Here is a 138,980-nt window from a genome sequence, read left to right on the forward strand (position 1 = left end):
GAGATCGGGGCCCTAGATGACCTGAATATGTCAGCACATTTTCCCTCTTCCCCAGTGATGCACGTGGCAGGAGGAGCAGCCGCCACCGCAGTGAGTGACTTGTGCTGTTTGCTGCGCAGCCCACCCAGCTCCAGCTGGGCCCAGGAGACGGCCACCGAGGTGAGATGAGTTTGCTAGGTCTCGTGTCCCCATCACTGGTGAGGACGTGCCCTGCTGCAGGGGCTCTGAGATGGGCGAGAATGAGCTGAGGCCTGAAAAAGCTCCCACATGGCGAGAGATTATTCCCCCCAGCAGGGAAAGAAAAAAGCGGGGCTGGAGTGCAGGCAGTAATGACAGGCCGAGGGAGGGGAGCTTCCATCCTCCCCGACTCCCAGTGTGAAATGGAGAGCACACATGATGAAACATAAAGAACTGATCCCAAGGTGGGATTAATCTGTGGAACTCACTGCCACAGGGAGACTCAGAGGTCAAGAATTGAGCAAGATTCAAGGAGGGACTGGCCCTTCCTGTGGCTACGACTGTCCAGACTTGGAAGACGAGCTCTGTGTAGTGTGAAAGCTGGTCTCTCTCACCAACAGGAGCTGGTCCAGGGGTAGATATTACCTCCCCCACCGGACTAGCTGATCCTAGCAAAAATTTGGGAAGGGATATTAAACCTCACGCTGGGCTCCTGGTGCTTAAGGTCTGGTGAGGTTCTCCGAGCATCTCTCCTTTCTCAGGACCCGCATTTTGTTCTATTTACTCCTTAGCGCTAAGAGATGGGGATGGGGAGGAGGTTAGCACAGATGGTCCCCCCAAACCCGCAGGGACCCAGAGATACCAGGATGGCTCCTTAGTGACCGGGTAGATGTGGCTATGTGGCTGGAGACGGGTGTGTGTTTGGACATGGGGGACTGAATCTTGGGAGGACTGGGAGGGGCTGTGTCTCCAGGGGTTGGGGTGGGCTGAGGCTCAGGGAGTGGGGGTGTGGAATCCAGCGCCTTCTCCCAGTGCTAATATTAAAAAAACAAACCAAACAAAGAAACCTAAATCAAATCTGGCCTGGGAGTGCAAAAGGGGGTGGGGGGAGAATGGGCGGGTGGCTGGGTGGGGGGCTGGGGAAGATGGAATGACTCAGTGAGTGCTGGACCCAGGAGCTACTTTATAAAGGGGGAAGGAGGTGAGCTCACACACACACACACACAGGTATATGGGCACACACAGACAGTTACACATGCACAACCATTTGCAACTCCCTGCCCTGCATGTACATACAAAACCTTAAACAGGCGTAGAAAGAATCACACAGACAGTCATCTGCATACAGGTGCACACACACGTGTCTGCTGATTGTATGTACCCCGTTAATTGAGAACCACTGAGACACATACGGGTGTGCAAGCTCACACCAACTCATGTGTTTTAACACAGTTACAGTCACGACCATAAACATGCAAATGCACATGCACACATACACACTCAACCATACAAACATTAAACAAGGGTGTGTATGTGTATGTTTAAACACCCAGCTGTCTACACACACTGCTATGACACACATACAGAGTCCTTCCTAAACACCTGTGTGCGCACACAAGCACTGACACATCTGCACACACGGTCTCTAGCCATGCACACAAATTGATACAGACACACACCCTGCACACACACACACCCCTTACCTCTCCATGACCCCCGTGCGCCCCCAGCCCAGCCATGCCAGCGGCTGCGGCCTCCCCGAGGCCCAGCCCCGCGCCTCCCAGGGCCGCTATTGATTTCCCAGGACAGCTGCTGCATGAAGCTCGCTTGCCTCCAATGTGCAGAGACAGATCAGAGCTGGCGGCTGCTGTTAGTATTCCGGGCACTCACCACTGGCTCGGGTCTGGAGGGAAGGCCCGGCTATGGGGGAGGGACACCCCAGGTCACCCTTGCTCTGCGTACCCCAACCCCCCGCACTCCTCACACCCCAACACACACCCACACTCCTCATACCCCCACCGTCCCCCGCTCCTCATACCCCAACCCCCACACACACTCCACATACCCCAACCCCCCGCACTCCTCACACCCGAACCCCCAACACACACACACACACTCCTCATACCCCAACCCTCCACCGCTCCTCATACCCCCAACCCCCACACACACTCCTCAAACCCCAACCCCCCGCACTCCTCACACCCGAACCCCCAACACACATTCCTCATACCCCAACCGTCCCCCGCTCCTCATACCCCAACACACACACACACTCCTCATACCCCAACCCCCCACACTCCTCACACCCGAACCCCCAACACACACACACACACTCCTCATACCCCAACCCTCCACCGCTCCTCATACCCCCAACCCCCACACACACTCCTCATACCCCAACCCCCTGCACTCCTCACACCCGAACCCCCAACACACACTCCTCATACCCCAACCGTCCCCCGCTCCTCATACCCCAACACACACACACACACTCCTCATACCCCAACCGTCCCCTGCTCCTCATACCCCAACCCCCACACACACTCCTCATACCCCAACCCCCCGCACTCCTCACACCCAAACCCCCAACACACACACACACACTCCTCATACCCCAACCCTCCACCGCTCCTCATACCCCAACACACACACACACACACACACTCCTCATACCCCAACCCCCAACACACACACACACACACTCCTCATACCCCAACCGCCCGCACTCCTCACACCCAAACTCCCAACACACACACACACACAAACACTCCTCATACCCCAACCCTCCACCCACTCCTCATACCCCAAACCCCCACTCTCCTCACACCCGAACCCCCAACACACACACACACACTCCTCATACCCCAACCGTCCCCCGCTCCTCATACCCCAAGCCCCAACACACACACACACTCCTCATACCCCAACCCTCCACCGCTCCTCATACCCCAACACACACACACACACACACTCCTCATACCCCAACCCTCCACCACTCCTCATACCCCAACCCCCAACACACACACACACACACTCCTCATACCCCAACCGCCCACACTCCTCACACCCAAACTCCCAACACACACACACACACTCCTCATACCCCAACCCTCCACCCACTCCTCGTACCCCAAACCCCCACCCTCCTCACACCCGAACCCCCAACACACACACACACTCCTCATACCCCAACCGTCCCCCGCTCCTCATACCCCAAGCCCCAACACACACACACACACTCATACCCCAACCCTCCCCCACTCCTTATACCCCAACACACACACACTCCTCATTCCCCAACCCTCCCCCGTTCCTTATACCCCAACCGTCCCCCGCTCCTCATACCCTAACACACATCCCCCCGCTCCGTGTACCCCAACCCACCCAACCCCCAACCTTGTACTCCTTGTACTGCAACCCCAACACCACCCCCAACCCGCTCTTCATACCCCAACACCCCACACTCCTCATACCCCAACCCCCTGCACTCCTCACACCCGAACCCCCAACACACACTCCTCATACCCCAACCGTCCCCCGCTCCTCATACCCCAACACACACACACACTCCTCATACCCCAACCGTCCCCTGCTCCTCATACCCCAACCCCCACACACACTCCTCATACCCCAACCCTCCCCCGCTCCTCATGCCCTAACACACATCCCCCTGCTCCGCATACCCCAACATACCCAACCCTCAACCTGCTCCTCGTACCGCAACCCCAACACCACCCGCACTCCTCATACCCCAACACACACACACACTCCTCATACCCCAACCCTCCCCTGCTCCTCACACCCCAACCTCCAACACACCAACCTGCTCCTCATACCCCAACACACACACACACCTCATACCCCAACCCTCCCCCGCTCCTCATACCCCAACACACATCCCCCGCTCCACATACCCGAAGCCCCCAACCTGCTCCTTGTACCGCAACCCCAACACCACCCCCAACCCGCTCTGCATACCCCAACCCCCTGCACTCCTCGTACCCCAACACACACACACCAACCCCCCAACCTGCTCCTCATACCCCAACCCCCAACACACACACCCTCGCTCCGCATACCCCAACTCCCCACTCTCCTCACACCCCAACCCCCTCCCACTCCTTATTCCCCCAACCCCCCGCTCTGCATACCCCAACCCTAACCCTCCCTCGTTCCTCATACCCCAACCTGCTCCTCATATCCCAACGCCCAACACCCCCCCACTCCTCATACCACAACCCCAACACACACACCCTCGCTCTGCATACCCCAACGCCCTGCACTCATCGCACCCCAACCCCCAACACACCCACCCCCCACTCCTCATTCTCCCAACACTCCTCATACTCCCACCCGCAACACACACACACGCTCCATGTACCCCAACCCCAACACACCCACCCCCACAATCCTCTCCTCATACCCCCAACCCCCATACACACTCCACGTACCCCAACCCCAACACTCACCCCCAACCCGCTCCTCAGACCCCAACTCCCCAACCTGCTCTGCGTACCCCAACCCCCATCTGTCATACCCCAACCCACCAACTCGCTCCTCATACCGCAACCCCCAACACCCCCCCACTCCTCATACCCCAACCCAACACATCAACCCCCAACTTGCTCCTCATACCGCAACCCCCAACACACACCCCCACTCCTCATACTCCAACCCCCACCACCCCTCCTCAGACCCCAATTCCCTAACCTACTCTGCATACCCCAACCCCCAGCCCGCTCCTCATACCGCAACCCCCAACACACACACACACTCCTCATACCCCAACCCAACACATCAACCCCCCAACCTGCTCCTCATACCGCAACCCCCAACACACACACACTCCTATCCCAAACCCCAACACACACACACACTCCTCATACTCCAACCCCCACCACCCCATTCCTCAGACCCCAACTCCCCAACCTACTCTGCGTACCCCAACCCCCAGCCTGCTCCTCATACCGCAACCCCCAACACACACACACTCCTTATACTCCAACCCCCAACCCTCCCCCACTCCTCATACCCCAACCCCCCAACTTCACCTCATACCTCATCCTCCACCCAACACACCAACCCCCTCATGCATCCCCCCTCCCCATACACCACCCCACTGCATACGCCAGACACTCCAGTTCAGGGACTTGAGACTCTCTCAATACATCCTGGGTACCTGGGGCCTCTGGCCTGCTCTGGGGGATGGGTCAGGCAGGGGCAAACACAGCATGAAGCTTTTTGTGTGTGCCTGAAATGGGGGGGCAAACCGGGGAGCCTGACTGATAGCGTGTATATCAGTGTGTGTGTCTATCTGTCTCTCAGCATGGGTGTGGGTGTGTGTCTGTCTTTCAGTGTGTGTGTCTGGCTGTCTCTCAGCTTGTGTGAGATTGTCTGTCCTGCAGTGTGTGTGTGTATGTGTGTGTGTGTCTGTCTGTCTGTTCCGCAGTGTGTGTACGGCTGTCTCTCGGTGTCTGTCTGTCCCGTGGCTCTTTGTCTGTCCCACAGTATGTGCTTCTGTCACACAGTGTGTGTGTGGCTGTCTGTTCAGTAGTGTGTGGCTGTCTGTCCCCGCTGTGTGTGTGTGTCTGTTTGTCCCTCAGGGTGTGTGTGTGGCTGTCCCTCTGCTCCCGCAGTGTATGTGTGGTGTCTGTCTGTCCTGCTGCTCCCACAGAGTGTGTGTCTGTCTGTCCCGCAGTGTGTCTCTGTCCCGCTGCTCCCACAGTGTGTGTGTGTCTGTCCCGCAGTGTGTGTCTCTGTCCCGTGGTGTGTGTGTGTGTGTGTGTGTGTGTCTGTCCCCCCAGTGTACGTGTCTGTCTGTCCCGCAGTGTGTGTTTGTATGTGTGGCTGTCCCACAGTGTCTCTGTCCCGCAGTGTGTATGTATGTGTGTCTGTCCTGCAGCGTGTGGCTGTCCCACTGCTCCCCCAGTGTGTGTGTGTGTCTGTCCACCAGTGTACGTGTGTGTCTGTCTGTCCCGCAGGGTGTGTGTGGCTGTCCCGCAGTGGGTGTCTGTCGGCGGGCGGGGGCCATGTCTCCGCCCGCCAGCCCGGCCCGGCGCGGTAAGGTGCGCTCGCTCACCTGGGCCCTGCCGGGTAACGCAGCCCTGGGCGGCCCGGCCGGCCCGGCCCCCACCGCTCGCTGGCTGCTCCTTGCGCTCTGGCCGCTGCCATTGGCTCTGGAGTTGGCAGCGCAGCCAATCGCGGGCCGGGCAGGCGAGTCGCCCCGGGGGTCCCTGCCCAGGAGCCGCGCTGCTGCTCGGGGCTCACATTGTTGGTGCTGCGGCTTCGGCTTCTCTGTGCACGGACCCTGCTGCCCATCTCCGCGCCCGGCCCGGCCTGGCCCTTCACCGCCCCCCCGACCGCTGGGGCTGCCCGACCCCCCCACCCCGGATCGCTGGGCTGCCTGCCCACCTCCTCTTGATCGCTGGGGCTGCCTGACTCCCCCCCCACACACACCTGGATCGCCGGGGCCGCCTGACCCCCCCCACACACCTGGATCGCTGGGGCTGCCTGACCCCCCACACACACACACCTGGATCTCTGGGGCTGCCTGACCCCCCCCCCCACACACACACACACCTGGATCTCTGGGGCTGCCTGACCCCCCCCCCCACACACACACACCTGGATCTCTGGAGCTGCCTGACCCCACCACACACCTGGATCGCTGGGGCTGCCTGACTCCCGCCACACACACCTGGATCTCTGGGGCTGCCTGACCCCCCCCCCACACACCTGGATCTCTGGGGCTGCCTGACCCCCCCCACACACCTGGATCGCTGGGGCTGCGCCCGGAGCCCGCAGGATGATTCTGGGTGAGTGGATGCTCTATCCGTCCGTCCGTGTGTCCGGCGACCCCCTCCCCAGCTCTTTGATTCGGCCCGATCCGTGACTCCCCAGCCCCGGGGGTTGGACCCGCTGCGCCTGTCGGACCTTATATGTGCTGGGGGGGGGGCAGTATCGCCCCCGGGATGGCGCTGATTGGTAGCGCCTGAAACTTCCCGGGGCTGCGGGGGGAGAGGGGCAGCTTACATAGAGCTGGGGGGCGGGGGACAGTTGTGAGGAATTCGCCCGGACGCCCACTCCTCCCCCTGCCCCACTGCCTGCCCCCTCCACTGCCCCCACTCCAAACCCCTCCTCCCCCGGACCCCCACTCTGCCGCCTACCCCATCTCCCCTGCTCCATACCCCTCCCCTTGCCCCCTCCTCTCCATCTCTCCCTCCCCCCCGCCGCCTTAGCCCACCGGGGCACAATATGGAACTTTTTGTCATTTCAGACCAGTTCTGCTTCCAGCCTTGGTCTGGTGTGTGTGTGTGTGGGGGGGTGGTGGTGGGGTGATGGGGGCTGGGGAGGGGGCCCTGGAGGAGTGGGGAGCGCGGGGGGGAGATTGGGGGGGACAGAACGATCTGATCTCCACGGCTATTACTTAGCACGATCCTGCCTGTTCTCCCCCTGGGCCTGACTCTGGCAGGTGGGCGGGGGAGGGGGCGTGCCTTGGCTGCCCTGACCCGCCGGGGGCTGCTGGTTCTGCGGGAGCGGGGGGTGCTGGGCGGGATGTGCCCCTCATGGCTGAAGCTTCATCTCTGACCTAGATCCTGGCTTCATCCTCCCTGTCCCTGCACAGCCCCCCCCCGTGACCCCAGGATCGGGGTCCCCAAGGCAGCCTCTGCCCAGCGATGCTGTCACCCCTGGAGGGAGGCAGAGGTGGGGGAGGGGTGGGAGATGCTCTGCTCCAGCCTTGTGGGTGGCTGGGCAACAGGCTCCATCACTCCCTAGTCCTGGGGGGTGGGTGGGCGCAGAGCTGGGGGGGCCAGGCCTGGAGCTTGGCCTGGGGGGGGGGGGGCTGTGCCCCAGATGGAGTTCACAGCAGTCAGGAGTGAGAAACAAAGGAGTCTGAAGTGTGGAGCTGCTGCCTCCCTCCCATTCCCCTGCTCTCCGGTACTTCCGTCCCATCCCTCTGCCCCCGTCCCGTCCCTCTGCCCTGTCCCATCCCAATGCCCTGTCCTGTTCCAATGCCCCACCTTACCCCCGTCGCGTCCCTCTGCCCCCGTCCCTCTGGCGCCCCCCATCCCATCCTTCTGCCCTCCGCCCCATCCCTCTGCCCCCTGGCATCCCCTGTCACGTCCCTCTTCCCCGTCCCATCCCAATGCCCCACCTTACCCCCGTCGCGTCCCTCTGCCCCCGTCCCTCTGGCGCCCCCCATCCCATCCTTCTGCCCTCCGCCCCATCCCTCTGCCCCCTGGCATCCCCTGTCACGTCCCTCTTCCCCGTCCCATCCCAATGCCCCACCTTACCCCCGTCGCGTCCCTCTGCCCCCGTCCCTCTGGCGCCCCCCCATCCCATCCTTCTGCCCTCCGCCCCGTCCCTCTGCCCCCTGGCATCCCCTGTCACGTCCCTCTGCCCTGTCCCGTCCCAATGCCCCACCTTACCCCCGTCGCGTCCCTCTGCCCCCGTCCCTCTGGCGCCCCCCCATCCCATCCTTCTGCCCTCCGCCCCGTCCCTCTGCCCCCTGGCATCCCCTGTCACGTCCCTCTGCCCCGTCCCATCCCTCTGCCCCCTGGCACCTCCCATTGTGTCCCTCTGCCCCTGTCCCGTCCCTTTGCCCCCCAGCACTCCCTGTCCCATCCCTCTGCCCCCCAGAACCCACCATCCCATCCCTCTGCCCCCCGGCACCCCCATCCCTCTGCCTCCATCCTTCCCTCTGCCCCCCCCCATCCTCCTCCTCTCCCCATAAGCTCAGTCAGAAAGGGGGCCAGAGCAGGCAGGTGACAAACCAGTGTCACCCACCCACCCAGCTCTGCTGGTGCCCCTCACTCCCGAACCGCAGCCCCCCGTTATCCCAGCCCTGCCCCCCCCAGCTCTGCCAGTGCCCCTCAGTTCCAACCCACAGCCCCCTGCTAGCCCAGGCCTGGGCTCCCGCCATCCCCTGAGCTAAGGCAGTGCCCCTCCGTCCTGCTGTATCTCACATCAGTTGCGGGAGGTTTGGGAGGGTGTGAAAGTGGCCCTTGCGGATGACAAAGCCCCCGTGACTCCTTTGCCGGGGGTTGGGTCACTGGACTCTAGAGGTTATGGGGGCTGCTGGAAGTGGGGCATTCAGGGAGTCTGTAACCTCCAACCCCGGAAGCGGGCGCTGCCCTCGCTGCTGAGTCTGTGGCCACCCCTGCCCTGGCTGTGTCACAAGCTGTTATTCGTGAGGAGTTGGGGGTGGGAGGTGATGCCCCCCCCAGGCTCCCTAAGACTCTGGGGCACCTTAGCTCAGCCCCCCTGACCTGCCGTTCTATTGGGCCCCAGCCTCCCCCATCTTCGCCTCGGCTCTAATGGTGGCAGTGGGTTCCCTGCTCTGGATGGCTGGGGTGGCCATGCCGGGAGAAAGGCCCTGTGCTGGGCATGTTGGCAGCTCTGGTCTTGGCTGGAACCAGCCCAGAAAGAATGCGATGGGGAGGGGACCAGGGCCCCCAACATGGGGGTGGGGGAGGGCCACAGCATCTGATCCAGCTGGGATGGGTCCCTGGGCCGAGACTTCCCTCAGCTCCCTCCAAAAGCCCTGCAGTGGCACTTGGGCTGGGAGTGGGTCTGCCCGTGTGTCTGGGGCTGTCTGTGTCTGGGGCTGTCTGTCTCCGGGGCTGTCTGTCTGGGCTCATCTCTCGCTCGCTCGCTCTCTCCCCGCTCCTCTCACCCTCCCTCTCTTTCAGTGCTTGGTCTCATGCCTCCAACTCCCTTGTGTGTGTGACATGGACTCAGGCCAGAGCCCCAGATATTTCCCAGGTAGGTGCCAGAGACACTCCCAGGTCCCGTTCGGCAGCAGCGCCTGGGGGGTCCTGTCATGGGGCGGCGCTGGGCGGCAGCGCCAGGAGGTCCCGTCGCAGGGTGGCAGGGGGTCCCGTCATGGAGACGGGGGGCTCGGTGGCACTGCCTGGGGGGTCCTGTCTCGGGGCAGCGATTGGCGGCAGCACCGGGCATCCCGTTGCTGGGTAGAGATCGGTGGCAGTGTTGGTGGGTCCCATTGCGGGGTGGTGTTCGGTGGCTATGCCGGGGGTTCCCGTCTCAGGGCAGTGCTTGGCAGCAGTGCCGGGAGGTCCCGTTGCGGGGCAGCGCTTGGTGGCAGCACCTGGGGAGGGTCCCATCACAGGGCAGCGCTCGGCAGCAGTGCAGGGGGTCCCGTCACAGGGCAGCGCTTGGCGGCAGTGCAGGGGGTCCCGTCACAGGGCAGCGCTCGGCGGCAGTGCAGGGGGTCCTGTCGCTGGGCGGTGCTTGGCAGTGGTGCCCGGCAGGGATTTGGACTATGATCTTTTCCAGTCCTCTCCCCCATCAGTCTCGGCGGGTGCAGGAAGCCCAAGGAGAAGGGCTCAGCTCTGGCTTGGCTGTGGGGCTGCAGTGAGGGGATCCCCCCAGTCCCACCCCATTTCCTGCTACTGCCTGCGACTCTGTCACAGGACTTGTTCCGGGGGCAGACCCAGGGAACCCCCAGGTCCTGCCCAGCTGAAAACAAGGTTCCAGCATGGTGCCAGGGGGCAACATACTGCAGGGACCGGGGGTGGTGGTGGCAGGGGCACCATGCTGTGGGGATGGAGGCAGGGGCATGGTGGGGGCCTCATGCTGCAGGGAGCGGGGGGTGGCGGCACAGCAGGGGGCCTGGTGAGAGAACCAGCTTTCCGATGAGGTGAGAAACTCGAGCATCCATGGCCTGTGCCGCTCCCGCAGCGCCTTGCCAAGCGCTGGCGTTCCCGGTGTGTGCTGGCCTGTCCCGGGAGCGTTCCGACCCCTGCCATGCCAGCCTTTCTGCTGTTGGACATGGGGGTCTCCTTCACTTCCTGTCCTGTTTGGAAAAGAGAAGACTAAGGGGGGACATGATAGAGGTATATAAAATCATGAGTGATGTTGAGAAAGTGGATAAGGAAAAGTTATTTACTTATTCCCATAATACAAGAACTAGGGGTCACCAAAAGAAATTAATAGGCAGCAGGTTTAAAACAAATAAAAGGAAGTTCTTCTTCACGCAGCGCACAGTCAACTTGTGGAACTCCTTACCTGAGGAGGTTGTGAAGGCTAGGACTATAACAATGTTTAAAAGGGGACTGGATAAATTCATGGTGGCTAAGTCCATAAATGGCTATTAGCCAGGATGGGTAAGAATGGTGTCCCTAGCCTCTGTTCGTCAGAGGATGGAGATGGATGGCAGGAGAGAGATCACTTGATCATTGCCTGTTAGGTTCACTCCCTCTGGGGCACCTGGCATTGGCCACTGTCGGTAGACAGATACTGGGCTAGATGGACCTTTGGTCTGACCCAGTACGGCCTTTCTTATGTTCTTATGTTCTTATGTCCTAAACTGCTGCGTCGTGTTCACTGTACCGCCCCTCCCCCCGGGGTGTGTGTGACTGCAGGGGCCCAGCAGCGTCCCCCATGGTGGGTGCTGACCGTGGTGGGCAACCCGGTTCCAGCCCCAAGCCCATTGGCAAAGGGTCGCTAGGGAAGCCTAGAGGATCGCTCCTGTTGGCTGGCTTTGGGGGGGGGCTGTCTCTGTCTGAGGCTGAGCGTGGTAACAGAACCAGGTCTGGCGGATGAGGCGCCCGCGGGAGCTGGGAGAAGGGCCAGTGCCCTGTCCTTCAGCTGCCCTGTGCCAGGGCGGGAGATCCCCCCAGCACATGGCAGGGCCCCTCCCACAACCAGTGGGGGCACTGGGCCCCGGGCGAGGAGCTGGGCATGCAGCAGGTCATGGAGTGACTCCCCCCCCCAGCTCCTGCTGCTGGGCAGGCTGGGGGGTAACTGCCCCTGCTGTCCCGGGACCCCGCCTGCCCCAGGGTCTCAGGGACCCCGGCCTGATTCCCAGGCCGCGCTGCCCTGGCTGCACCAAAACACCCTCCCCCTGCTCCGCCATCCCAAGGGTCCCATAATGGGGGGGCAGCCTGAGGCTTGCAGGGCCGTGTTCATCTGATCAGTATGGGGGATTGACAGCATGGGGCAGGGGGAGCTACCGAAGGAATTACCCGCACGCAGACACCCAGCCGGGCAGAGAACAGCGGCTGAGCCAGGCAGGAGGAGCTGGGCAAGGCAGGGTCGGGATTGAGGGGCACAGGCAGACCTGGGGGCAATGAGGGGAGCCCAGGGCTGGGCTAGCAGGGGTGTGTGGGTCAGGATTGAGGGGCTGAGGCCATATTAGATTGTCTAGCACAGAGTATTGAATATGTCAGTTGGTGTGGAAGAACTCAGTGTGAATTAGCAGTGTGTCCCCACATGTCAGTGTGTGTGTGTGTGTGTCGGTGTGCGTTCGTGTCAGCATGTGTATGTGTCAGTGTATCCACACTCTGTGTGTGTGAGTGTGAGTCTGTCTATGTGCATGTGTGTCTGTGTGTGAGCAGGGTCCCCCCCACGGGGTGGGGCAGTTTGGCTAGCGGGGGGGGAGGGGGGATAGCCGGTACATTGTTGGCAAGGGGCGTGCAGGAGGGAGTGAATTTGGGGGGATGTAGAGTATTGGGGTGAGACCAAACAAAGCCGTAGGGGGTATCAGGCCAGGAACCCCAGCAGGTTAGAACAAGAACAGACAACTGTGCTTTTTCCTGCCTGTCTGGTGACTGGGGGCGTTGGCGGCAGGGCGGGGTGCGGAGAGCTCCCTGTGGAGTGCTGGAGCCGGGACATGGGGGGGAGGGGAGGGCACCCCTGGGGGAGGGTGGGGACCTGCACCGAACACTGCTCCGCCCCACTTGAGTGCCTCCCCTGGCTGCCAGCCATTGCGCATCGTGGTGCCGGCCGGTCAGGGACCGCGGGAACCCTCACTCAGCAGGTGTCATGGTCGCTTCAGTGCTGAGCGGGAGCGGGGAGCTACAGGGCATGTGAGCAGAGGGAGACAGGCCCTGGGCTGGTTTTGGGGGCTAAAGACCTTGGCTGTGTGCCCACCTCCAGTCACTACAAACAGAGCTACGCCTGCTGGGTTCAGCGTCCCGGGGGCACGTCTCTGCTCCAAGGATCCAGCAGGGGGTGCTGCAGGGCAGGACAGGGCACTTCAGTGGTACTATGTGGTGTGGGGGGGACCATGAGTGAGTAAGTGGGTGGCCTTGGCAGAGCCACTTTGGGGAGGCCCAGAACTGGCACGTTAGGGTGGCTGTGGGTCGGGACTGAGGGGCACCAGCAGAGCTCTGTGCAGGAGCTGGGGGAAGGAGGGAGCCCACAGCTGGGGTAGCAGGCGGCTGCAGGTGGGGAGTGAGGGACACCGGCAGAGCTCTGTGGTGGGGAATGGGAGAGCCCTGAGCTCTGCTGGCAGGGGGCTGTGGGCCGGAGAGCTGGAGGGAGCTGTGCCTGGTTACCTTGACTCTGCCCACTTTCCCATCTCTGCGGTTCCACGGTTTGGTGGCTCTGGGGCGTTACATGGGCACTTGGGGTTTGCAACCTCCCGACAAACCCGTCTTGGCCCCCTGGACAGCAAGAAAACTCCCTGCCGGGCAGCGCTGTATTCTGTGTATTCAGTCCGGCCCGGGGCTGCACCCCCTCACCAGGCTCTGCATGGCAGGAAGACTGATCTAGGCTACACTCACCGGGCACTTGAGTGGCTGTCACACCCTGGATTGTTTTGGTAGGGTGCTCAGTGGGTGTCACACCCTGGATTGTTTTGGTAGGGTGCTCAGTGGGTGTCACACACTCGATTGTCTTGATAGGGTGCTGAATGGGTGTCACAACCTGGATTGTCTTGGTAGGGTGCTGAATGGGTGTAATAACCTGGATTGTTTTGGTAGAGTGCTCAGTGGGTGTGACACACTGGATTTTTTGGTAGGGCAATCAGTGGGTGTCACACACTGGATTGTTACGGAAGGGCGCTCAGTGGGTGTCACATGGTGGATTGTTTTGGTAGGGTGCTCTAAGAGTGTCAAACACTAGATTGTTACGGTAGGGTGCCCAGTGTTGTGACACCCTCGATTGTTTTGGTAGGGTTCTCAGTGGGGGTCACATACTGCATTGTTTTGATAAGGTGCTCAATGGGTGTCACACACTGGAATGTTTTGGTAGGGGGCTGGGTGGGTGTAACACACTGATAGTTACAGTAGAGTTCTCAGTGGGTATTTCACACTGGATTCTTATTGTAGGGTGCTGAGTGCATGTCACACACTGGATTGTTAGCGTAACGTGCTCAGTGAGTGTCACACACTAAATTCTTTTGGTAGGTTTCTCAGTGGGTGTGACATGCTGGATTATTACGGTAGTGTACAAAGTGGGTGTCACACACTGGATTGTTAGGGTAGAGTGCTCAGTAGGTGTCACACACTGGATGGTTTTGGTAGGCTGCTCAGAGGATTTCACAGACTGGATTGTTTTGGTTGGGTGCTCAGTGAGCGTCACACCCTGGATTGTCTTGGTGGCGTGCTCAGTGGGTGTCACACACATGAATGTTTTTGTAGGGTGCTCAAAGGGTGTCACACACTAGACTGTTAGGGTAGGGTGCTCAGTGGGTGTCACACACTGGATTGTTTTGGTAGTGTGCTCCGTGGGTGCCACACCCTGGGTTGTCCTGGTAGGGTGCTCTGTGGGTGTCATACCATGGATTGTTTTGGTAGGGTGCTCAGAGGGTGTCACACCATGGCTTTTCTTGGCAGGGTGCTGAGGGGGTGTCACACATAGAATTGTTACGGTAGGGTGCTCTGTGGGTGTCACACCCTAGGTTGTTTTGGCAGGGTGCTGAGCAGGTGTCACACACTGGATTGTTATGGTAGGGTGCTGAATGGGGGTCACTGGATAGTTATGGTAGGGTGCTCAGTGGGTGTGGCACCCTCGATTGTTTTGGTAGGGTGCTGAATGGGTGTCACTGGATTGTTTTGGTAGGGTGCTCAGTGGGTGTCAGACCCTGGATTGTTACGGTAGGGTTCTTAATGTGTGTCACACACTGGATTTACCTTAGGGTGCTTAGTCGGTGTCACACACTGGATTGTTTTGCTAAGGTGCTCAGGGGGTGTCAGACCCTGGATTGTTAAGGTAGGGTGCTCAGTGGGTGTCATGCACTGGATTGTTTTTGTAGGGTGCTCAGTGGGTGTCACACACTGGATTGTTTTGCTAGGTTGCTCAGTGGGTGTCCCAGACTTAATTATTTTGGTAGGCTGCGGAATGGGTGTCACTGGATTGTTTTCGTAGGGTGCTTAGTGGGTGTCACACACTGGATTGTAATGGTGGGGTGCTCAGTGGGTGTCACACACTGCATTGCTTTGGTAGGGTGCTCGGTGTGTGTTACACACTGGATTGTTCTCATAAGGTACTCAGTGGGCATCACACACTGGATTGTTTTGCTAGGGTGCTCAGTGGGTTTCACAGGCTTCACTGTTTTGGTAGGGTGCTGAATGGATGTCACTGGATTGTTTTGGTAGGGTGCTCAGTGGGTGTCACACACTGGATTGTTTTGCTCAGGTGCTCAGTGGGTGTCACGCACTGGAATGTTAAAGTAGGATGCTCAGTAAGTGTCTTACACTGGGTTGTTATTGTAGGGTCCTGATTGCGTGTTACACCCTGGATTTCTATGGTAGGGTGCTTTGAGTGTGTCACTTACTGGGCTTTTTTGGTAGGGTGCTGTGTTGGTTTTTCACACTTGATTGTTTTTGTAGGGCACTCAGTGGGTGTCACACACTGGATTGTTTTGGTAGGATGCTCAGTGGGTTTCACAGGCTTCATTGTTTTGGTAGGGTACTGAATGGATGTCACTGAATTGTTTTGGTAGGGTGCTCAGTGGGTGTCACACTAAATTGTTAGGGAAGGGTGCTGAGTGGGTGTCACTCCCTGGATTGTTTTGGTAGGGTGCTCAGTGGGTGTCACGCGCTGGACTGTTAAGGTAGGGTGCTCATTAGGGGTCAGATATTGGATTGTTTTGGTAAGGTGCTCAGTGGGTGTCACGCGCTGGACTGTTAAGGTAGGGTGCTCATTGGGGGTCAGATATTGGATTGTTATGGTAGGGTGCTCAGTGGGTGTCACACACTGGATTGTTATGGTAGGGTACAGGGTTGGTGTCACACACTGGTTTGTTTTGGTAGGATGCTCCGTGGGTGTCACACACTCGATTGGTTTGCTTACTGGGTGTTACAATCCGGATTGTTACGGTAGGTTGCTCAGTGGGTGTCTCACACTGGATTGTTTTGGTAGGGTTCTCAGTGAATGTCAGAGACTGGAGTGTTTTGGTAGGGTGCTCTGTGGCTGTTACACACTGGTTTGTTTGGTAAGGTGCTCTGTGGGTGTCACACACTAAATTGTTTCGTTAAGGTGTTCAGTGGGTCTCAGACATTGGATTGTTTTGGTAAGGTGCTCAGTGCGTGTCACACCCTGCATTGTTTTGGTAGTGTGCTCAGTGGGTGTCACGCACTGGACTGGTTTATGTGGTGCTCAGTGGGTGTCACGCACTAGATTGTTCTGGTCGGCTGCTCAGGGATTGTCACACACTGGATTTACATAGGGGTGCTTAGTTGGTGTCACACACTGGATTATTTTAGTAGGGTGCTTAGGGGGTGTCACACTCTGGATTATTACGGTAGGGTTCTCAGTGTGTGTCACACACTGGATTTACGTTAGGGTGCTTAGTCGGTGTTATACAGTGGATTGTTATTGTAGGGTGCTGAGTGGGTGTCACACTGTGGATGGTTTTGGTAGGGTGCTCAGTGGGTGTCTTACACTGGATTGCTACGGTAGGGTGCTTCAAGTTTGTTACACACTGGATTGTTTTGCTAGGGTGCTGAGTGGGTATCACACACTGGATTGTTAAAATAGGGTGCTCAGTGGGTGTCACATGCTGGTTTGTTTTTGTAGGGTGCTCAGTGGGTGTCACACAGTGGATTGTTTTGGTAGGGTGCTCCGTGGGTGGCACACACTGGATTGTTTTGGTAACGTGCTGAGTGGGTGTCACTTAATTGTTTTGCTAGGGTGCTCAGTGCGTGTCACATCCTGGATTGTTGTGTTAGTGTGCTCTGTGGGTGTCACAGAGAGGTTTGTTTTTGTAGGTTGTTCAATGCATGTCACACACTGGATAATTCTGGTAGAGTGCTCAGTGGGTATCACACACTGGATTGTTGTGGTAGGGTCCTGCGTTGGTTTCATATACTGGATTGTTTTGGTGGGTGCTCAGGGGGTGTCACACACTGGATTGTTATTGTAGGGTGCTGAGTGGGTGTCACACACTGGATTGTTTGGTTAGGGTTCTCAATGGGTGTCACGCCGTGGATTGTTTTGTTACGGTTCTGAGTGGGTGTCACATACCGGATTGTTTTGATAGGGTGCTGAGTGGGTGTCAATCACTGGATTGTTACGGTAGGGTGCTCAATGAGTGGCACACACTGGACTGTTTTGGTAAGGTGCTGAGTGGGTGTCACAGACTGGATTGTTAGGGCAGGGTGGTCAGTTTGTGTCAAACCCTGGATTGTTAGGATAGGATGCTGAGTGGGTGTCACACTCCGGATTGTTTTGGTAGAGTCCTCAGTGGGTGTCACAGACTTCATTGTTTTGGTAGGCTGCTGTGTGGGTGGTTCACACTGGATTTTTTCGGTAGGTTGCTCAGTGGGTCGCACACACTGGATTGTTTTGGTAGGGTTCTCAGTGTGTGTCACACCCTGGATTGTTTTGGTAGGGTGCTCAGTGGGCCGTGTGCACTGCAATGTTATTGTAGGGTTCCTATATATGTGGTGTGGCGTTGAAGCCGGTAAGCAGTGCTGTGGGCGGTGGGAACCGAGGGATCTTGGCTTGGTTGGTGTGTCTGTTCTCTCCCCCTTCTTCCCACCCCCGACTGGAGGCTGGTCGCTCTTGGCTGTATCGCGGCACCAGCCAGCCTTTATATAAGCAGGTTGTTGTGGCTTAACGGGTTATTTTTATCCCTGAGCAGAGTCGTGCTGATGGGTTCCCTTTTCAGTGACTTCCTCCACTGTCAGCAGCCAGCAGGCCAGCCTGGCTGGGCTGAGCCGGGCACTCCTTGGTCCTTGGGGAGAGCTCGGTTCCCGCCGGCTGACTGCGGTGCCCTCCCGTCCTCACTTGCACTAAATCACCCGGGCCGGGCCAGGGCCGCGACCTTGAGCCTGGCAGTTCGCCCTGCAGCGCGGCTGCCCCTTTGCCACAATGCCTGCGGCTCCGGGACCAGGCCAGTCCTGCCACTTCCAGCAGGGATGGCACTGAACCCCAGATCCCTCCTCCCCGTGTGGCTGGGCCTGGGGAGCAGTCATCATGGAGGCTCCCGTCCCCGGGTGCCAGCCCCCCCGTGCCCAGGACCTGCCCTGCACCGCAGATCCCTAGCTGCTGTTAGTGGCCTCAAGGGCTTGCTGCCCCTGAGTCCCTCACCGCCAGGGTGACCCAGCCTCTCTCTCGGGGGCCCCCCCGTCTCACCACAGACAATGCCAGTGAAAGCGCTGGCAAGGAGGACCTGACAGAGGAGAAGGGAGCCTCACGTCCCTGCAGGCAGTGCCCCAGGGTCTATGCTGGACTGGGCCATTCGGCCTCGCCTACCCAGGGAGGGGGTGAATCTGAATGAATGGCCTCTGCTGGTGTCTGTGGGGCCTGAGGCAGGAGGGCCAGGAGCCACCAGCTGCCCCCGCACCAGAGCCGCTCGCCAGGGGCCACCAGTGAGACATTCCCCCCCCCCCCCCCGGCAAGGGGGCGCCTGGCTCAGCTCTGCCCCGGCTTTGTGGGCGGCAGCTCAGCCATGGCCCATCGGGGGGCACCGCGCTCCTTAGCCAGGTGACCCCGTACTGCCTGCGACCAGCTGGGGCAGCCCCTCTCCCATGGGGCAAGCTGGGAGCATGTCTCTCTGGCGCAGGGGCCCTGGCATTGGGGCACAGGAGGGCTGGGGACATGATGGGTCAGGGCACCGGGCCCCACCACAAGGTGGTTGGCACAGCTCCATACCAGGCCACCTGTGAAGGCTGCTTGTGATCTGGGCAGCAGAGTGCCCCCTGCAGGGGATACATGGTGCTGCTTGTTACCCGCCTGGGGTTCGTTCCCAAGCGTGTCAGCATCACTAACGTCCATGGCACAAAGGGAGAAACTGAGTCACACGGTGGCAAGAGTCTTCCCAGGGCACACAGTGAGCAGGGCTTGGGATAGAACCCAGGAGTCCTGGCTCCCAACCCCAGTTGTTGCTGCCTCTCACCCCCCCCGCTCTTGCTCCCTCCGCCCCCTGGGCATAGTGCTGCCATCTGGTGGATGCTGACTCCCCACCCCAGAGTGGGGCCTTTGTGGTGAGAGGCTGGTTTGGGTGGCAGGTGAGGCAGGGCCCTCCCTGGGCCAGGTATGTTTGTGGGGGACGGGATGGGACAGGACCTGAGGGCAGCTGGAGGAGCTGATCTGGGGAGTGGAACTGCTGGGGGACTGTGTGCCTTGGGGGCCACATGGCTGTGCAGTGACCTGGAGGGGGTGGGAGTGCTGGGGTTGGGGGTTGTGTGGGCAGTGGGGGAATTGTTGGGAGAGGGAGGTGTTGAGATCTGCAGAGGGATCTCTGAGAGTGGCTGGGGGTGGGTGGGAGTCATTGGGGATCTTCCGGGGGGGAGGGGAGGGGCTGGTGTTAATCCTGCTTGTTCTGGTGGGTGCCTGGCCGTGGGCGCCATTCCGGCTAGACAGAGGCCAAGCTCAGGTGCATCCCCGAGCCGCTGCCCGGCACCCACACCAGGGGGGATGTGAACCTGCCACCCCCCAGCCTCCTGTGCCACCCCTCAGGCTACAGGAGCGACTCCACTGGCTGGCAGCAGTAGTGGGCAGTTATCTTCTAGTGGGTCAGAAGGGAGGTGGCATGTGGTTTGCTAGAGAATTACGCTAGCATCTGCAGGAGCTCCAGGGGGCACTGGAGATATTGTGGCATCAGCAGGGGTGCTGGGAATTTGGGGGGCATAGGGGTGGGAAGGGACATGGCTGTACTGGAGCTGGTGGGAGAAGGTGGGGTGTAGGAGGAGGCTGGGTTCTGGAGGGGTGGGATTTGCATTGTCCCAGGGCAGAATCCCTTTTCCATCCCCACAGGATAGGGTGCCCAGTGCTCACAGTTCCAGGCAGGCTGATGACACAGCCAGTATCAGTGCCAGCCTGGGGGTACTGAGCAGGCCCAGCCGGGCGAGGGTCACCTTCCCTCCAGGCGCTTGGCATCATCTGCTGCCTTGGCCACCCTTCTGAGAGACCTTCCCAATTAGCGCCTGGCTCAGATGGATTTGGTCCCTCTGGGCCTCGCGGTGCAGAGGATCCAGGAGGGGATTAGGGACTCGAGCACTGGCCAAACACCTGCTCTGGGATTGTGGCCCTGCTGGGATCCTGAGGAAATCAGAGCGGACCCCCTCTCCTACACACACAGCTCTCAAGAGCCCCAGCCCCGCAAGGACTCCAGCCCCCCAAGAGCCCCAGCCCCAGCCTGGCTCAGGGCCTGAGGAAGTTGCAGGAGCTTAGCTGGGAACTTTCTGTTTTGCAGGATCTTCTGCGCCGTGTTGCTCTCCCCCTCCCCACAGCGGGCAGTGCCAGATGCCCCAGTGGGCGAGTCTCTCACCGGGCCCTGGGGGTGTCTGATCTAGGAAGTTGCCCAGCTGCCAGTAGCTGTGCCTGACTGTTGGGGGGCGGGGGGGGGAACCTGTGGCCCTGTGGCAGAGACGCAGGCTCAGGGCTTGCTGGGGCAGGGCAGGGCAGTTGGCTCCCAGGGCTCAGGTATCCCCCCAGCGCATTAGGGACAGAGATGCAACAGCCCCAACCCCCACCCCTACAGCTGCCCCTGTCATGGCTCTGCTGCCCTCAGCCCCCCCAGCAGCGACTGCTCCGAGCCGCACTGCTGCAGGGTCGGACACCCATCTGCCAGGGCCACATTGTCCTGGGCACTGGCCAGGGGGCGATTCAAAACGTGGGGGTCCCCTGGCACCTTCCCCTGAGGAGCACCCAGCTGTTCACAGGCAGGGATATCAATAGCTGCCAAGGGGCAGCTGGATATCACCCCACAGTCGAGAGGAGAAACTGAGGCGCAGAGTGGGGAAGAATGCACCCAAGTTCACAGAGCCATGAATAGAACCCAGGAGTCCTGACATCCAGCCCCCCTGCTCTGACCACTAGACCCCACTCCCCTCCCCAAGTGGGGACAGAACCCAGGGGTCCAAGGGCTGCTCCCTGGGATAGCCCCATAGCTCCCTAGGGCAGAGGGGTGGTCAGACTCCAGCAGGCCACTGTGAGATGAGTTTGCCGGTCCTCAGGCCTGTCCGTCGTGAGCGAGAGGGGATGATACAGAGTCCCCCAGGATGGATAGCCAGGGGCCTGCTTCCCCACTGCCCCCTCCCTGGTGTCTGGGCAGCAAGCAGAGCCCTGGCGGGGGGGGGGGGGGGGGAGGGGGAATTCTCCCTCCTGCTCCAAGCGGGGACAGAGCTGGGGCTGCCACTCCTGGGACTGGCCCTGATGGGGATTCGCACTGGGAGCAGGATTCCGGGGTCCCCTTGCCGGCTTGGGGAGAGGAGCAGTAGTCAGGACTCCTGGGTTCAGTATCCCTTGGGCCTTGCCTGGGCTCCACGTGCCCTGGCAGATCGCAGGTCTCTCTGGCTGTGTGGGGCTGGGGGGCGGTGGCGCCCGAGTGGTGGGGTGGGCAGGTAACAAGGCCTTGCCGTGCCAGGGAGCCATGCCCTGGGCAGAGCAGGCCAGGGAGGGGCTAGCATTGCAGACTCCAGGGCCAGCCTTGTGTCCCCAGGGTATAACCAGGGCTCGGCCTGGGTGGGGGGAGCCGTCAGCGCCGGGCTGTGGAAGGCATTTGCTCTGGGCCCAGCTCTGGAACCAGCCTGGGGCCTGCTAACCCCCACAGCCTTCGGCCCCACCATGGCACATGCCCCCTCACCCAGGGCCTACGAGACCCCACGGAGCCTGGCTGGGGGGTTTCCCTAATGCTGACATTCAGATGGGGCGGGGGAGAGGTGCCAAGGAGAGGGCTTGTCGGGGAAGTTGGGGGGCTCACATGGGGGGCTGGGCAGCAGGCTTATCTGGGGGAGTCTCCGATTCTAGCGGTTCCCCCAGCCCATCCCGCTGCCCGCTCGGTGCCTGCTCAGCCCCCCATGGTGACGGAGCTGCTCCTGCTCCTCTCAGCCACGCTCCCAGCCCCCGCCAGCTGCCGCACTGGCAGCAGAGAAATGGGGCCAGTTTGTCAGGAACAATCAGGGTCTTTTCCGCCCGGCTGCTCCCAGGCTGCGCAGAGACGGGCCTAGCCGGATGGGTGAGGGGGGCCCCCGGGCTCTCGGCGACCAGCGCACAAGGACGGCGATGGGGTGGGGGGTGCACCAGAGCCCACCCTGCTATGTGGAAGGGCCGGGGGTTCACGGAGCCAGGGCCAAACCTGCTGGCACGCTGGGGGGGAGCATGAGCGAGCTGGGGCTGGCTGCTGCACAGGGTCCCCCAAAGTGCTGTGTACCCCAGCACCCTGTGGGCATCATGCCCAGCCAGGCAGCCCTGGGCCCTGCCGCACGTCACTCAATCCAGACTGGGCACCCCCAGACCGCAGGGGTAGGAGCCCCACTTCCAGCCCCCATCCTAGCCTCGTGTATGCCCAGAGGCTGTGGGTTAGGAGAGGGGGCATCGCGTGCGGGCAGCCAGTGGGCGCGTAATTAACCTGAATCCAGGCTGGGCTTGGGCCCACTTGGTGTGAACGTTTCCCTAACTAAAAATAGCTGCGGAGCAGCCAATCGGCAGCCGGGGCACCACTCCCATGTCCCACCATGCTCCCTGCCTCCCCTTGGCGTCTGGGCAGGCAGCAGGGCTGGCCTCGGGCTGGCACATAAGGGGCGGCAGGGCCAGGCCGGTCCTCACTCCACCCCACCACACTGGGCACCAGTTCCCACCCTCCACTGTGTGCCACCAAGTGCCTGGGCTGGCTCCGGGGGGGGGAGGCATTGCCTGGTCCTTCCCCACATGCCCCTTGTGCCCATCGGCCTGCCATAGGGCTGTTCACCCAGCCCTAAATGCAGTGATGCGGCCAAGGCCAGGGCATGTGCTGGGTGGGTGCTGAGACCCCCCTCCCCACCTGCCTGGCTCGTAGGGGTGCAGTGGGTCAGGCCCAGAGATCGGATCGGAACCAATGGGGGAGGGGGGCTGGATCCAGGGATTTCTTCTGGGCCTTTCCACTAACTCCGCAGCCCCCCAGCTTCTCCCCTCGCTTTTAATTTGCATGGTGCCCCGTTGCATCCTGGGACTTCAGTTTTTGACTGGCAGTGGGGCCCTGGCAGCCCCTCCCCCCGTCATGGGGGTTGTGGTTGGGGTGTGGGGGAGAACCACAGGCACTGGCCCCTCACTCAGCACCTTTCGCCAGCCAGGGAGAGACCGGGTGACAGGGGAGTGAAGTGGCACTGCCAGCCTTAGCGTGTGACCAGTCTTGGAGGAGAGCGGCAAAGAGGGGAATGTGATAGTCCGGGGTTAGACCAGGGGGCTGGGAGCCAGGATGCCTGGGTTCTGCCCTTGGAAGGGGGCAGAGCGGAGTCTAGTGGTTAGAGCAGGACACCTGGGTTCTGGCCCTGGGCGGGGAGCAGGGTCTAGTGGTTAGAGCCGGGGCCTGGGAGCCAGGACGCCTGGGTTCTTTCTAAGCTCCAGTGGCTGGAAGTTGATCAGACAGGAACTGAGGTGCAAGTTTCCCACAGGGAGGGGAATTTCCCCTGGGCTGTGGAGGAGTCGCTGGTGCTGACAATGCTCCCATGCAGCCGGGATGTTTTGTTCTAAGATCTGCTGTGGGTGCAGCAGGAATCCCTGGGGGCAGCCCTGGGGCCTCTGCCAGCAGGGCCCTTGGGCTAGGAGCCTCGGGCTCCCCCACCCGGTGACCGGTGTGCCCTGCCTCTCGGGTCCCAGCTGAGGGAGGCTCCAGCTGTTGCCCCGGGCTGGCGAGCTCTGCCCTTGGGAGTCGGGTCCCACTCCTTGTGTCTGGGCTGGCACCTCTCTGGCCGGAGCTGTTCCAGGCACAGACAGGGCTATGCACACCTCAGGGAGCCGAGAGGGCGCTGGGCCCGGGCTGGGCTGGCCCGGTTGATGGGTGGGGGCCTGGCAAAGGCAGGGTAGGGGATTCTCCCATAGTCAGGGCAGCACCACTCAGGTTGGGGGGTCCTGTCAGCTCTGGAGCGGGGGCGGGGGAAGTTGGGGACTCAGGAGGGGCGCACAGGGGCTGTACGCAGCCCCCCAGGACACAAGGACAGGCTGAACGCAGGACCCCGGCTCTGGGTGGGGGGTGAACGGGCCTTTCTCCCTGCTGCGGAGCCCCCTGCCTTTCATCTCCGCCTCGCTGCTCCCATAGCAGGGTCTGCACCGTCCCCCTCCACCCGCTCCAGGGCGCATGAAGCATGGGGGGCAAACATAGGAGGCCTGGCGCCTCGGCTGCTCAGAGGGGCTGTGGGGGGGGGTCATTGGGGAGGCCACAGATTCTCCCCCGAAAGCAGGTTCTGCTCTAGCCGGGTTGGGAGATGTTTCAAGCCCCCCTCTGTATTTGGGAAGGGGAATGTGAGGGGCTCAGTTGGGGAGGGGCCAGTCCCCCTGGAGCCCGTGGGAATCTGGCCTTTAAGTTCCATGGGATCAGGGACCAGAGTGTGACCCTGCTGGCAAGTGTCCCAGAGACAGAGTGCTGCGAGCGCTGGGCTGGGGGCCAGGACGCCTGGGTTCCATGCTCAGCTCTGGGAGGGGAGTGGGATCTGGTGGGTTAGAATGGGGAGTGGGAGGCTGGGGGCCAGGACCCCTGGGTTCTGTCCCCAGCTCTGGGAGGGGAGTGGGATTAGAATGGGGGGCGGTGGTCTGGGAGTCAGGACTCCTGGGTTCTGTTCCTGACTCACTGTTACCGTGGGAAACCTCCCACCCCCTCCATGCCTCAGTATCCCCAGCCGTGTGATGGACCTGCCTCCTGGGGAGGGCTGTCTGGAGAGCTCCTGTGGTGGGCAGCCGGTGTAGAGTCCCCAGGCTCATATCGCTCTGCCTGCCCCCTGGCGGCTGTGCCCTGGAGGGTGCGTGGGTGTCCCTGGTGGGTTCTGTTCCTGCCCCCAGGCCCGGCCGGCCCTGTTGCCCTGAATGGGTCTCCTCTTTGCTGGAGCAGGCTGTGCGGGTAGGGCCCCAAATGCCCACCCCAGAGACTCTCCCAGGGGTGGGGTCGGGGTGACTCCACCCTCAACACCTGTCTCTTGGACCAAAAGAGCTGGGACAGCAGGGCCTGCGGGTCGGGATTGAGGAGCCCTGGCAGAGGTGTGGCGGGGAGCCCAGGGGGCTGTGGGTCAGCATTAGGGGCATCCGCAGAGCTGGGGGGGAGCCCCGGGGGCCGTGAGTCGGGATTGAGGTGCACCGGCAGAGCTGGGGGGAGCCCTGGGGGCTGTGAGTTGGGATTGAGGTGCACCGGCAGAGGTGTGGCGGGGAGCCCAGGGGGCTGTGGGTCAGCATTAGGGGCATCCGCAGAGCTGGGGGGGAGCCCCGGGGGCCGTGAGTCGGGATTGAGGTGCACCGGCAGAGCTGGGGGGAGCCCTGGGGGCTGTGAGTTGGGATTGAGGTGCACCGGCAGAGCTGGGGGGAGCCCTGGGGGCTGTGAGTCGGGATTGAGGTGCACCGGCAGAGCTGGGGGGAGCCCTGGGGGCTGTGAGTCGGGATTGAGGTGCACCAGCAGAGCTGGGGGGGAGCCCTGGAGGCCGTGGGTCGGGATTGAGGAGCATTGGCAGAGCTGGGGGGGGGGGCTGGGGGCTGTGAGTCGGGATTGAGGTGCACCAGCAGAGCTGGGGGGAGCCCTGGGGGCCGTGAGTCGGGATTGAGGGGCATTGGCAGAGCTGGGGGGAGCCCCAGGGGCTGCAGTTCGGGATTGAGGTGCACCAGCAGATCTGGGGGGGAGCCCTGGGGGCTGTGAGTCGGGATTGAGGTGCACCGGCAGAACTGGGGGGGAGCCCTGGGGGCTGTGAGTCGGGATTGAGGGGCATTGGCAGAGCTGGGGGGAGCCCTGGGGGCTGTGAGTCGGGATTGAGGTGTACCGGCAGAGCTGGGGGGAGCCCTGGGGGCTGTGAGTCAGTATTGAGGTGCACCGGCAGAACTGGGGGGGAGCCCTGGGGGCTGCGGGTCGGGATTGAGGGGCATTAGCAGAGCTGGGGGGAGCCCTGGGGGCTGTGAGTCGGGATTGAGGGGCATTGGCAGAGCTGGGGGGAGCCCTGGGGGCTGTGAGTCGGGATTGAGGTGCACCGGCAGAGCTGGGGGGAGCCCTGGGGGCTGTGAGTCGGGATTGAGGGGCATTGACAGAGCTGGGGGGAGCCCTGGGGGCCGTGAGTTGGGATTGAGGTGCACCAGCAGAACTGGGGGGGAGCCCTGGGGGCTGTGAGTCGGGATTGAGGGGCATTGACAGAGCTGGGGGGGGCCTGGGGGCTGTGAGTCGGGATTGAGGTGCACCCGCAGAGCTGGGGGGAGCCCTGGGGGCTGTGAGTCGGGATTGAGGGGCATTGGCAGAGCTGGGGGGGGGCCCTGGGGGCTGTGAGTCGGGATTGAGGAGCATTTGCAGAGCTGGGGGGGAGCCCTGGGGGCTGCGGGTCGGGATTGAGGAGCATTTTCAGAGCTGGGGGGGAGCCCTGGGGGCTGCAGGTCGGGATTGAGTAGCATTGGCAGAGCTGGGGGGGAGCCCTGGGGGCTGTGAGTCGGGATTGAGGAGCATTGCCAGAGCTGGGGGGGAGCCCTGGGGGCTGCGGGTCGGGATTGAGGAGCATTTTCAGAGCTGGGGGGGAACCCTGGGGGCTGTGAGTCGGGATTGAGGAGCATTGCCAGAGCTGGGGGGGAGCCCTGGGGGCTGCGGGTCGGGATTGAGGAGCATTTTCAGAGCTGGGGGGGAACCCTGGGGGCTGTGAGTCGGGATTGAGGAGCATTGCCAGAGCTGGGGGGGAGCCCTGGGGGCTGCGGGTCGGGATTGAGGAGCATTTTCAGAGCTGGGGGGGAGCCCTGGGGGCTGCAGGTCGGGATTGAGGAGCATTGGCAGAGCTGGGGGGGAGCCCTGGGGGCTGTGAGTCGGGATTGAGGGGCATTGGCAGAGCTGGGGGGGAGCCCTGGGGGCTGTGAGTCGGGATTGAGGAGCATTTTCAGAGCTGGGGGGGAGCCCTGGGGGCTGCGGGTCGGGATTGAGGGGCATTAGCAGAGCTGGGGGGAGCCCTGGGGGCTGTGAGTCGGGATTGAGGAGCATTGGCAGAGCTGGGGGGGAGCCCTGGGGGCCGTGGGTCGGGATTGAGGAGCATTGCCAGAGCTGGGGGGGAGCCCTGGGGGCTGTGAGTCGGGATTGAGGAGCATTGGCAGAGCTGGGGGGAGCCCTGGGGGCTGTGAGTCGGGATTGAGGTGCACCAGCAGAGCTGGGGGGGAGCCCCGGGGGCCGTGGGTCGGGATTGAGGAGCATTGCCAGAGCTGGGGGGGAGCCCTGGGGGCTGCGGGTCGGGATTGAGGGGCATTGGCAGAGCTGGGGGGGAGCCCTGGGGGCTGTGAGTCGGGATTGAGGGGCATTGGCAGAGCTGGGGGGGAGCCCTGGGGGCTGTGAGTCGGGATTGAGGGGCATTGGCAGAGCTGGGGGGGAGCCCTGGGGGCTGCGGGTCGGGATTGAGGAGCATTTTCAGAGCTGGGGGGGAGCCCTGGGGGCTGTGAGTCGGGATTGAGGGGCATTGGCAGAGCTGGGGGGGAGCCCTGGGGGCTGTGAGTCGGGATTGAGGAGCATTTTCAGAGCTGGGGGGGAGCCCTGGGGGCTGCGGGTCGGGATTGAGGGGCATTAGCAGAGCTGGGGGGAGCCCTGGGGGCTGTGAGTCGGGATTGAGGAGCATTGGCAGAGCTGGGGGGGAGCCCTGGGGGCCGTGGGTCGGGATTGAGGAGCATTGCCAGAGCTGGGGGGGAGCCCTGGGGGCTGTGAGTCGGGATTGAGGAGCATTGGCAGAGCTGGGGGGAGCCCTGGGGGCTGTGAGTCGGGATTGAGGTGCACCAGCAGAGCTGGGGGGGAGCCCCGGGGGCCGTGGGTCGGGATTGAGGAGCATTGCCAGAGCTGGGGGGGAGCCCTGGGGGCTGCGGGTCGGGATTGAGGGGCATTGGCAGAGCTGGGGGGGAGCCCTGGGGGCTGTGAGTCGGGATTGAGGGGCATTGGCAGAGCTGGGGGGGAGCCCTGGGGGCTGTGAGTCGGGATTGAGGGGCATTGGCAGAGCTGGGGGGGAGCCCTGGGGGCTGCGGGTCGGGATTGAGGAGCATTTTCAGAACTGGGGGGGAGCCCTGGGGGCTGTGAGTCGGGATTGAGGGGCATTGGCAGAGCTGGGGGGGAGCCCTGGGGGCTGCGGGTCGGGATTGAGGGCCGGTGCTGAGCAGTTCAGGAGCCATTCGCCGCCCCAGCATCTCGTTCATCCTCACCCCCAGGTCCTGCGTCCCAGCAGGTGTCACACCCAGCAGCCTGGCATGCTGCCCGCGTCCTCTTCACCCCACCCTGGGCGCACCCTGCGTTCCCCCACCAGCCGCCCCACCCAGAGACATGCAGGTCATGGGTGAGCTGAGGGGGCAGGGCTGGGGGTGAGTTGGGGGTGCAGGACTGAGGTGAGCTGGGGGGAGATGACCGGGGGGGGCAGGACTGTAGGTCAGCGGGGAGGCCAACTTCACAGGCTCCTCTGGGCAAGGCCATGCAGGTCGCCATGGTTACGATTTCCTAAGATGTCCCCTACCCTGGGAAGTAAAATTACAACCAGGGTTTGTCTGGGAGCTCCACTGCCCCCTGCTGGCGGGATTCACACCTGCCGCATGTCATAGGCCCTGTACACTCAGTAGCAATTGTGATTCATCAGTCGCCTGGTCTGTGGGAGCAGTAGGATCCTGGCTCCGACCCGCCTGTCACCGGGAAGCTCCAAGGTGCAGTGGGGGGCATAAGATACAAACGTGAGGGCCCGAATGAGCCTGCATGTGTTACAGACAGTCCCATTTCCTTGCCCCCAAAGGGTCCCCCCTTACTGGATAAGGCACAAACACGCTGGCGAACTGCAGCCACCTCTGGGGTGATGTAGAGCAGCAATTTAATGCTCACAACATCTCTGAACAGCTGCTTAGGACAGGGCGGAGCCCTTCGCCTCTGGAGAGAATGCAGCGAACTAAGGGGGGCTGCGGGTCGGGACTGAGGAGCGCCGGCAGAGCTGTGGGGGGTGGGAGCTCACGGCTTGGGTAACGGGAGGCTGTGGGTCGGGACTGAGAAGTGTCGGCAGAGCTGGGGGGAAAGCCCAGGCTTGGGGTAACGAGGCTCTGCAGGTTGGGATTGAGGAGCGCCGGCAGAGCTGGGGGGGAGCCCAGGGCTGGGATAATGGGGGGCTGCGGGTCGGGACTGAGGAGCACTGGCAGAGCTGGGGGGGAGCCCAGGGCTGGGATAATGGGGGGCTGTGGGTCGGGATTGAGGAGCGCCGGCAGAGCTGTGTGCTGTAGCCAGGGATTTTAATATACCGTGTGTGGCCACAAAATGCAATTGAAGAATGTAGCAAGTGCACAGCCCCGCCATGGGGGGGTTGTGGGGGGCCATGGGGGAAGCTGGGAGCAGGAGTCTCTGGTTTCACCCCCGTCCTGTGTCCCAGGCCACACGGAGCTGGAGGGGGTGGAGCCCATCACTCACCTGCTGCTTGGCCAGGGCAGGAATTCAGTGGCGCTGGGATCTCCCTGCAGCTGCAGCCTTTCTCTCCGGGACCTGGGCAGGGTGGAGTTCCTACGTGCTGGGGATGGGGGGCAGGGGGGGCGCTGATTCCCACAAAACGGATAATTAGAGAAACCCAAGAACCAGAGTCCTTCGGGCCTGCAATCTGCAGGGATCCCGCACGGGGGAGGGGCAGATAGGAGCTGGGTTCGAGCCCAGATGGGCAACAGAGCTTGGAATAGAGACCCCCAGGGCAAAGCTGGCCACTGCAGGGAGCAGGGTGGGGGCTCAGCAGGGGGCATTCTCCCCTGGCAGTCAGTGGGGCACTAGGGGGCGCTGTGCTGCAGGGAGTGGGGTTGAGCTCAGCAGGGGGTGCTCTCCCCTGGCAGTCAGTGGGGCACTAGGGGGCGCTGTGCTGCAGGGCGCAGGGTGGGTGCTCAGCAGGGGGTGCTCTCCCCTGGCAGTCAGTGGGACACTAGGGGGCGCTGTGCTGCAGGGAGCAGGGTGGGGGCTCAGCAGGGGGTGCTCTCCCCTGGCAGTCAGTGGGGCACTAGGGGGTGCTGTGCTGCCGAGAGCGAGGTCGAGCTCACCAGGGGGCGCTGTCCTCTGGCGCTCTCACCTGGCACTAGGACTCTGGCAAGGGGGCCGTGCTGCATGGTTGGGGCCTGGTTCAGCCCCATGGGATCCATGGTTGTTCCCGGGAGGAGCTGGGACCCCCATGCTCTGGCCTGACCCCACAATTCCCCTCCCCTCCCTCCACTCCAGGAAGTCTGGTCCCAGGGGCAGCACCACGCAGCGGCCATCTGGGGGACAGGAGGGGGCACTATTGCCAGATGGGGGAGGTTCCACCAACTGGCTGGACGGGGATTGCTCCCATCCCTTGCCCCTGCAAACTCCATCTGCCCTGAGCAACTGGAACCCGCCCCCCGCCCCCCAGCAGGGGCAGGAGCAGGGAGGCCTCTGGGGCGGGGGAGGGGCAGGCTCTGCAAAAGGTCATGAACTGAACTTGCTTCCAACACGTTGGCAAGGCCTCTCTGGAATATCAGGCACGGAGATGTAGAGCAGGAGCTGTGGAGAGAACCCAGGAGTCCTGGCTCCCATCCCAACCCCCCCGCTCTAACCACTAGACCCCGCGCTCTCTCAGAGCCAGGGAGAGAACCCAGGAGTCCTGGCTCCCAGCCTCCCAACTCTACCCCTGGCTCTGCAGTTGATCCCCTCGATGTACGTGCTGTGCAGGGCTTGGGCAGCGATGGAGTCAGTGCCCCCCACCCCCGCGTGTCCATGCCAGGCTGCCCGCTGGGCCGTGGGAGCCGGCATGCGGACAGCTGTGGGGCCAGGGAGCCGAGCTGTCATCTCCCGTCACGCCTCCCCTAAGCCGGGCTCCCCGCCCCCCTCACCCCCCCGCCGCGCGCCTGCCCCACTTTTGAGCGCCTTTAATTGGCTGCTGTTCCCAGAGCCCGTTAGCGACCGGGGAGGAGGGGCGGCTCCAGGCGGGGGGGAGAACGGAACACCGGGTTCTGTTCCCAGCCGAGCCCTGTCCGGACCCAGCGCCGGGGGCAGCAGCAGGGACCCGGCCTGCGCAGGTAAGCGCTCGGTGCCTGACCCAGGAGCGGGCAGATTAGCTGGACAATGGGCATCTGGAGGCTCCTGTCATGCCTGTCAGGGTTGCTCAGCTCAGCACCAGCCACGCTTGGTAGCTGGACCCAGGCTGGCCCCCCCGGCCTGCCCCCCTCCCCGCCCAGCGCCGCTTTGCTCAGAGCTGCCGTGACGATGACCTGGGGAGGGGCAGGCAGGGCGGGGGCTGGGGGGGCAGAGGTCACTCCAGGGCACTGGGCGGGGGCAGGGCTCTAGCTTGAGCAGTCGGAGCTCCGGGCAGGAGGGAGGGAGGGGAGGTGCTGTGGGGGAGGGGTGATCAGGCCCCTCCCACCCCCAGGCTGCTGTGTGACCCCTCCCTGGTGGCTGGGGGGCTGTTTACTGTGTCTGGGCTGTGGAGGGAGGGGAGCCTGGTCTCCACAGCGCCCCCTAGGGTAACACGCTGGCACTGAGCGTGGGAGAAGGGAGCCCTGTCGCCCTCTAGTGGCAGGGCCCGTGCAGGGGCCCTGGGGGAGCGTGTCTCCCCACCGGGGGGTGTGGGGCAGCCGGTCTCAGTGTCTCGCCCCAGCTGGGGGTCACCTGGTCGCAGGGGTTACAGTGCATTGAGGCATAGACGTGCCTCAGTGACAGCTCCCTGGTGACCAGTGCCAGGGACCCCGGCATCCGGGGAGGGCCGAGTCCCTGCGAGTGGGTCTCACTAGGAGAACTGATGAATGGCTCCTTCTCGATGCCCAGGGTGGGGGCTGCGCCAGCCTGGAGCCTCGTCACTGATCCAAGGGGAGTGACCCCTGGGGGTGGGGACGGCCCAGCTTAGACACGGGCCCGGAGAGGCTGGGGCACTTGTGGCTTAGTTTGAGGGGCATCAGCAGAGCTGGGGGAGGGGCAGGGCTGGGCTAGCAGGGGGCTGTGGGTCGGGTTTGAAGGGCACTGGCAGAGCTGGGGGACAGGGCTGGGATGGCAGGGAGCTGCGGGTCGGGTTCTGCAGACTCATCTCTGATGCAGACTCGGGGGCACAGATTGCCCCCCCCTGCACTCAGGTATCTGGCGTGTCAGGTTCAAAGGCTTAGCTGGTGCCCAGTGTGTGGGGAATTGGTGCTGGCACAGCAGGTGCATGTGTCAGCATGGCGCGGTCTGTGCCCGGGGAGGCGGGAGATGGTTTCAGCCCCTTTTACAAGGGGCACTTGGTGCCAGCGGTGGGAGAAGAAGCAATGAACAGCAACAATGGGGTCCTTCCCACCATCTTCCAGCTGGGCCATTGCAACAGAAGGGAAACTGAGGGGCAGGGATGTGCCTAGCACATTGTACAGCTGGGGACGGAACCCAGGAGTCCTGACTCTTAGCCCCCCTGCTCTAGCCACTAGACCCCACTCCCCTCCCAGAGCCGGGGATAGAACCCAGGAGTCCCACCCACCACTTCACTTTCTGCCCATCCTTGGGACTTGGGGACAGCCCTGCCCATCACACCCACACCCACACCCAGCCTCTGGGGAGCTAACAGCCTGGAGACCCGTCCCAAGCCCCAGCCTTGCCCCCTCACCCCCGAGACCCTGTCAGAGCAGCCACCCCCCCTCCCATGGGAATTGTGGTGTCATTTTTTATTAATGCATCGAGCAGCCTCGTTAGGGGAACTGGTCTCATTAGCCGCCCCACCCCCAGAGGGGAACCCTTGGTGGAGGGGGCTTTGCCTGGGGGTCTGGGCAGGGCTCATGACTCCGGCTGTGCTAGCCCCCTCCTGCCTTCCCGGGTAGCACCACAGCTGCCTTTGGGTCCTGTGCTGCTGCAGCAGGGCTCTGAGCTGGGCGCGGGGCACTCAGGGGGCCGGTGGGGCTGAGAGCTGTGTCTCAGAGGGGGCCCTGGATCAGAACCTGCTCCCCTCCCCTGCTGTGTCCCAGGCCCTCAGCCCCCCAGCACCACCCCCAGGTGTCCCCTGGCCCCCACCCAGGCATCTTGCCAACATGCCGCCCCCAGCAGCCGCAGGGATGGGGCTCAGCAGGGGGCGCTGTGCTGTGGGGAGCAGGGATGGGGGTCAGTAGGGGGCGCTGTGCTGCAGGGAGCAGGGATGGGGCTCAGCAGGGGGCGCTGTGCTGCGGGGAGCAGGGAGGGGGGTCAGTAGGGGGCGCTGTGCTGCGGGGAGCAGGGAGGGGGTGAGCAGGGGCCGCTGTGCTGCACAGAGCGGGGTGGGGGCTCAGCAGGGATCAATGCTCCTGAGAGATACCCAAGGGCTGTGTTCCCCAGTTGTGGTGTTGCCACAGCACCGGGCTTCTCCCAAGAGCAGCTGTTTCTGTGCCCAGCCACATTCGAAGTGCCCCGCCAGGGTGGGCCCCTGGTTCGGGGCAGAAGGGGCTGCGTGTCCCCCATGTCTCTGCCTCCCGTGCTCAGCCATTGAGGCCGGGGTGACTTGCGCTATGCATGGATTCCAACAGCACAGGGTGGGGTGGCCCCGTGTGGGGTGGGAGCTGCTCCCCCGGCCCCCAGCGAACGAAGCTCCGAATGTCACCCAGGCCTTTTGTGTCGCGTCTGCCCCATGCGCCAGCGCGCCATGCCTGGGCTAAGGAACTCTGCACCGTGATGGCCACCGCACACCCCCGCACTACTGCCGCAGGAGCTGCATCTATGGGGGATGGGCAACCCCCTCAGGCTGGGGGCTCCGAGTCCTGGTCCCCGCCCGCTCTCATGAGGTTCCTTCAAGGGGAAGCAGCTGGTGCAGATACCATCTCTGGCCATTGCTCCCCGGCTCTGTTCCTGCAGGGCGTTGCTGCGGATGGATCAGTGGCTGTCGTGCTCCACCCCAGAGGGGGCTGCAGGGCAGTGCAGATCCCTGCGTGGAACGTGCTTTGGGGTGGAGAAAGGTCGTTACCTTAAGGACAGGGACTAATTAGCGCCTGTCACTGAGGGAGGGAGGGAGGCCCTTGCGCTGTGTATGCCCTGGCTGTACATCGAAGGGCCCATCCATGAGCACAGCTCATCCACCCCGCTGTGCTCATTGGGAGCTGCTGTGCAGAGGCGGGGGGGGGGGCAGGGGGAGTCAGTTCCCCTTTGTGGGCAGCAGGAGCTGAGCTGTGAGTAGGAGCTGGAGGGAAGCAGCATCTCTCTGGCCTGCGAAAGCGGATCCAACCCTGCTTTGCCCAGCCCAGGGGCTGGGAGGTTACACGGGTTCTGGTGTTCGCTGCTGGGGCCGAGAAGTGAGTGCTCAGGGGAGGCGTGCGGCTGGCCGTTGGGATGGCTGTGATAATCAGGGTGAGTGTAACCTGCTGTCATCGGCTGGGCTTGAACCTGGGGCGCTGGGCTAAAAGCAAAGGCTCTGTTGTTGGAGCTGCGGGAGTAGCTCTGTTAGCTGGCAGCAGCAGCAGTGGCAGTAGGTTATCTTCGCTTGGCCCAGCCATTAGAGGAGGAGATTTTACAAGCATGTTGTGGGGTAACCAGCTAATGAGATTTCACAGGCTGAAAACAGTGCCGATGAGAGAGGCCGGTTGGGTTTGTGCTGCCCTGGGCTGGGACTTGGGGTACTGGGCCCAAGAAGTCACCGAATCTCTCTAGGCCTTGGTCTGCACTGAAAGGTTACCTTGGCCAAGGTCCCAGTGAAAACCCACCCCCGGCCCACGGGGCTCGGCCGACCTCCCCCCACTGGAGACACAGCCGAAGAGCTGCATGGGGAGGGGGGCGCAGAGCCCCCCGGTGCACTGGGGGGGAATTGGGGAGAATGATGTTCCTTCCTTCATCTTGTCTATCCAGACCCTGAGCTCAGTGGGGTGGGACTGTCGGGGGAAAGGGGGAAAACTGGAGCCAGTTGCTAATAGCAGCAGCAGCCCTTCCAATAACAGGTGGCTCAACCCTCCCACACCCCTGATTTTCAGATCCGAGGTTCTCAAAACTTAACACTTAGGCCCCTGGTTGGGTTCAGCTGGCTCGGAGCTAAGCCAGCAGCAAGTCACGCCGGCTCGGAGCTAAAGCAGCACCAAGCCATGCCGGTTCAGAGCTAAGCCAGCAGCAAGTCATGCCGGCTCGGAGCTAAAGCAGCAGCAAGCCATGCCGGTTCGGAGCTAAGCCAGCAGCAAGCCACGCCAGCATGGAGCTAAGCCAGCAGCAAGCCATGCCAACTCGGAGCTAAAGCAGCAGCAAGCCACGCCGGCATGGAGCTAAAGCAGCAGCAAGCCACGCCGGCTCGAAGCTAAAGCAGCAGCAAGCCACGCCGGCATGGAGCTAAAGCAGCAGCAAGCCACGCCGGCTCGGAGCTAAAGCAGCAGCAAGCCACGCCGGCACGGAGCTAAAGCAGCAGCAAGCCACGCCGGCACGGAGCTAAAGCAGCAGCAATGCACGCCGGCTCGGAGCTAAAGCAGCAGCAAGCCACGCCGGCTCGGAGCTAAAGCAGCAGCAAGCCACGCCGGCACGGAGCTAAAGCAGCAGCAATGCACGCCGGCTCGGAGCTAAAGCAGCAGCAAGCCACGCCGGCTCGGAGCTAAAGCAGCAGCAAGCCACGCCGGCACGGAGCTAAAGCAGCAGCAAGCCACGCCGGCTCGGAGCTAAAGCAGCAGCAAGCCACGCCGGCTCGGAGCTAAAGCAGCAGCAAGCCACGCCGGCACGGAGCTAAAGCAGCAGCAAGCCACGCCGGCTCGAAGCTAAAGCAGCAGCAAGCCACGCCGGCACGGAGCTAAAGCAGCAGCAAGCCACTCCGGCATGGAGCTAAAGCAGCAGCAAGCCACGCCGGCTCGGAGCTAAAGCAGCAGCAAGCCACGCCGGCACGGAGCTAAAGCAGCAGCAAGCCACTCCGGCATGGAGCTAAAGCAGCAGCAAGTCACGCCAGTACGGAGCTAAATCAGCAGCAAGCCACGCCGGCTCGGAGCTAAGCCAGCAGCAGGCCACGCCGGCACAGAGCTAAAGCAGCAGCAAGCCACGCTGGCTTCGAGCTAAAGCAGCAGCAAGCCAGACCGGCATGGAGCTAAAGCAGCAGCAAGCCATGCCGGCTTCGAGCTAAAGCAGCAGCAAGCCACGCCGGCTCGGAGCTAAAGCAGCAGCAAGCCATGCTGGCTTCGAGCTAAAGCAGCAGCAAGTCACTCCGGCACGGAGCTAAAGCAGCAGCAAGTCACGCCGGCTCGGAGCTAAACCAGCAGCAAGCCACGCCGGCTCGGAGCTAAAGCAGCAGCAAGCCACACCGGCACGGAGCTAAAGCAGCAGCAAGCCACGCCGGCACGGAGCTAAGCGAGCAGCAAGCCACGCCGGCACGGAGCTAAAGCAGCAGCAAGTCACACCGGCTCGGAGCTAAACCAGCAGCAAGTCACACCGGCTCGGAGCTAAAGCAGCAGCAAGCCACGCCGGCACGGAGCTAAGCGAGCAGCAAGTCACGCCGGCTCGGAGCTAAAGCAGCAGCAAGCCACGCCGGCACGGAGCTAAAGCAGCAGCAAGCCACGCCGGCTCAGAGCTAAAGCAGCAGCCACGCCAGCTGCTTCCCAGCCCCGTTTTCACCCACAACCCAGCCCAGCAATGTGCGGGATTACGAGGGCTTTGTCATTAACTGCCATCACCCAGCTCTGCTGCATGGCCTCCTCCCTGAACACCCGCTTCTGTCCGATACCAGACCTGGCCATCCCGTCGCACCCTCTGGCGCTACCATGGAGCGGGGGGCTGGAGCTCCCATTACTGGAGGGGCTGCTGCTCTTAGCACCTGGCTGCAGGATGCTTTGTGTCCCCCCTCCCCCGAGGGAGCTTGGAGCTGCCCCAGCACCCCGGCTCTGCAGCATCCCGCCACATCAGGAAACTGCCTTAGGCTTGGCACTCTGCCTGCCCTGCGGCCTCCCAGCATAGGGTGGCCACTTCCCTTTGGGGTAACCTGCAGGATGTTCTCCTACCCCCCAGCACAGGGTCAGCGTGGCACGCAGGTAGCCGCTTGGCTGTGCAGTTTGGGGAGCTTTATGACACCATGACCTAGATGCAAATATAGGGAGCCATTCGGTTTCCCCATTTACCCATAGGGGAGCCAGAGAGCATATGCAGATTAGCTGGGCAGCAGGTAGGTGCAGTGGTGCACGCTGCCTCCACTTCACCGGCAGAGGGTGCCAGGAGTGTCTGTTCCCCCAGCCCGGCTAGCGGTGGTGTGGACATGCAGCGCCCGGCGCAGGCGCCCACTCACAAACCCCAGCAGGATTTGCTGCAGGGAGCTCGGTGCCTGGGTCTGCAGCATGTTCAGCCCGGGCCAGGTCACTCCCAGCCTCATCACGTTTCACAACCCGGCAGTCTGGCGGCCAAACCCCGGGGGATGGGGAGGGTTTTGCAGGGACAAGGGGCGAGTGCTGGGGTGGGAATTCAGATCAGCCCTGGGGCCTTTCTCCCGACTCCCCCTCCCTCCCCCCCCCCCGGCCTTGGGGCCTTTCTCCCAACCCCCCTTGTCCCTGGGGCTTTTCTCCTGACCCCCACCCCCAGGCTCTGGGGCCTTTCTCCCGACCTCCCTGATCCCTGGGACCTTTCTCCCTCCCCCGCCCCCAGCCTTGGGGCCTTTCTCCCGACCCCCCACCCCAGGCTCTGGGGTCTCTCTCCCAACCCCCCCATTCTCCTGCCCCTCCCCCCAGTCTTGGGGCCTTTTACCCAACCCTCCCTTCCAGGCCCAGGGTCTTTCTCCCAACCCCGGCAGCCGGCTCCTTGGCAGAAACCCGGCCCTCTCCCTCCTTCCTATTTTCCAGCCGGAGGACGTGGCGCTTGGCAGGCACCTGGTGCCATTGTTGTAGTTGTTGCTGTAGTTGTGACAACCCCCAGCCCGGTGGGCCCAGCTCAGAGCCCGAGGTGGGCTGGGTTCCTTGGCGAACACTGTGCAAGGTCCTAGAGCGTCGGGGTCTTACGGCCCTGGCTGCCCCGGCTGGGCTCAGACCCCAGGGCTGCGTACCGCGAGCTGGGCTGGAACCGGCTGCTGCTCCTGGCTGCGCCGGCCCCGCGGGGGTGAGGGGAAGTGCTGGTTAGAGGCATAAGAGCCGTGCAGGGGCCTGGCAGCTGCGCTCTCCAGGGCACAGTCCCTCGGGTCTCTGCTGACCCCAGTGCCCCCGAGACGGGGGATCAGAAACCAGGATGTTGTCTGGCTCAGTGACTGAACCTGGGCTGGGGAGGAGCCAGGGTCAGGAGCCAGCATGGACTCAATGGGGCCCTGCTCTAGTGGGGAGGGGCAGGGTGCGGGGGAGGGGAGGACTCCAGGTTAAATGGACTCATTGCTCTCCCTGGGCATGGCAGACAAGGGAGCAGTGGGTACTCAGGGAGAAGGAGCTGATCTGGGGCGGCTTAGTGGTGGGAGGGAGGGATACCGGGCTATTGGGCCCACGGGGCTGACTGGCGGGGGGAGGGGGGAGGGATACCGGGCTATTGGGCCCACGGGGCTGACCGGCGGGGGGAGGGATACTGGGCTATTGTGCCCACGGGGCTGGTGGGGTATGGTTGGGTGGGTGAGGAGGGGGCTATTGGGCTAAATGAGCCCCTGGGTTTGATTGGGGGGGCAGGGGGACATGGGGCTCAAGGTACCATGCTCTGCACCCCTTGAGCGGGTGCTGGCGGCTCCAGTCCACCCTCCGTCCCCTTTTCACTGGCTGCGCCAGACTCCCCTTGTGTCCCCGACCCCTCCCTGACGCTCAGGCCATGGGGAGATTGGCCGGGGCTGTTAGCCAGGCCCTGCTGCCCCCATGGCCCTCTACTGACAACAGGTGGGCCAGGGGATTTCCCATCTGCTCTGATGGGGCTGGTGCTCACATGGGTAAGGTGCCGGGCTGGGGGCAGGACACCTGGGTTCTCTGCTGTGTGATATGCTGCCCCCCAAGGGTCCCCAGTAGAGCAATGGGGGTAATAATGCTCCTTCCCCCTACCCCTTGCAGGGAGCCGTGGGAGCTGTGATGTGGGGCAGGGCCCAGCAGCTGGCCTAAGTCTGTGGGGTTTGTTGGGGGGGGGGCAGACCCTCGTGCAGGACTCCTGGGGGCTCCCCTAGGGGTGCTGGGCTGGCCCTGCAGGTGTGCTCCCCCCGTCACAGTGGGGCCCGTCCCTCCAGCCCCATGTCATAGGGCAGCCTGGCCCTGCCCCTCAGATCAGGGCCATGTGACGCTTGGGGCTGCAGTGGGGTCACGTCTGCGCTGAGTCTGGGCGGTTCTGATCCGAGTGAAGCAGCTGCCCCCAGGCCAGGGACTTCCAGTATGCCCAGCCCATGGGGGAAACATGGCCCTGGAGCCCCCCAGGGTCCCGTCCTTCCTTGCTGGGCCCTGGGGGGCTGAGCCCAGCTGCCACTGACCAGCCCAGCGGCAAGGGCTGCAGTGAGCACAGGGGGAGCGTGTCCCGCCCGTCTGGGCCCCTCCATCCCTGTCCGCCAGCCTCACTCCCTCAGGGTGAGAACCACCAACTGGCCCCACAAGCAGCTTAAGGGAGGGGGTTGCCCTCAACCCTGGCTGCCCCCCATGGGCCTGGGAGCCCAGCGCCCGCTGCAGCTGTCCAGGGAAGGGAAGCAAAACTGACTGTGATGGTTTGGCTCTCGCTGGCAGATCCCAGGCCTCGCCAGGGGGCAGGGGGGCTCTCTGGTGATGCTAGAGTGCGGGAGGGGAGGGGATGCCCCCTAGGCAGAGACACCCCCCTGAGCCTGGGACCCCAGGGTGGGAGTGGGGGGAGAGTTGCAAAGGGCTTTGCAGCTCTAATCTCGCTGCACTTGGGCAGGAATTTCTGCTGCACCGGACCAACCCCATCCCACCTCCCAAGGCAGGGGGCATAGACACATTCAGCTAGTTGTGCTGCCAGGGGCACTGCCAGCCACCCCTCTGCCCCCCAGGGCCTGGGCTCCCAGCAGCAATCGCTGCAGGACCCTTCGGCCTGCCAGCCAGGACCTGCCCACAGGGATCAGCAATGCCAGGAGGCCCCACAGCCTCTCTGCCTTGGTGCCCCCGTTCTCTGCCAGGTAACTGGTAAGATACCCTCTGGGGCTGTGCTCAGGGGCAGGCCCAGCTGCCCTCCCAAGGTGCACAGGCATGACTGAGCCCAAGCGCAGAGCACCTGCAGAGCTGTAGGGCAGCCCCCAGCAGCTCCACCCTGGTCCCAGCCACCTCCACTCCACCGGGCCCTTCTGCTGCATGGGGCTGCTGCTGGGGTGTGACGCGTGCCTGAGCACACAACTGAGCGCTTGTGCATGGGGCTGGGGGGGGCGCGTTGTGTGTCACGTGTGCAAGGGGGGCCCGTCGTGTGTCAGGGGTGCATGGCCATGCGTGTGGGAGCATGTGAACAGGGTGGCTGGCCTGCTGCAGTGCATTCTGGGAGATCATTCCACTGGCCCGTGACCTGAGGTGCAGGTCCCTCCCCCTCCGCCCCACCAGACTCCCAGCACAGCCTCAGCCAGGGCAGCCCCTGCCCTTATCAGCGGGCATGAGCAGGGCCGCACTGCCCTGTCCCACCACCAGGGGGCGCCATGCCACCAAGACAGGAGAGGGGGTCGGAGCCTGGAGCCTAGAGCCGGTGTCTGTGCAGAGTAGGGGAGGGGATTAAAGAGCTCGGCTCCACGGGGCCTTTCTGGAGATGAAGAGATCGGGACACACCCAGACAGGCCTCTCGCCCGGCCCTGCCCAGATGGGCGCCTCTCACCCAGCCACACCCAGACGGGTGCCACTTGCCCCAGCCCTCCCAGATGGGCACGTGTTCCCCGCCACACATGCTAGCACGCAACCCCCACTCATGTTCACATGCAAGTGCAAAAATATTCATGCTTACACACATGTGTGCACTATCTCCCGAGTGCTGCTTAGTCCCATCCCATAATCCCCTGCTATCCCATCCCTGGGCTCCCCCACACCCTGCTCTGCCGGTGCCCCTCAATCCCGACCTACAGCCCCCAACATGCATTCATTTGGCTTGCTGTGACAGCCCAGGGTTAACTCCCTCTTGGTCTCTGAGTCCCTTCACGGCTGCGCCAGGTGCTGCCTGCTGGTGGGGGCAGTGAGCAGCACACGCCTGCACCCACGGGACTTGTTCTGTCCCCGGCCCTGTGGCCAATGCACCTGGGTGCTGCAATCAGGGAGCCAGTCCCAGGCCTGGCATAGACCGGCCCAGCCCGCGAGGCTCAGGCCTGTGCTGACCAGGCCAGAGCCCCTTGCCCTGTCCTGGGGGCTCCCTCCGCAGGCGGGTCAGGCCAGGGGGGCTGGAACAATTTGTATAGCGGGGGGCTGAGCCACTGAACCAAACTGTAAACCCTGTATAGGATGGAAACCACTTTGAGCCTGGGGTGAGGCCACCCCCTCCCCCCCCCCCTTTCCGCCAATTCCAGCATCTATGGGCCAGAGGGTGACCAGACAGCAAGTGTGAAAAATCAGGACGGAGGTGGGGGGTAATTGGCACCTGTATAAGAAAAAGCCACAAATATTGGGACTGTCCCTATAAAATCGGGACATCTGGTCACCCTAATGGGCCAGGCCGTCACCCGCTGAGCTTGTACCCCAGGCTGGTTTAGTGTGTGTGGGAGCCTGGCGCCCCCTGGTGTCCAGCTGCAGGTTGCAGCTGCTGCTCCCAGAGCCTGTGGTTTGGGAGCTGAATGTCGGATCCCTGCGGGTGATGGGGAACCCCCCCCCCCCCCATTGCAGACGTGGCTCCCGCTGGGCCCCCCCATGCTGCGCCTAATGCTTTCTCCTTGTCTCTTGTCTAGGGAGCCTGAGCCGGGCGGCCCCACTCCCCGCCATGCTGCGTGCGCCCCCGGCCATGATCCAGCCGCCACTGGACATCAAGCACTTCCTGCCCTTCCCCATGGAGGCGCAGCCGGCCGTGGGCCTGTTCCCGGGATTCAGCACGGTAAGGCCCTGGCTGCCACCATGCCCTGCCCTGCAGGCTCGGGTAGGACTCTGCCTCACTTCTCCCTTTCCTCTCCCCCTGTCCGGGCAGGCGAGGGCTGGGGAACCCCCGACAGCAGGGGAGATGGGGATGCACCTGGGTGGAGCGGGGAGGGACAGAGTGCCCCTGCAGGATCCTGGCCCGTGGCAGAGCTGGGTGCTCTGAGAGATACAGCCTGGGGGGGGGGGGGGGGGGGTTAGAGCACAGAGCCCCGCCAAGTCCTGCCCAGGCCTAACAGACAGACAGGGATGGATTTACCAAGGGCTTTAGGTGCCCGTACCCCACACATCCCCTCCCCCTCCAGCATGCCCATGGTCCCCTGCCCTCCCATCAGAGTGCCCAGGCCCCACGCGTCCCCTGCCCCAGGGGTGCCATAGCCTGTACATCCCCTGACCTCCAGGGGGTGCTGTTGTATTAGTTTAAATGGAATATAGGGGTCCAATGAGTGCAAGGGGTGACCATGCCCCAGGCTGTGTCCAGCATCAGACAGGGTTCGGGGTTTGGTTATTAGAGCTCTCAGCTGGGCAGTGCCATGGCAACCCCCCCCAGAACAGCCCGGGAAGCCTGTATGAAAGCCCAGGGGAAGAAGAAAAGCCAGTGAAAGCCTTTGAGCTGTAAGGTATTCAAGGCTTTTCTCAGACCAGTGCCCCTTGATGCCCGGCCCCAGCCCTTCAGCGAGGTGGGTGACAAGAAAACCCGTGTCTGACTGGCAGGCTCCTGGATGGACCAGCCATGGGAGTAACTGGCCTTTGGCTGGGGGACGGAGCCGCTGGCTGAGCTGGGCTGGAGCTGCCGCTGCTGTTGTTAAAGTCCCATCCCGTTTCCCTGCAGACAAAACAAAACAAAACAAACGCCCACAGAGGGAAGGAGACCAGCAGCGTCTCTCCTTTGCAGTGTTACATCCTGGCCCACGGGCTGATGAGCCAGGCCAAGACCCGGCAAATTTGAGGCATTGCTCTTCTCTTCCCCTGGGCACAGGCTTGCAGCCGTGTTGCAAAATATAGTGTCTTGGCAGCGAAGCCAGACTCTGATGAGGCAGACGGTAAACAGGAAGGCGAGGAAAGAGGAGCAATAAGATGGGGAAGGGAAAGAGACACATGGCAGCAGGGGATGCGGGGGGGGGGGGCACAAAGTCTCATGTCCCATGTGGTGGTTGGGATTTAGCTGGAGGTGTTGATGGCAGTGGGTCCCTCTCTGGGTGTGTCCACGTACCCCGGCCCAGGCAGACAGGCAGTGGGTCCCTCTCTGAGTATGTCCACGTGCCCTGGCCCAGGCAGACAGGTAGTGGGTCCCCTCTGGGTGTGTCCACGTGCCCTGGCCCAGGCAGACAGGTAGTGGGTCCCTCTCTGAGTATGTCCACGTGCCCTGGCCCAGGCAGACAGGTAGTGGGTCCCCTCTGGGTGTGTCCACGTGCCCTGGCCCAGGCAGACAGGCAGTGGGTCCCTCTCTGAGTATGTCCACGTGCCCTGGCCCAGGCAGACAGGCAGTGGGTCCCTCTCTGAGTATGTCCACGTGCCCCGGCCCAGGCAGACAGGCAGTGGGTCCCTCTCTGAGTATGTCCACGTGCCCTGGCCCAGGCAGACAGGCAGTGGGTCCCTCTCTGAGTATGTCCACGTGCCCTGGCCCAGGCAGACAGGTAGTGGGTCCCTCTCTGAGTATGTCCACGTGCCCTGGCCCAGGCAGACAGGTAGTGGGTCCCCTCTGGGTGTGTCCACGTGCCCTGGCCCAGGCAGACAGGCAGTGGGTCCCTCTCTGAGTATGTCCACGTGCCCTGGCCCAGGCAGACAGGTAGTGGGTCCCCTCTGGGTGTGTCCACGTGCCCTGGCCCAGGCAGACAGGCAGTGGGTCCCTCTCTGAGTATGTCCACGTGCCCCGGCCCAGGCAGACAGGCAGTGGGTCCCTCTCTGAGTATGTCCACGTGCCCTGGCCCAGGCAGACAGGCAGTGGGTCCCTCTCTGAGTATGTCCACGTGCCCTGGCCCAGGCAGAGGGTCCCCTCTGGGTGTGTCCACGAGTCCCTGGCCCAGGCAGACAGGTAGTGGGTCCCTCTCTGAGTATGTCCACGTGCCCTGGCCCAGGCAGACAGGCAGTGGGTCCCCTCTGGGTGTGTCCACGAGTCCCTGGCCCAGGCAGACCTGCTCGCGCTAACGAGCAGTGTGGACAGAGACTCAGGCCAGCCACCCGAGCTCAGACCCACGGGCAGGGAGGGCTCAGGAGCCTGAAGTGCTGCCTGGTGTCCGCACACCTGTGTTTAGCACACACAAGAGCAGGGCTGCCTGGGCTACGGGCTGGCTTCTGGCTCGGTGTTGCCGTGGCCTCTCTGGCCCAGGCTGGCTGGGGTGCCTGTGAGGGTCGGCAGGGTGCTGGTGGGTGGTACCACTCGCCCCTTCCCCTCCTTTCAGCCAGCTCTTGGTGCAGTCATGTCCATCCAGCTGCACCCCCGGCCCCACCCCCGGCTCCAAAGGCTCTTCCTTTAAGGAGCCCAACACTAGGGAGTGGTGGGGGGACTCGCCAGTGCCCCCATTCGTTTGTCCACCACATAGGCCTAATTTCCGACACACCAGTGCTGGGGGGCTGGTTTCCAGCCCCACGCGGCTCTGGGTCCCGGGCGGGATCTTCACACGCCCTGGAGTTCGATCCAGGGGCCTGGTCAGTCCAAGCCAGCGTCTCGGTCGCCCTTGTTCAGCCTTTCCCATGACTGGGATGGTTGTGGGCATTCATCCCACCGGCCTGCCCTGCCCTGCCCTTGGGGGAGCCCTGTCCGCACAGCCCAGCCAGGCCTGGCCCATAGACCTTGGCAGAGACTCACCCAGGGCCCCAGACTCCAGCTGTGGGGAAGGTGCTGCTGGCACCGCGTGCCCTGGGCTGGGCTCCAGGGGGTAGGGCCCCTCACTCAGCCCCCCAGAGCCTTGCTGTGGCACATATCCAGGGGTGGGGTGATGGGACATTGCTGAGTTACGCTCAGCTCATGACACCCATTAACTGGAGCCAGGCTCCCCACAGTTGTCCCCAGGCTCCGCCCCACAGGGAGGGGGCAGCCGACAGCAGGGAAAGGTCCCCTCCCTGGGATAACGCTGGCCCAGAACCCTGGAGGGCCTGGGAAGCCACGGCCAGGGCCCACTAGCCACCCTGGCATTTTATAGCCACAGGAAGCAGCTAGTGTCTGTCTGTCTAGCGGTCTGTATCGGTGCTGGGGCAGTGGGACTAGGACTCTGTGCCCACCATGCCTGACTGGCCTTGCCCCTCTGTCCCCAGCTTGGGGCCGGGGTTGACCCCCACAGCTCTCTCTCTGCCAGCCCTGGGGTTCCCTTGCCAGCCTGGTCCAGGTCTGTGGGGCAAGGTGGTCCCAGGAGGGCGCAGTGTCAGCCATGGGACACCAAACAAGCATTCTCCTTTGAGTGGAGCGTTGGCACTTTAAGGGGGTGTAGCATTACGTCATGCCCACTCTCTGGAAATTAGCTTTTTAGAGACACGAGGGCCCAGATGCCGTGGTGATGGGCAACTCAGGGAGAAGGGACTTTGGCAATCTGGCTTCCACTTCAAATACCCTGTTCGAAGATGGGCAAAAAATACCCCACACCTGTTTGTTAGACCCGCACCCCAGGGGTGCGCAAGAGGATGCTTGGGGGTACACGGCAGGAGGAGCGCTTTTTTTTTTTGCTTCAGCAGTTCAGGCGGGAGTCCGAGCGGCTTTTTTTTTTTTCTTTTTCTTTTTCTTCAGCACGGCAGGGGGTGCGTGCTCAAAATTTTTTTACTGATAGGGGTGCACGATCAAAAAAGTTTGGAGACAACTGGAGAGCAGGATAACTGGGTTCTATCCATGGGAGGGGAGTGGGGGCTAGTGGGTTAGAGCAGGGGGGCTTGGCATCAGGACTCCTGGGTCCTTTTCCGGGCTCTGGGCGGGGAATGTGGATTAAAGTGGGGTGGGGGTGTCTGGGAGTCAGGACTCCTGGGTTCAATTTATGGCTCTGGGAGAGCAGTGGAGTCTGGTAGGTTAGAGCAGGGGGGGCTTGGAGCCAGGACTCCTGGGTTCTATCCCTTGCTCTGGAAGAGGAGAGTGCTTTACTGATTAGAGGTGGGATAACTGAAGCACGTATGTTTGGCACAGTTAATCTGAAAGGTGATGTGGCTGAGTGGCTAAGACTTGTGTCTGCTGTAATAAAAGACTCAGATTCGTTTCCGAGCTGGCTTCAACTCACCTTGTGTAACCTCCCTATTAGCATCTCTAAAATGGGGGTCTAATGCTGGTGAATATTGAGAACTGTTAAGTGTGCAGAAGAATCCCTAGGAGTCAGTAGAGGTGAGACCAGAACTGAGGCCACCTGGGGCAGTGTCTGGCTCAGTGTGTGCAGAGCCCTGCTTGGCATTGGGGCAGAACATCCACTGTTGAGTATTTTACAAAACCCAGTTCCCTTGAGGGCTCCAGCCAGGACTGGACCAGTAGAGGTGGGGGCTGCGGTTCAGGAGTGAGGGGCACAGGCAGGGCTGGGGCATTGTGCTGGATCTGTTCCTAGGGTCCCTGTGAAGTAGAAGGGCCTGCCGTGCTCTCCAAACTGGTTGCAGAACTTACTCAGCCTGAGGGCTCGGGGCTGCTGCTGCCCATCACCCTCGTCTCTGGGCATCTTCCTTCCACACCATACAGAGCAGCAGCAGCTAGGGCACCTTAGTGGGTCTGTCTCTCCTTTTCGGGAGGCTGCTTGGGGCAGTCTTGGAGTGTTTGTCTGTGTTCTGGGGTCATTTGGTTTGGGTTTGGTTTTAAAAGTTTTAAAGGCAGTTCCCAAAGCGACCAGTTCAGGTCTGTCCCTTTCCCTTTGGACTCTGCTGGCCTTCCCGTAGCGTACGTCCAGCCACCACTGAAATGCAGCCACCTCTGGGGTGAATGTGGCACAGGCAATGTTCAACAGACACAACGGGAGGGTCCAGCATCCATTTGGAACCTCAGCTAAGTGGGAAGGCAGAAGGGAGCCCGGGCCCCAGGCGAACACCGAGCTGTGGAACTGTGACATGGCCCAGCTTCAGAGCGGGGATGAGAGGTGGCTGTGTTGGGTGGCCGAGGCTCAGGGATCGGAGGCTGCTGGACGTCTGCCCATAGAGTTAGTGCAGAGAGCTGAGCGCTCCTGAGCCCACTGCTGACACCATAACCATGCAGCAGCTGCTGCTCCGCTGGGCACAGGCGCCCCTGCCACAGGGCCGCAGCACGGGGAGAGGCCACTGGTCTGGGACTCCTGCAGCCGGGGACGGGAGCATCCTGCATTTTATGTAAGGAGAACGTTTGTATATTTGCACCTAATTTGCATATGGGCAAAAATGGGGGGCGTCTCCTGCAGGGGGCCAGGTCTGGGGCAGTTCTGCCTCCCTGACGGCCCCAGCAACTCCCGGCTGAATTGGTCCATTAATTGCGGGGGGGAGTTTGTGATGTAGGAGCTGGAGCTGAGACACCCCCCCCCCAAGCCCACCTCGCTGCCGAACGTCCCTCGATAATCCCTGCTGCGCTGGGCTGATCCGGGCGGTGACCAGCAGGCCAGGGGCTCTGTGGCTCACTAGCAACGCCCCGAGGCAGCCGGTCCCCCACGCTGACCTCCCCTCCGCACAGAGCTGGCTCTCAGGAAAGACACATTTATTAAACCCAGTTCTGCGATCTGGGGAGCTGGCCCAGCCCGGGCCTGGTCTCTCTGATCCCCGTCTCCTCCCTGCAACCCGCTAAGGAGGGGCCCCTCCCTCTTCTGAACGAGTTGGCACCCATGAACCAAAACACTCAGAATACACCAGTAAAACAAACAGTGACCTCACCTCTGAACACAACCCTCCCCAAAGCACAGCCACTTCACAGGCACCATTCCTTAGTCTGTCTCCTCGGCCCGGCCCGGCCCGGCCCAGCCCAGCAGGCTACCACCTTCCCGAGGGCAACAGCTGCAGACAGCTGGGTGCTGGGATCACAGAGGAGGCGACAAACCACAGAGCCACAGGTATTTGTGACCGCACTGGGGCCGAGGCTGTCCGGCTCTGGCAGCAGGGTGCAGCCTACTGGGTAAAGGCCCCATAGCCAAGTGTAACAATGGGACTGGGTCCTCTGCAAGGCATGAGCCTGGGCTCTCTGGCACTAAAAGCGCAAGCCGCTGCCACTTGAGTTAAAGGACAACACTGAGTGGCAGATTCCTAAACCTCCCCTTGCGATCTGGCCCCTGGAAACAGGGCCGGCTCTAGGCACCAGCAAAACAAGCTGGTGCTTGGGACGGCACATTTTTAGGGGCGGCATAGCCGGCGCCAGAATGCCGCCCCTAAAAATGTGCCCCAGCCGCCCTAGCTCACCTCCGCTGCTGCCGCTCGCGTGCCATGGCGCGCGAAACAGCTGATTCGCGCGCCGCTGCTCGCCCTCCCTCCCAGGTTTGAGAGCCTGGGAGGGAGGGGGAGACTCCGAGTGGCCGCGGCGCGCGCCGCTTCTCCCCCTCCCTCCTAGGCTTGAGAGCCTGGGGGGAGGAGGCAGGGCTGGGGATTTGGGAAAGGGGTGGAGCTGAGGCGGGGCCGGGGGTGGGGTAAGAAAAAAAACGGGGTGGGGGGGGGGGCGGCCAAAATTGTTTCTGCTTGGGGCGGCAAAAATCCTAGAGCCGGCCCTGCCTGGAAAGGGACGGAAACCCATCTGTCGTCATGTGGGGTAGACAAGCACATAATGGGGCAGCGCCCCCTGAAAGGCAGCATGGCAAAGTGGGTGCAACTGTTTTAGAGTCCTGGGTTCTCTCCCTGCTCTGCCTGAAGTTACCTTGTCCAGCCCCTCAGCTGTCTTGAGAGAGCGAGCTGCCTCCGTCGCAGAGGGGGGCTCTGGGGATTGGTGGTGAAGGGTGCAGAAGACTCGAGCACAGTGTGTAGAAGGGCTGGGAGTTTGTTGCTCTTCTCCAGGCTAGGGGCTGTGCGGAGCAGTGGTGTAGCTAGGACAGGAAACCTGGGTGGGCCCCGACTTTCAGGTGGGCAGGCAATGAAGGGGGGTAGGAGGGATGGGGGGCTTGCCTCCTCTAGCCGGTCCTTACCACTTAGCAGGTGCCAGAAGATGAGGCTGCCCGGGGCACACAGGCTGCGGGGCTCACCCATGGGGCAGAGGAAAGCCCCACCGCGGTTCGAGCTCCAGCCGCCCCTCCTACCCCCCTGGCTCAGTGTCCGTCCGCCCAGCTGGCCACATCCCCCTTGCCGGCGCTGCACGCTGCTGCTCCGGTCTCCGGCCCCAGCACTAGCCCTACCCAGACCCACCCAGCCACCCTGACAAGCCTCCCCGCGCCCAACCTGGGACAACTCCTTCCCTCCCAGTCTGTGGATTCGGGGGGCTTTTGCCCTGATTTGGGTGGGCCTGGATGCTAAGTGAGTGGGCCACGGCCCACTCAGGTCCAGCCATGGCTACGCCCCTGGTGCGGAGAAGGACTCTCCATCAGTAGGCACTTCACTGGGCCTGCACGACAGCCCTTGACTGATGCACAAGTGTCATGAGCGCTGCCGGGCTGTGTCTGACCAGCAGGGAACCTCGACAGCTGTGTGCCAGGGGAAAACGCTGAATTAGCCTTTTTACACTTTGTGAAAAAAGAGAAACATCTGAACCTTGTTTAGCCAGTCTCCATTAGCCGGCTCCCTGTATTCACCGAACTGGGGCTGACAGCCTGGCTCTGGGAAACAGGACTCGGGCCATCAGCCCTGGGTGGCAGGGTTTGGGCCGTGGGTCCCAAGCAGCTCGGTTCGGGCTGTGGGCCCCGGGGGGGCTGAGCTCCAACTGTCAGGTGAAGCCCGAGCCCTGCTGTGTGAGACTGACAGCAGGAGCCCTGCGGCCCAGGGCTGAAGCTCTCCGGATTATCTGAATTTTTGATTATCCGATCTGGGCCTGGTCCCCTTAGATCGGACAAACGGGGTTCACGGGGTTCCACTGGTCCCTCCCGTATTGTGGTAGGGAAAGTAAAGTTCCGTGTTTCATTTTAATTGCGGAAAACCACAGATTTTTATGGGTTTTTTTAATCAGAGAATTTTGGTTTTTTTTTAATCACGGAAAACTGGGCTCCCTGCTGGTCAGCCAGCATGTGTGTGTGTGGGGGGGGGGAGGGGGACTGTGGTGCCCATTGCACGCCCTGGGGATGGCTCAGCCGCCTGAGAGCAGGACCTGCCTGCCGCTAACTCCCCTATCCCCACAGCGTCAGTGGCCTGCCAGCTAGCAGGGTGCTGCCGAGTTCCTCAGTCGGCTGGGGATGGGGCAGCACGGCCCGGCAACTTTAGGCAGTGAGGACCCTTCCTGTCTCTCTCGCTTGTGGTGGGAGCCCCTGGCTCAGTGCGGGGAACCAGCCAGCCCCGTACAGGGAGGTCTCGGAGAAGTATGCGTTCATCAGGCCTCAGCCCACGGGAGGGGCTGCTGTTGCTGTAGATCAGAGGCCCATTACATTAGCGGTTATGTATAGATTAAAATAATATATGAGCTGTTGGTGTAGCAGACGCCTGGCTTCCACGAGGGCCTGATTAGATCATTATGGCACCCAGCCAGCTCCCCGCCCAGCTGTGCTAGCTACACCTGAGCTCCCCCCTCTCCAGGCACCCCAGCAGGAGCTGGCTGCACCCACACAGCAGAGGGGCCGCAGAGCGACTCGGCCTGACCTCTTCTAGTGTGTTGGGGGGAGCTCAGGGCCCCCTGCCATCTCAGGCTGCTGCATGGCAGGGGATCCCGGTGTGTGGGGGGGTGTAGGGAGCAGGAAGTTTGGCTCTTCCAGCCTGAACCCTCCCTCTCCCCCCCTTCCAGTTGCTGGTAAGTGGCTGGCACGAGGCCCTTAGGGGCTGGCACTGCCCAGGCTGGGCGAAGCCCAGAGGCAAAGTGTTTGGCGAAATGGGTTGAGCCATCTAGGACCCCCCGCCATGGGGACCAGTCCGCAGTTAACCCACGTCCCGCCTAGAAAGGCAGGCAGGGCGCAGCCGCCATCTGGGGCAGGGCCAGGGGCTCTGCGGCTCTCAGGCCCCCAGCGGTGCAGAGGGATCAGGGTCGATTCAAATGCGGCCGGGGCAGTTGGGGTCCAGCAGGGTCATTGCGCAGCGCCGGTGAGGCGGATTGAAGCGCCCGGCCTCTGTTCAGCCCTGCCCCGGCCCAGCGGGACTGTGCCCCGGGGCCGTACCGGGCTGAGCGCTCACCGCCCTGCCCCAGGTGCCCCCGCTGGGCGGAGCGCACGGCCCGGGCCCGCTGCTCCTGCCCCGGGCGGAGCGCAGCTTGGCGGCGCGCCGGGGTGGGCGCCTCTTGCTCGCTCCGCCCCGGGCCGGCGGCTCCACCCGCTGCCGGGCTGCGCCGGGGACTCGGCCGGGATCAGCGCCGCGGCGGGGCTGGGGGAGCGCGGCGTCGCCCCCGGCGGGCGGGGTAAGGGGGCGCGACGCGTTGCGGGACCGGCTCGCCGGAGGCTGCCCCGGGGAGCGCGGCCCCGCGGGGGGGGCGGCAGGTGTCCCGGACGCGGGGGGGAGTCCGGCTCCCGATCCCCCCCGATCTCCTCCTCCCAGCGCGTTCATCCCCCAGGGTCCCTGCCCAGCTCCGCAAGGTCGGTCCCCCGCGCCCTTCTCCGGCCCCCGCTCCGTCCTCCCCGGCTTCCCACATCCACCTGCACCCCTTTCCGGGTCCCGCAGCCCCCCGCTCCCCTTGTACCCCTCCCCGCAGCACACTACACTCCGCCTGCCTCGCTACAGCGCCCCCTGGCTCCCTGCACCCCCTTCCCTGGCTCCCCGCAGCCCCCCCCCTCCTGTCGTTCCTTTCCTGATGGTGGTTTTGCTAATTTATTTTTGAGACGCAGACCGTGTTTCCCGTCCCCTCTGCGCTTGGGTCACCGGGGGTGTCACCGCCCCACACCCTCCTCGGGGTCCCTTCACGGCGACCTCCAAGCGCTAGGCAGCTCCTCCTGCACCAGCGCTACAGACTGCCCCACTCCCACAGAGAGGTAGGGATCCCCCCCATGGCAGAGCCACCCAGCTCCCTTAACAGCATCCAGCAGCTGGTCTCTAGCTGTATCCGTGACCAGCCCAGCGGTTTGGTGTCTACTCAGCCAGAGGCGGGTGGCTGGGTGGTGGGAGGTACCTTTAACTCCCAGGAAGCCCCAGGGGGTGCTCTCCTGTTCCACTTTCCTCACAGCCCCCTCTGTGGGTTTTCACTGCCTGCCGGGAGCCAGGGGCTGGGGGAGGTTTGTAAACATGCGGTGATGCACTTTGCTTCGCAGCCCCCAGGCAGATGGAGAATTGCCCCTATTTTACAGCTAGGGAAACTGAGGCACAGAGGCAGACTCACCCAAGGTCACTCAGCTGATACTGGCCTGTCAGGGTGCTGAGCACACACGATCCCAGCTGTAAGGGGGCTCAACCCCTCTGGAAATCCATCCCTGGGACCCCCTGAGCATAGTGATCCCCAGGCCCCTGCCCTAGCCACTGAACCCCACTCCCCTCCCAGAGCTGGGAACAGAACCCAGGAGTCCTGACTCCCGGTTCCTTCCCTAAGCACTAGACCCCACTTCCCTTCCCATAGGTGAGACTAGAACCCAGGCATCCTGGCTCCCAGCCTCCTGCTCCGGGCAGTGACAGAAGGTCTCGGAGGCGAGTACGTGAGGAACGTGCTGGGGCTGTGTGTGAAAGCGGAACCGCAGGGGGCTTGTGGGGAGCACTTGCCACGAGGGGCCTTTCCCAGGCGGCCATGCGAGCCCATCTGGGCAAAGAGCCCTCTGCTAGCCGGGCGCCTCTGCTAAAGCTCTTGAGAGCTGGCAACTCTGGAGGTAATTCCCCTCCCCACCCCCAGAGGAGATGGCTCCTGTCCCTCAGCCGGGGGCTGTGCCGGGAACTGCAGCAGATCCCCCAGCTCCACCCCCGCCCCCACGAAGGAGCCATTATAAACCAGCCCTTTCTCTTTTGCCTTGTCCAGCTAGGGCCCAGTCCCTGCTTGCTGGCAGCAATTCCCTCAACCCTGGCTCCTGAGAACCCAAACGCTGCATGACTGGTAATTGAGCTCCAATCGCTCCGGCCTGCTGGCTCCGCGTTGCTGCGCCTGCTTTTAGAGGTGGGGTGAACTGAAGCAGAGAGCGGGGAAGGGATTGGCCAGGAATAGAACCCAGGAGTCCGGGCTCCCAGCTGCTCCCGCGCCGTGGTTTCACGCTGCCTGTTACTCAGGCTCCTGTCCAGGCAGCGCTGTTAGGAAATGCCTGGCCAGACGGCCGGGGGAAGAGCTGAGGAGGCAGAGCGATGCAGAGAGGTGGCTCCGGAGCTGCAATGGAGGATGCTCTTGCGCCGAGAGGGGCTGGGGACAGGAGCAGACAGACAAGGCAGAGTGCAGCAGGGGCGAGTCCTTGGGCCGGTTTCTTTGGAACGGGGCAGGGCAGGGGACGACGTGGGCAGGGCCATTAGCACATCTAATTGTGGCCAGGAACATGAAAGGAGCTGCCCCGCTCCGGCCTGGGAGACGGGTCAGCGCCAAGGGAGCTATTCCTGGCTCTGGGTTTATTCCAAGCCATTATCTACTAGCCCTGGGGGTTTGCTTGCTGGCTATTGATGACAAGATGTAGCTACATCCCCTCCCCGGTGAGCCAGCACCATGCTCCATAGGCTGCGTGATGCCTGTGGCCCAGCGCACGGAGCCATCCGCTGGCCTCCATTCTGCTGCCTCCATTCCCAGGGCTGGGTTTCTGCTGGGCGGGAGTGTGGGAGGGGAATCGTCACACGCTTCCTGGACCCCGTGGATCTTGCCGAGCTGTGGGATCCCAAGGGCTGTTAATAATGAGAGAGGCTGTTTTAATGTGCCTGTGAAATCTCGCCAGAGCTCAAGGGTCTCGTGGCTGTTTGTGCCCCAGTGAAATGCAGCCACCTCTGGGGTTGAGCTCTGCAGACAGCAGCGAGGAGAGGGGGAGCCTCTGGCAGAGCAGGCAGGGACAGGATTCAAAGGGGGCTTCCTAGGTGTGCCATGACTCTACCAGCCTGTGCCACCCTGTGGAATTGTATTTTGCTAATCCACTCAGGGGTGCCCGCACCAGGCACTGACCGAGAAAGACAGGCCTGGCCATGTGGGGGGAACTAGCCAATGATCGCACATTCAGATATTACCCCGGGGAGCTCTCAGCTCAGCCTCGCTCCCTTAAAGCAAGTGAAACCAGCCTGTCTCTTCCCACTGCCCAGGAAGCCTTATCTGATGGCTAGAGCACAGGGCTGGGAGTCAGGACTCCTGGGTTCTATCCCCAGCTCTGGGAGGAGGGTGGGGTCTAGTAGTTAGAGCTGGGGGCTGGGAGTCAGGATTCCTGGGGTCTGTTCCTGGCTCATGCTGTGATCATGGGCTTGTCCCTTCATGTGCCTCAGTTTCCTCATCTGTCCCAAGGGGGTAATGGAGCCTCCTGGCATCAGAGTGCAGGGCTCTGCTTCCCCATTTGCAAAGTGCTGTGAGGGCCTGTCCTGGATCCCAGGATTGGTGCCACACCCCAGCTTTGGGACAGGCCCTTGGAGGGACCCCTTTAATGTGCCGGACCCCCAGGGGGTCTCACTTCCTCCAGGGCAGCCTTGGGGCCTCCCAGCCTCCTGAGACTGACCCTCGGGGCTCTAGCCCTCCTGCCCCATCTGGTGCAGCCGGGTCCTCTCCTTAGGGCCGGACGCTCCTCCCCCACCTCCCCCAGCCCAGCTGTGTCCCCTGGAGCCCAGCACCGGAGTCCTCAGCCCGGGGCCCCGCCAAGCTGTAGGTCAGGCTCTGTCTGTCTGTCTGCCCTCCTTGGTGAGAGCCTCGACTCCCCGCAGCCAACTCTTATCCACACACCTTCACTGTCCTTTGTTCTCTGCTGGGTCTGTGCCCAACTTCCCCAGGGGTGAGGGGGTGGAATCCATCTCCCTGGGTGCTGGGTGTCAGCGTCCTGGTGTTTGGCTTTGCCATTGTCTTCACGGATTCTCCATTGATAATGGGTCGCCTCGGCCAGTAATTTTTAATGACCCATCCTGGCTCAGGCAGCCGGCGACGTTGGTACCTAGGTGTCCCCGCCTGCCCTGAGAGCAAACAGTTCCTTCCCCCACTGGGTAGCCATGTGAAATACAGGGGAAACTGAGGCACACAGGGGCTTCCTAAAAACATTATAGAAAATTCCCCCTTGGGACTCTGGGCCAGGCGAGGAGGAGGTTTGAGCCCAGCCCTAGGCTGTGTGCGGGACTTGGGGCACGCTGCTGGGCTAGATGGGGGGACAGCAAGGCTGGCAGCACAGGCAGGATGGCATGGGCGCCAGCTCTTCTGCCCTTCCAGTGAGGTTTGAAAGTGTTTGGCTGCTAATCGAGACGTGATAGGAGGCTCTCCCATGGGAGCAAGTCCAGGACTGGGCCACCATGGCTAAAGAGAGGAGGGACCCCCTGAGCCCTAGGCTGGATTTCACTGTCACGGAAGGAACCAGGGTCCTTTCCTAAGGGTGGGTGGGAAGACGGGCAGGCCTGTGGGAGCTGGCTGCCCCTGTGATACTAGCATCCAGGGGGCTGCTCCGGGCTGGGCCATTGACACATCCTGGCAATGATAGGAACAGCCCAGCCCTGGTGGGTCTGTGCAGGATCCTGTTCAGCCTGTTCCTGGTGGTACGGTCCCTGTGATATCCCAGCTTGTGTGTGTAGGAGACGTGCTGCCCCCTAGAGGCTGGGCCTGCTACTGCGTTGTGGAGCTGGAGGGCCTGGGTTCTATCCCAGCTGGGGCTGGTAACGCCTGGGTGGGGCCTGGAGCATGCGGGACGGTTATCAGTCAAGGGGGGCTGAGACTCTCGGTAAACCCCTCGTCCACCCAGGGGTGGGGGCTGTGACCCAGTGGCTTAGGGCAGAGCTGACAGCGGGGCAGGGGTTAGTTTCATGCTGTGGGGACGGACCAGGAAGAGCGGCTGAGCCTTCCCAGCGTGGATGGGAGCTGGCACCCCCTGGCTGGTGGTTAGGGCAGGGGCCATGTCAGGACCCCTGGGTTCCCTTCCTGTCTCTGCCACTGGCTTTGTGTGCCCTTGGACTGTGCTTGGGACTGAGAGGTGGAGGACATGGGCATGGGGGCTGCTCCCCTCTTGCCAGGGTTCCCTCACCCTGGCCGAAGAGGACGTTGGTCTGGGAGCAGAAGGGCCAGGGCCCCCAGTGGTGGGAGCTGGTGCTGGGCTTGGTGCAGACGAGGGGCCGGAAGCCGTGTGGGGAGCTTGGCCCTGGGGGTGCAGGCTAGCAGGGGTCCCCTCCCAGAGGCTGCAGTCGGTGTGAAAGGGCCCTGGCAGCCCTGGAGCTTGCTCCCTTCCCTGCATTGCAGGTCTGGGGCCTCCAGGCTTTGCTGCCACACATGCATCCCCCTCCCTTGGCAGCCAGCGGGCGTCCCTCCCTCAGGGCCGGATCCTCTCACCCCCGAGCGGCCCCACTGCAGGGGCTGGATCTGCCGGCTCCCAAAGTCACCTTTCCAGGCTGCACCGGGCTGACAGTGCATCTCCCTCATCCAGTGCAGGTGACTCTGGCACAGGCCTCAGTGCTCCTGGGGTGGGGGGAGCAGAGCCGGGGCTCCACAGGGCAGGGCAGGGGGAGAGCAGAGCTGGGGCTGGAGGGATAGTGGGGGAGCAAATCTGGGGCTCCACAGGGCAGGGTAGGTGGGGGGAACAGATCCGGGGCTCAGCAGGACGGGGGGGATCAGAGCTGGGGCTCTGCGGGCGGGGGAGCGGAGCTGGGGCTCGGTGGGGTGGGGGAGGAGCCAGGGCTTGGCGGGGCAGGGGGGAGCAGGTCTGGGGTTCTGCAGTGCAGGGGGGAGCAGAGCTGGGGCTCTGCGGGGCTGGGGGGGAGCAGGACTGAGGAGCGGAGCTGGGGCTCTGCGGGGCGGAGGGAGCGGAGCTGGGGCTCAGTGGGGTGGGGGAGGAGCCAGGGCTTGGCGGGGCAGGGGGGAGCAGGTCTGGGGTTCCGCAGTGCAGGGGGGAGCAGAACTGGGGCTGGGGGGGGAGCAGGTCTGGGGAGTGGAGCTGGGGCTCTGCAGGGTCGGGGGGAGCGGCGCTGGGGTGGGGGAGGAGCCAGGGCTGGGGTGGCGGGGTGGGGCTCGGTGGGGTGGGGGAGGAGCCAGGGCTTGGCGGGGCAGGGGGGAGCAGGTCTGGGGTTCCGCAGTGCAGGGGGGAGCAGAGCTGGGGCTCTGCGGGGCTGGGGGGGGAGCAGGACTGGTGAGCGGAGCCGGGCTTGGCGGGGCAGGGGGGAACAGGTCTGGGGTTCTGCGGGGCGGGGGGGGGAGCAGGACTGGGGAGCGGAGCTGGGGCTCTGCGGGGTCGGGGGAGCGGCGCTGAGGCTCGGTAGGGTGTGGGGGAGCGGAGCCAGGGCTTGGCGGGGCAGGGGGGAGCAGGTCTGGGGAGCGGAGTTGGGGCTCTGTGGGGTCGGGGGGAGCGGCGCTGAGGCTCGGTAGGGTGTTGGGGAGCAGAGCCAGGGATCCATTGCAGGAAACATACAGGGCTCATTACTGTGGTTGCTGAACATACCCCCTCCCCCCCCCCGTCTCTCTTTGTCTCCAGCCTGGGCTGTGGCGGGCTGGGGGAGTCAGGGGCCAGCTTGGTGGGTGGGGGCGCAGGGGGCGCTTGGGTTGGCTCGACCCACAGGCTAGATGAGGTGGAGGCAGAAATCTCTGTTCCCTGCCCCCCACCCCAACTAGCGCTCTGTGGTGGGGCTGCTGGGAGGGGCGATCCATGGGGAGCTGGCTGTGCTGGGGAGGGTGGGCTGGATGGGACCTCTGACCAGATAAAGCCCCTAATCCCCTGGGAGGGAGTGTGCAGATGTTTGCTCTGGCCCTGTGCCCCGTGGCTCAGCGCCCCTAATCTGCTGTGGGAGCCCCGTGCCGGATTAGCTGGGCGGAAATCCGCCTGCCGTGGTTAACCCTCAGTGCTCCCGGCTCTGCCCGTCAGCAGGACCTGACGGGGGGGCCAGGGGGAATGAAAGGCTAGGAAACAGGTGGCCAGGGAGCCAAGGGGGCATATGCAAATTACCGCCCAGGGCTGCATGGGGCTGGGAGGGAGCTGTGCCTGTAGGCAGCACCCTGAGCTCAGGACAGTAGGAGCCCGCAGCAAGACGGCCCCTGGGTCCTGGCCAGAGATCGCCAGGCCTGTACCCAAGCTCTGTTGGGGGGGCTTGTGGCGGCTGCCCTGCAGCTCCCCTTGTGCTCCCCACGGAGAGGAAGGGTGGCCTTGTGCCTAGCGCGCTCCTCTGTCCGTTTAGGAGACCTGGGTAGTTCCCTGGTTTGCCGCAGACGTTCTGTTTGAGCTTGGCCAAATCCGACCCGTTGCTCCTTTCCAGAGTCATCCGCCCCATGGGGCCCTGCAGCAGGGTCACACAGTGGGGCAGTGGCAAGAAGGGAACCCAGGAGTCCTGACTCATCCCTGCTCTAACAACAAAGCCACACTCCCTCCCCTGCTGGGCATGGAATAGAACCCGGGGTCCTGGCTCCTTGCCTGCCTCCCTGCCCTAGTTAATAGGTCTCTGGGTCGCAGCTGCTTATCTGGTTACAAGGAACATGGGTGTGGCTGGGGGGATGTGTCGGGGTGGATCTGGGCTGTGTGACTGAAAGCGAGGGTCCCAGCGTGGGGTGGGGTGTGAGCATGAGGGGGTGTCCAGCGTGGGGGGGGGGACACATTGTCCTCCATACAGTACAGAATTGTGCTCTCTTCGGTTCTGTCTTACTTATGGCCCCTGTCACCATGGTATCTGGATGCCTCACAGTCTTTATCCCCAAATGCTCCTGTGAGGCTGGGCTGGGCAGGGCAGGAGAGGGCTGGGCAGGGCAGGAGAAGGCTAGGCAAGGCAGGGGCTGGGCCAGGCTGGCCAGGGCTGTCATCCCCATGTCCCAGAGGGGAGCCAGGGCCCAGAGGGGCTGCCTGTCTCCAGGGCCACAGGGGCAGTGGGTGGCAGATCAGGAAGTCGAACCTGCTGTCCCACGGCCCAGGTGAGTCCTCTAACCACTGGGCCAGCCTCCCCCCAACCCCCTTTTGTCTGCACCTTGCCCTGAGGCTGGATCCCCCCCCCCGGGTTCATGACCAGATCTGGGGGCTGAGCGGGAGCTCAGAGGGGTGCTGGTGTCCCAGCCGGGTAGTTCTCCTCTCCCCCCAGCCAGGCCAGCCCCAGCCCACCACTTGGGGCTGCAGCTGAGGCTTAAATCCCCGGCTCTGGTCGTGCAGAGACATGGGTGCTGCTGCCGCCCCTCCCTAAAGCCGGGGTGCGAACCCCGGGGTGAGGCTCGACTCCAGCTCCGAGAGCTGCGCCCAGCCCCCATCCTCTCTGCTGGCTCCAGAGCCTCTTCACTTCCTGTCCTAAAGTGGGTGGGGGCGCTGCTGGAAGCTTTTGAACAGCTGCCCTGTGAAGCGAATCCAGCTCCCAGGGGCTGGGGAGGAGAGGAGCTAGGACGCTCTGCCCCGAAAGCCGGGGCTGGCCCTGAGTTCCAGCCCTCGCCGCACGTGAGCAGCAGAGCAGCCCCTCTCCTCCAGGACAGGGCCGAGAAGGGAAATTCCTGTCCCGCTAGCGAATGCTGGAACAGCTGCCGGGCTTGGCTGGGAGCGCGATGGCTCAACTGCCCTGGTGACCTTCCAGCGCTCAGCACAGGGGAGATCGCAACTGCAGGGAGCCGAATCCATCGCCTGCCCCGGCCCCTCCAGGTCCTGGGGCCACTCAGCCTCCACGGGCAGCTTGTGAACTAAGCAGGGCACCTGGCATCCTTGCCTGCATGGGAGACCTAGGAAAACCCAGCTGCTGGGGGGGCTCAGCAGGGGGCGCTCTCCCCTCAGAGCTGAACCTGACGAGGTGCTAGGGGGCGCTGTGCTGAAGGGGTCCGGACAGGGGCTCAGCGGGGGGCGCTGTGCTGAAGGGGTCCGGATGGGGGCTCAGCAGGGGGCGCTGTGCTGCAGGGGTCCAGATGGGGGCTCAGCAGGGGATGTTCTCACCTCGCAATCAGGGCTGAACTCGGCACAGCTCTAGGGGGCGCTGTGCTGCAGGCAATGGATAGGGGGCTCAGCAGGGGGTGCTGTGCTGCAGGGAGGGAGGTCAGCAGGGGGCGCTATGCTGCAGGGAGCGGGGCGGGGGCTTAGCAGGGGGCACTGTGCTGCAGAGAGCAGGGACTTATCAGGGGGTGCTGTGCTGCAGGGAGCAGGGAGGGGGCTCAGCAGGGGGCGCTGTGCTGCAGGGAGCAGGGAGGGGGCTCAGCAGGGGGCGCTGTGCTGCAGGGAGCAGGGCAGGGGATCAGCAGGGGGCGCTGTGCTGCAGGGAGGGGCTCAGCAGGGGGCGCTGTGCTGCAGGGAGCAGGGAGGGAGGTCAGCAGGGGGCGCTGTGCTGCAGGGAGGGGCTCAGCAGGGGGCGCTGTGCTGCAGGGAGCAGGGAGGGGGTCAGCAGGGGGCGCTGTGCTGCAGAGAGCAGGGAGGGGGCTCAGCAGGGGGCGCTGTGCTGCAGGGAGCAGGGTGGGGGCTCAGCAGGGGGCGCTGTGCTGCAGGGAGCAGGGCGGGGGCTCAGCAGGGGGCGCTGTGCTGCAGGGAGCAGGGAGGTCAGCAGGGGGCGCTGTGCTGCAGGGAGCAGGGAGGGGGGCTCAGCAGGGGGCGCTGTGCTGCAGGGAGCAGGGAGGGGGGGTCAGCAGGGGGTGCTGTGCTGTGGGGAGCAGGGAGGGGGTTAGCAGGGGGCGCTGTGCTGCGGGGAGCAGGGAGGGGGGTCAGCAGGGGGCGCTGTGATGCAGGGAGCAGGGAGGGGGTCAGCAGGGGGCGCTGTGCTGCAGGGAGCAGGGAGGGGGCTCAGCAGGGGGCGCTGTGCTGCAGGGAGCAGGGTGGGGGATCAGCAGGGGGCGCTGTGCTGCAGAGAGCAGGGAGGGGGTCAGCAGGGGGCGCTGTGCTGCAGGGAGCAGGGCGGGGGCTCAGCAGGGGGCGCTGTGCTGCAGGGAGCAGGGCAGGGGCTCAGCAGGGGGCGCTGTGCTGCAGGGAGCAGGGAGGGGGGGTCAGCAGGGGGTGCTGTGCTGCGGGGAGCAGGGAGGGGGTCAGCAGGGGGCGCTGTGCTGCAGGGAGCAGGGAGGGAGGTCAGCAGGGGGCGCTATGCTGCAGGGAGCAGGGAGGGGGTCAGCAGGGGGCGCTGTGCTGCAGAGAGCAGGGAGGGAGGTCAGCAGGGGGCGCTATGCTGCAGGGAGGGTCTCAGCAGGGGGCGCTGTGCTGCAGGGAGCAGGGAGGGGGGTCAGCAGGGGGCGCTGTGCTGCAGGGAGCAGGGAGGGGCTCAGCAGGGGGCGCTGTGCTGCGGGGAGCAGGGAGGGGGTCAGTAGGGGGCGCTGTGCTGCAGGGAGCAGGGCAGGGGCTCAGCAGGGGGCGCTGTGCTGCGGGGAGCAGGGAGGGGGTCAGTAGGGGGCGCTGTGCTGCAGGGAGCAGGGCAGGGGCTCAGCAGGGGGCGCTGTGCTGCGGGGAGCAGGGAGGGGGTCAGTAGGGGTCGCTGTGCTGCAGGGAGCAGGGCGGGGGCTTAGCAGGGGGCGCTGTGCTGTGGGGAGCAGGGAGGGGGTCAGTAGGGGGCGCTGTGCTGCAGGGAGCAGGGAGGGGGCTCAGCAGGGGGCGCTGTGCTGCAGGGAACAGGGAGGGGGCTCAGCAGGGGGCGCTGTGCTGCAGGGAGCAGGGAGGGAGGTCAGCAGGGGGCGCTATGCTGCAGGGAGGGGCTCAGCAGGGGGCGCTGTGCTGCAGGGAGCAGGGAGGGGGGTCAGCAGGGGGCGCTGTGCTGCAGGGAGCAGGGAGGGGGGTCAGCAGGGGGCGCTGTGCTGCAGGGAGCAGGGAGGGGGCTCAGCAGGGGGCACTGTGCTGCAGAGAGCAGGGCGGGGGCTCAGCAGGGGGCGCTGTGCTGCAGGGCGGGGGCTCAGTGGGGGCGCTCTCCCCGCACAGTCTGGACTGAACCAGTGTCCCAGTATGGGGCGTGGGGCTGCTATTTGTCAAATGAGTTGTCGAAGTCGGGCACCAGCTGCCTCTGGCCATTGCATATCTCCTGTGTGTTCCCAAACGAGCTGGGTGGGTACATCCCACCTCCTCATTACCCTTCATGTCCTGCCCTAATCTGTTGTGCAGCGTTGCTGTTCACACTGGCTCCCTCCCTCCCTCCCTCCCCCCCCCCCCCCCACAGATGCATTTCAGCATGGGGTCAAGGGGTGTTGAGATAGCTAGTGCTGTGGAAGGCCCATTAAAATCAATGGGGGGGGGGATGTAGGACCCCTTCTTCCCCAGGGAGTGGATCAGGGAGAATTAGGCACAGGAGGGGGGTAAACAGGCAGTTGAGAAGGTGGGGGGCAGAGGGGGAGCAAGGAGAAGATTGGGGGGGGTTTAGAAGTGCTGGAGGAGAGGGGAGAAAGCTGTGGTGTAGGGCAGGGGAGAGGCAGGCTGGGGTGTGCTGGGCAGAGGAGGTTTGTGTGGGGAGGACAGGTCCATGCCTGCAAAGGGGGGCAGGGGGAGACAGGCCTGTGTGTGCTCAGAAGTGGGGGGTCAGGGGTATGTGTGCAGGGAGGAGGGTTGAGGGGGTGGCCCAGGCATGCTGGGAGGGGGTGTAACCTCTGGCCCCCAGGCCAGACCCCGTGGTGTGGGCTGGGGGTCCCTGGCACAGAATGAGGAGATGGCTGGAGGTGTAGCACAAGCTGCCCCCCACCCCGGGCTCTGTGGGATGGTAGGGCCGGGCTCTGGGGGTGGTGGCAGCGCTGGGCTCTGGGGGTGGTGGCAGCGCCAGTCTTTGTGGGGGTGGTAGGGCCAGGCTCTGTAGGGGTGTTAGCACCCAGCTCTGGGGGGGTGGGAGGGCCGGGCTCTGGTAGGGTCATAGTGCCGGGCTCTGGGGGGGGTGTGGTAGTGCCGGGCTCTGGAGGGGTGGTAGCATTGGGCTCTGGGTGGGTCGTAGTGCCGGGCTCTGTGGCCCTGGTGCCGTCACAGTTCCAGGCGGTTGACAGTTATTGTCGTAAAATCGGGGCCAAACGCCTGGCCAGGCTGGGCCCCGTGCCAGCGCCCCAAGGGTCATTCTGTCTGGCCCCCGATGGGTCGAGCTCTGTGCTGGCCAATCACAGCGCTTGGCCAGCCAGTCACCACTGCACGGCTTTGTCACCACCCAATCAGAGCGCTGCGTTCGCTAATCATTCGGGGTAAAAGCTGGAATAAACAAAACACAGCCAATGGGAAAGTGGCGTGTTCGGAGCGCGACGATGTGTGGGGCTGAAGCAATGGGTCTCGGGGTGCTCCCAAGACCGGGGCATTGTCCTAGGAGGGAGTGATGCCTAGTAGTTAGAGCAGGGGGCTGGGAGTCAGGATTGCTGGGCTCTATCCCAGCTCTGGGAGGGGAGTGGCGTCTAGTGGTCAGAGCAGAGGATGAGGGGGGTCAGGACGCCTGGGTTCTATTCCAGGTTGTATCTCTGACCGACTGTGCGACCCATCCCCAATCTGGGGCAGCCGATAGCGTGGCACCCAACAGAGTGTGGTGGCAGGAGTGTGACCTGCAAGCAGCGCCCAGAGCCCTGGGTGGCAGCACATCCTGGGGTGGCAGTGGAGAACTAGGGCAGTGATGGGCCCTGGGGCAGGTGTGGGGGCCCTGGGTGGGTGATGGGGGACTAGGGCGGGTGAGGGGCCTCGGGGGGGGGGGTGATGAGGGACTAGGGTAGGTGATGGGGAATGAGGGCAGGTGATGGGGGACTAGGGTGGGTGATGGACCCCTGGGCAGGTGGTGGGGGACTAGGGTGGGTGATGGGCCCCGGGATGGGGGATGGGGGATGGGGGCAGGTGATGGGGCCCAGGGGCGGGTGATGGGGGACTAGGGCAGGTGAGGAGCCCCAGGGCGGGGGATGGGGGCAGGTGAGGGGTCCCGGGGCGGGTGATGGGGGATGGGGGCAGGTGATGGGCCCCAGGGCGAGTGATGGGGGACTAGGGCAGGTGAGGAGCCCCAGGGCGGGGGATGGGGGCAGGTGAGGGGCCCCGGGGCGGGGGATGAGGGATGGGGGCAGGTGATGGGCCCCAGGGCGGGGGATGGGGATGGGGGCAGGTGATTGGGCCCCGAGTCGGGTGTGGGAGGATGAGGGTGAGTGAGGGGCCCCGGGGTGGGTCTGGGGGCATTAAAGCGGGTGATGCGGGATTAAGGAAGTGATGGGGGACTAGGGCAGTGATGGGCCCCGGAGCCGGGGGGGAAGGGTACACCAGGCAGTGCCTGCCTGGGATGCTGGAACAAGGGAAGTGGCCCGCAGGAGCTGTGGGGACACCCTGCGAGTCCGTCCGCGCATCAAACACAGCCTGGATCTGGATCCAGCCCCCGCCAGCTCCTCCAGGGCCGGGGCGGCTGCATGTTCCCTGCCCGGCGACCCTGCTTCCCAGAGGGGACTGAGCCGAGCTCCCTTCCCTTCAGCATCAGGACCCGCAGGCTGCCCCTGGGGCGGGGGTGAGATAGCGCGGTCCCTGCCGGGGCCTGGATCTCCGCAGCTGACCCCCCCGCCCCGCCCCGGTTCTGGCACCTCCCCGTTTCCAGCACCGTGGCTGCCGCCCGCCCCCGCTCCCTGCGAGCATAGGATGTGTTTGCAGCTGGAATTTTAATCTGAGCCAGTTACTGCAGCAAATGGAAAATGGTGGGGCTGGGGGAAGCGCAGGTGGCAGGGCTGGTGGCACCGGGGATCAGCAGGGGCAGAGCTGGGCCACTGGGGAGGGCAGGGTGCCATGCTGGGGAGGGCAAGGTGCCAGTGTGTGTATCTGGGGGGAAGGGGGAGCCCCCAGTGTTTGTATCGGAGGCAGGAGAGCCATGACGGGGGGGAGGGGAAGCTATCAGTGTGTGTATTGGGGGAGGGCAGGGGGACCATGGCTGGGGGAGGGGCAGCTGCCAGTGTGTATCGGGGGCAGGGGGGCAGTGGCTGGGGGGAGGGGAAGCTGCTATCATGTGTATCGGGGGAGCAGCTGGGGGGGCTGTGGTTGGGGGGAGGGGGAGCTGCCAGCTCCCCCAGGAGCAAGGGAGGAGCCCAAGGTGCTGGTTGGAGCTGGATCACGGAGGGGCTGTTTGGATCCAGGGGGCTGGGCTGGCCCATTACAGAGACTCTGCGTGTCCCTGTGGCCCCAGATCCCAGCTCGATTCACGCTTGGGACCCATCGCGCCAGCTAATCCGCCTCCCCGTCATTCGTTTATTTGGGGAGAGCGTCCACATGGCAGCCAACACCCTGGCGTTGTGCCATGCGCTGGCCATGGCGGATTCGCTGGCTGGTGTGCCAGCATTGCCAGGAAGGAATGGGGCAGCAGTCAGCATGGCCATCACTGAGCCCTGGGGAGACGGGCTGGAGAGACAGGAACGCTGGTTTTGGGGGGCTGTGGGGTGTAGTCAGCAGAGCAGGAACTGTGGGGCTGGGTTTTCAGCCTCGCTTTGGGGGCTGTGAGGAGTAGTGGGTGGAGTCGGGGGGTGTAGTGGGCAGAGTCGGGGCTTGGGGGGCTGGGTTCTCAGCCCAGCTTTGGGGGCTGTGAGGTGTAATGGGTGGAGCTGGGGGGTGTAGTGGGCGGAGTCAGGGCTTGGGGGGCTGGGTTGTCAGCCTGGCTTTGGGGGCTGTGGGGTGTAGTGGGCGGAGTCGGGGATAGCATGGCAAAGCCAGGGCCAAGCCCTCCCCTCCCCTCCCTGGGGTCACACTCCCCATCAGAGCTTGACTCCTCCCTTTTGCTTTCCAGGGGGTGTCCTGGGCTCTGGGGGGAGGACAGAGCCCAGCAGGGGCGGGGGAGGGAGCCGTCTGTCTGCAGATGATGAATGGACCTGGCTGCCTGAGTACCATGTCTGCTAATGTTTAGGCGGGTAACAGCCTACTGCTGCTGCCAGCTAACAGGGCGACCCCTGGAGCTCCTGTGGTGGGAGGGACCGGGGGACTGCCCCTTGGCCCATTCCCTCGGTGCATTGGCCTGCTGGCTGCACCCCCTGCTCCACTATCATCCTGCCCCATGGACACTGGCAGAGCTGGGGGGTGGGGCCAGGGGGAGCTGGGGGTGGAGCTCCCCTATGAATGGTCAGCAGGAACTGGAGGCTGTCCAGCCCGGGCCACAACATGGCATCGGAAATGCCAACCTGGGCCCCAGTTGGGGATGTTGCTCGTTGGAGAGAGAGAGACTCACCCATGGGGTTTAGTCCAGCCTTCCCGGGAGCAGTTCTCCCAGTCCCTGCAGGAGAAGACACCCCCAGGGTGGGGCAGGCAGAGCCCCCCAAGATTGTGCCTGGGGCTCTGTGGGTGCCCAGCTCCCCATGGCTCCTCACGGCATCACTCTCCCCACAGATGGATCCGGTGCAGAAGGCGGTGATTAACCACACCTTCGGGGCGCCCCTCAGCAAGGCCCGGCGCCCCGTCATCTCCTGCAACGTCTGCCAGATCCGCTTCAACTCGGAGGTGAGTCCCCCGCTGCACTGGTTCCTGGCAAAGGCCCCCCGCATTGTGAGCCGGTATTGCCGGCCACCCCGCCAGGCGGCAGGACCCAGAAGGGCCCCAGCTTTGGACCAGTCTCTGGGAGGCCCCCTCCATGACCCAGACCCCTAGGGTGTCACTCTTCCCCCAGGGCAAGCCACGCAGCTCGCTGCGGTCCTCAGGGCCTTCACCTGTGGGCCAGCACCACAGGGATGCTCAGCTGGTGCAGCCACACAGGCAGAGTTCTTGGCTCGCTGGACCGGAGTCCTTGGCTAGTAGAGTCCATCCTGGGCAGCCCGAGCCCCTCTGTCGCTCAGCCTGGCCTCAATGCATAGGCGCCGACTCCGTGGGTGCTCTGGGGCTGGAGCACTCACGGAGAAAAATTGGTGGGTGCTCTGCACCCACCGGCAGCCAAGCTCCCGGCCCCGCCCCTCAGCTCACCTCCTCCTCCTACCCTGAGTGTGCCGTGTCCCCGCTTCTCCTCCCAGGCTTGCCATGCCGCGAAACAGCTGTTTCGCAGCGTATCAAGTTGTGGGAGGGAGGGGGGAGGAGCAGGAATGTGGCACGCTCAGGGGAGGAGGCGGGGAAGAGGCGGGGCCAGGGTTGGGATTTGGGGAAGGAGTCCAATAGGGGCAGGGAGGGGGTGGAGTTGGGGCAGGGACTTTGGGGAAGGAGTTGGAATGGGGATGGGGCAGGGGTGGAGTCAGGGCCAGGGGCAGGGGGGCACAAGCACCCACTAACGCCAGAAGTTGGTGCCTATGCCTCAGTGGGCTTCCCCTGAAACCCCCCGCTCCTCCAGCAGCCAGTGCTTAGCCCTAGCCTGGGCTCCCAAGTGGGAGGGGCTCAGTCCCCTGCACAGAGGCGGGGTCCGTATCTCTCTGGGGCCTTGGTTGCTAGGTGGCCATGTTGTGGCGACTGGGTTTGCCCTGAGGTGGGGATCAAGGCCCAGACAGCTCGGCGATACCCACCTGCGTCTTAGCCTGCCCCAAGAGCACACAGGCCTCCCCCCACTAGGGAGCAGTGCTGCACACAGGGGAAACTGAGGCACAGCTCGGCTTCTTAAAAATATTACCCAAACTTCCCACTTGGTCACAGGGCCGATGGGGGCTTAGCTCTGCTTGGACCCCAGGGACATGACCTGAGGTGGGGGATGGCAGAGCTGGTCTGGGCCCCACAGGAGGGGCGGGCCAGGCCAAGATGCAGCAGGCCAGGGAGGGGACGACTTCCCCAGGCAGCGCTGGCTGTACCGACCCGGCTGGCTCCTCGATCACCAGTGGACATGGGAGCTGCTGAGAGCTCGTCTGTCTGTCCTGTGTGTTCCCTGGTGGGTGGGTTGGGGTCACACCTTTTCCTCTCCCCCCACAGCCTGGCCCCTGTCTGACACTGACCCTCCCCCTGGGTCTCACTTTAAATCATGGGTGGGCAAACTACAGCCTGAGGGCCAGATCCAGGCCGTCAGGGCTTTGGATCCGGCCCGCGGGATTGCCACCCCCGTGCCGCCGCGGGCCCTGCGCCGCTCCTGGAAGTGGCCGACACCACGTCCCTGCGGCCCCTGGGGGATGGGGGGGAGCAGAGGGCTCCGCGCGCTGCCCTCGCCTGTGGGTACCTCCCCCGAAGCTCCCATTGCCCGGGAACGGGGAACTGCGGCCAATGGGAGCTTCGGGGGAGGTACCCACAGGCGAGGGCAGCGTGCGGAGCCCTCTTCCCTCCCCCTCCCCCAGGGGCCGCAGGGACGTGGGGCCAGCTGCTTCCAGGAGCGGCACGGGGCCAGGGCAGGCAGGGAGCCTGCCTTAGCCCTGCTGCCACCCCAGAGCCACTCCAGTTAAGCGGCGCTGGGCTGGAGCCCGCACCCCACACCCCTCCTACACCCCACACCCCTCCTACACCCCAACCCCCTGCCACACCCCAACCCCCTGCCCTGAGCCCCCTGCTGCACCCCACACCCCTCCTGCACCCCAACCCCCTGCCCCGAGCCCCCTGCCGCAACCCGCACCCCCTCCTGCACCCCAACCCCCTGCCCTGAGCCCCCTGCCGCACTCCACACCCCTCCTACACCCCAACCCCCTGCCCTGAGCCCCCTGCCGCACCCCACACCCCCTCCTGCACCCCAACCCCCTGCCACACTCTGCACCCCTCCTGCACTCCAACCCCCTGCCCTGAGCCTCCTGCCGCACCCTGCACCCCTCCTGCACCCCAACCCCCTGCCGCACCCTGCACCCCTCCTGCACCCCAACCCCCTGCCCTGAGCCCCCTGCCCTGCCCAGGAGCATTGTGGGAACGTGCGGAAAGTTCTGTCCGGCAGGCAGTGTGTGGGGGGTGTGCATGCAGGGAGCAGTCAGGGCGCGGCCCAGGGGTCAGCACTGACCGGGAGGGGAGAGCCCCTGACCGAGCCCCGCCCCACTCCCCCCAGCACAGTGCCCCCTAGCGCCGGGGTCAGCACTGACAGGGAGGGGAACGCCCCTGACTGAGCCCCCCACCCTCCGGCACAGCGCCCCCAGTACCAGGGTCAGCACTGACCAGGAGGGGAGAGCGCGCCTTGCTGAGCTCCCCACCCCTCCGAGCACCCCTGGGCTCTGTTCTGTTGCCTACCCCTGCCCCGGCTCCGCTCCCCGCTGCGTCAGGCCCTGGGGCCTGGGTCTCGGGGGTGGGGTTATTTGCTGCTCTCTGGTTCGAGCTGGGCTGGAGCGGGTTGGTGGTGGGGCCCAGCTAGGGTGAAACCGGTCCGAGGCTGGGCTCCTCGGGCAGAGCCCAGGGATTGGGTACCAGGGGCTAGCAGTGCCCCCTGCAGGCTGGGCACCGCTTACCTGCATTGCCCCGGCCAGCCGGTAGGAGAGATTCCCCCTCTCCCCACCCCCGCAGCATTGTCCTGCGTCAGTGCAGCTGTTATTCCTATCGGCTCCCGCAACCAGGCCAGGATCTGCTCCCAACCCCCGGCTGGCCGGCCGCTCCAGAGGAGTGTGGGAGGGGGATCTGCTCCCCCCAGGATGCACTTGGAGCCCATGGGCGCAGCGTGGGGCCAGCGGGTATCTGCCAGAGCGAAGGGTGCCGGGTATGGGGGCGGGTGCTGCTACAGCTGTCCTTTGGCACAAGTCACTGGATGTTTAAACCCTCGCTAATGGCAGAAACCCGTCCCGAAAATGGGTGGCATCTCCCCATGGGCACCAACACCCCACAGCCAGCCCCACGGCCTGCCAGCAGCACCAGGGCACCGGCAGAGCTGGGGGGAGCTCAGGGCTGGGATAGCAGGGGCTGCGGGTCGGGATTGAGGGGCACCGGCAGAGCTGGGGGGGGCAGGGCTGGGATAGCAGGGGCTGCGGGTCGGGATTGAGGGGCACCGGCAGAACTGGGGGGCAGGGCTGGGATAGCAGGGGCTGCAGATCGGGATTGAGGGGCACCAGCAGAAGTGGGGGGCAGGGCTGGGATAGCAGGGGCTGCGGGTCGGGATTGAGGGGCACCGGCAGAGCTGAGGGGGGCAGGGCTGGGATAGCAGGGGCTGCGGGTCGGGAGTGAGGGGCACCGGCAGAGCTGAGGGGGGCAGGGCTGGGATAGCAGGGGCTGCGGGTCGGGATTGAGGGGCACCGGCAGAGCTGGGGGGAGCCCAGGGCTGGGCGAGCAGGGGGCTGCGGGTCGGGATTGAGGGGCACCGGCAGAGCTGGGGGGGGCAGGGCTGGGATAGCAGGGGCTGCGGGTCGGGATTGAGGGGCACCGGCAGAGCTGGGGGGAGCCCAGGGCTGGGCGAGCAGGGGGCTGCGGGTCGGGATTGAGGGGCACCGGCAGAGCTGGGGGGAGCCCAGGGCTGGGATAGCAGGGGCTGCGGGTCGGGATTGAGGGGCACCGGCAGAACTGGGGGGCAGGGCTGGGATAGCAGGGGCTGCGGGTCGGGAGTGAGGGGCACCGGCAGAGCTGGGGGGGGCAGGGCTGGGCTAGCAGGGGCTGCGGGTCGGGATTGAGGGGCACCGGCAGAACTGGGGGGCAGGGCTGGGATAGCAGGGGCTGCGGGTTGGGATTGAGGGGCACTGGCGGACCCCCAGGGCTCATCCCTCTCCCAGCAGCAGCCGGGGCTGTGGACCCGCAGCGCTGGGGGCGGGGGGGGGGGGCGGGCTGGGGCCGGGGGCTGTTGGCTCGTGGCTGGGGATTAGCTCGGCTGTGGTTTGTTGTTGTCTCCCAGCTGTGGCTGCAGCCACGTCTCAAGCTGTGACCCCAGCTGGGATAAACAAACAAGGCTGAGTGCGGCCAGCAGCAGCCCCGCCCGGGGCGGCTACAGCCGGGTGTTCCCCCCAGCCCCTCCCCCGGTGCTCTCCCCCAGCCCCCCCTCCGGGCAGTGTACAGCCCAGCACCCCCCTCCAGGTGGCTACAGCCCGGCGCTTCCCACGAGCCCCCCCCCCCCCCCACGGGCAGTGTACAGCGCGGTGCTCTCCCCCAACACCCCCTTCGGGCAATGTACAGCCCAGCTCTCCCCCCCCAGCACTCCCTCTGGGCGGCTACAGCCCGGCGCTTCCCACCAGGCACCCACTCCAGGCAATGCACAGCCCAGTGCTCCCCCCCAGCACCCCCTCTGGGCGGCTACAGCCCGGCGCTTCCCACCAGGCACCCACTCCAGGCAATGCACAGCCCAGTGCTCCCCCCCAGCACCCGCTCTGGGCGGCGTACAGCCTGACGCTCCCCACACCCAGTGCCCCCCCCGGGCAATGCACAGCCTGGTGCTCCCCCCCCCCCACCCACTCTGGGCGGCGTACAGCCCAGCGCTCCCCCTCAGCCCCTCCCCCGGTGCTCTCCCCCAGCACCCCCTCTGGGTGGCTACAGCCTGGCGCTCCCCCCCAGCACCCCCCTCCGGGCGGCGTACAGCCCAGCGCTCCCCCCCAGTGCCCCCTCCAGGCAATGTACATCCCAGTGCACACCCCCCCCAGTGCCCCCTCTGGGTGACGTACAGCCCAACACTCCCGCCCATGGTGCCCTCCCAGGAGTCGCACCCCCCCAGCTCTCTGCCCCATGCCCAGCACAGCCCCATCTCTGCCCCTAGGTGGCCTCTGCCGGCTCTGGTAGCCAGTGTGGCTGGGGAGGACCGTGTCTCTCCAGCCAGGCAGGGTGGGGTTCAGGAGATCTCCCGGGGTGCCCTGGGAGCAATGGCCCCAGAACGAGACTCGTTAGGAGCAGAAGAGAATCCAGATTGGGCGTAGCTGCAGCAAGAGCCGCTGCCATGTGGGGGTGCTGTGGAGGCAGCACATCCACCCCAGGGAGTTAGCAGCACCCCAGTCATTCCCTCTTCTGGCTCCCACCCCCCTGCGCTAACCAGTGGGCCCCTCGCCTTCCCAGAGCAGGGCATGGAACCCAGGAGTCCTGGCTCCCAGCCCTTTCTAAATACTAGATCCCGCGGCTCTCCCCTCTGGCCCAGTTGCTGAGTGCTCCAGGCCCCCAGGTGTGCTGGACCCTCCCCCGCCCCAGGCTGTCAGAGCTCCCAGCCCGGATCCTTCATGGCAGGGTCTTGCCAGCAATTACTGGGAGATGGACTGGTGTACCCCTCCCCCGCAGCCGGCTTCACTTCCAGTTACTGGGGAGGGACCCTGAGCTGGGGTAGTGGCGGGGGGGCTGCGGGTCGGGATTGAGGGGCACCATAGAGCTGGTGGGAGGAGCCCTGAGCTGGGGTAGTGGGGGGGGGGCAGCAGGTCAGGATTGAGGGGCACCATAGAGCTGGTGTGGGGAGCCCAGGGCTGGGTAGTGGGGGGCTGTGGGTTGTGTGGATTAGAGAATCCAATTAGAGGCCCTTTTCCAGGGGGCTTGGGGGGGCTGCTCCCAATGCTCCCCTCTGGCCTGTGACTCTGGAAGCACTGCCCCATCTGTGTCCCCCTGGGGGGCTGGGCTCTGACAGTGGTCCCTGCCCCCCCCTCCCCACACTGCCAGGCTGGCGGAGCCGGCAGGCGTGTCTAGGTCACACACTCAGGCCTAGGTGGGGCAGAGCCATGTGTTCCTGCCCCCATTGCCAAGCCCTGACCCAGGGGCCCCCTTACTGCCTCCCCAGCCCCCTGTGGGGGGGCCACACTGTGGGGGAAGTGTCAGGTCGGGGTTGATGTAGGGGGGCGCACTGTGGGGGGAGGGTCAGGGCCATAGTGTGGGGGGGGCCGCACTGTGGGGGGAGGGTCGGGGGTTGATATGGGGGGCTGCGCTGGGGGCTTGGGGAGGTTGGAGGGCAGGGAGGCTTGGGGGACAGGGCAGGGGAGGGTGGTGGCCGTTCTGTCGGGGTTTTCCAGGGTGCCCTGACCCCCCCCTCTCCCCGCAGAGCCAGGCCGAGGCGCACTACAAGGGGAACCGACACGCCCGGCGCGTCAAGGGCATGGAGGCGGCCAAGACGCGGCAGAAGGAGTCGGGGCCCCGCGAGGGCGACAAGCCGGGGCCCGTGGGCAGCCCCATGTCCAGCGTCAGCGAGAGCGACTCGGACAAGCCAGGTGCTCCCCGCCCCCACGGGCCCTTCCCCCTTTCCCCCGGGCCCTCGGCACCCATGTCCCCCCCAGCCGGTGGGGGGATGGGAGCTCTGATCATACACAGCGCTATCCCCCCCTTAGCACCTTCCCCACCCCCTTGGTCTGGTGCTGGCACCTGAGGGAGTACTGGGGCACCCCTGGGGTTGGGGGCTGGGGGATCCTGCCCCAGGCAGCAGTAGTGCCGGAGGGAGGACCCGTTCTCGGCACAGGGCAGGGGGCAGTCCCAGGAGTGCCCTGAGTGGCAGCTGCCAGCCTGCAGTGACGGGCTGAATTGCGGCTGCTTCTGGGGTGGGATGTCAGCTGCTCAGTGGCACCCAGGACGCTGCCCTGGGACCGGGGGGCAATTCCATCCCATCCCCAAACCCACACAGGGCAGCCCCGGCCCATACTCCAACTCCAGCTCTGGGGCAGCTCCCTCTGCAGCGGGAACCCGAGCTGGCTCGTCAGCCGAGCCGGGCGGCTAATTAAATAGCATAGAATTAAAAATTGATTGCAGTTGCAACAGGCGGGTAATGGAGCCGTGTGGCGCCCGGAAGCCGGGTTGCTCTGCAGAGTCTGGCGCTGCGGTGCTGCCGGATAAAGAACTCGTGTCCTCCACACACATACCCCTGCCCATCCCCACACCACTGCCAAGGCCGAGGTCACGGCTTGCACCTGCAGCTGGCGCCGTGTACGTGGGGGCGGCGGGGAAGGGACAGACTGGATCGAGATCCTGTTCTCCCCTCGGCATCCCATCCTTAGAGCCAACAGCAAACTAGGCTGCAACAGAGGGGCGTGGGCATCAGGTTTGGGGGGCACTGGCAGAGCTGGGGGGGCAGGAAGCCCAGGGCTGGGATAGCAGGGGGCTGGGGGGCACTGGCAGAGCTGGGGGGGCAGGAAGCCCAGGGCTGGGATAGCAGCGGGCTGGGGGGCACTGGCAGAGCTGGGGGCAGGAAGGCCAGGGCTGGGATGGCAGGGGGCTGGGGGGCACTGGCAGAGCTGGGGGGGCAGGAAGCCCAGGGCTGGGATAGCAGGGGGCTGTGGGGCACTGGCAGAGCTGGGGGGGCAGGAAGCCCAGGGCTTGGATAGCAGGGGGCTGGGGGGCACTGGCAGAGCTGAGGGGGCAGGAAGCCCAGGGCTGGGATGGCAGGGGGCTGGGGGGCACTGGCAGAGCTGGGGGCAGGAAGGCCAGGGCTGGGATAGCAGGGGGCTGGGGGGCACTGGCAGAGCTGAGGGGCAGGAAGGCCAGGGCTGGGATGGCAGGGGGCTGGGGGGCACTGGCAGAGCTGAGGGCAGGAAGGCCAGGGCTGGGATGGCAGGGGGTTGGGGGGCACTGGCAGAGCTGAGGGGCAGGAAGGCCAGGGCTGGGATGGCAGGGGGCTGGGGGGCACTGGCAGAGCTGGGGGCAGGAAAGGCAGGGTTGGGGGGCAGGGGGCTGGGGGGCAGGTGCTCTCATGCCTGTCCTGGTTTGGGGCCATCCTGGATGGAGGGGAGGGCGCCCTCTGCGGAGTCACTCTCCTCCCTCCCGGCAGCGCCCCAGTGTTCTCCCCCAAACCTCTGCCCACCCCCCAACAACCCGGCATGGGAGCCCAGACGGGGCCCAGCCCCAGCTCCATCCTGCCCTAGCTCCATGCACAGGGAGGCTGGGGGGAGGGGGGCCACCCCCTGCTGCTAGTGCCCAGTTGTGGGACCCCAGCCGGCCCATGGGTGCCTCCAGCTGGCTCCAAGCGCCCCCCCCCCCCCCCCCCACCGCCGTGTGAGCTGGGAACCCGATCAGCGCGGTTACCGGAGCCGCGCTGCCCTGCGTGCCCCTGGTCTGGAAACTTTCCTCACGAGTGGAACTGGGGCGGGGGGGATGTTTAATGGGGCCCCATGAATTATAGAGCAGCCCTCGCACTCTGGGCCTTGTGCTCGGGTGGGGGGGGGAAGGAGGCTGGGCCAACGCGGGGGGGGGGAGGGCTAGGAGGAGGAAGGGGCTGTGTGTATGTGGCAGCCTGGGCCCCCTGAGCCAGGAGAGCCCATCTGGAGGAGCCGTGGGCTCTGCCACGGGCTGGGCAGGTTCGTTCTCGGAGCCGATCCTTGGCATTGCCCAACCGTGCTAAGTGATAGATCCCTCCCCCTGCGGTGTGGGGCAGGCAGCCGGCCGGGCTCAGCAGGGGCAGGGCTGGCACGGGAGCCCACCCCAAAACACTACAGGGGCTGCAGGGAGCAGGGGGGGCTCAGTAGGGGGCGCTTTCCTCTCAGGCAGGGCTGAGCCCAGAGTGGCACTAGGGGGCGCTGTGCAGCCTGGCGCCCCAGAACCTGTCCTGCACCCAACCCCAGCTGGTCCCTCGTGGGCAGTCAGCGGGGAAGGGCCCTGGGCTCCTGTCGGGTCCCGTGGGAGCTGCTCCTCCATGGGGCTCACTCAAGTTCGGCCTGTGCCCCCGGTTCAGCTGGCATGACCTGGTGGCCCAGCCGGGCTGGTTTGGATAGAGGGGGTGATGTCCCTCAGGCCCAACCCACAGCCCCCAGCCTGGGGCTCCACCACACAAGCTGTGCTGAGGCCCCTGAATCCCAGCCCCGGTGCCCCTCCACAGGCCGCCCCTTTGCCAGCCCCACCAGCCCGTCTCCTGCCAGCCTCTGCTCCTCCCCACGCTGCCCCGGGGGGTGAGCAGCAAGTGCTAATGGCGCCACTGACTCACCCGCACTGCAGCAGCAGGGCATGCACTGGGCCGGGATTGCGCCCTCCATGGGCACCGTGGGGGGCAGCCTCCCCCTGCTAGCTGGCTCTGCAGCACCCAGGGGGCGGGGGGGCCTGTGGGGTCTTCAGGGATTGGCGGGACGCAGGGGGCAGAGGTTGCAGTCAGCCCTCTCCCTGCCCCAGGGCTACTGAGCCTGTCCTGTGCCCGGGGAACCCGGGGTCCTCACCCCTCGTCCAGGCACCCCACCCCAGCTCTGAACCTTCTCTCCTCTCCTGCAGCCGAGCAGCAGAACGGGCTGGGGGTGACAGTGCCCTCGGCGCCCGCCTCACCCTTCAAGCCGCCCTACCTGGCATCTCCGGTCCCAGCCGTGCCACCCTACCAGGCCTCCTTTGCCGAAGCGAGCCAGGAGCCCAGGGGCACGCTGGCCATGGGGGACGTGGCGTCAGCGCCCGCTGGCACCTCTGTGCCCAGCAGCAATGGCAGCGCGGGGCCAGGGGCGGCCTCCAAGTCAGACGAGGAGAAGGCCAAGAAGCTGCTGTACTGCGCCCTCTGCAAGGTGGCCGTGAACTCCCTGTCGCAGCTGGAGGCCCACAACAAAGGTACAGGGATGGGGGACGGGCAGGCCGGGGGACGGGCAGCCCTGCTGTGGAACAGGGGCTCCACCATGGGCTGTGCCAGCAAGGGCCATGTGGCGCCTCCTCCTGGGCCGGCTGGTGCCCGCGGGCGCTGCTCTGCTGGGTCCTCCCAGGCCCAACAATGCTGCCTTATTTCTAGAGACTAAAATAATCGTGTCCTTGCCCCGGGGCTGGGCCCCCACACGGTGCCGCGTGGGAAAGTTCAGGTCCTTTTTGAAACAGCTCCAAGGTTCCACAATCAGGGATGTCAGCAGGGTGGGCAGGGCAGCACTGGGCCAGCAGGCGGCCAGGCAGGGGCAGCACCGGGGCGCATGCCCTAGGGCAGAACTCTATGAAATTATGTGGCTCCCTACACAGCTCTGGCAGTGCCTCCAGTCCTGACCCGCAGCCCTCTGTTAGCCCAGCCCTGGGCTCCCCCCCAACCCCAAGTGCTGCGGGTGCCCCTCAATCCTGACCTGCAGCCCCCTGCTAGCCCAGCCCTGGGCTCTGCCCCCCCCCCAGCTCTGCCAGTGCCCCTCAGTCCCAACCCCCCAGCATTCTCCCTGAGTCCTGCAACCCCAGCCCTTCTTTAGCAGTTTGGAATTTCCCAGCATGCCCAGCTGCTGGGGCTCAGGCCAGGGAGCCTCTAAATTTCCAGAAGCAGCCGGGGCTGGGCCTCCGGAGCCTGCCAGAGAGGGCCCGGGCCCTGGCCTGAGCTCCCGGCGCCCCTCCCCGGGGACCCGCATTTCCTGCCCCGCAGCAGCTCCCAGTCCTGGAAAAACAGAGCAAGGGCCACAGGCGGCTCCACCCTGCCCGGCTGCAACGCGCTTCCCAGGCCTGCTGCCGTCCAGCCACCCCCCATGGCTCCTCCTGCCACCCCCCAGCTCATCCAGCCCCCCCCCCTGCCGTGCGTCCAGCCCCCCGCAGCTCGTCCAGCCCCCCCCCACCGTGCGTCCAGCCCCCCCCAGCTCATCCAGCCCCCCCCGCCGTGCGTCCAGCCCCCCCAGCTCGTCCAGCCCCCCCACCGTGCGTCCAGCCCCCCCAGCTCGTCCAGCCCCCCCCGCCGTGCGTCCAGCCCCCCCAGCTTGTCTAGCCCCGCCCCAAGCTCATCCAGCCATACTCCACTCATCCAGCTACCCCCCACCTCATCCACCCCCCCTCGCTCCTCTAGCCACCCCCCGCTTGTCTAGTCACCCCCCAGCTCGTCTAGCCCCCCCAGCTCATCCAGCCACACTCCACTCATCCAGCTACCCCCCACCTCATCCACCCCCCCTTGCTCCTCTAGTCACCCCCCACTCGTCTAGCCCCCCCCAGCTCATCCAGCCACACTCCACTCATCCAGCTACCCCCCCATGCACCCCCGCCTCGCTCCTCTAGTCACCCCCCACTTTTCTAGTCACCCCCCAGATCGTCTAGCCCCCCCCAGCTCATCCAGCCACACTCCATTCATCCAGCTACCCCCCCCATGCACCCCCGCCTCGCTCCTCTAGTCACCCCCCGCTTGTCTAGTCACCCCCCAGGTCGTCTAGCCCCCACAGCTCATCCAGCCACACCCCCGTGCGTCCAGCCCCCCCCCAATTCGTCCAGCCACACCCTGCTCATCCAGCTACCCCCCGGCTCATCTAGCCCCTGCCCAGCTCGTCCAGCCACCCCCCCCCCAGCTCATCCAGCCAGCCCCCCACCCCAGCTCGTCTAGCCACACTCCACTCATCCAGCTACCCCCGGCTCGTTCAGCCCCCTAGCTCATCCACACACCCTCCGCTTGTCTAGCCATCCCTCCGGCTCCTCCAGCCCCCCCACCTCCTCCAGGCATCCCTCTGCTCATCTAGCCCTCCCTCAGCTCATCCACCAAAACCCCCCCCCCGGCTCCTCCAGCCACCTCCCAGTTGTGCAGCTAGCCCCCCACATCAGCTCATCCAGCCACCCCCCCACAGCCGTACCCTGCCTCCACCTGCCCTGCGGGCACACCCACTGGTAAGGGGCTCTGCGGGTCGGGATGGAGGGGCATTGGCACGACTGTGTGTGTGGAGAGCCAGGGCTGGGACAGCAGAGTGGGGGGAGCTGCGGATTGGGGCAAGTGAGCTGGGCAGGGGATGTTTGTGACCAGCTTCCCGCCCTGCAGTGAGTGCCCAGGGAATTCCCCACTTGCCCCCTGCGGGTGGCCCTGTCTGTGCTGGGCGTGTGAGGGGCAGCAGCCAGGCCCCTGGGAGGGACTTTCCGCGGGGAGCATCCGTGCTGTGCCAAGCAACCCCAGCCCCAGGGATCTGCCCCGGCCTGGGCCACTGGCTGTGACCGAGCTGAACACGGGGCCAGGTGGGGGGGCTTCTGCCCTCTGATTGGTCCAGCAAAGAGCCAGCAAACTCAGTCCATCCAAAGTGAAGGCTAATCAAGGGGGCGCTGTGGGGAGCGGGGTGGGAGCGCTGGCTATGGAGAGGGGAGCTCCCCCTCACTGTCCCCCCTCCCCGCCCAGGTACCAAGCACAAAACCATCCTGGAGGCGCGCAGCGGGCTGGGGCCCATCAAGGCGTACCCACGGCTGGGCCCCACGGCCAGCGGGGAGCCAGGCAGCCAGGACCCCAACGCTCAGGAGCGCACCTTCCACTGTGAGATCTGCAATGTCAAGGTCAACTCGGAAATCCAGCTCAAACAGGTGGGGCACTTCTGGGGACCCCCATGTCCTCCCAGCCTCCCCACCCCGCCATCACTCCTCCCCCTTAGCCCCTGCCCCCAGGGCATGTGGGGTGGGGATAGGCTAGTCTCCCACGTCGGGAAGGAGCCAGCTCCTGGGTCTGATCCCAGCTGGGGGTGCTGGGAGACACTGAGTCCCAGCTCTGAACCCGGGCTGGAGTCAGGATTCCTGGGTTCCATGCCCAGCTCTGGGAGGGGAGCAGGGTGTAGTGGTTGGAGCAGAGGGCTGGGGCCAGGACTCCTGGGTTCCATGCCCAGCTTTGGGAGGTGAGCAGGGTTTAGCACAGGGGTAGGCAACCTATGGCACACGAGCTGATTTTCAGTGGCACTCACACTGCCCGGGTCCTGGCCACCAGACCGGGGGGCTCTGCATTTTAATTTAATTTTAAATGAAGCTTCTTAAACATTTTAAAAACCTTATTTACTTTACATACAACAATAGTTTAGTTCTATATTATAGACTTATAGAAAGAGACCTTCTAAAAACGTTCAAATGTATGACTGGCACGCGAAACCTTAAATCAGAGTGAGTAAATGAAGACTCGGCACACCACTTCTGAAAGGTTGCCGACCCCTGGTCTAGCAGCTCAAGGCAGGGCTCTGACTCTCTCCTCTCCCCCCCAGCACATTTCCAGCCGGAGACACCGGGATGGGGTAGCCGGGAAGCCCAACCCCCTGCTGAGCCGGCACAAGAAGCAGCGCAGCTCAGCCGAGCTGGGGGTGAGCTGAGAGGCGGGGGGAGGGGGGGAGTGGGTGAGGTGAGCTGAGAGGCGGGTGGGCGGGTGGGGGTGAGCTGCAGGGCCGGCTCCAGCTTTTCTGCCGCCCCAAGCGGCAAAAAAAAAAGACGAGCGGCGGCACTTCGGCGGCAGCTCAAACGCGCCGCTTCTTCAGCGGCACTTCGGCGGCGGGTCCTTCGGGAATGAGGGACCTGCTGCCGAATTCCCGCCGAAGACCCAGACGTGCCGCCCCGATACTGGACGGACATGCCGCCCCTTTCAATTGGCCACCCCAAGCACCAGCTTCCTTAGCTGGTGCCTGGAGCCAGCCCTGGTGAGTTGAGAGGCAGTGGGGTGGGGTGAGCTGAGAGGCAGAGGGGCGTGGGGGGGTGAGCTGAGTGGCGGGGGTGTGGGGGGAAGTAGGGGGGTGAGCTGAGAGGCAGGGGGTGGGGGGAAGTAGGGGGGTGAGCTGAGAGGCAGTGGGGTGGGGGGGTGAGCTGAGAGGTGGGGGTGGGGGAGAGCTGAGAGGCAGGGGGTGGGGGTGCTCCCTTCACCTTGCTGGGCCCAGCCACATAGAGAATTGGGACTGGTCACTGGAGGGGGGCTGGAGCTTCCTAGGAGTACAGGGGCCGAGGGGGCAGGAGCACTATGGCGAGGGCGGGAGTAGTTGGAGAGAGAGATTCCATGGACAGATGGACGGACGGACAGACAGACGGGTATTCTGGAAGTCACGGACACGGATGGGTGCCATAGACCAGTGGCTCTCAAACTTTTTTACTGATGACCCCTTTCACATAGCAAGTCCCCCCCTTATAAATTAAAAACACTTTTTTATATATTTAACACCATTATAAATGCTGGAGGCCAAGCGGGGTTTGGGGTGGAGGCTGACAGCTCGCGACCCCCCATGTAATAACCTTGCGACCCCTTGAGGGGTCCCGACCCCCAATTTGAGAACCTCTGCCATAGATGGATGGATGCAGCGGGCAGGCAGCTGGAGGGTGGCTGACAAACAGGGCCGGCTTTAGCAGGTCCAGGGCCCCACGCCCGGACGCGAATTGTCTCGCACCCTTCCTGCCCCAACTCCGCCCCGGCCCCGCCCCAACTCCACCCCCTCCCTGCCCCATTGGATCCCTCCCCAAATCCCCGCCCCCAGCCCAGCTCCCTCACTGCCCGCATTGGATCCCTCCCCAAATCCCTGCCCTGCGTCTTCGCCCCTACCTCCCAGGCTTGCACTGATCAGCTGTATGGCGGCACAAGCGCTGGAGGGAGGGGGGAGAAGCAGGACGCGGCTTTTTTTTTTTTTTTTTTTTTTCCCCGCTCCACCGGCAGCCCCGGACATTGCGGGGCCCTCTTAGGCGCGGGGCCCCATTCCGGGGAATCGGCCGAATCGGCTTAAAGCCGGCCCTGCTGACAAATATGCCCCCCAATGCCCTCTGCACACCTTGGTCTTTCCTGGCCAGCCCCCATGGTTGGGCACCCCACTCACCCAGTGCTGTGTCTGTGGGTGCCCCCCAGCCCGGTGCTGTGTCTGTGGGTGCCCCTCCCCCCACGCCTGGCACTCTCTGTGGGCACCCCACCCCCACACGCCCGTCTCTCTCTCTTTCTGGGCACCCCCTGAGCCCGCCTCTCTCTCTCTTGCAGGGCCCCCTGGCCTTCCCCAAGGACCTGCCCAAGTCGCTGGCGGCCGGACTCCTGCCCAGCCCCTTGGCCATGGCAGCAGCGATGGCAGCCGCGGCCTCCGCCCCCCTGACGCTGCGCCCAACGCCCCCACTCCTGCAGGGGCCCCCCCTAACGCACCCACTGCTGCGTCCAGCCCCGGGGCCCATCAGAACTGCTCACGGGCCCATCCTCTTCTCGCCGTACTGACGCCCGCTGCTGTGCCCCTCGACGCCCACCTCCGCTGGACCCGCCCGGCGCCCACCCGAGCTCCCGGGGGCTTGGCAGGGGCTGGGTGGGGCTTGGGGCCTTTCGTTTGTGGCTTTTTAACTGGAATTCGGATCCTTTTTCCCCAGAAGAAAAGGGACAAGCCCATCCCCCGCCCGCTCCCCAGCTCTGTCCCCCCAGGCCCAGCCAACTCTGCACAAGTGCTGGGCCCCCCGGGGAAGCGGCCGAGGGGACCCCCACAACCCCCTTCATTGCTCTTTTCTCCCTGGTACCAAGGGTGGGGGGGATCTGAATCTTGGGAGAAGGACGGGGGAAGGGAGAAGCCCCCCCATCGGACTCCATGGAGTGTCAGGTTGGGGGGCGACCCCAGATCGGGGGGAGGGTCCCCCGGTACCTCAGGGAACTGATCGCAAGCAATCTCTTTTGTATCTCTCTCTCCGCGGGGAGGCGCCCCCGTCCCTCCCAGAGCTGGGGGGCTCCCTACAGCCCCCCAGCAGGATCCACGCGGGGCCAGGGAGCCCGCCAGCCACACAAGCCATGTCCACTTGCACTGAGAGGCGTGAAGCCGGGAGCCCAGGGATGCCCATCCCCCCCGGGCTCACGGCCCGCCCGGCCCGCCAGGAGAACGGACACCATTGCAATAACGTTGGGGCCTGGGCCGCCCCGTGTACATAGCGCCCCCCACCCACCCCTGTGCTTCCTCCAGCTGCCACCACAGCCCCCGGCCAGCAGCCTGCGGCCCACACTGTGCCCCTCGTGCCCCCCCCTACCCTTCGGGGCAGGAGCTTTGTGTCTAGAGGTAGCGCCCTTCCCCCCCCCCCCCCCCCGTCCCTCGGGAGCCACTGGCTGGGCCAGGCCTGAGCCCCCTGCCGTGGGGCCAGGAGGTTGAGGGGAAGCCCCAAGCTTGGGTGATTTTATCAGCTGTGCTGAGAATGAGGGGGGTGTCCCAGCTGGCGGGAGGGGGGCTGGGGATGGCCGCCCTGTGGGGCAGGACTGGATGGGGGGCCCCCCAAGCAACACACTGTGGGGCACCTGCTCGGATGCTGCAGGGGCGGAGCCCTGGCCGGACCCTGGGGGTCTGATCCAAGTGGGGCAGGGGAACCCAGCCTGGGCCGCGTGGGTGCCCAGCTGTCACCTCCCTGGGGCTGCAGCCCACACTAGGCCCTGCCCCCCCTCCCCCCACGGCCTGAGGGGTTCAGCCCAGGCATTGGGCACAAGCTGAATCACCCTTTGCCCTGCCGTGGGGCCCCTGCTACCCCAACAGGGAGTGGGGGTGGGGGTCCCTGTGCCAGGGAGCAGGTGGTGCCCCAAGTTCCAGCCAGGAAACGCCCCCCCCCCCATGTGTAGGAGGTCAGCTGGCCAGACCCTAGCTCAAATACATGGGTTGGAGGGGCGGGGCTTAGGGTTTGCAGGAAATAGGGGGTGCTCCTTGGGGGCCAGGGGAAGGGATGGGGTGCAGGGGGTCCACAGGAGGAGATGGGGGCACATCGAGGGGTCGGGGCACATCAGGGGAAGGGATGTGTGGGGTGCCCATGGGGGGGTGGGGAGGGGATGGGAGGGGAAGGGCTAGAGTGCCCAGGGGGGGGGGTGCCCAGGGAAGCTCCAAGTGCTGCTGGAAAACTGCTGCCCCAGACGCAGACTTGGGAAGGGCTGTTGTGATGCTGTTGCCATGGCGGCCGCCCCCCAGCACGTCCCCATCCCCTCTGGGGCCACCCGAAGCCGCTCAGTGGGCCAGCAGCCTGGCCCCAGGCCCCTCAGCTTAGCCAGAGGCCAGGTCATTTCCTGGAGATTAACCAGCCCTCCTCCCCTCCCGCCTAGGCCCCCCCAGCCGTGAAATCCCAGACCCTCGTTCAATGCCCGGGACTGGCAGTGCCAGGCTGGAGGGGGGGAGGGCTAATACCAAAACAGTCCCCCGTCCGTACCTCGGCAACCCTGGGAATGCTGGCCTGGCCCCCATGGCTGCCCTTTTGTATGGTGCCGGGTGCTCCAATGACTGGGTGTCCCCCAGCACAGGGCTCATGTGACAGGCCAGCACCTCCCCCCCCAGGTGTCAGTCACTGCCCCCAAAGCCCTGGCTGCTGGAGGAGAATTGCCCCCCGCCCCCAGCAGTGCGGGGCCCATGACACATGACACCTCAGCAGGCCCCTGGCCTGGCCACTTGCCCAAATGCAGCCTCTGATTGTCTGGAGAGGTTCAGCTCCCATGGCTCCCTTGACCCTGGGGGCAGCAGGGGACGCTGATCTCAACTGTGGGGCCAGGGACGTCCACTCCTGCCCCAGGCCCGGGGTGGGGGCTCGAACCAGCTTCCACCTCCAAGGGGTTGGCTGGGGGCTGATCTAGCCCTTGGGCCACCCCCTGCATGGTCAGGGACAAGGGGTCCTGCCCCTCTAGCTCCTTAGTTGTGGGGCAGGCACTTGATGGGGCTGGATGCTGCTGTCCCCCCCCCCCCCCTTCAGCCCACGGTCTGGGGGGGGGGAATGCCTCAGAGCTCAGCGCCCTGGGACAATTGGGGGCTGGGGTTAGGCTCCAGGCTAGACACCTGCTCCTGCCCAGGGCTCCTGAACCCCCCATGCTGCCCATACCCCTGCCGGCTCAGAGCTCAGCATCAGACCCCCCCAGCTCGCGCCTGCAATTCCCAACTCCGCCAGCAAAACTGTGATAAAGCAAAAGCAATAGACAAGGGGGGCCTCCGCTTGGGGGGGGGGGGGTCCGGGTCACATGCTCCCTGCATTACCTCAGCCAAGCACTGTCCTACGCGGGGCTCTTGAGTGAGATCCTGCACGCCCCCCCACCGCCCTCCCAGGCTTTGCCTCCACCCCAAACGTCCGTCCTGTGCTGGATTCTCGCCGTGACACTGACGTGTTTCCGCTCGAGCCCCCCGCACCCTGACAACAATAAAGTTCAAGGTTTGACTCCACAATGCCCAGGTTCGCTGTGTGTGTCTGTCGCTGCGCCGGCCCCTGTGCCCTATAGCGCCCTCCCCCAGTACTCCACCCTGGCACTGCACAGGCTGCGCCCACCCAGGCCTAGAACCCAGGAGACCCCCAGCCCCAGTACAGGAGGTGAAAGAGAATCCCTGCTAGCTGGGGACAGTGCATGGGTTATGACCCAGAGTTGAGCACGTCTGATTCCAGCCAGCAGAGGGCAGTGGTGCCCACACGCATGGGCACATGGCCACCAGCCAGCTCATTGCCCGGCTAATGCCTGCCTGGCTGACATGCTTGTTGTGGAGTAGTGTCTGCGGGGAAGCATCCTGCATGAGGCTCGCAAACCTTTGCAGATGGGGCTCAGTGTAGCCAGGTTCCCAGGTCCCTCCCCTTTCCCCCTCCGGATGGCACCCCAGGGCAGCAAAGGGCTCATGGCACTCAGAGTGGGGCAGGCTCCCAGCACTGAAATGCAGCCACCTCTGGGCTGCAGCAAGGCAGCTGTTAGGCGGAGCACCGCAGCACTGGCTCAGCGAGGCTGCTCATGGGGATTCCCAGCCCAAGGAGCCAAGGGACGAAGCAGCCTCGTGATTTTTCAGTTGGGTCAATTCTGTGTTCCTGGCACTGGCGGTGCCAGCATGGGCCAAGTCCCCCCTCCCCCCTGCTGTGTGACTGGCAGATGGAAAGCCCCCCTCGCTGGGATCCCGACCCTGGTGCGGGCGCTGGGCTGTCCCCTGAGCCCTGCTCAGGCACAGGGAGTTTCTTTTCCCAGCAAAGGGAACAGGAGCCACAAGACAAATCTGGCCCAGGCCCCACGGCCCCCAGCGAGGAGCCTGCACTGCACCGGGCAGAGAGGCTGGGCAGGGCCGGGCTGGGCCTTGAGCCTGGTTCAGCTCTTGCTGGCTCTGTGGGGCAATGCCCGATTCCCCCAAGGCAGGGAGCGGAGGAGTCGGCCCGTAGCATCCCCACAAGCACAGCAGCGGTAGGTAAAGTGGGAGCGTTAATCTTGGTTAAGGGGGGAAACTGAGGCATAGAGCAGGACTGAGACTGGCCCAAGGGTTGAGGCATAGAGCAGGACTGAGACTGGCCCAAGGGTAAGTGACAGAGCTGGGGCTAGTCCCCAGGAATCCTGACTCCCAGCCCCCCTCCCTCCAACCGCCTACTTGCTTTTACCCCCGAGGCTCCATGTCCCTCCCAGAGCTGGGGCTAGAACCCAGGAGTCCTGACTCCCAGCCTCCCCCACTCTAACCACTAGTAGGGTTGTGAGTGGCTGGTGCCCTGGTCTGAATGGTGCTTGCTGGTTGGCTCTGGGCTCTGCCTTGCGTACACAGATCCCTGCTTCTCTGCCCATGACGTGGCCGGTCCCTGCATCCATCGAGCACCAGACATGCGGGCCCGGCCTGTGGGGGAAGGAATGTGACTCCAGCCCTGGCAGGATCATCACCTGGCCCTAGAGGGTGCGGAGGCCACAGAGGGTTGTGCCTAGGGGCAGGCGTGCAGCTGGGCAGGTGCCTAGGGCATTTGGTCACAACCCCCCAGGGAGGGTGCAGAGAGACACCAGCCCCTGGCACCCTCCTAGCTCCACTGGCTGGGGGGGCACACGGCGGGGCCCGGGAGATACAAGCCGGGGGCCCAGCTGGGGAGGAGCCGACAGACACTGGGGCCCTGAGTCCTGGGGAGAGCCTGGCAGTGTCCTGTTGGGGCTCCTCTGTGCCCAGGGGCATGATGGGAGCAAGGCACCCAGGGGAAGGGTAGCCCTGGTGCCAGCCCTGGGTCCGTGCCATGTCCCACCCTGGGCATGCTCTGCTGCCCTCGCCCATTTTTCCTCAGTTTCCATGGGGGGGGGAGCGAGACTCACCCTAATGGGGGGGCATGACCCTGGCACTCATGGGACGGACGACTCAGCAGCCCAGGATGGCAGCAGAGCCCTGGAGGGGTGGAGGCTGGGACTGACTCTGAGACCCCCCCCGCCCCAAGGAGTCTAGCTGGCAGGTGAGTGAGACCACAAAGACAGGGCAGGGATTGATCCCGCCAGGCTGTCGCCATAGTAACCAGATGCCCCACACTGGAGTGACCCCAACCCTGGGTCCCACGGCCTATGGACATGGGAGAGTGACTGCTGAGGGCCCCCCTGCTTCCCCCCATCCACAGGCCCCCAGCCCCCCCCCACCTCCCCCATCCCTTGTCCCTCAGCCCCCCCACCTCCCCCATCCCTTGTCCCTCAGCCCCTCCACCTCCCCCATCCACAGGCCCCCATCAGCCCCCTCCACCTTCCCCATCCCCGGTCCCTCAGCTCTCCCACCCACCCCCATCCACAGGCCCCCAGCCCCCTCCATCTTCCCCATCCCTGGTCCCCCAGCCACTCTGTCTCCCCCATTCATGGACCCCCAGTCTCCTCCACCTTCCCCATCCCTGGTCCTCCAGCCCCCCCACCTTCCCCATCCACAGGCCCCCAGTCCCCCCCTCCCCCCCGCCTCCCCCATCCTGGAATGGGTTATCTAGGGAGGTGGTGGAATCTCCTTCCTTAGAGGTTTTTAAGGCCCGGCTTGACAAAGCGCTGGCTGGGATGATTTAGTTGGTGTTGGTCCTGCTTTGAGCAGGGGGTTGGACTAGATGACCTCCTGAGGTCCCTTCCAACCCTGATATTCTCTGATTCTATGGTCCATGGACCCCCAGTCCCCTCCACCTTCCCCATCTCTGGTCCCACAGCCCCCTCCACCTTCTCCATCCATGGGCCCCCAGCCTCGCCTAGCTCGTGGGTTCAAAGTGTCTCCACACCCGAGGGGTGGGGCAGAGACAGGATTTGCTACAATGACAAACTCAGATTCTTGAGCTAGGTTCTGCAGCTCATGGTTCATGGGGGCCTGATGAAAGTGCCCCAGACCCAAACCCTTGCTATGGGGAGTGTGTGGGGGGGAAAGGGCCTCCACCAGCGTCTCTTGGGAAGTGCCCACCTCCCCAGGTCCCCCCCCACACACACACACTTCTGCCCCAGTCGGGTGCTCGCCCCTTTGCCCTGATTCCAAGGGCCACGCAAAGACTTGGGCACCAGGTGGCTGCTGCCCTAAAAGCTGGGCCCTGCATTCATGCACCCTCCAGCAGGTGGCGCTGCTGCCCCATACAACAGCAACGTTGACAGCAGTGCCTGGGGTGGTGCCAATACCCCAAGCAGCAGGGGCAGTGTCATCCCAGTGACCACACTAGGGAGGGAGGAGCCTGGAAGAGTGGTTAGAGCAGTGGGCAGAGACCGGACTCCTGGGTTTTTCCCCAGTGGTTAGGGCAGGAAGTGGAGTTTACTGGGTTAGAGTGTGGCGGGAGTGGGGGGAGGAGGGGGGGCTGGGAGCTCGGACTCCTGGGTTCTGCATTGATCGCCCCAGAGCGGGGACAGGACCCTGGGGAACCGCCCTCCTACACAGGCCAAGAACAAGGCTGTGGTGGCACCAGCACCCGCCAGGAAAAGGGTGCCCCCTCCCCCCGGCTCTCAGGGCTTGTGAGACTCCTCCCCCCACCCCAGGTCAGAACCAGAACTGTCCCCCCTCCCGCTACCACAGTGTTACAGACAATACCCCCAGCCCCCACCCCTCAGCCCCCTTCCCCCCCAGTACACACAGATGCCCCCTGCCCCTCCCCACCTTCATAGCCAGGCCCCTAGCGGGCTCCTCCTCCCCCCCCTCCACGGTCCTGGGGGATGGGCCCAGGGGCTGAGCCCCTCCCCCTCCCCAGTCATGGGAGAACATGGGTGGGTGCCCTCAGTGCCCCACCCAGGTCTGAGTGGGGGCAGCCTCCCAGCCCAGCCCCAGAGGGAGTGAAGGGGCCTGGACACGTGCCACAGCCTGGACCCAGCAATGGGCCATGAGTGCCACCTAGTGATACTGGGCTGCCCTGGAGCCTGCGGGCACAACAGCCCCCAGTGCTGCCCTCATGCCCTGCCCTGCCCTGCCCTGCTGGGATCCACCGGGGGCCCCATCCCCTGCTCAGCCAGGCCTTGTCCTCTCGGCAGTGGGTGATTAGTGCTGGGAGGGGTCCCTGTCTCATCGGGAGCTGGGCTGAGGCCCTCACACTCAACTCACACCAAGCGGGCATCGGGTGGGAGCGGCTGTTGTTGGTCCTCCCTGTGAGGAGAGGCCTGGCCTGCTCTTGCCCCCGCCCCCATCTCCAGTGTCTGAGCCCACAAACCCAGCATCAGCATCAGCCCCTGCCCGCTGTGATCAGAGCCCCGCAGCTCCAGCCGGCTGTGTGGGTCTCTCAGGGCCTATGGAGCCCATAGGCCCTTCCCTGTGTCTCCAAGCCACAGTGGGGCCATGCGCCAGCCCCTCTCCCCTTCCCCCACCCCCCCCATGGCTGGATCAGGGCCTGTCAGCCAGCCTGCCCCGGCTCATTTGCTTTGTATATGGTGTATACTGGCACCTCGTGGAGACGCCGGATCTATAGGCCCCATCAATCACTCATTTCAGCTGCATGCCCGGGCAGCCTGCCCACCCTGGGACCGACTGAGCACTTGGCTCCCATGCCAGGGCCAGCATCCACACAGCTGAATTACCTCCCACTGTCTAGAGTGGGGAGTAGGGGCTAGTGGTTTGAACAGGGGAGCTAGGAACCAGACACCTGAGTTCTACTCTGGGTTCTGGGAAGTGAGTGGGTCTAATGGTTAGAGAAGTGGGGGCCTGAATCATAGAATCATAGAATATCAGGGTTGGAAGGGACCTCAGGAGGTCATCTAGTCCAACCCCCTGCTCCAAGCAGGACCAATTCCCAACTAAATCATCCCAGCCAGGGCTTTGTCAAGCCGGGCCTTAAAAACCTCCAAGGAAGAAGACTCCACCACCTCCCTAGGTAAAGCATTCCAGTGCTTCACCACCCTCCTAGTGAAATAGTGTTTCCTCATATCCAACCTAGACCTCCCGCACTGCAACTTGAGACCATTGCTCCTTGTTCTGTCATCTGCCACCACTGAGAACAGCCGAGCTCCATCCTCTTTGGAACCCCCCCTCAGGTAGTTGAAAGCAGCTATCAAATCCCCCCTCATTTTTCTCTTCTGGAGACTAAACAATCCCAGTTCCCTCAGCCTCTCCTCATAAGTCATGTGCTCCAGACCCCTAATCATTTTTGTTGCCCTCCGCTGGACTCTTTCCAATTTTTCCACATCCTTCTTGTAGTGGGGGGCCCAAAACTGGACACAGTACTCCAGATGAGGCCTCTCCAATGCCGAATAGAGGGGAATTATCACGTCCCTCGATCTGCTGGCAATGCTCCTACTTATACAGCCCAAAATGTCGTTAGCCTTCTTGGCAACAAGGGCACACTGTTGACTCATATTCAGCTTCTCGTCCACTGTAACCCCTAGCTCCTTTTCTGCAGACCTGCTTCCTAGCCATTTGGTCCCTAGTCTGTAGCAGTGCATGGGATTCTTCCGTCCTTGTTGAACCTCATCAGATTTCTTTTGGCCCAATCCTCTAATTTGTCTAGGTCCCTCTGTATCCGATCCCTACCCTCCTCCCAGTTTAGTGTCATATGCAAACTTGCTGAGTGTGCAATCCACGCCATCCTCCAGATCATTAATGAAGATACTGCTGAATAAAACCGGCCCCAGGACTGACCCTTGGGGCACTCTGCTTGATACCGGCTGCCAACTAGACATGGAGCCATTGATCACTGCCCGTTGATCCAGGTGGAATCTCCTTCCTGAGAGGTTTTTAAGGCCCAGCTTGACAAAGCCCTGGCTGGGATGATTTAGTTGGGGATTGGTCCTGCTTTGAGCAGGGGGTTGGACTAGATGACCTCCTGAGGTCCCTTCCAACCCTAATATTCTATGATTCTATGAACACCACCGACCCGGCCAGACAGAGCCACTAGGCTGGACAGTCACCAGGTCAGTTATTCAAAGGGCCCTGCCAGAGGAAGGCAGTGGGGTTTGGGCCCCATTTCAGTGGCTTCATGATGAGGCAGAATTATAATAACAACCCGGAGCTCTTGTCTCAACATGCTTTCCAAGGGGGACACACGATCATTATCTCCACTGTACAGCTGGAGAAACTGAGGCACACAGAAGGGAAGTGACGTCCAAGCTCCCCATGCAGGCCAGTGCCAGAGCCAGGACTAGAACCCGGTGTCCTGAGGCCCAGTCCATTGCTGTAGCCCCTGGGCCAGTGTTTCTCAAATGTGGCCATCGGAGGATATTTTTTGCTGCCAAGACAGCCTCCAAAACAAGGGGGGAATTGGGGTAGATTGAGGAGCATTGCCCCCCCAAATCATAAATGTTGATAGTAGAGGGCACAATTTAAAGGTTTTACCGCCCCCCAAACATCTCAAGTCACGCCCGCGCCCCGAAGTAGGACAGCCCTCCCCCTTACCCTCGATCGCCCCTCCCAGAAAACAGCCGACCCTCCCTGCAGCGCCCAGCTGTCACTCCTGAATCGCTGTTACCAAGGGCAGCGAGAAGCGCCGCGCTGGTGTTTGCACTGGCACGGCCAGCAGGCACCAGCACCCTGCGCCACGCAGCCTCCTCGGGGAGGCATGTGGGGCCAGCGTGTGCGGCACCGGAGGCGGCTCGTCAGTGGAGGCAGCTGCGGTCTTTGGTCACCATGACGCTCCCCTGTCCAGCAACCCCGCTCCTGCCCAGCCCGGCGCACGGGGACCCTGGGGATCAGCAGGAGGCTGGTGTGCTCCCGGCCCACCTTCCCCAGCGTGGGCTCCCGCTGAAGGGCCGTGGGAGGCAGAGCCAGAGCCAGGGACGTATCTGTGGATATTTATTTGTTTGTCCTAAAGTTAATTCAATATTTCAGGAAAAATTGTCAGCATGGCCCCAGCAAGAGTTGGGGGTCGACTCTGAGGCCAGCCCTGCACTAGGCTACGCTGCCAGCCCGGATGTTTTTCCCACGCGGCTCTCCTTTCCTGCCCACATTGAACGCTAGCAATGACTCAGTCCCTGCTCGGGCAGGGGCTCTGGGGCGGGCCCTGTGATGAAGGCCCGTGGCACGCCCTGCCCTTCGGTGACTTTATCACAGAGATCTTTTCTCCCACTGTGCACTGGGCGTTTGAGTTAAATCACAGCCGACCCCACGCAGCCCCCAAACAGAGCAGAAGGGCTGAGGCTGAGTGAAACCCGCCCACCCTGGCTCCTGCTGCCCCAGGGCCAGAACCTCATCCGTTCTCCAGCCGTCCCCAGACAGTCCTGGGAAAACAAGGAGCTGGATTTATTGGGTGAAAAGCTCAAGCAAAAAAAAAAAGCCACAACCGGGGCCTCTGTCCCATAAAGAGGCAATAAATCCGGCTCACCCTCTGCAGAACGGGAAGTGCCTGGTCCCAGCCCCACCTGCCAGGGGCCGGGCAGGGATCATAGCTGGGAGGTGTCCCGGGTTCCAATTAAACCTAGAACCGAGCTGGGCATGGCAAGCCCACGGGGTGGTTTTTCCAGTTCTGCCAGAACCTGTCTCCTCCTCCCCCCCGCTGCCTGAGATTGGTGCGAGCAGTCACCACAGCACCGTGCCTGCCGTGGGGTCGTCTCAGCCCCGCGCTGGGGGGCAGAGAGGGGAGGCCCAGCGCTGGGACCGGAGGTGCTTTCCTAGGCGGCACCCATGCTGCCATCGGAGGCAAACGCCCCAGCTGGATGGTGAGTGCTGCTTATTGTAGGCTGTCCTGTGGCCCATCGCTGTAGCATCTGGGCACCGCTGCTCGCTGTCAGCCAGGCCTGGTGTGAGGTCACTGGACAGGGGTCATGCAGGAAGCATGTGACACAAACAGAAATAGAGCCCAGGTCCCCTGATTTCCGGCCCTAACCACAGGAGTGTTCTTCCTGTGGGCTTGCAAGCTCTGCTCGGGGGGGTGAGGCACTGGCCACAGCCTGAGATTCAGCTGACGGGTTGAGGCTGGAGGGGGAGCGAGGCTGACAGCCCCAGGTGGGGTGCGGCTCACCCCTAGCCGGCTGCGGAGACACCACTAGGAGGGCTGGGCTAGCATGGAGCTCTGCCTGGGGGGGGCCCTGGGGAGTCCTGGCTGTTACACGCCGGACGATCAGATTCATTAGCCGAGATGTTACCCGTAGAAATGTGAGAAGAGTCCCTGATCTCTGTGGGCAGCGTGTCCTGCCCGGGGAGCGGCCAGTCCCTGGTTCCTGCGCGAACGGTTTGATGGTATCAAAACCAATCGCTTCCACTAGCTCCAACGTGCTGGTTCCAGTCTGGGATGGACCCATGGCGGGATTCCCAGCTCAGCCTGTCACTAGGGCCATCGCCAGAGAGCCTTGGCAGCCCACCCAGTCCAGGCATCTCTGCCAGCCAGGTCCCGGGACCTGCCCTGGTGGCTTGGAACTGGCCTGAGGTCCCCCCCCCCCCCCCATCCCTTGCTGCTGAGTGGCCATCAGATGGGAACCGCTCTCAGGGACCAGGGGCTGCCTCCCACCTCATATCTCAGCCTGCGGCCGGGAAAGTCCCCTCCACCATAGCTGGGCATGGGGCCATGTGGGCTGGGGGGCATCACAGGGCAGGAGTAGTGTGAGGTAGGGTAGGGGCAGCTTGGGGCACAGCATGGGGGCAGATGGGGCATAGGGAGGGGCTAGGGGCTGCTCTTATTGGCCAGGCCTTTGCATGGTCACCCCAAGGGCCTTGCCACCATTGCCAGCAATCTCAGCTTGTCCTTTTCCAGGCTGTAGCTTGGGGGAGCTGGGGCTGTTTGGGGGAAGGGAATGAAAACACTTATTACACTGAGCAGCCGTGGGGCGGGGCTGGGGCAGGGGCTCGGAGCAGGATGTTGGCAAGGCTGGTGTTGCGCTCGGCCTGGTGCCGCGTGAGAGGCCTGAGGGGGGCTCTGGGGGGTTCAAGGGGCTCGGAGCTGGACTCGAGCGGGGACCGTGCTGCTCTCGGTCCGGAGCCGTGGGGCGGGGGGGCTCAGAGCTGGACTCGGGCGGGGACTGTGCTGCGCTCGGCCTGGAGCCATGGGGGCGGGGGGCACGGAGCTGGACTCGGGCGGGGCCCGTGCGGCGCTCGGCCCGGAGCCATGGGGGCGGGGGGCACGGAGCTGGACTCGGGCGGGGCCCGTGCGGCGCTCGGCCCGGAGCCATGGGGGCGGGGGGCACGGAGCTGGACTCGGGCGGGGCCCGTGCGGCGCTCGGCCTGGAGCCATGGGGGCGGGGGGCACGGAGCTGGACTCGGGCGGGGCCCATGCGGCGCTCGGCCCGGAGCCACGTGGCGCACACTGTGGAATGTGTTTGGATTAGGCCGGACAGACACACTTAGCAGAGCTGGGTTTGTTTATGTTGCGCCGTTTCCCCCTCACGCCAACTCAAAGGCAAATAAATGAATGCCGCCTCCCCAGGGTCTGAGACCCCCCCCAGCACACGAGCCCCTCCTGGCACTCTGGGCCAACCTGCCAGGCCCACGCCGGCTCCCTCTGCAAAGGGCACAGTCCGGAGATGAACGAGCCTCCTGCCCATGCGGGGGAGTCGGCAAAGGGTTGGTGCCCCCAGAGAAGGGGAGCCCCCATGGAAAACAAAGCCAGTGTAGCCTCAGGCCGGGCCCCCCAACGGATCCAGCGCTGACTCCGCTGGGCCCTGCTGATGCTCCCCTAGGCCCACCTGCTCCTCACAGAGGAGGCCCCCAACTCCCTGGGAGCCTCACGTCCCTGCCTGGGGACAGCCTGGAGAAAAGCCTTACAGATCTCCCCAGCCAATCAGATGCTTGAATGCCCCAAAGCCCACGTGAAGGGATACCCTGGTGACACAACCTCCCAGCTCGGGTCACTAGTGGGGACCAAACCAGCCCCGTAGGGCAGCACGCTCCCGAGAAGCTAGCAGAGTAACTCCCGCAGCTAGCAGCAGCAGTAGGCGCTTATCCTTCACATGGGCCAGCCCCAGAGAGGCGCACTACAGAAGGCCAGAATATAGCAACAGCATAAATCAAGGCCAGGGCCACATGGGAGTTTAGAGCTTGTGCCCAAGATGCAGCCACTGAGCATTTACCAGCAACAGGGTAGAATGCCAGCCCCAGAAGGCAGGGCGTGCAGACTGGTGCTGAACATCGCAGGGCCCCTGGGTGGGCATTGACTGTGGCAGGGCTCCCCGGCTGGCGCTGACAGTAGCAGGGCCCCCGGGCAGGCGCTGAACGTGGCAGGCCCCCCGGGTGGGCACTGAAGGCAGCAGGGAGTTAGGAAATCTGCAGGCTCCCATGCATTTAATATTAGAAGCAGGCAATGGCCTGTGGAGAGGGGTGGGCCAGCCAGCAAAGCCCTGGATTAGCCACTGGGCCAACAGGGCCCGTGCCCAGGGGTCCCAGCCGATTGAGGGCCCTGGAAAAATTGGGTCTGGAGCACAAGGGTTTATGGCTATATCCGAGTCTCTGGCGTAAATGTGCATGTCCACAGCATCCACATGGAGCCCTTTTGTGAACCGTGCTTCTTTGGCCTCAATGAGCCCCAATGGCAGGCAGTTCCGCAGGTTAATGTGTTGTGTAAATCTGTGCTTTATTGGCGTTAATTCATCTGGGAGCCCAAGAGTTTTCGCTGGTTAAAAACAGTCCTAAAGAGAACTCAGCGGGCCTGTGGCAAACCGCAGGCGGAGGGAGGTTCTCAGAGCGTGCGGCCGGCCGGATTTCCGTGCTGTCTGCAGCGCCCCGTGCAGCCGACGGATGGGGGCAGTGGTCTGGGTGCTCTCAGCTATGGCAAACCCAGCTTGAGCCATGCATGGGACAGAGTGTGGGCTAGCACCCCGGTGCATGCTGGGAAATCACCAGTCACCCCAGCGCCAAACCCTGCAGAGAAGGGCCCCTTCCTGCTGCAACGCCCCTTTTGACCACGGGCCGCTGTGCCGTGTGGATGAGCTCCAAGCGCCACCTCCCTCGAGGCTCTGCAAGCCATGGCCCGTGGGACAATAAAACTGGGGCAGGGGAGTGGGGGGCAGGATGGGGGTGCTCAGCTCCACAAGGGAAAGGGAAGGGGGGTGGAGGGTGCTTAGTTCCACAAGGGAAGGGGAAGTGGGGGGTGGGGTGGAGGGTGCTCAGTTCCACAAGGGAAGGGGAAGTAGGGGGGCAGGGGGTGCTCAGCTCCGCAAGGGAAGGGGAAGTGGGGGGCGGGGTGGAAGGGTGCTCAGCTCCCTATCGGGGATCCCTCACATTCCTCGGGGGAGTCCCAGGGACACCAGCGCTTTGCCCTTCTTCCCCACGGGTCTCTGACTGGTTTTACAGCTCTTGTCGGACCTTCCTGTGAGTGCTGGCGGCCTAATGGTTAGAGCATAGGCCTGGGAGCCAGCTCTGGGCACCATTCCCCTGCTGCTGAGCGGGTTATTTCCCTGGCACTTCTCCCACGCTTTGAGCCCTGGCGTGAGTGGCAGAGTGCCCGCTGTGTCTCGCCCCCGGGAGCCAGCTGGGTAGCTGGGCCTGAGACAGAAGAGACTCTCCTGGGGTCAGTCAGTGGGGAAAAGAACCCAGGAGTCCTGACTGCCTCTTGCTAAGAGAATAGAACCCCGGCGTCCTGGGTGCCAATCTTCGCTTCTAACCATCCAACAGCCCCCACATCCCCCAGAACTTGTACTCACACCAGTCGGGCTCGCAGGCTGCGCTGCCCCCTGCTGGCGCTAAGCACCAATGTGTGTGACTGGCAGCTGCTGGCGGCAGGGCTCTGGGGCTTGCCAGCGGGTGGCGCTGCTGGGGTCCGTGGGCGCTGTGGTGTCTGGCACCCGTGTGGCTGGGGCTCCTCAGCAGGGGTGGGGTGGGAGAAATGGAGTCTCCCTTCCCCAGAGGGGAAGCCCGGCTCTGAGCACCGGGGCTGCTGGTGCCCACGTGGGGGTGGGGGGTCATAGAATCATAGAATATCAGGTTTGGAAGTTGCAGAAGCTCCAGGGGGAGCCTGGCTCATCAGCTCCCGGGCCGCGGCAGCTCCTGAGCCCTGGCCTAAGGGGGCACAAGAGGTGCTGACAGCAATCGGGGGGCAGCTGGCACCCCCTGGCCACCCCACGAGCTCCATGCCAGGGCTTCAAATAACTCCCTACCCTATGGCCCCCTGCCCTGCTGCCCCATGGCTGGGGAGGGGGCCAGTAGGGAGCTCTGCAGGAGGGGAGCCCTGCCCCCCAGCAGACACAACACCCCCCCCCCGGAGCAGAGCCCTGAGCAGTCGCCTGCAGGCTCTGCAATGGGGCAGTCTAATGTGGGGGCTCGGCACTCGGCTAAGGGCTGGCTGGGCCACATCTCACCTTCCCCCGGCGTGGGATGGGGAGGGAGGGCTGGGGCTTTGGCTCATTGCCAGGCCCTTGTGTGACTGCTGGGGCAGGCCAGGCCTTAGGGTAAGCTCGTGTGGGGACCCTGCCAGCGCAGGCCCGCAGCCAGGAGCCAGGGAGAGCCACAGGGTGTCTGCAGGCAGCCTCCTCAGCGCTGAACCCCTTCATAGCCAGCCCAGCCCTGCCCTGCCCCCTGCCACGGCCCCTTGCAAGCACCAGCCCTCCCCTCTGAGCCCCCTGGCGCCCCCTTCTGGCAGGGAACATGCAGCCCCCGACCCAACACCGTGCGCTTGCCCTGGTGCTCCCGGGAGCCCTGTGTGTTCTGCTGTGGTTGACACCTCCACCCCCAGCCTCAGCTCCTGCGTTAAATCTCCTCTCTCCAAACAGCGCCGCAGCTCACGCCTGCACCCGGGAAGGAGGAAGTTGCCTCACGGGCTTTGGCAACTCGGGGCTTTTCTCTCTTGCTGCCGGGGCGTGAAGCCCATAAATAGCCAGCGAGCGAGGCTGTGCCGGCAGATCTATCCAAGCACAGCCGGGCACATCTCCCCCTCGGTTCGGTAAGTCGCTCTGGGTTTTGACCCTCCCGGATGGTCTGCGCCTAGCCATGGGGGGCTGGGCTCACTGTAGTGCAGGCCATGTGGCTCCGGGTTGTCCAGCAGGGGGCGGTGTGCAGCCACCATTGGCGCTGATCAGATCTGTGAGGGGCTGGGTCACGGACCGCCCTGCTGGGGGAACTCTCACAGCCAGAGCGGGCACTGCGCCCGGGGCGAGGGAAGGTGGCGCACGCAGGGCAGGCACAGGGTTTGATGGCAGGCTAGGGGGTGGCTAGGAAACAGGGTCCGTGGGGGGCAGAGGGGCTGGCCGGTCTCCTGGGCCTTTCGCCTGTTGCCAGAGTCCTCAGCTCCTTGCGGCTTATCGGGCTTGGGGGAAGGGGCAGCGCTGAGGGTGCCCAGGGCCCACGCCGTCCCCAGTGCGGTGATTCATGGGGTAAGGGGGCTTCTGAGGGAGGAGATGGGAATCTGGCCTTTAGTGCCCAGATAGGAGTTGGTGTGGGGGGAGCAGCCCCCAGTCCTGGCTGCTGAGCTGGGGTGTGTTCTGAGCCTGCTCCGGCAGCGCTCTGTCCTAGAGCCAGCTGGGCTTCTCCGTACGATGCTTGTTCCCTTTCGCACGCGGCTCTGGGCTCAGTGGGGCTGTTCCTACGGAGCTGGGAGCCTTATTACCAGTCCCTGCTGCTCACTGAATCCTCCTTGGGGCCATGCTGCCGCCACAGAGCCAGGGCTCTGCCCTCTGGACTGGAGCCCGTGGGCCCCGGTGGGGCGAACGGGAGGGGTCACAGGGTGGCTGCAAAGCAAGAGAGCGAGATCTGGAGTAGCTTGCACTAGAGCTGGGGTCTCCTGCACTATGCCAGCCCCGAGCCCTCTGCATCAGCTGGGAGACAGATTCCCCCCCGGGCCAGGGAGCATGTCCCCTTCCCAGAGGGTCACAGACCCTGCCCTGAGCTCTGGGGGCAGGGACTGTCTCAGGCTGCGTCTGTGCAGTGCCTGGCGCGATGATGCCCTCTGGGGAAAGGGGTGCAGATTCCTGTGCATTCGCTGGGGCGTGTGAGCAGGGCGCTTGGCTCCAGGCTGATGGGGCTCATTATGCCGCTCCCCCAGGTACCCTGACACCTCGGCATGCCCAGGGCTGGGGAAGGGGCTGGCTCAGTCCTAACTCACAAGGGAGCCAGGTGGGGCCTCACTTGCTCTGCAGACATCTGAGACATCGGTTTCCGTGGAAACGCCCCAATTAGGCCTGGGATGGAAAGAATGGGGTCGCGTGTGATCTCCCTTCTGGGAGGCTGCCAGGGGCCTGCGCTCGCTGGTGCATCATTCCAGGATCCTGCCCGGGCCTGCCTGGGATCCAGCAGCTGCTCCCTGCTCTCCCCTCCCGGGGCAGCATGGGGCCCAGGGCTGTGGCTGGAGGGGAAATGGTGCGTCACAACAGGGGCCTCTGTCACGGACTCACAGGACTCCATACGGTCCCTGGGGGGAACCCCCTTCAGTGCGACAGCCCTTCTCGGGGGTCCACTCTCTCCCAGGGGATAAGCCCCTCCACCTCCTGGAACTGCACCTCTCTGGGCCCCCTCAGGGAGTCCACTCGCTCTGGACCCCCAGGGCCTCCACTCCCAGAGGGAATAATGCCCCCTGATCTCTAGACCGGAGCGACTCTCAGCTAGCGTAACACAGGAGGGTTTATTGAGCATCTGAACACAGCACAGGAAACTCTCTGACCCTCAGGCCTGGCCTCCCTCAGCACAGCACATCTAGGTCTGTCCCACATCCAGGTGGTCTCTGGCTGCTCTCTTCTCCCAGCCCAGAGACCCCCTCCTTCCTGCTGAGGCTCCTATATCACCGGCCCCAACAGCTCCTCCCCTGTCCTTTGTCTTCTGTCCCAGGTAAACAGGTGGCTGGGGCCCTCTCTCTTCCCTCCTTTGTTCCCCTCTGGCTGGAACTGGCTGGTCAGGTCACCGGGGTCCTCTCTCCTCAGCCCTTTGTCCTCCCACTGGCCAGAACCAGCTGACTGCCAAGCTGGGGTGGGCCTCTTAGTCACCAGTTGTTAGGGTTCCCCATCTCCAGGCCATTGTCTGGGGGTCCTGGCTGCTAGGTGAGGTCACACCTGGTTAGGGTGACCAGATGTCCCGATTTTATAGGGACAGTCCCAATTTTTGGGTCTTTTTCTTATATAGGCTCCTATTACCCCACACCCCCTGTCCCGATTTTTCACATTTGCCGTCTGGTCACACTACACCTGGTCCTCTGCAACTACAACTCTCTCCCACCCCACCTTGTTAAACATGCAGCACACAGGGAAACTGAGGCGCGCACACGCTATTCATGTAAAACACTACAAAAATCTCCAACTTCGTCACAGCCTCCCCGGCCAGGCGCTGAACAGACATGGAGTGAGAGAGACTCCCTGCCCCACAGAGCTCACAATCTGAACAGACACATGGGGGAGGGGAAACTGAGGCACTGAGCAGGGAAGTGACATACCCATGGGCACCCAGCAGGCCAGTGGCAGAGCTGGGAACGGAGCTGGTCCCGAGTCCCAGCCCCCATGGCCTCCCACTAGGATGTGCTGCCTCTGTAACTATACAGCCATGTCAGGGCGGTGGGGCCCTGGGGAGGGGTCTGGGTCCCAGCCGTGGGGGAGGCCAGTCCAGCCCACAGCAGCCAGGAGAGACCCCCGTATTTCTAGTGGCCTGAGGCCTGTGAGTCAGGATGGGCTCCCAGCCCCAGATGGTTTAATAGGAGGATCTGTGCCCCACTTCTCTGCCCTTCCTGTCCCCCACTCCTCCATCCTGCCTCTCCCCACCCCCACCCCCACCCCAGCTCCGCCTCCCCTCCTCTCCCCTCCCCTCCCCTCCCCCGCTCTCCCAGCCCTCTCTGCTTACAGCTCCCTTTGGGCTGGAGCTGAGCTGAGCAGCTCACCCTCCCCAGACCCCAGGCTGCCAAGGCCCAGCCAGCTGGGGTGCAGGGGCAGGAGCCTCCGGCTGCCCTAACTCATGCCCTGGCCTGGGTTTTGCTGTGGCTGGCAACCGGAGCAAAGGGATGTCCTGCCCTGCTGCCTCTTCCCAGCTGGCCCAGCCCAGGTGGTGCCCCCAGCCCTGGTGACCTGGGGCACAGCTATGCGATGCCCGGCCTGTCTGTGCCTCCCCAGGCGGGGGAGACGCTTTGAATGTGTGGCTGATTCCGGCTCAGCCGGAGCAATGCAGGGAGGGGCTCCTGGGGCAGGGGGCTGTGCTTTGCCTGACCCCTTTTCTTTTACTTCTGTTCCTAGAAGCCAAGGATCTAGGCCAGGACCGTGCTCCGGGACCCGACCCCCTCCCCGAGACCTGGCCCTTCCCCTTCCTGAGACGATGGCGAACATCACTGTGGATAACTTCTCGTGCTACGAGGCATCCATCGTGGGGTACCGCTACGTGGCCGTGAGCTGGGGCGTGGTGGTCACTGTGGTGGGCACGCTGGGCAACGTGCTGACCCTCCTGGCCTTCTCAGCCGACGCCAAGGTGCAGACCCGCTTCAACCTGCTCATCGTCAACCTGACGCTGGCCGACCTGCTGTACTGCGCCGTGCTGCAGCCCTTCTCCGTGGACTCCTACCTGCACCTGCACTGGCGGGCCGGCCCCAGCTTCTGCCGCGTCTTCGGCATGCTGCTCTTCGTCTCCAACTCGGTCTCCATCCTGACGCTCTGCCTCATCGCCGTCAGCCGCTACATGCTCATCGCCAACCCGGCCCTCTTCAACCGGGTCTTCTCCCGCCTGGGCGTGGGGCTCGTGGCCCTGGGCTCCTGGGTCCTCGGCTTCGCCAGCTTCGCCCCGCTCTGGCCCGTCTTCGTGCTGGTTCCCAAGGTTTGCACCTGCAGCTTCCACCGGATCAGGGGCCGGCCCTACACCACTATCCTGATGGCCTTCTACTTTGTGGTGGGCCTCAGCTGCGTGGGCATCTTCTACTTCCTCATCCACCGCAAGGTCAAGGTGGCGTCCCATGCCATGGACCACTACAAGCTGAAGAAGGCCAGCGTGAAGGGGGCTTACGTCGCTGGGGCCAGCTCGGCCACGCCGGGCCAGTCTGGGGAGCTGGACAGCGGTGTGGACACGGGCGTCTCCCAGTCCTCCAGCATCTCGGAGCAGGGCCACACCTCCAAGACACTGGTCACGGAAAATGGCCCAGCCCCAGCCCCCACCCCAGCCCCTGTCCCTGCCCCTGCGGCTCAGGCCCCGGCGGTGCCCAAAAGCCTGCCCTCCCAGCCCAAGGACAGCAACAAGGAGTTCCGGAAGGTCACCCGCATGTGCTTCGTGGTCTTCCTCTTCTTCGTCCTCAGCTACATCCCCTTCCTCCTCCTCAACATCTTTGACGCCAAGAACCGGGCGCCCACGGCGCTGCACATGGTGGCTGCCAACCTGACCTGGCTGAACAGCTGCATCAACCCGGTGCTGTACGCCGCCATGAACCGCCAGTTCCGCGAGGCCTACACGCGTGTGCTCTCCACCATCTCGCGCCGCCTCCGGTGCCTCTGAGGGCTGGGGCGACAGGGGGCTGGGCTGCCCCAGATCAGGGAGCTGCCTTGGTGCTGCCCCGCCCCTAGGGGGACCCCATATCCTGTCTTGCCCCAGGGGAGGACGTTGGACTCAAGCACGGACTCATGCCGGACGCGAGTTGTGCCCTTGGCTTTGCCCTGCCCCGGTGCCTCCTGCTGGTGGCAAGAGGAACTGCCCTGTCTCTGGGGGGCCCGTGTGGGCCGCCAGTGATAGGCTCTGCGCTGCCTTAGCAGAGTGCCAGTGTGGACTGTCCCTTTACCCACCGTCCTTGGCCTAGTGAGGTGGCGGAGGCCAGCTGGGCCCTGCCTTCCCAGCTCTATTTATTGTCTGTTCCTGATTTACACCCTGTAATTTTTCTATCACTGCCTCAATAAACGGATCCCTGTGTATCTAGTATCGGCTGCATTGTCTGTTCTCAGCCAGCGGACGAGCCCTCCGTCGGCCGTGGGGTGGGGGGCCTGGGGCTGTGGCCGACCATAGGTCTGGGCTGTGTGCGGATCCAAGCACCAAGTGGGGGGTGGGGGGGAAGAGGAGGGGATATTAATGGAGTCCTGGGTTGTTCTAGGTCCTACCCACCCCAAGGCAATACCCGCCCCCCACCCCACCCAACAGCTCTGTCCTCAGCCTTGGGCCTCCAACTGGCTAAGTGCTGCCTAGAGCCCAGCGACGGGGTCTCTAGTGAGCCCAGCCCTGGGGGATGGGTGATTGGGGTGCAGCACCACCACGTGGCTGATCTGGCAAAGGGATCTGGGGTGCAGTCCAAGCTGTGTGTGGGGCAGGGAGCCCCGAGAGGTGGTAAAGGGGGGCTCACAGCTGCGTATTCAGAGCTGTCTGGGACTCTGGCCCCCCAGGCCAGGGTACGACCAGGATCCATGCAGGGCAAGGGGACCAATACCCTGGAGAGCCCCAGCCTGGCCCTGCGCAGCCCCCACAGCCGGACCCAGAGCCAGGATCCTGGCGGGAGATCCCCGGCCAGCCCCTCACCTAGAGGTCTGCTGCAGGGGGAGCCCAGTCCTCGGCTTGCAGGGCCGCCCCAGCTCAGGGGTCCCCCAGGGAGGGGAGGGGGGTTCGTAGGGCTGCCCTACGGTCCAACAGGCCCTGCTCCGGCACAGGGGCCTCAACTCAGGCTGGCTGAGCCCAATGGGCCTTTCTGACCCCAAACTCTCTGAAGGGCTGGGGAGGAGGGGGGGGGGAGGGCCTTGCCGCTCCCCCAACACACAGTGCCTCGCTGTGGGGGATGGGCCCCGGGGCAGGGAGCCACGGCGAGCCTTTGCTTTGTGCGGGACTGTCAGCTCTAGGCGGAGAGTAAATACGGAAGGGACAGGACCCGTGGCAGGGCTGGGCCACACGGGTGGGGGTTGGGGCTGCGTGCGGGGGCTGGGGCAGCAGGGGGAGGAAGGGCTGGGGTTAGAGCCTGTTCCACTGCTGCCTCTTTATCCGCAAAGAGGGGTCCTGCCGCATGCACTGGGGGGATAAGATTGGCCCCTGGGTCCACCAGAGCGGAGCTGGGCCCCATGGCCGAGCACCCCCACAGCACCAGCTGGCCCTGAGTCTGTGGGACACGCCCGCGGAGCTCAGCCGGGGGGCAGAGCCTGCCCCGCCCATGCTCCCAGCAGAGCAGCTGGTCCTGGCCCTCGGCTGGCACACAGGGCTGCCCCCCACCCCCGGGTTACCCCCGCCCCATCACCTGCATTACAAGGGGGTGGGGGGCCCGGCTGGCAGAGAGACGAGGCCCCGATTTGCCAGTACCCAGCCAGGCTGGTGCAAGGGGCTGCAGGGCAGGTGGCGGCCCTGGGGAACAACACCTGGCACAGGGATGGGGTGGGTGGGTTGTGAGGTGGCCTAGGGAGCGCAGGGTCCATCTGGGCATAAACAGGCTGAAGCCAAAGGGCCGGCACTTGGTTCTAAGCCAGCGCAAAGCTCAGCCCAGCCGGGGCCGGTTCCCCATCGCCTCCCCCTCCCCACTGCCTCTCAGGACCTCCCCACTCGGGCCCTTTGCTAGTCCCACCTCCTTCCTCTCTAGCGCAGCTCAGGGGTCATCACCGCCTGGGGGCTCGCTCTGGGCCCCTGCAGCCAGCAAACAAGGGCTGAACCCGCTCTCTCCACTGCCTGGGCCCCTGGCAAGAGATGGCAGTGCCCGCCCAGCCACCCCTAGGCACTGGCCACAGACCCGTTTCCTCCCCACCAGCCAGACACTCCCGTGCATCATTCTGCCACTGCAGGGAACTGCGCCCCAGGCCTGGACCCCCCCCAGACCCCCCCAAACCTGTAACCTGTCCCCCACCAGACTTCGCCCCCAGGCCTGGAACCCCCAGTCAGAGCCCCCCCTAGGCCTGAGCCCTGCCCCCAAACAGAGCCCCTCAGGTCTGGAACCACCTCCACAACCAGAGATGGCAGCTGCTGTGAGTCAGATTCAGGGTCCCCTGGGGGGGTTACACGGTGTGCATGGGGGGGAGGGGTGTTGAAGCAGCCACAACACCCCCTGGAGCTCCCCTGTGTGGGGCAGGGGACCTGTTGTTGGGTCTCCCCTGGTGCCTGGGGAGTGGGATTCACACACACATCCTGGCAGAGCATCCCCAGCTCAGCCCACCCCCCCACATCTGCACGACCTTCCCGGCCCCCCCAGCCCCATCCCTATGAGCTTCCAGCCTCCCCCGTGCGTGGCCCCAGCGTCCCCGTCCCATGCTGCTGGGTGGCCTGGACTTCCCTGAAGAGATTGCACAAGGCTCCGAGTTGCATCCGCCCCTTCATTCTCTGCTGACAGAGCAGGATGGGGGGTACCCAGGGTTGCATATTGCACTCGGCGGAGGGGGGGGGCGGGGTTGAGATTCTTGCGTTCCAAGTTTACTAACAGGCTGTGACGAAGTCGGGGATTTTCTTGGTCTTTTCAATGGTTTGCATGCCGAGGGGGTGGGACTCAGTTTCCCTGGGTGTTACTGGTTTAACGAGGTGATGGGAGAGGGAGTTTGTTATTACAGAGGACCGGCGACGGAACTTGGGACCCCGGCCAATGGCCGGGAGAATGGACATCCCAACAACTGGTGACCTGGTGACCAGGAGTCACTGGAGTCACAGCTGGTTCTGGCCAGTGGGAGGACAATGGGCTGCGGAGAGAGGACCCGGTGACCTGACCAGCTGGTTCCAGCCAGAGGGGAACAAAGGACGGCTGAGGGGAGAGGAGGCCCAGGCGACCTTGTTTACCTGGACAGAAGACAAAAGGACAGAGGCGGGGCTTGGGGGAGGTGATATCGGATGCCCAGCGGGGAAGCAGGGGGGGCTTGGGACTGGAGAGAGAGAGCAGGCAGAGCCCACCTGGATGCAGGGGAGACTTGGATGTGCTGTGCTGAGGGAGGCCAGGCCTGAGGCCCTGAGAGTTTCCTATGTTGTGTTCAGACTCTCAATAAACCCTCCTGTTTTATGCTGGCTGAGAGTCTCTCCGGTCTAGAGAATGGGGGGCAAAATTCCCTCTGGGAGTGGAGGCCCCGGGGGGTCCAGAGTGAGTGGACTCCCTGAGGGGGCCCACGGCGGGAGACAGGCGTGCTAAGGCTCAGAGAGGTGCAGTTCCAGGAGGCGGAGGGGCTTAACCCCCAAGAGAGAGTGGACCCCCGAGAAGGGCTTTCGTACTAAAGGGGGTTCCTCCCAGGGAACCCCCTTTAGTATGGGGCCAAGAGTGGGCACGACCTGTGAGTCCATGACAATGTGGTAGCAGAGGATGGTTGGTGGATGCACCCTGTAGATGATTGGCTGCGAGCGCAGGCGCTCTGCAGTGAGTGCCTGCCAGCAGGGCCAGCTCTAGCATTTTTGCCGCCCCAAGCAGCAAAAAAATACAAAAACCCCCCAAAAAAGCCGCGATCGCGATTGGCGGCAGCTCTACCGCCGCTTCATTCTACGGTGGCAATGTCGGCGGCAGGTCCTTCGCTCCGAGAGGGAGTGACGGCCCCGCCGCCGAATTGCTGCCGAAGAGCCGAACATGCCGCCCCCCTCTTCATTGGCCGCCCCAGGCACCTGCTTGCTACACTGGTGCCTGGAGCCGGCCCTGGCTGCCAGCGATAAAAGGAGGGAATTGAAAGGAACCAGCGCGGAAATGGCCTAGAACCAGCTCCGTAAGAGGGACCTGGCACGTCTGTGCAGGGAGAGAGGGCTGAGCATGGGGAGGGTCTCTAAGGAGCAGCTCATGACTCAGCTTATGGAGAATGACCCGTCTGAGGAACAGGCTCCAGACCCCTGGGGGGCTCCCGGGAAGCCCAGGGAGCTGTGGGGGAACCATGGGGGCAGTCCATGTAGCAGCTGGGAGTCTATCAGACCCGACTCCCCAGTCAGCAGGGGGATGGGTGGCAGTCAGGTTTCTCCCTGGAGGAGCTGCGGAGACTGGAGCTGGAGGAGCGGAGGCTGGCGGACCGTGCAGTACAGCGGAAGCACGAGTTGGAGTTGAAGGAGCGACGGGCCAAGAGGGCCAGCCGGGGGGTAAGTGGGGAAGGGCCCCGCGATGCCAGTGTGGTGGGTAATCTAGACACCAAACTGCTGCCCCAGTTCAAGGAGAGCGGGGGGATATTGATGCCTACCTCACAGCCTTTGAGAAGGCTTGTGATCTGCACCTGATTGACCCTGCAGACAGGCTCCGCTGTCTGACCCCCCCTGTTGGGTCCCAAGGCCATAGAGGCGTTCAGCCAAATGGATGGTGTTGAGACGGGGGACTATGACCTGTTCAAACACGCTTTGCTGCTGAAGTTTGAACTGACCCCCGAGGCGTACAGGAAACGATTCCGGGGTGTATGCAAGATCGCAGGTGTCACCTACAAGGAGGTCGCCAACCTGCTGGGGGGATATCTCCGCAAGTGGGGGAAGGGCACAGGGGAAACTGCCGCAGAGGACGTGTATAACCTGGTGGGGTTGGAGCAGCTGTATGACATCTGCCCTCCAGACCTTAAGATGTGGTTAGTGGACCGGAAGCCCAAAGATCTGCGCAGTGGCGGATGAGTTTGTGAACAGCAGATTGGGGTGGGGAGGAGGGAGACCCACATCAACTCAGAAGGGGAGTCACCCAGAGACCTGCTGCTGACCATTTTCAGCAGAGTGGGGTTCCCCAAAGAGGTCCTTACAGACCAGGGGCCCAACTTCATGTCAACCCTGCTCCAGTGCTTGTGGGAGAAGTGTGGGGTCTGATACACCTGGGCCTCGGCGTATCACCCTCAGTCGAACGGGCTGGTGGAAAGGTTCAATGGGACCCTAAAGATGATGCTGAAAAAATTTATGGACCAGCACCCGCAGGACTGGGACAAATATTTAGCCCACCTGCTGTGTGCATACAGGGAAGTGCCCCAGGAATCCACAGGGTTTTCCCCGTTCGAGTTGCTGTATGGGAGGAGAGTGAGGGGATCCCTGGATTTGATGAGGGACAAGTGGGAGGGGAAGGCCTCTCCTGATGGAGAATCAGTGGTGGAGTATGTACTGACCTTCTGAGAAAATTTAATGGAGCTCATGGGCTTGGCCAGGGGAAACCTACCCAGGGCACAAAGGAAGCACAAGGTCTGGTATGACCACTCAGCACATGCTCGCTCCTATGCTACCAGGGACCAGGTGATGCTTCTCATCCCCGTGAGCAAGAACAAGCTGCCAGCTGCCTGGGATGGCCCCTTCAAGGTAATCAGACAGGTAAACGAGGTGAACAATGTAGTGGAACTGTCTAACCGGGCACACAGCCACCAGGTGTACCATGTCAACATGATGAAGCCATACTTGGACAGGAAGAAGTTGGTGCTGGCTGTGTGTGGGCAGTGGGAAGAGAAGGGAGAGGATCCCCTGGTGGGACTCCTCCCTGAGGCGGAGGCTGACCCCTCGCTTGAATCAATTCCCCTCTCAGACCAGCTAACCCCTGCCCAGCAGGCAGAGATCAGAGCGGTGCTGCATTCATACCGGCAGCTGTTCTCCAGCCGGCCTGGGCTCACGAACCTGGCTGTCCACCGTGTGGAGATGGGATCCAACCCATCCACCAGGTGTTCCTCATTCAGGGTTACTGGGAAAGCAGCCCAGGACCTGGAGAGAGAGGTTGGAGACATGCTGGCTTTAGGGGTGATCCAGCCCCTGGGCCTCTCCCGTGGTGTTGGTCCCCAAGAAGGATGGGTCGATCCGGTTCTGTGTGGACTATCGGAAGCTCAGTGCCATCACTGTGTCCGATGCCTACCCCATGCCTAGGACCGATGAGATCCTAGATAAGTTGGGGGGCGCCCGGTACCTCACTACCATGAATCTTTCCAAAGGCTACTGGCAGGTGCCTTTGGACCCAGAGGCCAGGCGAAGTCTGCCTTCACCAACCCAGTAGGGCTCTTCAAGTTCCTGGTCCTGCCTTTTGGCCTCAAGGGGACACCTGCAACCTTCCAGCGCCTGGGGGATCAGTTGCTAAGGGGGATGGAGGACTTTGCTCTAGTGTATATTGACAATATCTGTGTATTTAGCCAAACCTGGGAGGACCATGTGTCCCAGGTGAAGAGGGTGCTGAGTCACCTCCAGGATGCAGGACTGACCATAAAAGCTGGAAAATGCAAGATGAGGATAGCAGAGGTTTTATACCTGGGCCACAAGGTGGGGGGCGGCCACCTGAAGCTGGAGCCAACAAAAGTGGAAGCAATCAAGGATTGCCCCGCTCCCCAGACTAAGAAGCAGGTCCAGGCTTTCATTGGGATGGCGGGGTACAACCGGAGGTTTGTGCCACACTTTAGGTCCCTGGCAGCTCTCCTGACAGAGCTTTGTAGGAAGGGCAAGCCAGACAGGGTGGTCTGGACCGAGCAGTGCCAGAGGGCTCTCTGTGCGCTGAAGGGGGCACTTATCCAAAGCCCAGTGCTGGTAAACCCGAATTTTAACAAACCCTTCCTGGTGCTCACTGACACCTCAGACACGGGGCCGGGTGCGGTGCTGATGCAAACTGATACTAAGGGGGAGAGACAACCCCATTGTGTACCTGAGCAAGAAGCTGCTGCCCCGGGAGCAGCACTATGCGGCCATAGAGAAGAAATGCCTGGCCATGGTGTGGGCCCTTAAAAAGCTGCAGCCGTATCTATTTGGGCGACGCTTCTCTGTGTACACTGACCATTCTCTCCAAAGTGGGGGCTTCACCAAATGAAAGGGGCTAACGCCAAGCTCCTGAGATGGGGCCTGCTCCTCCAGGGGTATGACATGGAGGTGGCCCATGTGAGGGGGAGGGCCAATGTTATAGCCAATGCTTTATCACGGAGTGGGGCCCCTGAACTTCCCCAGTCACTGGATAAGTGACCCCGCTCAGTTCAAACTTGAAGGGGGGAGTGATGTGATGAAGTGGGGGATTTTCTTGGTTTTTTCGATGGTTTGCATGCAGAGGGGGTGGGACTCAGTTTCCCTGGGTGTTACTGGTTTAACAAGGTGATGGGAGAGGGAGTTTGGTGTTACAGAGGACCAGCAACGGAACTTGGGACCCCAGCCAATAGCCTGGAGAATGGATACCCCAGCGACTGGTGACCGGGAGGCCCAGCTCAGGAGTCACAGCCGGTTCTGGCCAGTGGGAGGACAATGGGCTGTGGAGAGAGGACCTGGTGACCTGACCAGCCGGTTCCAGCCAGAGGGGAGCAAAGGACGGCTGAGAGGAGAGGAGGTCCAGGCGACCCTGTTTAACTGGACAGAAGACAAAAAACAGAGGCGAGGCTTGGGGGCAGGGGATATCGGATGCCCAGCTGGAAAACCGAGGTCTCTGGACTGGAGAGAGAGAGCAGGCAGAGCCCACCTGGAGGCTGGACAGACCTAGATGTGCTGTGCTGAGGGAGGCCAGGCCTGAGGGCCCTGAGAGTTTCCTATGCTGTGTTCAGATGCCCAATAAACCCTCCTGTGTTACGCTGGCTGAGAGTCGCTCCGGTCTAGAGATCAGGGTTGCATTTTTCCCTCTGGGAGTGGAGGCCCCAGGGGTCCAGAGTGAGTGGACTCCCTGTGGGGGCCCACGGCGAGAGACAGGTATGCTAAAGGCTCAGAGAGGTGCCATTCCAAGAGGCGGAGGGGCTAACCCCTGAGAGAGAGTGGACCTCTGAGAAGGGCTGTCGCACTGAAGGGGTTTCCCCCCCAGGGACCATATGGGGCCAAAAGTGGGCACGACCTGTGAGTCTGTGACACAGGCCTAGGCCAGAGGTCCCCTACCCCTACCCCAGGGGCATCGGAGCGCAAGGGACAGGAGCTGGGCTGCAGGACTCTGCAAGAATCTGCATCGCCTAGTGGTCACAGCGCTGGCCTAGGGCACAGGACTCCTGGCTTCTGATCCCATCTCTGCAGTGATCCCACTGTGTGACCTTGGATGGGCCCCTTGCCAGGTTCCCACAAGCGCTGTTACTGGCAGGTGCCTGGTGCCCATAAGCAGTGCTACCCAACAGGGGCCCAGTGCCAATGATCACCATCACCCAGCAAGGGCCTGGTGCCGGTGAGCGGCATTGTCCAGCAGAGAGGCCGGTGCCAATGAGTGTCCTTGCCCAGCAGGGGCCTAGGCTCTGGCCTCCCCCTTTCCCTGTCCTGGGCCCCTCTGTCACTTTTGAAACTCCTCGGTGTTGTGAAATGGGAAGCAGCCGCACTGTCATGGGCTCAGCCCTGACCGGCAGGAAACGAGCGGGACAGGCCGGGGGCATGCAGGTGTTTCGTCAGCAGCACGGGACGCGGCAGGGGATGTTCAGGGGAAAGCTCTGCACTGAGTGGGCAGAGAGCCAAGGGCCTGGGCCAAGAAGCCAGCCCAGGGCTACACTGAGTAGCTGTGCCCCGAGGCTGGAAGGCCAGGACCCAAGCAGCTCTCTGCTCCCCATGTTGGAGAGAAGGAGAATGGCAGAGGTGGTCAGATTTATTTCCATGTTATTTACCCATAATTCCACCTGCCAGGTTTGGTGGTTTGTGTTGCATTTTTCTGTTTTGAGCGTATCTTTTAAAAATAAACAATTACCCCAGTGGTGACCAACATGGAGCCCTGGAGTTGTGTCATGTCTGCCCTGGGGGAAAGGTCACCCCAACCACACAACTGGGCTTTGGTTGGGCAGGGAACTTTGGGACACACTGGGAGACAAGCAAGGGGCACTGGGATGTGTGAGGACGAGGGGGATGGATGGGCGGGCGGGCACGGGGTGTTCTAAGGAAAAAAATTTAAGGTGGTTCTTGGGTGGGTAGGGAAGTGAAAGCTGGGGGGTGGAAAAAGGAAGCTCTTCTTTGTGGGGCCCTGCTTGACACTCGGGTTTGGGGTTTGTCTGGGCTGGGCGCTCAGTGGGGTGGAGTCTGGCCAAATTCCTGGTATCTTGACTTGGTTTTTTTATGTAATTGTCTAGATCTGGTGAGTCCTCTGGGTCCTTCCCTGTCCTTAATAACCGATTTCTCTAGTCTGGGTTCCAGGAGGTCTCTGCGTGCTGGGGAGGGGGATCCAGGAGGTCTCTGCATGCAGGGGAGGGGGACCTCAACGTTGCGGCCCCGGCCCTTGTTCCTGCTGTTGGCCCCTGGCTGAGGGTTGCGTGCGCAGGGAGGCGGGGTCTGTCTGCTCACAGCCTGGCCCCGCCTGGCTTTCTGAGCCCCCTGCTGTTCCCCCAAGCCAGCCCCCCAAGCCTGAGCCCCCAGAGACTAGAGTTAGGGGCAGGGCAGATCCCAAAGCACAGCAGGAGGGACCCTGGCAGCACAGAGTGTGCTCAGGCAGCAATGCCATCGCTCTGTGCCTGGCCATGGCTCCCGCAGCCTCAGGACTCTCGGTGCCACCATGAAACACAGCCCAGTTCAGCCTCGGAGGGGCCCAGCGCTGGAACCGCAGGGGGCCTCAGCTCAAGAATGAGCCGTGGGGCGGGGAACCTGGGGCTGGGAGAGGAAAGGGCAGTGGGTTGGGGTTGAGGAGCTGTGTGTGTGTGTGGAGGATCTCAGGACTGGGATAGCAGGGGCTGCGGGTCGGGATTGAGGGGCACCGGCAGCGCTGGGGGGGGGCAGGGCTGGGGTAGCAGGGTCTGTGGGTTGGGACTGAGGGGCACTGCCAGAGCTGGGGGGAGGCGGAGCCCAGAGCTAGGCTAAGCTGGGGGGTTCCAGGGAGTTCCAGACTCCAGGGGTTTCTGTTTGTCTTCCACATGCACAAAACTTGCCCCCGTTCCTGTCTTGTTGAGCTCAGAGGCTCCGTCGGATGTCACATCCCACCTGGCCCCACCTCGTGTTGCTGTTCAAGAGAGAAGAGACTCAATGTTCCCGTTGGCCCCGGGGGGAAACCAGCCACAGGGGATGTGGTATCAACTCTGTTTCCTTCCGCAGATTCTGGGCAGGACGTTTCCTTCCCCATAAAGTTTCCAGTGACTCAGCAATGCCTGCAGAGCCCGGCACCTCCGGCTTTCCGGTAGGGGTGACGTGACGGTGTCGGTCCCAACGGTACTGGCCGGGGATCCCGGGACTCCCACACCGGGAGCTGGCACGGCTCACGCTTCCCTTGCTGCCTCTTGTGCCCGCTTCCCCTGTAGAACAAACCAGCCACTTTGGGGGTCCCCACCACTGCCACCCTGCAGCGCCCTCCTGCAGGGAGCATTTGGACCCCTTCCCCTCATCACTGCCCCAGTCCCAGGCCCCCAAGTACAAAGCTCTGCTGCCCCCAGAGAAGGGCGACCCCAGTCCAGGCACCGCTCCTGCTCTATGGTGAGGAAGGGTGGCCCAGTGGTCAGAGCGCTGGCATGGGCTGTGGGAGATCTGGGTTCAAATCCCCGCTCTGCCACAGAGCCCTCACTCCCTGTGCCTCAGTTCCCCTCCATAATACAGGCATGCACGGCTTGAGGCCACAGATGATGGAGAGGCTCCAGTGCTGTGGTACCGGGGGCCAGCCTAGTACCGGGGCGGCTTCTCCCTGCCCCGATGCAGCTGCAGATCATAGGGTAGCAAAGCCCTAAAGGGGAGCATCCAGCGGGTTTGGGACTGGGGGGCCACAGAGAAGAACATTCACCCCCTAGTGGGGAGCTGGGGTTAATGCTGCCGTTCTCTGAACTGGGTGTGTGTGATCAGCCAGAGCCCTTCAGGTCAGTTCACCCTGGGCCCCAGTGCCCCCTCCCATCTCATGTACACGTGGGCCTTGCTGCCCTGCAGGGCCTGGCAACTCAGACCCCACCCACCCCGAACCTCCCAGCCGCAGCAAACGTGAGCGTCTCGCTGCACAGAACACACCATGGGACACCCACCCCCCCATTGGCGTGTGTCGCCGCAGAGCCCCAGGCCCCATCTGGGAGCCCCCGTCCAGGGGAAGCATTTGCTGTGGGGAAGGGGGTCAGTTGCTCCACCCAACTTTTCATAGGTCTTGTCTGCTCCCCCCGACTCTCCAGGATCTGAGGGATTCACAGATCACAGCCTATTTGCTCACACAACTTGTCGCCCCCAATTTGTCTGGAATGACCCTGGCCCCCCACTGCCCATGGGGGACACAGCCCCGGGTGCCCCTCAGCCGCTGCGCTGCCCCCAACTGCTCCCCCTCCCCCAGTCCCGATTGCCAGGACACATTACAGAGGAAAAGGAGACGCGGCTGGGTGGGGGAATCGGCGTAGGGGCTGGAACTAGGGGTGCTGCCACACCCCCTGGCTTGAAGTGGTTTCCATTCTATCCAGGGTTTACAGTTTGGTTCAATGACTCTCAGCCCCCCCACTATACAAATTGTTCCAGCCCGCCTGGGGATTGGCGAGGGGATGCCGCCACCTACTGGCAAGGACCTCCCTCGCCCTGGGGCTGACCCCTGGTCTACACTACAAACGTCTGCCAGAACAACTACATCACTTGGTGGGGGGGAAATCCAACACATGCACACCCCGGTGATGGGAGGGCTTCTCCTGTCACCAGAGCCATCAGTGCAGGCAGCGGCCTCACTTGCTATGGTGGGGTCGCTGCAGCAGCTGCCTCCCGCGGCTCCCTGGGCCTCAGCCCCAGCCCCGCTCCAGGGGTTGTCTGACTGCGTGTCTGTGCAGCGCCCAGCACAGCGGGGCCCTGGGATTAGCTGGGGCCTGTCAGTGATGCCAGGATACAAATAACCTTCCCCTCCACCCCCCCCCCCCCCGCCCCAACTCCCCTGCAGTTCCAGCAGAGTCCAGCATTTCTTCTCCCCAAGGCCGTCTCATGCGGGGCGGGAGCTGCTGCTGGGCAGGAGCTCATCTCGCAGCCAGACACAGTGCCCTGTCCCTGCCCAGGCAAACACCAGCCCCACGCCTAGGCCAGGGGGCCCCTGTGTGTGCCACGAATTGGGGCTGGCAGCTGAGGGCCCATCCCAGAGTGACTGGTGGCTGCTGGGAGCTAAAGAGGCTCTCGTGCCCTCAGATGGGCAATGGTTACAGAAAATGCCACTGCTGTGTGTGGGGGGGGGCTCTCTCCTCAGCAGTGCTGGCAGTAGGGGGTGCTGTGCTGCAGAGGTTTTTAAGGTCAGGCTTGACAAAGCCCTGGCTGGGATGATTTAGTTGGGAATTGGTCTTGCTTTGAGCAGGGGGTTGGACTACATGACCTCCTGAGGTCCCTTCCAACCCTGAGATTCTATGATTCTATGAGTGGGAGAGGTGCTCTGCCTTGGAGTTTGGGGCGCAGGAGGGGGCTCCAGGCTGTGCCAGGGGGTTGGGATGCAGGGGGGTGAGGGCAACCTGAATGCGTAGCAACCTGCTCATCTGGCTGTCCGTTAGCTGCAACAACTGCCTGGGGTCAGTTTAGAATCCTTGAGTCTCTTCTTCTTCTGCATCCCCCATCTGTAGCATTTGCTCATTGATTGCTCTTGCTGTGGAACAAACTGTAGATGTCGATGGTTTCTGTTGAGCTCTCCACCATCGGTCTCAATCCCATATGGTCTGAATTCCTTTTCTTTGCGCTAGCTGGAGCTGTCCTCCTTTTCCCTCATCCTATTTGGCACAAACACGGTCACTACGTTCTAGACCCAACAGTTCGCTGAGTGACATCTGTTGTAAAAGTGTTTGTAGGGTCTTTTTGCCCTTTTATCTGATTTGGCTACTGTCTTCATGTCAGACCACTCTGGAGATAGGATCCGTTCCAAAGTTGGAACAGTAGTTCTGAGGTGTCTCCTAATTAGGAGTTGTGCTGGACTGTATCCATTAGCCGCTATTGGTGTTGATCTGTAGCTCAGAAGAGCAAGGAATGGATCTTCCTGCTGTGGGATTTTCTTGGCTGTCTGTACAGCTCTCTCACCCTCTTCATTCATTTGTGAGTAATGTGGGCTGCCAGTAATATGATCAAAATCATATTTCATTTGGAATTATTTAAATTCTGCTGAAGTGAATTGGGGTCCGTTGTCCATCATTAGTTGTTCTGGAACACCACAGTGAGCAAACGGGCACTTCAGTTTCTCCATACCACTGTGACATTTTATATCTTTTAAACACATGGTTTCTATCTGCCTGGAAAAATAGTCCATAATGACTAGATAATGATGTCCTCTGAATTCATATAAATCTACAGCTAGTCTCTTCCAAGGTCTCTCTGGTAGAGGTGTTTGTACACTGTATGGTTCAGCGTGGTCTCTTAAGTTGATTTGTACTGGATGTCCTTTCAAAAGTCCAATATCATCCAATACGCCATCAAGTTCTTCCACCTCCCTCACTAGGTCCATCATGGTTGCCATGCTGCAGCTGACAATGTTCTTGGTCTTTGATTGTTTGATCACATTCACTCTGAATGCAAAGCTTTTGTCTTTGTAAGTTGTTTCTGTGGTGAACTGGCCCATGTGGTTCAGAATAACTCCAGGGTCAGTCAGGGCTGTGTCAGGTGACTTCAGCTGATGGTTATTGTAAGTCCCTTCTGAGACGACTATGACGTCTGCTCCTGAGTCAATTTAAAGTCAATAGTCTTCCCATGAATCTTTAGTTTCACTCTCCAGGCAGGTTTTGTGTCATCATACAAAATGGGAAATGATTGCCTAGGAAGGAGAACTGTGGAAAGGGATCTGGGAGTGTCACGGACTCACAGATCATGCCCACTCTTGGCCCCGTGCGGTCCGTGGGGGGTGCCCCTTTCAGTGCGACAGCCCTTCTCGGGGGTCCACTCTCTCTCGGGGTCAGGCCCCTCCACCTCCTGGAGCCGCACCTCTTGGAGCCTTAGCACACCTGTTTCTCGCCGTGGGCCCCCTCAGGGAGTCCACTCGCTCTGGACCCCCTGGGCCTTCACCCCCGAAGGGGTTGATGCAACCCTGTTCTCTAGACCGGAGTGGCTCTCAGCCAGCATAAAACAGGAGGATTTATAGAGAGTTGAACACAGCACAGGAAACTCTCAGGGCCTCAGGCCTGGCCTCCCTCAGCCCAGCACATCCCAGTCTCTCTGCCTCCAGGTGGGCTCTGCCTGCTCCCCCTCTCCAGCCCCGAGCCCCCCTGCTTCCCAGGTGGGCATCTGATATCCCTGGCCCCAAGCCCCCCCTCTGTCCATTGTCTTCTCTCCAGGTAAACAGGGTCGTAAACCGGGGCCTCCTCTCCTCGCTTCTGTCCTCTGGCTGGAACCGGCTGGTTAGATCACTGGGTCCTCACTCTGCAGCCCATTGTCCGCCCACTGGCCAGAACCGGCTGCGTCTCCTCAGCTGGGCCTCCGGGTCACCAGGTCGCTAGGTCACCGGTAGCTGGGGTATCCATCCTCCAGGCCATCGGCTGGGTCCCCAAGTCCTCTCTCTGGTCCTCTGCAAAACAAACTCTTTCTCCCCTCACCTCGTTAAACCAGTAACACCCAGGGAAACTGAGTCCCACCCCCTCTGCATGCAACCCATTGAACACTCCACAGAAAACAAGAAAACTCCCCACTTCGTCACAGGGGGTCATACTGGATCACAAGCTAAATATGAGTCAACAGTGTAATGCTGTTGCAAAAAAAGCAAACATCATTGTGGGATGTATTAGCAGGAGTATTGTAAGCAAGACACGAGTGTGACGTTGCACTCCATATGTTTTATGGAAATATGCTTATGAGTATGAATATGATGTAACTGGAATATGCTTTATGCAAAAGGTATCTGAAGCTAGAAATATGAAGTATAACTCTGATGTCCTATTGTAATTATGCAAAGTGTGGGCCATTAATGGTGGTGTAGAATCTTGATGGCTCCCATTGACTAGAACAATTGGTTGTAAATGGCTTATTTACCTGCAAACCTTCCTGTGTACGTGTGGGCCAACACAGGAAGAATGGAGACTAGGGGTCTTACAATGACATGTGACTATGTCACGTGATACTGGAATCTATCTTAATCTGGTATTTTTCCATTTAGACGGAAGGGTGGGGACCCAGAGAGACAAAAGATTCCTGCCTTGTCCCAAAGCTATAAAGGGGGTGGAGCAGGACAAAAGGGGTGCCAGTCATGAGAAAACCCCTCCTTACCACCTGAGATGTCTGCTAGAACTAACAAGGACTGTACCAGGGGAAAGGGTTGGGCCCAGACTAGGATGGATTCTAATATGTGAAAGAAGTTTATTGGAACATCTCTGAGGGTGAGATATTACCTGTAATCAGTTTCTTAATGTATTAGGCTTAGACTTGCATGTTTTTGCTTTATTTTGCTTGGTGACTTACTTTGTTCCGTCTGTTATTACTTGAAACCACGTAAATCCTACTTTTTATACTTAATAAAATCACTTTTGTTTATTAATAAACCCAGAGTAAGTGATTAATACCTGGGGGAGCAAATAGCTGTGCATATCTCTCTATCAGTGATATAGAGGGTGGACAATTTATGAATTTACCCGTATAAGCTTTGCACAGAGTAAAATGGATTTATTTGGTGTTTGGATCCCATTGGGAACTGGGTGTCTGGGTGCTGGAGATAGGTAACCTGCTGAGCTGTTTTCAGTTAAGTCTGCAGCTTTGGGGGCATGGACCAGACCCTGGGTCTGTGTTGCAGCAGGCTAGCATGTCTGGCTCAACAAGACAGGGTTCTGGAATTCCCAAGTTGGCAGGGAAAATGGGCTCAGAGGTAATTTCAGCACATCAGGTCCCAAGGGGGTCTCAATGACCAAACCCATCACAACAAGAAGTAATTCTTCCACTCTACTCTGCGCTGATTAGGCCTCAACTGGAGTTTTGTATCCAGTTCTGGGCACCACATTTCAGGAAGGATATGGACAAATTGGAGAAAATCCAGAGAAGAGCAACAAAAAGTATTAAAGGTCTAGAAAATATGACCTGTGAGGGAAGATTGAAAAAATTGGGTTTGTTTAGTCTGGAGAAGAGAAGACTGAACGGGGACATGATAACAGTTTTCAAGTACATAAAAGCTTGTTACAAGGAGGAGGGAGAAGAATTATTATTTTTAATCTCTGAGGATAGGACAAGAAGCAATGGGCTTAAATTGCAGCAAGGGCAGTTTAGGTTGGACATTAGGAAAAACTTCCTAACTGTCAGGGTGGTTGAGCACTGGAATAAATTGCCTAGGGAGGTTGTGGAATCTCCATCATTGGGGATTTTTAAGAGCAGGTTAGACAAACACCTGTCAGGGATGGTCTAGATAATACTTAGTCCTGGGAGAATAACATGAAGGGCAAAGGGGTCCAGGAGAGCTGGCTGTATTTTAAAGAATCCTTATTGCGGTTGCAGGAACAAAGCATCCCGATGTGTAGAAAGAATAGTAAATATGGCAGGCGACCAGCTTGGCTAAACAGTGAAATCCTTGCTGATCTTAAATGCAAAAAAGAAGCTTACAAGAAATGGAAGATTGGACAAATGACCAGGGAGGAGTATAAAAATATTGCTCAGGCATGCAAGAGTAAAATCAGGAAGGCCAAATCACACTTGGAGTTGCAGCTAGCAAGAGATGTTAAGAGTAACAAGAAGGGTTTCTTCAGGTATGTTAGCAACAAGAAGAAAGTCAAGGAAAGTGTGGGCCCCTTACTGAATGAGGGAGGCAACCTAGTGACGGAGGATGTGGAAAAAGCTAATGTACTCAATGATTTTTTTGCCTCTGTCTTCACGAACAAGGTCAGCTCCCAGACTGGTCAGCTCCCGCTGGGCAGCACAGTATGGGAAGAAGGTGACCAGCCCTCTGTGGAGAAAGAAGTGGTTCGGGACTATTTAGAAAAACTGGACGAGCACAAGTCCATGGGGCCAGATGCGCTGCATCCGAGGGTGCTAAAGGAGTTGGCGGATGTGATTGCAGAGCCATTGGCCATTATCTTTGAAAACTCATGGTGACCGGGGGAGGTCCCGGATGACTGGAAAAAGGCTAATGTAGTGCCCATCTTTAAAAAAGGGAAGTAGGAGGATCCGGGGAACTACAGGCCAGTCAGCCTCACCTCAGTCCCTGGAAAAATCATGGAGCAGGTCCTCAAGGAATCAATTATGAAACACTTAGAGGAGAGGAAAGTGATCGGGAACAGTCAGCATGGATTCACCAAGGGGAAGTCGTGCCTGACTAACCTAATTGCCTTCTATGATGAGATAACTGGCTCTGTGGATGAGGGGAAAGCAGTGGACGTGTTATTCCTGGACTTTAGAAAAGCTTTTGATACCGTCTCCCACAGTATTCTTGCCGGCAAGTTAAAGAAGTATGGGCTGGATGAATGGACTGTAAGGTGGATAGAAAGCTGGCTAGATCGTTGGGCTCAACGGGTAGTGATCAATGGCTCCATGTCTAGTTGGCAGCCGGTATCAAGTGGAGTGCCCCAAGCGTTGGTCCTGGGGCCGGTTTTGTTTAATATCTTTATTAATGATCTGGAGGATGGTGTGGACTGCACTCTCAGCAAGTTTGCAGATGACACTAAACTGGGAGGCATAGTAGATACACTGGAGGGTAGGGATCGGATACAGAAGGACCTAGACAAATTAGAGGATTGGGCCAAAAAAAGCTGATGAGGTTCAACAAGGACAAGTGCAGAGTCCTGCACTTAGGACGGAAGAATCCCATGCACTGTTACAGACTAGGGACCAAATGGCTAGGAAGCAGTTCTGCAGAAAAGGACCTAGGGGTTACAGTGGACGAGAAGCTGGATATGAGTCAACAGTGTGCCCTTGTTGCCAAGAAGGCTAACGGCATTGTGGGCTGTATAAGTAGGGGCATTGCCAGCAGATCGAGGTACGTGATCATTCCCCTTTATTCGACATTGGTGAGGCCTCATCTGGAGTACTGTGTCCAGTTTTGGGCCCCACACTACAAGAAGGATGTGGAAAAATTGGAAAGAGTCCAGCGGAGGGCAACAAAAATGATTAGGGGTCTGGAGCACATGACTTATGAGGAGAGGCTGAGGGAACTGGGATTGTTTAGTCTGCAGAAGAGAAGAATGAGGGGGGATTTGATAGCTGCTTTCAACTACCTGAAGGGGGGTTCCAAAGAGGATGGAGCTCGGCTGTTCTCAGTGGTGGCAGATGACAGAACAAGGAGCAATGGTCTCAAGTTGCAGTGGGGGAGGTCTAGGTTGGATATTAGAAAACACTATTTCACTAGGAGGGTGGTGAAGCACTGGAATGCTTTACCTAGGGAGGTGGTGGAATCTCCTTCCTTGGAGGTTTTTAAGGCCCGGCTTGACAAAGCCTTGGCTGGGATGACTTAGTTGGGAATTGGTCCTGCTTTGAGCAGGGGGTTGGACTAGATGACCTCCTGAGGTCCCTTCCAACCCTGATATTCTATGATTCTATATTCTATGATATTCTGCCTTCAGTGCAGGGGACTGGACTAGATGACCTCTCGAGGCCCCTTCCAGTTCTATTATTCTATGATTCTATGATCACACGTGAAAGATCACAGAAACAATGGCTCTTGATTGTCTGTAATATAAGTCAGCTCCCGAACTGCTTTGGTGTGGCAAACAGCTGCAAATGTCCATATTTTGTGCATTTATTACACCTGGTGCTTTTGGCTGGCCATACATCATCTCTTGGGATATGAATTTTTCCACATCTTGTGCATTTAGGCTGTTAGGCTTTGGTGTATGACTGGAATTTGTCCCTCTTAGCCTGGGAGTTCTCTCTCCTTTCCTCAGATGTCTAATGGTAATGACTTGTAGCTCTCATGCTGCATATTTTAACCCTTCTAAACTAGTTTTTGTTTTGCAAGTTTGGCAAGTTGCTCTTCGTTTTGCTGTCTCGCCAGCTCACACTGCTTTGCTATCTGAATAGCTGTGCGTAGGGTTAAATCTGTTTTTAATTGTAGCTGTTGTGGAAGATTTTTATCTGTTAACGCAATAACCAGCTTGTCACTGATATTTTCATATTTTGCAGTTTCAAAATCGCATTTTTCAGCCAACGTATGCAGAGCCCTTATAAAACATCCAACATTTTCCCCTGGTCCTTGAATTCTCTGGTGAAAACATGCTCTTCCATAAACCACAATTCTCTGATGTATAAAATGTGACACTGGCAGTCCAGGTCATACCAGAGTGTATTCAGGCCAATTCACTTGTGTATTAGTATAGATCAAAGTGCTTGTTGAAGGTAGAAGAGTGTATTTAGTGTTTAGGCTTCATAAAACTACCGGGACTTTACTGGCATTGTTTTCACTTCTCTGTATCCTGTTATGATGCAGCAGGAAACATTTACACTGTATATAGCCCTGTAACTAAATAACCCAGCAAAGAAGCCTTGTGGAATGCTAATGAAGGACTTTCACAGAAAAGTGATAATTTCAAAGCAAGTGGTCATTGTGTGTGATGACCAGAGGTCAAAGACTCTAAGTGCATTCCTCATTCACCATCATCAGAGGAAAAGCCCACACGGGTAGTGACCTTACAGCTTGTTTTCTGTGAGAAGAAGCTAGAAGAAGGGATCCAAGGAAAGCTCCATCATCTCTGGACTGTTTGGACTCTGACAGGGAAGTGTAGCAGATGCAAAGCAGAGATCCCCAGAGACAATCTGGGTACCCTGAAAAGACTTTAGGGAACCTGACATCACTGCCACCATTTGGCATTACAAGCTGTGACTCATCGGTGTGTATAGTTCACCTGCTTTAATCTCTTAGTAACTCTCATTTTCTTTTCTTAGCTAATAAGCCGTTCGTTAGTTTACTATAGAATTGGCTGCCAGCGTTGTCTTTGGTGTAAGATTTGGAGTACCAGTTGATCTGGGGTAAGTGTACCAGATATGGGCTGGCTACCTAGCTTCCATCTCAGCGAGATACACAGCAGATCTGTCTTCCCTAAGGTCCTTCAACCGTCTGCCAGGTACCGCTGAGGTTAACTTAAATAAACCATGCTACACACGCGCCACCTAGTGGCTCAACAGTATAATACAGTTTAGCATTCCATTACACCCATGGTCCCCCCAGCTCTGCCAATTACCTCCCGACCTGCTAACAGGTCGGGAGGTTACCCTGCTAACCTGCCCACACAGCTCTGCCAGTGCCCTTCAATCCCGACTCGCAGCCCCCCTGCCATGGAACAGAAGGATGCGAGTTTCAGCAGGGCTGTTGGGTAACAGCTCACAGGGCCAACAAGAGACACTGAGGGAGAAGCCACCAGCAGCTGCTTCAGGATGAACAAGCTCAGATGCAGCCCAAGGCCTCCCTCCCTCCAAGCCATGGGGAGGACACAACCCCCCACCCCTCTTTCCCTACTGCTCCCACCCCAAGGGGATGTGACCAAAGTGGGAACTGTCTGTAATAGTTTGGTGCTCAAAGGCCCAGTGCACACGGAACCCTTCCTGCCCCATGGCAGAGCTTCCTTGAGTGTGGAACCAACCCAGGTAAGTAACAGCCAGGGCCGGCTTTAAGCCGATTCGGGCGATTCCCTGGAATGGGGCCCCGCACCTAAGAGGGCCCCGCAACGTCCGGGGCTGCCGGCGGAGCGGAAAAAAAAAAAAAGCCGCGTCCTGCTTCTCCCCCCTCCCTCCAGCGCTTGCGCCGCCATACAGCTGATCAGCGCAAGCCTGGGAGGGAGGGGTGAGGAGGAGGAATGAGGCGTGCTTGGGGAAGAGGCGGGGCCAGGGCGGGGATTTGGGGAGGGATCCAATGGGGGCAGTGAGGAGGTGGGGCTGGGGTGGGGCCAGGGCGGGGATTTGGGGAGGGATCCAATGGGGCAGGGAGGGGGCGGGGCCAGGGCGGAGTTGGGGCGGGGGGGCGCGAGACAATTCGCAACCCGGCGTGGGGCCCCGCACCGGCTAAAGCCGGCCCTGGTAACAGCAAGGCGGGCCCGTCCTGCTTCAGTGCAGGGACGTTCAGGGGCACGAAGGGCAGGCTTTGCAAAGTGCTCAGCGCCCATCAGTGGGACAAGATTTTCTAAGAAGCCCAGCGCCCAGCAGCTTCCATTGCTCTGTAGACCAGGGCAGGCTGCAAATCTGCCCTGGAGGAAAATTCCTTCCCGACTCCAAATATGCCGATCAGCTAAACCGTGAGCATGTGGGCAAGACTCAGCAGCCAGACACCCAGGCAGGGCTGCCTGGGGGCGGGGGGCAAGTGGGGCAATTTGCCCCAGGCCCCGGGCCCCACAGGGGCCCCCACGAGAATATAGTATTCTAAAGTATTGCAACTTTTTTTTATGAAAAGGGCCCCCAAAATTGCTTTCCACCAGGCCTCCTGAATCCTCTGGGTGGCCCTGCACCCAGGAAAGAATTATCTGTAGTAACTCAGATCCCACCCTATCTAGTGTCCCCTCACAGGCCATTGGGCATATTGACCGCTAATAGTCAAAGATCAATTAATTGCCAAAATTAGGCTATCCCATCATACCATCCCTTCCATAAACTTATCAAGCTCAGGCTTGAAGCCAGATATGTCTTTTGCCTCCGCTGCTCCCCTTGGAAGGCTATTCCAGTACTTCACTCCTCTGATGGTTAGAAACCTTCGTCTAATAGTCATTGATGGACCTATCCTCCAGGAACTTATCTAATTTTTTTTAACCCAGTTATACTTTTGGCCTTCACAAAATCCTCTGGCAGCGAGTTCCACTGGTTGACTGTGCGTTGGGTGAAGAAATACTCCCTTTTGTTTATTTTAAACCTGCTGCCTAATAATTTCATTTGGTGACCCCTAGTTCTTGTGTTATGGGAAGGGGTAAGTAACATTTCCCTAGTCACTTTCTCCGCCCCAGTCATGATATTTAAGGTTAAGATTCTGTCGTGCGTATTGTTAGTAGAAGTCAGGGGCAGGTCACGGGCAATAAACAAAAATTCACGGAAGCCCTGATCTGTCTCTGACTTTTACTAAAAATACCCTGGGGCCCCAGACTAACAGTCAGAATGCTGCTGGGGGCTGACCTCCGGCTGCTGCTCCAGCCCCCGGGCGGCTGACCCAACCCCAGATGCTGCTTAAGCCCTGGGGACACTGCTCCAGGGGCTTGCGGACCACTGTTCTGGTGGCCCGAGGGCTGACTGCCGGCCGCTGCTCCGGTGGCCCTGGGGTTGATGGTTGCTTCAGCCCTGCCCGGGAAGAAGTCATGGAGGTCCTAGAAAGTCACGGGATCCGTGACCTCTATGACAGAATCGTATCCTTCATGATTTTATAGACCTCTATCATATCCCCCCTTACTCACCTTTTCTAAGATACACAGTCCCAAACCTTTTAATCTCTCCTCATATGGAAGCTGTTCCATCCCCTGGCCTGACACATGTTTGTTGCGCTCCTCTTGTATCTTTTCCAATTATCATATATCTTTTTTCAGATGGGGTCACCAGAACTGCACACAGAATTCAAGGTGGTACCATGGATTTATATTGTGGAATTATAATATTTTCTGTCTTATTATCTATCCCTTTCCTAATGATTCCTAGCATTCTGTTCGCTTTTTTGACAGACGCTGCCCATTGAGTGGATGTTTTCAGAGAACTATCCACGATGACTGCAAGATCTCTTTCTTGAGTGGTAACAGCTAATTTAGACCCCATCATTTTATATGAATAATTGGAATTGTGTTCTTCAATGTGCATTACTTTGCATTTATCAACACTGAATTTCATCTGCCATTTTGTTACCCTGTCACCCAGTTCTGTGAGGTCCCTTTGTAACTCTTCACAGTCAGCTTTGGCCTTAACTATGTTGAATAATTCTGTTTTGTCTGCAAACTTTGCCACCCCACTGTTTACCCCTTTTCCCAGATCATTGCTGAATATGTTTGTGACATTGCACCCCCATATTCTTCATAGCTGCATGATTATGAGCATAGAATCATAGAATATCAGGGTTGGAAGGGACCTCAGGAGGTCATCTAGTCCAACCCCCTGCTCAAAGCAGGACCGATCCCCATATAATGATATAATTATGACAGTGTAGAAGGATTCTTTCTGTTCTTCAACGTCAAGAGTTGGTGCATATGCACTGATGATAGTGGCAGGTGATGTATTGACCAATTGGATGCGGAGGGTCATAAGGTGCTCGTTGATGCTGACGGGGAGCTCAGTCAGGTGATTGACTAGAAGGTTTTGGACCGCCAGGGCTGGCTCTAGCGTTTTTGCCGCCCCAAGCAGCAAAAAAAAAAAAAAAAAAAAGCGGTGATTGCAAGTGGCGGCAGCTCTACTGCCACTTCGTTCTATGGCAGCAATTTGGTAGCAGGTCCTTCACTGCGAGAGGGAGTGACGGCCCCGCCGCCGAATTGCCGCCGAACAGCCGGACGTGCCGCCCCCCTCTTCATTGGCCGCCCCAGGCACCTGCTTGCTACGCTGGTGCCTGGAGCTGGCCCTGTTGACTGCAAAGCCAACACCATGTATTCGCCTGTCGCTTGCTGGATTTCCTTTCCAGAAGAAAGTGTAACCGCCACTCTCTTCCCTCAAGTGGCCTTCATCTGCATATCTTGTTTCGCTGGGAACAGCGATGTCGATGTTGTACCTCAAGCGTTCTCGGGCAACAATTGCTGGTCTGCATTTGGGTCTTTCACTTTTTGAGTCGTCTAGTAGGGTACGGCCATTCCAAGTTGCAAGAAACATTTTTGTTTTTCGACTGCATTGGGAGTGATCTCTGGACATGGTTCTCCAGTCAGGTATGGTGGGATAGCCTATGTTCGGGGCACCTTTTCTAGCCCCTTCCCTGTATGGGGTGAGCAGAGGGGTTCCTAAAAAGGCCTGTTCAGTCATGACCGCTGCTGCTGAAAATGCCCCCCCTATCCCAGTCCAGGGCCTGCGTGTGTGTCTGTGACTCGGGACTCCTGGTGATCACTTCACCTATCAGACTCTTCAGTCACCAAAGGACCCATGAAAAATAAAACCTGTGAGAGAAATCATCCTCGACCTCAAGGGATCGCTGACCAATTATGACATAATTATGATGTATTTTGTACAGGATGTGTCTTGTCAGGTGTCTATGGAAAAGTTCTGATTTTCTAAATTGGATTATCTTATTTGTGTGCATGTATCATTTTTGTATCTGAAGTTATGAATATTGACTAGGTATCTGTAGTTCAAATGTGGTTACACCTGGGTAGCACCCACTAGGCAAAAGGCTTCCAGTCCGGACAGCTGGTTGTGAAGGCCCAGTTCAGGGTAATGGGCCATTAGGAAAAACAATAGGCCTTCGGAGAAGCTTATCCCCCACCTGGCTAGCCTTCCTGAGAACCTCCAGACAGCCTGTAAGTACTGCCTGCTCTGACTCAGCAAGGGCAGGTGAGCAGATCACATGACACTGAACCTCATACCTTTGATACCTGTATTTTTCCACAAACGGGGCTGGGAACTGTGTTTGGGACAAAGGGTTCCCGCCATAAGTTAAAGCGATATAAGGCAGGGTGTGACATCATCTAAGGGCCTCACTCCCCACACAAGAGAACTCCTGGAAACACCTGAGGCACAAAGACTGAACCAGGGGAAGTGCTGGTCCCAGGCTAAAAGGATTTCTAGCCTGTGAATGGAAACCTGGTGGACTGCTTGTATCACCAGCCAGGGTGAGAATTTGCTAATTCATAGCCGATCGTTCTAGTATTTTAGGCTTAGTTGTGATTTTTGTTTATTTACTAGATAATCTGCTTTGACCTGTTTGCTATCACTCATAACACTCATAAATCTATCTTTTGTAGTTCATAAACTTTTTTTATGTTTTAATCTAAACCAGTGTGCCTTTAAGTGAAGCGTCTGGGAAAAATCTCAGCTTGGTTAACACCAGTGTGTTGTGCATATTTTCCCCACATTGAGGGGAGAGCAAACATATTAATAAGCTGACTTCGTAGAGATCCCTGTGCAGGTGTAATTCTGGGTTTATAAGGGTGCAAAATAGGGTGACCAGATGTCCCGATTCTATAGGGACAGTCCCAATATTTTTTCTTACATAGGTGCCTATTACCCTCCACCCTCTGTCCCGATTTTTCACACTTGCTGTCTGGTCACCCTAGTGCAGGGGTCTCAAACACGCGGCCCGTGGGCCGCATGCCCCTCGCAGCCCCCCCCCCCGCAGTGTTTACCTAGAGCGGCTCCGGCTGGACGTGCACCGGGGGCAGGGCAGGCTCCCTGCCTGTCTGCCCTGCCCTGCGCCGCTCCGGGAAGAGGCTGGAACGTGGGGAAGGGGGGGGGGGCGGAGGGGCTGTGTGTTGCTGTTGCTGTTGCTTCAGGCAGCGCCCCCAGCAGCTCCCATTGGCCGGGAACGGGGAACCGCGGCCTGTGGGAGCTGCTGGGGGCGCTGCCTGAAGCAACAGCAACTCACAGCCCCTCCGCCCCCCCTTCCCCACGTTCCAGCCTCTTCCCGGAGCAGCGCGGGGGCAGGGCAGACAGGCAGGCAGGCAGGGAGCCTGCCCTGCCCCCGGTACGCACCGGGCCAGATCCTGCCCTCCGAACCCCTCCTGCAGCCGAACCCCCTGCCCTGAACCCCCTGCCTCACCCCGCACCCCTCCTGCATCCCAACCCACTGCCCTGAGCCCCATGCCGCACCCTTCCTGCACCCCGACCCCCTACCGTACCCTGCACCCCTCCTGCACCCTGAGCCCCCTGCCCTGAACCCCCTGCCTCACACCGCACCCCTCCTGCATCCCAACCCACTGCCCTGAGCCCCCTGCCACACCCCACACCCCTCTTGCACCCCAACCCCCTGCCCTGAGCCCCCTGCCGCACCCTGCACCCTGACCCCCTGCTGTACCCCTCACCCCTCCTGCACCCCACACCCCAACTCCCTGCCCTGAGCCCCCGCCACACCCCACACCCCTCCCGCGCCCCCTGGGGGCAGGGAGGGGCCAGAGTTGGGGTGGGGATTTCGGGGAAGTGGTTGGAATGGGGGCAGGGAAGGGGTGGGAAGAGGCGGGGCAGGGGCAGGGCCTCATGGAAGGGGTGGAGTGGAGGCGGGGCTGAGAGCGGCGGGGGGGGGGGAGGTGTCAGTAATGTGGCCCTCGGGCCAATGTACTAGTCCTCATGTGGCCCTCATGGTCATTTGAGTTTGAGACCCCTGCCCTAGTGCAAAGTGGAGGAGCTGGAAAATTTGACGTTGTCTCCTGCTGTTTTTGATTAAGACACTCAGGTAGCTCAGTTTGGGTGTGTGGCGCCACCTGCTGTCATGTTGGGTGATAACAAGGCCTGAAGGGGCTGTGAGTCACTAACAAAGCAGTTTAGGAAAGGCCAGCCCAGCTGGAAGGTTAGAGCCGGTTCCCACGGCTCCCAGACTGCACCCTGGGGGGTGACAACCCGTCACAATGTTGAACAGCACTGGGCCCAGTGCAGATCCTTGGGGGACCCCACTATTTATGCTATATATCACTGTGAAAACTGACAGTTTATTCCTACCCTTTGTTTCCTATCTTTTAACGAGTTAATGACCCATGAGAGGACCTTGCCTCTTATCCAATAATTGCTTACTTTGCTTAACAGCCTTTGGTGAGGGACCTTGGCAAAGGTTTTCTGAAGGTCCAAGTTCACTATGTCCATTGGATCACCCTTGGCCACATGTTTGTTGACACCCTCAAAGAATTCTAATAGATTGGTGAGGCATGATTTTCCTTTACAAAAGCCGTGTTGACTCTTCCCCAACTTATTGTGTTCATCTATGTGTCCAATAATTCTGTTCTTTACTGTGGTTTCAACCAATTTGCCTGGTACTGAAGTTAGGCTCATCGGCCTGTAATTGCCAGGATCGTCTCTGTGCTAGCTATCCTCCAGTGCTAGCTATCCTCCAGTCATCTGGTACAGAAGCTGATTTAAATGACAGGTTGCAAACCACAGTTAGTAGTTCTGCAATTTCATATTTGAGTTCCTTCAGAATTCTTGGGTGAATACCATCTGGTCCTGGTGACTTACTACTGCTTAATTTATGAGTTTGTTCCAAAACCTCCTCTATTGACACCTCAATCTGGGACAGTTCTTTAGATCTGTCACCTAAAACGAACGCTCAGGTGTGGAAATCTCCCTCACATCCTTTGCAGTGACGATTGATGCAAAGGATTCATTTAGCTTCTCCTCAATGGCCTTGTCTTCCTTGAGTGCTCCTTTAGCACCTCAGTTGTCCAGTGGCGCCACTGAGTGTTTGGCAGGCTTCCTGCTTCTGATGTCCTTTAATAAATGTCATTGTTAGTTTTTGTGTCTTTTGCTAGTTGCTCTTCAAATTCTTTTCTTGGCCTGCCTAATTATACTTTTATGCTTGACTTGCCAGAAGTTGTTCCTTTCTATTTTCCACAGTAGGATTTTACTTTTAATTTTTAAAAGTTGTCTTTTTGTCGCTAACTCTTTTGTTTAGCCATGGTAAGAACATAAGAATGGCCATACTGGGTCAGACCAAAGGTCCATCTAGACCAGTATCCTGTCTTTGAACAGTAGTCAATGCCAGGTGCCCCAGAGGGAATGAACAGAACAGGTAATCATCAAGTGATCCATCCCCTGTTGCCCATTCCCATCTTCTGGCAAACAGAGGCTAGGGACACTATCCCTGCCCATCCTGCTAATAGCCGCTGATGGACCTATCCTCCATGAACTTATCTAGTTCTTTTTTGAACCCTGTTATAGTCTTGGCCTTCACAACATCCTCTGGCAAAGAATTCCACAGGTTGACTGTGTGTTGTGTGAAAAAATACTTCCTTTTGTTTGTTTTAAACCTGCTGCCTATTAATCTCATTTGGTGACTCCTAGTTCTTCTGTTATGAGAAGGAGTGAATAACACTTGCTTATTTACTTTCTCCACACCCGTCATGATTTTATAGACCTCTATCAGATCCCCCCTTAGTTGTCTCTTTTCCAAGCTGAAAAGTCCAAGTTTTATTATTCTCTCCTCATAGGTGGTTCCATACCCCTAATCACTTTTTTGCCCTTTTCTGAACCTTTTCTAATTCAAATATATCTTTTTTTGAGATGGGGCGACTACATCTGCACATAGTATTCAAGATGTGGGTGTACCATGTGTCACAGACTCACAGGTCGTGCCCACTCTTGGCCCCGTACGGTCCCTGGGGGGAACCCCCTTCAGTGAGACAGCCCTTCTTTGGGGTCCACTGTCTCTCGGGGGTTAAGTCCCTCCACCTCCTGGAACTGCACCTGTGACGAAGTGGGGGGGTTTCTTGTTTTCTGTGGAGTTTCAATGGTTTGCATGCGGAGGGGGTGGGACTCAGTTTCCCTGGGTGTTACTGGTTTAACGAGGTGAGGGGAGAGGGAGTGTGTTTTGCAGAGGACCGGAGAGAGGACTTGGGGACCCAGCTGATGGCCGGGAGGATGGATACCCCAGCGACCGGTGACCTGGCGACCTGGTGACCCGGAGTTCCAGCTGAGGAGACGCAGCCAGTTCTGGCCAGTGGGCGGACAATGGGCTGCAGAGTGAGGACCCAGTGACCGAACCAGCCGGTTCCAGCCAGAGGACAGAAGCGAGGAGAGGAGGCCCCGGTTTACGACCCTGTTTACCTGGAGAGAAGACAATGGACAGAGGCGGGGCTTGGGGCCGGTGATCTCAGATGCCCAGCGGGGAGCAGGGGGGCTCTGGGCTGGAGAGGGGGAGCAGGCAGAGCCCATCTGGATGCAGAGAGACTGGGATGTGCTGGGCTGAGGGAGGCCAGGCCTGAGGCCCTGAGAGTTTCCTCTGCTGTGTTCAACTCTCAATAAACCCTCCTGTTTCATGCTGGCTGAGAGTCACTCCGGTCTAGAGAACAGGGTGGCATCAACCCCTTTGGGGGTGGAGGCCCGGGGGGTCCAGAGTGAGTGGACTCCCCGAGGGAGCCCACAGTGAGAAACAGGTGTGCTAGGGCTCTGAGAGGTGCGGATCCAGGAGGTGGAGGGGCCTGACCCCGAGAAAGAGTGGACCCCCGAGAAGGGCTGTCTCACTAAAAGGGGCACCCCCCACGGACCGCATGGGGCCAAGAGTGGGCACGATCTGTGAGTCCGTGACAGCACCTCTCTGAGCCTTCACACACCTGTCTCTCGCCATGGGCCCCCTCAGGGAGTCCACTCGCTCTGGACCCCCGGGGCCTCCACTCCCAGAGGAAATAATGCAACCCTGTTCTCTAGATTGGAGTGACTCTCAGCCAGTGTAAAACAGGAGGGTTTATTGAGTGTCTGAACACAGCATTGGAAACTCTCAGGGCCTTCAGGCCTGGTCTCCCTCAGCACAGCACATCCAAGTCTCCCCTGCATCCAGGTGGGCTCTGCCTGCTCTCTCTCTCCAGTTCTAAGCCTCCCCTGCTTACCAGCTGGGCATCTGATATCACCAGCCCCAAGTCCCGCCTCTGTCTATTGTCTTCTATCCAGGTAAACAGGGTCACCTGGGCCTCCTCTCAGCCATCCTCTGCCCCCTCTGGCTGGAACCAGCTGCTCAGGTCACCGGGGTCCTCTCTTCGCAGCCCATTGTCCTCCCACTGGCCAGAACCGGCTGTGACTCCTGGTGACTCCTGAGCTGGGCTTCCCGGTCACCAGGTCACCAGTCGCTGGGGTGTCCATTCTCCAAGCCATTGGCCGGGGTCCCAAGTTCCATCACGGTTCTCTGTAACAACAAATTCCCTCTTCCCACACCTCATTAAACCAGTAACATCCAGGGAAACTGAGTCCAACCCCCTCTACATGCAAACCACTGGAAAAAAACAAGGAAAAACCAAGAAACCCCCCCACTTCATCACACTATGGATTTATTTAGAGGCAATATGATATTTTCTGTCTTATTAAATGGCAAGATTGTTTTGGTCCTCTTAGAATCATAGAATATCAGGGTTGGAAGGGACCTCAGGAGGTCATCTAGTTCAACCCCCTGCTCAAAGCAGGACCAATCCCCAACTAAATCATCCCAGCCAGGGCTTTGTCAAGCCTGACCTTAAAAACCTCTAAGGAACGAGATTCCACCACCTCCCTAGGTAACCCATTCCAGCGCATCACCACCCTCCTAGTGAAAAAGTTTTTCCTAAGATCCAACCTAAACCTCCCCCACTGCAACTTGACACCATTGTTCCTTGTTCTGTCATCTGGTACCACTGAGAACAGTCTAGATCCATCCTCTTTGGAACCCCCTTTCAGGTAGTTGAAAGCAGCTATCAAATCCCCCCTCATTCTTCTCTTCTGCAGACTAAACAATCCCAGTTCCCTCAGCCTCTCCTCATAAGTCATGTGCTCCAGCCCCCTAATCATTTTTCAGAGTAGCAGCCGTGTTAGTCTGTATCCGCAAAAAGAACAGGAGTACTTGTGGCACCTTAGAGACTAACAAATTTATTAGAGCATAAGCTTTCGTGGGCTACAACCCACTTCTTCGGATGCATATGCATCCGAAGAAGTGGGTTGTAGCCCACGAAAGCTTATGCTCTAATAAATTTGTTAGTCTCTAAGGTGCCACAAGTACTCCTGTTCTTTTTGCTAATCATTTTTGTTACCCACCGCTGGACTCTTTCCAATTTTTCCACATCCTTCTTGTAGTGTGGGGCCCAAAACTGGACACAGTACTCCAAGTGAGGCCTCACCAATGCCAAATAGAGGGGAATGATTACGTCCCTCGATCTGCTGTCAATGGCCCTACTTATACAGCCCATAATGTCGTTAGCCTTCTTGGCAACAAGGCCACACTGTTGACACATATCCAGCTTCTCGTCCACTGTAACCCCTAGGTCCTTTTCTGCAGAACTGCTGCCTAGCCATTCGGTCCCTAGTCTGTGGCAGTGCATGGGATTCTTCTGTCCTAAGTGCAGGACTCTGCACTTGTCCTTGTTGAACCTCATCAGATTTCTTTTGGCCCAATCCTCTAATTTGTCTAGGTCCCTCTGTATCCTATCCCTACCCTCCAGTGTATCTACCACTCCTCCCAGTTTAGTGTCATCTGCAAACTTGCTGAGGGTGCAGTTCACACCATCCTCTAGATCATTAATGAAAATATTGAACAAAACCGGCCCCAGGACTGACCCTTGGGGCACTCTGCTTGATACCGGCTGCCAACTAGACATGGAGCCATTGATCGCTACCCATTGAGCCCGATGATCTAGCCAGCTTTCTATCCACCTTATAGTCCACTCATCCAGCCCATACTTCTTTAACTTGCCGGCAAGAATACTGTGGGAGACTGTATCAGAAGCTTTGCTAAAGTCAAGGAATAACACGTCCACCGCTTTCCCCTCATCCACAGAGCCAGTTATCTCGTCATAGAAGGCAATTAGGTTAGTTAGGATGACTTGCCCTTGGTGAATCCATGCTGACTGTTCCTGATCACTTTCCTCTCCTCTAAGTGCTTCAGAATTGATTCCTTGAGGACCCGCTCCATGATTTTTCCAGGGACTGAGGTGAGGCTGACTGGCCTGTAGTTCCCTGGATCCTCCTACTTCCCTTTTTTAAAGATGGGGACTACATTAGCCTTTTTCCAGTCATCCGGGACCTCCCCTGATCGCCATGAGTTTTCAAAGATAATGGCCAATGGCTCTGCAATCACATCCGCCAACTCCTTTAGCACCCTCGGATGCAGCGCATCTGGCCCCATGGACTTGTGCTCGTCCAGCTTTTCTAAATAGTCCCGAACCACAGGAATAGTCCTTTCTCCACAGAGGGGTGGTCACCTCCTCCCCATGCTGTGCTGCCCAGTGCAGCAGTCTGGGAGCTGACCTTGTTCGTGAAGACAGAGGCAAAAAAAGCATTGAGTAAATTAGCTTTTTCCACATCCTCTGTCACTAGGTTGCATCCCTCATTCAGTAAGGGGCCCACACTTTCCTTGACTTTCTTCTTGTTGCTAACATACCTGAAGAAACCCTTCTTGTTACTCTTAACATCTCTTGCCAGCTGCACATCTCTTACTATTTTGTTTTTTATTTGGGGTATACATATAGTTTGAGCCTCTTTTATGATGTTTCTAAAAAGTTTCAATGCAGCTTGCCGGCATTTCACGCTTGTGAATGTTCCTTTTAATCTCCATTTAACTGTGTTGTGTAGTTCCCCTTTTTGAAGTGAAATGTTCCTGTGGTGGATTTCTTTGGTGTTTTTCTCCCTATCAGGATGTTAAATTTAATTACACCGTGATCACTATTACTAAGCGGTTCAGCTATATTCACTTCATGGACCAGGTCCTGTGCTCCATTTAGGAGTAAATCAAGAACTGCCTCTCCCCTTCGTGGGATCCAGGACTAGCTGCTCCAAGAAGCAGTCACTAATGGTGTCTAGAAATTGTATCACTGCATCATGCCCTGAGATGGCATGTTCCCAGTCAATATGGGGATAGTTGAAATGCCCCATTATTATTAGGTTTTCTGTTTTTGTAGCCTGTCTAATTTCCCTGAGCATTTCAGTCACTATCACCATCCTGATCAGGTGGTCAGTAGTATATTCCTACTGCTATACTCTTATTATTCAAGCCTGGAATTTCTATCCACCAGGGCTGGAGCACCCATGGAAAAAAATTAGTGGGTGCTTAGCACCCCCCAGCAGCCAATTCTCCCCCACCCCCCCAGCGCCTCCCAGCCGCCGGCAGCCCGGTGGATCAACTCCTCCCTGTCCCTCCCAGTGCCTCCTGTCTGCTACAATCAACTGTTCTGCAGCGTGCAGGAGGCGCTGGGGAGGGGAGGGGAGGGGGAGGAGTGGGGATGGGGCATGCTCGGAGGAGGGGGAGGAACTGGGTAGGAAGAGGCGGGGCAGGGGTGGGGCCTGGGGCAGAGCAGGGGTGGGAAGAGGCGGGGCAGGGGTGGGGGTGGGGCCTGGGGCAGAGCAGAGGTGAGAAGAGGTGGGGCGGGGTGGGGGTGGGGCCTGGGGCAGAGCAGGGGTGAGAAGAGGTGGGGCGGGGTGGGGGTGGGGCCTGGGGCAGAGCAGAGGTGAGAAGAGGTGGGGCGGGGGTGGGGGTTTGGGGAAAGGGGTCAGTGAGGCCGGGGCCTGGGGCAGAGCCAGGGGTTGAGCACCCCCGGGGGCCCGGAGGAAGCTGGCGCCTGTGCTATCCACAGAGATTCGATGGCACTGTTTGATTCATTTCAGATTTTTAAAGGGCGGTCTCTGTCGGAACCGTGTGCTCCTCCACACCCATCGGCTTTCCCGCAGCCGTTGTTTAAAAACTCCTCTATGACCTTTTTAATTTTCCATGCCAGCACCTGGTTCCATTTTGGTTTAGGTGGAACCCGTCCTTCCTGTGTAGGCTCCTCCTTTCCCAAAAGGTTCCCCAGTTCCTAATAAATCTAAATCCCTCCTCCAAACACCATCATCTCATCCGTGCATTGAGACCCTGCAGTTCTGCCTAGCTGGCCCTGCACATGGAATTGGAAGCATTTCAGAGAATGCTACCATGGAAGACTTGGACTGTAATCTATGAGCAGCCTAAATTTGGCTTCCAGAACCTCTCTCCTTCCTTTCCCTGGGTCATTGGTACCTACGTGTACCACGACCACCGGCTCCTCCCCAGCACTGCACAGAAATCTATCTAGATGTCTCGAGAGGCCCTTAACCTTCACAACCAGCAGGCAATTCACCAGGCAGTTCTCCTGGTCATCACAAACCCAGCTACCTTTATTTCTAATAATCGACTCCCCCATCGCTATGACCTGTCTCTTCCTAATAACCTGGGTGTCCTCAGTGCAAGGGGATCCCATGACATCTGCTGGAAGGAGGGTCCCAATTATGGGATCATTTCTCTGCACTCTAGCTGAAGGTTCTCCTTCCCTGAGACGTTCATCCTCGTCAACAGCACAGAGCACAGGCGCCGACTTTGTCCTTTCCCAGGGGGTCTTCGACCCCCTGCTCTGCCCCAGGCCGTGCTCCCACTCCGCCCCTTCCCCCCTGCCCCACCTCCTACCCCGAGCATGCCCCGCCCTCGCTCCTCCCCCTCCCGCCCAGTGCCTCATGAGCACCGCTAAACAGCTGATCCGCAGCAGGCGAGAGGCGCTGGGAGAGAAGGGGGGGGCGCTGATCGGCAGGGCTCGCTGGCGAGCAGAAGGTGCTAGGGGGAAAGGGAGGAGCTGATGAGGGGCTCAGCACCCACCATTTTTTCCCTTGGGTGCTCCAGCCCCGGAACACCCCCGGAGTCGGCGCCTATGGCACAGAGGCTGTCAGATGGGGGGTGGGACCATTCTACGGTGCCCCGGAAAGTCTCATCTCTGTACCTCTCTGTCTCTCTTAGCTCCTCCACTCCAGCCACTCTGACCCCAAGAGCTCATACAGCTGCTTGCCCTGAGTGCACACACACACACACCAGCTGCACTTCCGGCTGCATTATTTGTATTTTTGCAGGGTTGATTTGTTGGCGTGTGTGTGTGTGTGTGTGTGTGCGCGCGCGCGCGCGCAGGGAGGCGTTACTGGCCTACGTTTAGATATAGGCAGTGCGTAATGGAGGCTGGGGGAGGTTAAGCCTCCCCAAACCTCGTGTCACCAGGGGGGCAGTGGCGGATTTGGAGCCCCCAGAAAAATCTCCCCCCACCACTGTCTTGGGGCTGGAGGAGATCTTGCTCCCTGCTGTGACCCCAGACCTGTGGCGGGGGCACAGAGCTTTTCTGGTCTCGGGGGCCACAGCGGGGGGGGGGCAGCAAGTGGGGGGCAGGGCCTCAAGGGGAAGAAGCAGAGTGGGGTAACGGGCAGGGCCTCAAGGGAGGGGGTGGGACAAAGATGGGGCCATGGGTAGAATGGGGGCGGGGCCGTGGGGGAAGGGGCAGAATGGGGGTGGGACTCCGGGCTCAGAGCATCAGCCAGGGCTGAGAGCTCTGCCATGGTGCTGGCCAAGACGGAGCGTGTCCGACCCTGGCCAGGGCCGAGCTCTCAAAACCTCTCTCCTCCCCCACCCCGTGGCCCCGACCGAGCACTCAGCCCTCCTTGCCCTGGCTGGGGCCACGGTGGGGGGGGAGGCTGAGAGCAGCGAGCGGGGGCGTGGCCTCAGCCGGAAGAGGCGGGGAAGGGGGGGCTCATCTCCCCAAGGGGAAGCTTCACCTGCCACCCATGTGTTAAGAGAACGTTCATTAGGTGGATCCCGCTCTCACGCTCCGTCTCTGAGCTCCCTCACCAACCTCCCCTGGTCGCTAGCCCCTCTGGTCGCTTGGGAGCTGGCTTCTTCTCAAATCCTCTTCTCCCTGAGTTCGCAACAGCCCCCTCTCCCCTGCCGGCCAAGGGATCCCACAGGGACGAGGGCTCACAGGATGGCGGTTACAGCCTGAGGAGGGCTCTGGTGGGAGACTGTGACGCTCACCATATTCCCTGCCGCCGGGTTGTTCCAGACCTGCGCCATCGGGTGAGTGGGGCTGCAGGAATGGGCTGCTGCTGGGCTTGTGTTTGTCGAACATGCCGGGCAGCGTCTAGAGCAGAGCGGAGGATTCTGGTCTGGGGCATGCGTGTGGGTGACGGTTCTTGGGGTGCCCAAGACCATTATGATCATCTAGTCTGACCTCCTGCACAATGCAGGCCACAGAATCTCACCCACCCACACCTGTAACAAACCCCTAACCTATGCCTGAGTTATTGAAGTCCTCAAATAGTGGTTTAAAGACCTCAAGGTGCAGAGAATCCTCCAGCAAGTGACCCGTGCCCCACGCTGCAGAGGAAGGCGAAAAACCTTCAGGGCCTCTGCCAATCTGCCCTGGAGGAAAATTCCTTCCCGACCCCAAATAGGGAAAGAAGGATCCATTCATTAGCCACTAGGTAAGTGATCCTGAGCAAGGACAGTGGAGGCAAATGGTTACGTATATCACAAAAGCACCACATGCTTCCTAGAGACTGCGCTCAGCTAGCAGGCTAACCTCCTGTCGAGAGACGTTTCTCTCGCCCCCAAAGTCTTCTGCCGCGTTTCCTGGCTGAGAGCCCCTTTGGATGAATGCAAACGCACTGTCTGTCTACTTCCTAGGTGCAGGGGGAGGTGGGCTCTTCTTTGCCTCCTACACCCCCAAAGGTCTGTGCTCAGAGCTAAGATACCCACCTGGGGCTTGTTTTTCCTATGTGCTGCTTCCCTCTTGACGTCACAGCTTTGCGGACATTGTGTGTAAACGGGCATCCATTGTGTTAGCGTCCAATGGTTCATTTACCTCCTGACAGAGAGTGAGGGGAATAAACAGCTCTTGACTGACAGAAAGCCTGTTTCCCCACATCTGCTGGTGACTCAGACCTTGATACAGAGTCTAAGAACATATTTGTCGCATACACCCACAACTCCATACGAAGAGTCTGTACGTACATTTCACCGCTACATTCATGACCAGTGTGATCCCAGCTTTCATTGATGACCTCCCACGCTATCCTTTGGTGAAGCAGAATGTACAGACCAGGCAGGAGATTATGGCAGCCCCCGCTCTCCCCCCGCCGGTTGGCACTGAGAAGTTCTTCACAGTGCAGACATCAAAATCAGTCACTGTGAACAAGGACGGCCACTTGCTGCTCAGTAGCATAAACCTGCCCTGTCTGTGTTCACCTGCCACAGATCCCTTCCTGCTCTGGGTCTGCTTGTCCCCTCCTCGGCCGGGCCCCTGGAATGAGATGTATCCCTCCGAACGTACCTAGCGGCTTCCATTTGGGCATCTCCAGGAGACTTCCTGCCCTGGCCCAGTGTCACCCTGACGTGGACATTCATCACGACCCAAACAGGAGACGCTGAAAGTTAATGGGAACATTGTTAAGTAGTCTACGCTCTGGGTATTCCTAGAGTCTCTTTCCTAACTTCATTCTGGAATATCTCCAATGGCTCGGCACTGTACATCACAGAGGATGCTACAGCACGCACTGGGGTTTTCCATGTACGAGGAGCAAGCCCACACCGTCAGTCTGGCTGCCTTAGTTCAGAGCAACACAGCGAAGGGAAGAAAAGTGAAAGCTATGCCGGAGTTAAGGGAGGTTTTTATGATGGAGCAAACTTGATCTTTTCCCCCCAGTCTAGACAAGGCCCCTGGGAGAGCAAAGTGTGGTGTGTCAGGGCTGCCAGGGCAGCTGGGGTGGGGCCAGAGTGCTGGGGAACTGAAGAACAGATGCTCAGAATCTGGCCCAGGCCAGCTTGTGTTGATTTATGTTGGGCTTTTATGACTGGGGGGATTGGTAGCAACCACTGTCTTTAGGCTGCCCAACACTTTCCAGCATAAAAGAGTCTTGTGAACTTTTTCTGAGACACTCCAACAGCTCCATGATTTGCAGAAGGTCGTTCCGATTCAGCAGGGGGAAGCCCTCAGGCCAGGGAAGTGCCTTTTCTTTGCCCCATTAAAGTCTGTGCGGGGTTTGCTGAGATATAAACTCAGAAAACATCTCCATGTCCTTCCCTGTGTCATAGAATCATAGAATCATAGAATATCAGGGTTGGAAGGGACCTCAAGAGGTCATCTAGTCCAACCCCCTGCTCAAAGCAGGACCA

The 138,980-nt window shown here is 61.4% G+C and overlaps 2 protein-coding genes across 2 annotated transcripts; both read left to right on the forward strand.

Annotated features, from left to right (window-relative positions):
• The first annotated feature begins 41,728 nt into the window (after positions 1-41,728).
• Positions 41,729-81,261, forward strand: ZNF385A (zinc finger protein 385A). Its single transcript, XM_065419574.1, has 7 exons — positions 41,729-41,869; positions 66,114-66,224; positions 72,514-72,630; positions 76,967-76,977; positions 78,422-78,638; positions 79,301-79,396; positions 81,037-81,261. Exons 1-7 carry the CDS (start codon positions 41,759-41,761, stop codon positions 81,259-81,261), a joined length of 888 nt encoding a protein of 295 aa, XP_065275646.1. The 5' UTR covers positions 41,729-41,758.
• An 18,731-nt stretch (positions 81,262-99,992) lies between these two features.
• On the forward strand, positions 99,993-101,461 carry GPR84 (G protein-coupled receptor 84). The gene is made up of 2 exons (XM_065419792.1): positions 99,993-100,033; positions 100,222-101,461. The coding sequence occupies exons 1-2, from the start codon at positions 99,993-99,995 to the stop codon at positions 101,459-101,461; spliced, it is 1,281 nt and encodes a 426-aa protein (XP_065275864.1).
• Positions 101,462-138,980: the final 37,519 nt, after the last annotated feature.

Source organism: Emys orbicularis, chromosome 19 (genome assembly GCF_028017835.1).
Source record: "Emys orbicularis isolate rEmyOrb1 chromosome 19, rEmyOrb1.hap1, whole genome shotgun sequence".
In the NCBI taxonomy this organism is placed as follows: Eukaryota; Metazoa; Chordata; order Testudines; family Emydidae; genus Emys; species Emys orbicularis.

Coding starts and splice junctions, on each gene's coding strand:
- ZNF385A (XM_065419574.1), top strand. CDS start 41,759: ATGCTGCGTGCGCCCCCGGCCATGATCCAGCCGCCACTGGACATCAAG. Junction 66,225..72,513: donor AGATCCGCTTCAACTCGGAG/GTGAGTCCCCCG, acceptor CTCTCCCCGCAG/AGCCAGGCCGAGGCGCACTA. Junction 78,639..79,300: donor CGGAAATCCAGCTCAAACAG/GTGGGGCACTTC, acceptor TCTCCCCCCCAG/CACATTTCCAGCCGGAGACA.
- GPR84 (XM_065419792.1), top strand. CDS start 99,993: ATGTCCTGCCCTGCTGCCTCTTCCCAGCTGGCCCAGCCCAG. Junction 100,034..100,221: donor TCCCAGCTGGCCCAGCCCAG/GTGGTGCCCCCA, acceptor TTCTGTTCCTAG/AAGCCAAGGATCTAGGCCAG.